The 110,336-nt window shown below is 33.9% G+C and overlaps 3 protein-coding genes across 3 annotated transcripts; 1 reads left to right on the top strand and 2 right to left on the bottom strand.

Annotated features, from left to right (window-relative positions):
• Nucleotides 1-22,499: 22,499 nt before the first annotated feature.
• On the bottom strand, nt 22,500-34,190 carry LOC145324764 (zinc metalloproteinase nas-39-like). Its single transcript, XM_080167389.1, has 12 exons — nt 34,025-34,190; nt 32,753-32,905; nt 30,576-30,643; nt 30,072-30,141; nt 29,181-29,316; nt 27,487-27,570; nt 27,038-27,189; nt 25,843-25,950; nt 25,344-25,434; nt 24,980-25,049; nt 24,538-24,612; nt 22,500-23,472 (listed from the first exon to the last, which is right to left on the bottom strand). The coding sequence occupies exons 1-12, from the start codon at nt 34,097-34,099 to the stop codon at nt 23,355-23,357; spliced, it is 1,200 nt and encodes a 399-aa protein (XP_080023515.1). The 5' UTR covers nt 34,100-34,190; the 3' UTR covers nt 22,500-23,354.
• Nucleotides 34,191-37,369: 3,179 nt separating this feature from the next.
• LOC145324736 (lysosomal cholesterol signaling protein-like) lies at nt 37,370-66,941 on the bottom strand. The gene is made up of 25 exons (XM_080167346.1): nt 66,859-66,941; nt 63,287-63,383; nt 59,768-59,862; nt 59,237-59,431; nt 58,115-58,172; nt 57,627-57,712; nt 57,398-57,485; nt 56,918-57,017; nt 56,200-56,284; nt 55,156-55,237; nt 54,424-54,483; nt 53,793-53,849; nt 53,031-53,108; nt 52,605-52,644; nt 52,220-52,343; nt 50,524-50,634; nt 49,798-49,901; nt 47,992-48,066; nt 43,027-43,091; nt 42,455-42,524; nt 42,215-42,250; nt 41,258-41,303; nt 40,175-40,284; nt 39,553-39,612; nt 37,370-38,459 (listed from the first exon to the last, which is right to left on the bottom strand). Exons 1-25 carry the CDS (start codon nt 66,934-66,936, stop codon nt 38,441-38,443), a joined length of 2,019 nt encoding a protein of 672 aa, XP_080023472.1. The 5' UTR covers nt 66,937-66,941; the 3' UTR covers nt 37,370-38,440.
• Nucleotides 66,942-90,025: 23,084 nt separating this feature from the next.
• Nucleotides 90,026-95,937, top strand: LOC145328175 (cilia- and flagella-associated protein 299-like). Its single transcript, XM_080171768.1, has 11 exons — nt 90,026-90,111; nt 90,497-90,544; nt 90,659-90,749; nt 91,868-91,970; nt 92,084-92,171; nt 92,633-92,691; nt 93,171-93,213; nt 93,724-93,789; nt 94,218-94,284; nt 94,879-94,955; nt 95,614-95,937. Exons 1-11 carry the CDS (start codon nt 90,041-90,043, stop codon nt 95,708-95,710), a joined length of 810 nt encoding a protein of 269 aa, XP_080027894.1. The 5' UTR covers nt 90,026-90,040; the 3' UTR covers nt 95,711-95,937.
• Nucleotides 95,938-110,336: the final 14,399 nt, after the last annotated feature.

A 110,336-nucleotide genomic window follows, 5' to 3' on the forward strand; every position in this document is an offset into this window, starting at 1 on the left:
GATTTTGAATGAACTAGGTTTATGTAAATCTGTTCTTGCGGAAATATGATTCTTTATGTATGGGTGGATTTCTGAGATTTAATGACACCAATTTATTAAAAGCATTATTTTAAGTCGAAAGTTAAAATATATCACGAGAAAATTATTTTGAAATAAAAGTTTACCATTTTATTTTAACTGACAACTTTTTGTTAGTTTTTTATTACTGCGCTACTTATTGAAAACATTTCGCCTTTTTACCCTATTTTTTCCAATTTCTTTTTGCTCTTTATGAAAACCAGCAATTTTGAATACACACCAAATTGTTTCTCTTTATCCTTTGAGATCAGTTATTTGCTCAATTTTGATGGGGAGTGGTTCAATCACAGAGTAACTTGTTATAAATCATTAATTTAAAACCTTTTAAATTAATTTTATTGTATTACTTTTTAAATTGTGATGCCATTGTTATGAACAGTAATATTACATATTTATAATTCTTGTATAATGTTCGTCCAAATGTCGATGTAAGAATCAAGAACAATTAACGTCCAAGGTAGGGGGAGTAAAGTGTTTACCCCCACTGAGACCCCTTATTTTATCCCCTCTAAAAATTTAATAAAAAATGCGCTAGATTAGCCCTTCAGCTTTTATTACATGACAAAGGCCACATCTTATGATTGCCCTTTAAATGCTTTCATGTTCATTCTATGATTATTACTCTATGTTGTTAACCCTATCTAAAGGTGGGCACTAAAGGTCTGACAATATTTTACATATTTATCTGTAAAGAACACCCCCCCAGGGAGGGAGGAGACATTGGGCTGTTTATTACACTAGTCCCCAAAGTTTTATAATAACGTATTTTTATTTGTTGGCTTAATAACTTTGGAGACTTTAGAGAATTTTGATTGGTTAGTTTATTAAGTTGAGTGTTCAAACGTTTTAACAACTAATCTTAAGCAACAAAAGGGGTAATTTTGTGTATAATCATTGGCGATGTACATTGATTTATTTGCCATTGTCTTATCCCTTTATATCCCTGAAAGAACACTCTATCTGTAAGTTCCCCCACCGCTTAACCCTACCGCGCCCCGCATTCCAAACATTTATAATTATTTTCATTCATTTTTAGGGTCTGACGTCTTGTAACCACAAGTTTGATGGGCTTAATAGAAAATCCTTTGCCACAATTACCTAAATAAATTACTTCCCATCGCCGCCCTTTGTTTGGCAAAATTAGATTTATTTTACAAGTGAATATAAATATGGAAAAACAAAGAAAAAAATATTTGTTTTCGCTAAATTAACAAGGATGACAACATCCATAAAAGCAAAGCTCGGAAATGGTAGTACAAACGAACATTAACACTTGTAGAGTGTCATAACTGAATAATCAGAATATAAATGTATAAAAGTCGACACAAAATTTCTTGAAAAATAATATTTAAGCCCGGACATGTTCAAGGACATACTTATATTTTTAGACTTGATTACAGAGATGCTTCGTTTTTAACATTGTACTTTGTTTTCATAGGAATTAGTATTAAAAAATCAGATCAAACGGATTATTAAATCACATAAAAATGATAAATCAACATGTTTAAAACTAACTACTACAGGAATCATTATACAAAGTTTGAAATAGAACAATTCTAGCATGCCTAAATTAACGAAAAAGTCTATCCGTTCCAGACGGACCGATCCTAATTATAGAAAAGCTTCACTTTTAAAAATACAATTATCTATAAATCCTTATAATAAAGTAACAGGATGTTTGTCTGTTTGTTTGTCTTTGTGTTTGTCCGTATGTTTGTACTGAAGGATCTCGCTAACCGCTGAACCGATCGGGTTCTCCTTAACAGGGTACCTTCTTAGTCCCAGGAAGGTTTATAACTATTTTAGGGGAGGGTAACCCCTCCCTCCCAAGAGAAATCACAATAAATCGAATTTTTTCTTCTCCAATAGAGACTCCTACGTAATATTGCAAGGTATCGTATTATTTTTTTTAAACTCCATACATTTCAGGTGCCACTAGAGGCCTCTAGGGGCGTAGCCGCTAGTCACGCATAAAGTACGTTTTTAGTACTTCAAAGACAATTTTTAAAAAATTCTAATAAAGTCAGATAAAGTTGAAATGCACAAATATCGTTTGCTGATACGCTTATTAAAACAATCCTATTTGACCAAGAAATTGTCATGCCAAATCTTTAAGCGATTGGGTGGTTCTAGTACATTATTTGCTTTAAAGTAAAAGGTCTGAAATATAAGAAACTTTTGCTTTAATATCAATTCAAGATATTTTAAAAGAAGATTTTAATTAATATAATTGTAATACACACTTTAAATAAAAAATTTGATGATTTTATTATCAGAATATGTTGCTAAGCAAAACCAATAAAACGCTTTTTTGTAAATCTACTCCATTTAAGGTGGGTAATATAACTTTCTAAAAATTTCTTAATTAATCGGTTCATCTAACTGAAAAAAAGATATGGATTGCGATAATAAAACTTGTCTTTTTTTAGCAGATCCCCTCCTTCTTAAACCGATGCCCTCTTTTTTGGCGGTAAATTTGAAACCTTTTTAGGATATTGTGATATTTACAATGTCAGTTAGAGATTTGGACAGCTCCAATCAGTTGGAAGGATGGTAACATTTCTCTTCCCCTCAGTACTGCTTCCCCTGTCAATCTTTGGTGTTGGTATTGTATCAACACAAGCAAGTGGCCGTAATAACACTAGAGGGATCTGAGACAAAATAGCCTCGAACAAAATATCCTCGGAATAATAGCCTCAGGACAAATAGCCTCAGCTGTTAATACATAGGTGGTTTAGAATTTAGTGGATTTTACAAAAAGTGGTTGGTAGATTTTTACCTTTTTAAATATTTTTTTTTACAATTTTTAGGCAAGGTTAGATTAGAAAACTATTCAGTTATAAATCTTTCTCAACCCAATTTAAAAGGAAAAAAGTCTACCTCATCATTCCGAAATATATTTCAAGTAAAAAATACTCATTATCAATCGCATCTGGAAAAAAAAAAACAACAAAATAAGTATATGATAAAACATTCTTTAAGGGTAAAACATTTAAACCTAACTTTGATAACAAATAATTATGATAAAAAGCAAAAAAAGCATTATATAGGTACTAACAATTCACTAAGAAAAAATATGTATGACTTTACTATAAGATGGTTGTACAAAAAATGAAGGGGGAAGCGGTCAAAATAATGTGAATTGAGAGGGGAAGGGGGAAGGTTTGAGTTTTGTGGGGTGTCTATAGTAGCACAGCTGCTCTATAACTGGTGATTTTAAAAAAAAATTGCAACTGCATTTTGACTAACAAATTTACATTCTGCGATTTAACAAAGGTTAAAGTTTTCTAATATAAAATTTTTCTCTGGCTAATCTTACCCAAGGATTATTGCTTTTAATTTGTTCAAAAGGAATAAATTGTAAATGACTGAAATTATGGCCACTTTCTTAAAAATGTTGGCCAACTGCTGTGATTGCGTTAGGTGAAATTGAATTTTTATGCTCAGAAAATCTTTTGACTGCTTTGCGGCCAGTCTGTCCAATATATTGTGGGTGTGTTTTACAGTTTCCATTGTCTTTGGTACATGTTATACAATAAATTACATTCTCTGAGTCACAGGTCAAATAAGATAAAATTGGAATAGTTTCATGTGTTACAGATGATACAATATTATTAACAAATTTAGGCGAAAATTTACATAACATACAATTGAAACCACATTGTTTAAACCCTAGTTTATTTCTGGAAGGTCTATTGTCTTTAGGCAATTGTGCTCGAATCAAAAATTCTCTTAAATTTTTTGGCCGAGACCAGCACACCATCGGCGGTTCTGGGAAAACTTTTTTCATTTGGGGATTTTGTATCATAACCTTCCAGAATCGAAATAAAATATTTGAAATATGGGGAAGACGGGGATCATATTGTAAACTCAAAATTGGCCTGTTTACAACTTTTTTCTCAACTTTTTGAAGTGCTGTTGTTCTGCTGATTAAAGATACACGTTCAAATGCTTTTAATATATAATTAAGTTTATAACCACGAGATAATAATTTACATTTCAAAAAATCTAATTGTTGTACAAAATCTACGTTTAAACTACATATTCTTTTTAATCTAAGAGCAAGTGAATAAGGGATGTTCTCAGTAATGTGCTTTGGATGTGAAGAAGATAAAAGTAAATAAGAACATCTTTTGCCAGGTTTTACATAAAGATTTGTTTTTATAAAACCATTTGAATCAATCGAAATTACAGTGTCCAAAAAAGCTACAGATTTTGTCTCAAAATTATACGAAGCTTTAAATTTAAGAAATGGGTGAAAATTATTAAGGTGTTCTATAAATTTTAGCAACTCTTGTTCTGTCCTGAAAGGTTCTATAAATCTAAGAGCAAGTGAATAAGGGATGTTCTCAGTAATGTGCTTTGGATGTGAAGAAGATAAAAGTAAATAAGAACATCTTTTGCCAGGTTTTACATAAAGATTTGTTTTTATAAAACCATTTGAATCAATCGAAATTACAGTGTCCAAAAAAGCTACAGATTTTGTCTCAAAATTATACGAAGCTTTAAATTTAAGAAATGGGTGAAAATTATTAAGGTGTTCTATAAATTTTAGCAACTCTTGTTCTGTTCTGAAAGGTTAGATTAGGTTGTCAGCCAGTGGCATGCACAGAAATTCGTCATAGGGGTGTAAAACCAACTTTATGTATAATATTCAATGATGCCCTTTATGAAAATTATTGTCGATATAAACTATTGATTTATTATTTCTTCGATCTTAAGCCAGATTATCATGTACTCAAATAAATTGAAACTTGTAGTTGGCTAAAATAGCGACCACCTAACTACCATCCACCAACTTAACCCAATCATATCCCCTCCTACAGGATGAACGAACTGACCAATAAGTGATGTCCATGTTAGCAACCTAAATTGACGAAAATCTCTCATAATAAACATGAAATTTGTATATTCTATATTCATAATGGGAAGGCTTTCCAAATTTGAATTAAAAGTGGTGTGTTGACACCCCCATACAACCCATTATTGCATGCCACTGGCAGCTTTTAAATAAGCCATGATAGATTATCATTATAAGGACATATTACCGAGGGAAACAATTTTATGTTTATTTCACAGTTGAGTTTTAAAGAGAACAATGTGGCCTCACTTTCCCAGCTGACTCTAGTCTATACTTTTCTTCAATCTTTTTATTGTAAATTTGAATACAAAACGGGTCAGGATTTTGTAGACAAACGTTATCATCATCGTGCCATTGTCCTATTAAATTAAAATCTGATTATAACATTCTTTCTCAGATTTGATGCAAACAGTCACATTTTTAAACGAATTTCTATATTTTGATTTTTGTAGGCCTTCATATTACATCCGTTTTAGAGAACTTATTGGACAAATGGTACTTATTGAATTTTAATGTTTTTAACTGAAAGTGTAAATGTTTTTTTAAAAGTAATATTTTTAGAAATCAAATAAACACAAAAACAAACCGTTTACACGGAACAAGACTGCGTAGATACTGTATAGTTCTACGACCATGGCTCAACACGTAGCGCATCCGCTCGTCGTCGGGGAGGTGATTGGTCTGACACCGCGCTATAACTTAAAACGTTAAAAATGGTTACTTCTGCTGCTATTTCAGGTGCACGACATAAATAGTTAGAATAGGGAAAATGCCTTGTTTCATAAACAGGCGCAACCTATTACCATGCAACGTCAGGACTTCTCAAGCAAAGGTCGTGCAATCAAAGAGTTGGTTGTCTGTTGGATGTTACTTAACCTAATATCCTTGGGTGTTAGAGTATCGAATCCCATTACATGCGGATGACGATTTGGATTCTCTAGATGATCACTTAAAAATCGATGGAGTGGACAATCCTGCCCTTAAAGGACGCCTGCAAGAAATAACACGCTTTAACTGCTGAAAGACTGCCACAAGAAGACCCAATACCCCAAATTTAAAGCCTTCAACTTCAATAACAAAAAAGTTCTAGGCATTTCAAAATAGCATTTTATGTACAATGGAATTTTTGAAAGATTTCCAATGCTCATAAAAGAAAAAAAAACAATATTAAATTACGTCGCCTAGACACAAAATTATAACCTTATCTTTGTCAGAAACTTAGATTGCCTGTAACTGATTACATTTTTACAATAAAAACACCACATTTCATAGTCAAAATCTAAGAAAAAAATTCGATTTAAATTGCATTTTTAAACGAAAATCATAGCGGAAACAAAGGGGTAAACTAATACAAGCTTAGCTGTGATTGGTTGTTAAGCTGATTCAGCCTTCTGATTGGCTACAGTACAACGGTACAACACAAGTAAAACTTATTTTTTTTTAATGATTTTGACTATAAAAATGGGTATTTTTATTGTAAAAATATAATTAGTTACTGGAAACCTAAATTTATGACAAAAATAAGCTTATAATTTTGTTTCTAGGCCACGTAGTTTAATTTCAAAGTTTTCAACATGAGCATTGCAATTCTTTCAAAATTTTCATTGTACATAAAATGTCATTTTAAAATGCCTAGAACTTTTTTGTTATAGAAGCTGAAGGCTTCAAATTTCGGGTATTTGATCTACTTGTGGCAGTCTTTCAGCAGTTAAAGCGGGGTATTTCTTGCAGGCTTCCTTTAAGAAGTACATTTGTAAAAGTATAACTTACTATTTGTGATATTGCCACGTACGTCGTACATGTGTAGAGTTTTAATAGAGTAGGTTCACTCCCACAAAGAAAGGCTTGATTAACCTCAAATTTTACAATGTCCATTGTATTTAGATTCTGTGCATTGTATAAAATTTTAACTTTTGGTTTGGAGCCAAAAAGATGAAAGAAAATACTTTTACTTATAGGTAAGAGACAGTTACATCAATTTCATTTTATAATAGCAATTTTATGCCAAAAAAGAAATTAACAAGGATGACAACATTTGCCTTTTAATAAAATCATTTTAATCATTGCCTTGTGTAAATCCTTAATAAATGTAAAAGTTATTTATTGCATCGTATTATAGACAGCTTTCTGCGGATATTAAAATTAAAAATTATAAGATGAAAAAAAGTTTTGTTAGCACCGATGGGAAGAAGGCCCAGCCTAAAAAAAACTGGTATTAATTTTATGATTTTTTCTTAAATATTCGTTGAAAATTGTCTGTAATACGATGATTTTCTAGTATGGCTGAGAACCGATTGTAATCCAGCGGATATATATCGTGTTCGAAGCCAAACTGGAAATTGAATTTCTTCCTGCTTACAAAATGCTTACTTTACTGTTTACTGCCCTAAATATTCTGCTAAATAAACAGACTCCCTTATTTCCTTTGCTCAGAGTTTTGTTTTCATTTGCAGCATGATAATTGGATGGAGTCCCAGAAAATGCCATTTCTCGCGGTCGTACGCCGTCATACGCAGTGTTGGAAAGGGTATTTATCTTTATATCATAGCGAATTAAATAATCTTGCAATCTTATTTACTTAGAGAAAATAAGTAAATAAAATAGCAAAGAGATCTGAAAATAACAGACCTATAGTATAGATGTATGTACACACAACTACCTCTCCTTCTTTTCAAATACGCCTTTCGTCTGCTTCTAAATTATTTTTTGCTACTTGGCTGTGTTAATCCATTGGTGGATTTTCAATGACCCAATGGAAGGGTTGCACAAGGTGGTAGCGATGGGGAGATACAGTTAGTTAACCCTTTCGCCCTCTAGTGTTTTACTCTAATTGAACTTTGTGGCACCCTTCCAACATGACCGCGTAAGACCGCAAAAAATGGCATTTTCTGGGACTCCATTGATAATTGACAGTAAGTACTGATTTAGAACAATTAGTGAGCACCTATGGCCGCCCCCTTCTTTACCCTGCCCCTACAACACCCTTGAATCAGAGTGCTACATACATGGATAACAGTGTTTTAAAAAACTGTTTTATCTATAAAATCTTTTGATTTAATTTTTTTGTCGACCGTTTGTCTAACGGACTTAAGGATAGAAGGATGAAAGGAAGGATGCATATTTTGATTTAAAGAGTAGCCTAAGTAAGATCTTGGTAACCACTGAACCGATTGGATTCTACTCTTCTGGGAATATACCTAATGGTCCTGTGGTGGTTTTAAGCTATTTTCTTGGGGGGTGGGACACCCTTAACCCCCCCCATTTTTTATTTTTTTTTTAAATTACCTCTTGGGGCAAAGCCGCTAGTGGTATTTATATAGTAGCCTACCTACTTCGAACAACCACTCCTATTTTATTATTAAACATTTTAGATAGAAAAAAAAATGCATTTCTTCAGTTAATGTTATATTTACAAATCAAAATCTACAAAAAATACTCCTAATACACTATAATCCATTTATTTAACTAACTGTATGTTTTCTTTAGTAAAAGTAATGGGCTATATTGCGCTTTACTTAGCATAATTAAAGGCTTAAAATGCCGGAAAAGAAAATTAGGCGCTACGCTGTTTTTCTGTAGAAAATTTGTTTGACCTCAGTACCACTATACTATTTAATATTTTTTATAAAAAAAGTCATTTGTTCCTATCTTGCTATAGGGGTTTTATATACAATTTAGATCAAATCAAACTATAATTAATTTTATTGTTCGGTCGATGAAACCGTTTTTTCAAACTAGTTATTGTTGTCTTATAAAACCAGCTATCCACTCGTTTCAGAGTAAGTTGACTGCAAAAGGCCATCGAAATTAGTTGCTGCATTGATTTGGACCCTATCATTTTAATAAAAGATTAATTTTGAGCCAAATAACATAATAAAAAAAGTATCTTTTAAATTCTTTGTTTGAAATTTTAGTTCTTAAGCCTAGGGATCTAAAGGGATATGACAATGGTTTATTAATTGATGTACATCCCCAATGATGATACACAACATTAATTCTTCTTTAGATTACAATTAATGGTTGAAACGTTTTACACCCAATCAAATAATTAAAATTTAATAAGAGTCCCCAAAGTTGTTGAGCCAACGTATAAGAAAGCGGTTATATGAAAGTTTGGGGACTAGTAAAATAAACAGCTCAAAGTTCCCTCACTCCAAGTCTTTTTTAATTGAAATTTGAAAATAATTCGGAAAAATATACAAGTTGATACTTCAAGAAAATCAAGATTAAAATTTGTTTTCCATCTGTCTTTAAATAGAAATAGGAAATTTACAAAGATGATCAAATCCACATGTAGCAAAGCCTAAATATATATTGCAAATATGTTTGTAAATTTATTAAAAGACAGAAGGGCGGGGTTTATGTTATAGAATCTGTGTTGGATTAAAAAAAATAGGCTCCTACTCGCTGGTGAGGCAAAGCTATTTTTGTGAAAAATCCTCCAAAATCGCATTAAAAATTAAACAAAATCTTAGGTTAATAATCATTTTATGATTTTATTTAATTTTTGTAGATATTTTATTTTTTGCAAGAAACTTTATACATAATTATTTATTATTAGCAAAGAAAATCATATTTTTAATTTCTATATCCACAACAATGAATTAGAAGCCATGAGTATTGAGTAAGGTATAGCCAACAAGCTATAAAAATCTATAATAAGATTGGGGGGGGGGGTGTTAGGGTGTCAGATAAAAAGGTCATCAATTCAAATAAGTATTGCTTCCAACGACAGCTGAAAATCGCGTATAGGTTTTGTGATTTTTTCCCCCGAATTAATTTCGTTGTTAGTATAAGCTGATTAGAACCATTGATGCACAAAGTGAGTGATATGATCATTGCTCGATAGACAAAATTAATCTTTAATATTGTGGACAGACCTGTAAATGAAATTATAGGGTATCTTCGCTACTGAAACCTAAGATTATGGGCAATAAAACGTATTGTTAGGATAAATCAATGCAATTAAATTTTACAATTTGAAAAGAACCGATAATTAAATATTTATTGATTTTGATCAAGCAGCATTTGTCAATCATCAGATATATAAACTTTATTACTATCCAGGCCGACCTAGCTATTCTAACAATCAATTCTACAACAAAAAAATCTCGAACTTAGGAGGGGTTATATCTTGTTTTTTTTTTCTTCATGTAACTGAAGAGGGGTGGGTAAGATGGGGGAGGACAAGGGGAAGGGGGATGCCTTTTAGAATTGTTTGTCAGAATATCATCCCCTTTTCCCTGATTACTATCTTTATTTCTCATAAATCAAAAATTTCATGAAAAAACTTATAGCTATAAAATCATAATATAGCAAATATAGATGAACCATTTCGCCCCCCCCCCCTAAAAAAACCCAGCAATTCTTGCTTGTATACAATTCTTGAAATTTGTCTTGTTTGAGAATTTTTTTTTTTTTTGGGGGGGGGGGTTAGGTTAGATTAGAATAAGAAATCCCCAAATTAATCACAGACAACAGCTCAGGATGATGTTAATAAGTCAAATTTTTTGACCACCAAATATCAAAATATCGCAATTTAAAAAATCAGGTAAAAAAATCAATTAGGATCAAAATTATTTAACAAATGTAACGATTTTCAAAATATTAAATACCTATAACTTATAATCTTAAATTAAAAATCAAATCATATTTAATAATTAGTAAATTAAAAGTTTCTTTAACAAACAAATATAGATGTTTAGATACGGTGCAACGGATTTAATTTGTTATGCAAGAAAAGGCGGAGTTATTTTATTCTGATTATAGCAAGGATAATAGTTTCCATAAGTAGCATAACGAGATATTTAAAATAAATAATAAAAAAATATTATGTTTTAAAAAAAATACAGTAAAAGTTAAAACACAGAACAGACAAAAAAAAATGGCTCGACAGCTTTAGTCAGCCACAGCCATCAAATCTTAGTTTAGCCAATGGCTATCTTCAGCTGCAGCCATGTATTCAGCCGAAGACGTCCGTCCGTCGACCTCTTCGAAAAATACAATTAAGGATTGTCAGACTTGATTAGTTATAGAGCAATTGCGCTACAAAAAGTTAATCCTCATGTACAAGTGACTACTTATTTAATGAATAAAACCTATAAGATAAGACCGCCCATTTTTAACCCCTCCTGCTACTGCTACCTTTGACTGGCGGTCAACACCTATAAGTAGGCGGGGCCGAGATCTTAAGATACAAACATGTATCTGTTTTATTTTAAAAAGGGGAGTTTTCTCAGGATTTTGAGGTTATATATAATTATTACATATTTATTAAAAACTCCAAGCAGTCTAGCTTAATAATTTTTTTTTTAGAGCAAGTCGACCCTTCCCTTACTTTAAATTTTTGTTTAAAAAAATTAATTTTGGGATTTTTTTTAGTGGCGATTTAACTTGGGAGAATTGTGTTACCCTCCACCAAAATAAATATAATCCTTCTCAGGACTTATGAGAAGCTTCATTGTAAAGGAGAACCATATCAGTTCATAGGTTAGTAAGATACTTAAGTACTGACAGACATCCTGTTACTTTTATATGTACGGATTTAAGTTCTTCAGGCAAAATAATAAAAAAAAGATTATTTTTTTGTGGATAATGACCACTTTTTACTATGCACGAAAATATAAAAAAAAGTAGAGGAAGTAGTAAACTAGTATAATTGTTACAAAGGTCTGGACTTTGCAGCGCAGCTACTCTGAATTCATTATATCTGTACGCATAGACGTCCAAGGGGGGGGGGGGTAATGGGGTGATTACCCCCCCCCCCCCAAATGAATTTGGGGGTGCCGGGGATTTTCATTTTTTATCCCCCCCCCCCAAATAAAAAAAATGCCTCTATAAAATAAAGATTACCCCCCCAAAAAATGAGCTTGGAGGCACCCCCAAAATTTTTATTTTCAAAATTTTACCCCCCCCCCCAAATAAAAAAGCCTGGACGCCCCTGTCTGTACGTTTGATGGATGCTTGTAAAAATACCAGTATTTTATCTACATATTGCATAATTACTAAACTAATTTTCTAAAGGTTATTTTAAAAAATGTAAGGTTTTTTTGAAGGATTTAATCTTTATATAATTTATATCTATATGAAAAACTTTATTATATGCTATTAGGTATCTATTTTATAGTTTATAGTATATATTTAGTAAATACTGCGCTACCTATAGTCTAATTATCCTTGTTAAAAGCGAAGCTTTTCTATAATTAGGTCGGACCGATGTCCGTCCGTACGTCTGTACGTAACATAAAGCTTTTTTCCTTAATTTAGGCATGTTAGAATTGTCCTATTGATTTCAAACTTTGCATGATGAATTGATTCCTGTAGTAGTTAGGTACGATTTAGAAAGCGTATCAACTCCGTACGTCCATTTTGAACATATTGATTTTTAACTTTTTTAACAACAGATTTGTATGTGATATACTCATCCGATTGATCTGATTTTTGGAATTCTGATTCCTGTTACAATAAGTTACAATATTATAAGCATCTCTATAATCACTAAAAACACTATTCTGTGTTTAGGAAGTTATAAAAGAAATTTACGTATAATTTTGTCTCAATTTGTATATTTATATTTTGTATATTCAATTTTGACACTCTACAAAAGTTAATGTTCGTCTGTAATACCGTTTCAGAGCTTTGCTTTTATGAATGTTGTCATCCCTGTTAAGTCGGAATGAATGAAAGTATAACCCAAGAAAAAGTGTAAAGAAAATTACCCCATTTTCTTTGCTTTTTTAATCTCAATGTTGACTTCAAAAAGTAATACTCATTTTAAAGGAGTAAATCTATTTAGAAGTTTTAAATAACATGTTAATGTCTTTAGAAATTAGATATTAAAAATCTAAATTGCTTGAGTACAACAATATGCACTTTAAAAAAATTACCAGAATAAAATAATTGCAAATAAATTAGAAAGTCCCCAATAAATCTCCTTTGAAAACTTCTTGACTTTTTTTTGGCTTTGGATCATATAAACTGGGCAGAGAGAAATTAGTGTAATTTGGTGAAGTGTCGCCCAGGGCTCCCCCCCCCCTCCCCTCACTCCATCCAACCCTTACTACAACAAGGATGATAACATTCATAAAAGCGAAGCTCTGAAACGTTAACACATTAACGCTTTTATAGTGCCAGAACTGGATAATCAGAATGTAAATGTAGAAGATTACTGAGTTGCTTCGCTTATAATATTGAACTTTGTTGTCCCAGGAATCAGTATACCAAAAATCATATCAATCGGATGATTAGATCATATAAAAATTTGTTGTTAAGTAAGTAAAAAAATCTACATTTTTAAAATGGACGTACGGACATTCTGGTAATGATTATAGAGTTGGTACGATTTCTAAATCGTACCTAACTACTACAGGAATCAGCATGCAAAGTTTGAAGTCGATAGGACAATTCTAACATACCTAAATTAACAAAAAAAAAGCTATCCGTTCATGACGGACGTACGGACAGGCCTACCCTTATTATAGGAAGGCCTCGCTTTTAACAATATTTTGCCTAATTGGTCCAACAAAATACAACATAATAAATGGCAAGAAATATTTCTGAGACTTCTTCCTCATTTAGAAAATAATGGTTTCTTATTATTGGGTAGATTTATGGGTTTCGTGCAGCCTTTTTTTGGACGCAAAGCTTTTCTATGCTCAGGGTCTGTACGTCTTACCTTCAGAAGGTTTCTTAAGTAACAGTTATATTGTAAACGAAGGAATTAATAATTATTCTACTGTTTTGAAGCTCAAAATGAATGTTTTTGGTAGGTTTTGGCCGAATATTTAAAATGGTCTTGTATCCGGCAAATTACCGGATAACCTGATATCCGGCGTTAGAAATTAGCCAGAAATAAGGCCCAACCCTAGTTTTTAGGTTAATTTTTAGCTATGTCACAAAGTGAGATTTGTCTCCATCAAATCTTGCATATCATTTTTACTAATCAATCATTAGATTGATATTTTGATTATAAACATATATATAAAATCAGCTACTCTGATTAATTTTAACCCTTATAGATCGGGGGGGGGGGGGGCTCAAAGAGCCCCCCCCCCTCTAGTTTTTTCAATCTCATTTTTTTTGTAGGTAAGATGGAGAGCTGTAACTTCATGACTTTTTAAGTTTAGTAATTATACGTCGGCAAGAGGTGATTTTATTAGGATATCTGGTCTGTGTCGGTCGTGGTGTCCGGTCAAAGTCGGTTGGGTAGCAAAAAAAATTTGAAAAAATTCTAAAAAAAAATCTTAATTTCTACATTATGACTTTTGTGTATAAGGTAAAAACCTAAAATTTTTTTGTGAATACTTAGATATCAATGACCTTCTGAGAAAAGTGGTGTTATGACCGTTTGACCGCTCCCTGACCGACTTTATGACCGATTTTGGTCCGGCTTTTACTACAGACATATATCATGAATATCGTGGCTTCTATTACAGCTAGAGACCTTTAATTTTTTTTGGTAAATCCTTGAGCAATAATAAACAGATAAAAATATTAATGTGCGCCGCCAACCGCCGTTTTACCGCCGAAAATGGCGGTTTCCGTTATTTGCCGTTGTTCGGCGATGATCAGAAAAAAGTAATTTTTTTGTTATGAAAAATAAAAGTTCGTCCTAAAATTTGGTCATCCTAGCTGCAAAATTGGCCGCTCTACAGCTGTTTTAAAATTTAGAGGCTGGCCGCTAAAAAGCGGCAAAGGAGCGGTCTGACTGCTATGACTAGAAAAATTATTTTTCTCAAAAAATACACATGAACCACCAGAAAAAAATTTTACGTCTTTATCTGTACCAGGAGCCGAGATAGAGGGGGGGGCTCTTTGAGCACCCCCCCCCCCCCCGATCTATTAAGGTGGGAATTGGGGCCCGATCTGTAAGGGTTAAGAAATCCTAGTTTTGCCGTTATGCATGTAGTCATCCTTGTTTTCTTTTTTACTCGGTCGTGAAATCGTTGGCTGGACATTTAGGTGAACAAAAAAAGTGTGGACGAAATAAAAGGAAGTCATTGTAGAGTTAAATTTAAATTGTTTAAAATCTTCAAAAGCAAAATATAATCATTCTTATAATAAAGTAAAAGGATCTCTGTCTGTCAGTGTGTACCGAAGGATCTTTTTAACCACTGAACCAATATGGTTCTTCTCTACAGGTTAGCTTCTCATAGGTCCTGGGAAGGTGTATACCATTACCCTCCAAGGAGAAATATCCCGAAAAAAATTTCGTTAACTTTTTCTTTTTAAAACTACAATTGAAAATGTGGGTCGATTACCCCTACCGTCAAGGGCCCTAAAGACATCTAGGGGGTGTAGTCGTAAGTGTACATATATTAATGTTAGAGGTTTTCTTTCTGTCTACATGTGAAGTAAGATTTCGTAAACGAATTAACAATTCTAAGGGTGGTTAAGTTTTGATCCAGGGCAGGTTTCAAGCTATTCTGGGTGGGAAAAATAATATCCTTTCTTTTGTTCATAAAAGGAAACATATCTCTTTCATAGGGGGTAGGGTATAACCCTTGGACCCTTTTTGGGACGAAATCTGTGGAGGTTATAAACAGAGCCGCTAGTATAAGTACTTGGACTAAACTTTATAACCAGAATATAAATAAACTGTATTTGAATTGTTGTATTTATAGCGTCTTTGGTGTTGTTATTTAAATCTGTAGCTAAAAAAATTTGGACAATAACATTAACGACTATTTCCTAATTACCAATAACCACAATTTTTTAGTAGCGCAACCACTCTTTTTTTTACTGCTACTGTTAAAAATACTGTAAAAGCAGTTTTTAATTATTTATGGGAAATTAAGGCATTTAAACTTATCTAATTTCAGTTTTTAAAAAAGTTAAAAATTTTACTGTTAAAACATGTTTAAAGTTACAGCATTTATTTAGATTTTTATTACTGTGCTACTTATAGAAATGATCGCACTTTAATTTGATAAAACTATCTTAAAAATGATTTCAAATGTGCACATTAGATTTAAGCGCCTAAAATACCTTTTAAGTGAGTCCGTTGGTCTTGGGCTTAACTTTTTTTTCCAAAAAAACTAAACGTCATATATTAGCTTTTATAATGTATTTTAGACGGTTAATATTAAATACTTTTTATGAAATTTAAAAGCATTAAACAAAAAGTGAATAAATCTTTAGGCCTAAATTTTAAGATGATAACACCAGAACATCCAACAGACAACCAATCTTTTTAGGAGCTAAGATTTAAAGTGTGTTTGCAAATCCTTTCCAGACAGGTAGATGATTTTAAGTTCTGGCAAAAAAAAACTTGTGGTTTCCGTAGGCACTTAATGCCAGTTTATGTAGTACGGCATTCATACAACTCTTAAAAGTCCTTACCATGCTTAAATAAATTTCTTTAGTAGCCAATTGCACATTTTCTTCTCCTACTCAATTATTGCCGCTCAGGATGCTTACGTCGATTCTTTACGAATTTACAACACCACTGAACATCGGAAGACGAAGAAAGTCCCTCAATGACGTCATAAAAATGAGGGATGAGTAGAGGAGGAGTGGGGAAAAAAACCTAAAAAAGAGAATGAGATGGATAATCCTTCGTTTTTATGACGTAACATGCTGATTTTTTGAGAGACTTTCTTCGTCTTTCTGATCATCGTATTACTGAACTTGCTAGACGTCCTCGTTGTAGCTACACTACTGGAAAATTCTCTAAGCTATCAATTTTTAAACATTATTATTTTAGGACCATGAGAAAAAATGTGCAGAATTTTGAAAGTCATAGTTTATGAAATATTATTGTAATTATTAAGTTATTTGGAGAAATTCTTTTTCAACATAAGGGGACTATAAAAAAGGGTTTGTTTTTGGATCTACTGCAGTTCACGGTAAAATATTGCTGGTAACGAATACTGCTGAAAATCTATGAATTTTAAAGGCTGCTAGCTGCCAAACGGCTGAACGTACAGACCATTCCCGCACACCATTTTAAGCGGTATAAGAAGGCCTACAAATAATCTGGAATAGCCAAGATCCAATGATGCACAGGGAAAGCTTTACTGAAGAAAAAACGCGTAAAATAGGCCTTTTTCGCGCATTTCTCTACACTGCGAGATAATTATGCATTAATGATTTAAGGCTATTCCTGATAATTTGTAGGCCTTCTTATGCCGCTTAAAACAGTGTGCGGGCATGATATGTACATTCACCCGTTTGGCAGCTAGCAGCCTTTTAAATTTTTAGAATTTTAGCAATATTCGTTACCAGCAATATTTTACCGTGAACTGCAGTAGATCCTTGTTTTTTTATGATGAGGCAAAATCTTGAAAAATATATACTTTTTGTTTCTTTTTATAAAACTAGCGGCTGTGCCATTTTTTATTTCAGTTTTTTTTTTAAATTGGAGGGGGGGAAATTTTTTCTAGGGCGATTTCTCTTGGAAGAGTGGTGATACCCTCCCCCAAAATAGTTATAGACCTTCCCGGGACCTATGAGAAGCTGGCCTGTTAAGAAGAACCCGATCGGTGCAGTGGTTAGCTAGATCTTTCGGTAAAAACAGACAGTTGACATCGTTCTAAATTGATACAACAAAATATTTCTGAAGATAGTTTTGAAAGGTAAATCGGCAGCCCCCTTTCTAACAGCCAGAGATCTAGAGGGATAAGACAATGGCCGATAAATTGATGTACATCCCCTATGATGATACACAAAGTTATCCATTCTGTAGATTACAATTAGTGATTGAAACGTTTGGACACTCAATTTAATGAATCAACCAATCAAAATTCACTAAAGTCCCCAAAGTTGTCAAACCAACGAATAAGAAAACTTTGGGGACTAGTGTAATAAGCAGCCCATTGTCTTTTCTCTCTCTCTCTCTCTCTGTTATCATCCAGTGCTGCGAATAACTTAAGAATTGTAATCGCATTTGACCTCCAATGGCTAAACCAAACAACTGCCACAAATTCTAAAATAATATTGCCGACCGCCGTCTCCTTTCTACATTATCAATTAGACACGGCCGTTTCAAAATTGTAAGCTGCAATTATTTTTTCTATCACAATTTTACTGGCAGCAAAAAAGAAGCGGTTTAAACTGATGATAGTGCCTTAAAAAATGACAACATAATGGCCTACCATTGGTCATTGTATTATACATATAATGTCATTTTTAAAGCACTATCAACAGTTTTGAATCGGTTACCAAACCACTACTAGAATATTTAAACATCTTAAAGTTTGAACAAGAAGTAGAAATTGATTATTTTGATTTTGTGATAATAATTCTCATTAATAATGCTATGTTGATGAATGATTTAATATTTGGCTTGATAGATAACGGTCATATGGATGCGCGAGGTACTAAAAACAAGGCCAATAATGTTAGAAAAAAGCGTAGCATTTTAATAATGAAAAGAAACAATATATGTGTAGGCATATTGAGTATCCGTTTGTCTGTTATAAAAGATCTCGCTAACCGCTGAACCATTATGTTTCTCGTTTCTTTTCCCGCCCAAAACTGTTGTTTTTATGAATAAACTATGTACATTCTTATCTTTATTCCTAACAATCTAAGTATGGACATAGTTAAAGAGTAGCTGCGCTACTAACAACATAATGTATTGGGTAGAAAAAGAGAGGGGGGGAGTATGTAAGTTGCGACCATCAATTTTTAAAACAATACTTTTTTTGTGGAACAGAAAGCCGAGGTGCTTAATTAAAACTGACTTCTCGAGGCACATTTTTGGTTCCTATCAGTGATACAGGGATTGGTCAATGAACGACACTTTAATGTTCCCTCCCCTCTTTATATATTTAATTCTGGATTTGTAAGAATATAACTTTTTTTGGGTATTGGTCTTGATGCCCCAACATTTTTTAAAAATATTTAAATTTTTCTAGGGGTAATAATATCTCTTTGGAGAGGATGACGCAAAAATAAAAAAAAATATCATTAAACTTGCTAGATACTTATACCAACTTCCTTGAACCTTGTGGGACAAATAATCTAGCCGTTTACGAGATCTTTTACAGCTTACCACGGAAGTTCTTTACTGTGCCTATAAAAATTTACGTCATACAATACAAATGACTAATGATAGCCAATATAGAGATTAAATTACCAATGTCAGGCCAGTATACATTCTATTTTACCAATGGCATGCCAGTATACATTCTATTTTACCAATGATAGGCCAGTATTACATCATTTTTTATAGGCATTAAAAAAAGATTCCTTACCACGTAGGATTTTCCAAAAAGATCGAATAACATTTGTATTAATAAAGAAATACATAGTTACTGGTCCACATATCCTGTATTTGGAGTACAGGGGAAATGGTTAAACAATGATGACAACATCCATAAAAGCGAAGCAATGAAACCTCAGGACAAACGGACATTAACAGTCTATAGTGTCAAAACTGAATAATCAGAATATAAATGTATAAGAGTCGGAGCAAAATTGTAAGTATATTTTTTGAAAAACTGCTTGATACAGGATAATGTTTATGGACATACTTACATTTTAGGACTTTAGGAATCAGTATACCAAAAATCAGATAAATGGGATAATTAGATCACATAAGAATTTAACGTTGGAAAAGTTAAAAAATCAACATGTTTAAAATGGACGTACGGACATGCTGGTAATGATTATAAAGTTGCCACGCTTTGTAAATCGCACCTATGCAAAGTTTGAAATCGATAGGACAATTCTAACATGCCTAAATTAACGAAAAAAGCTATCCGTTCTGGACGGACGTACGGACGGACCGACACTAATTAAAGAAAAGCTTCGCTTTTAAAAAGAATGTGTCCTTTTCAAAAAGTTAGTGAAAGCCCTAAAAATCATTTTATACAATTTCATTTACGTTGAATGCCTAGAGCCTTATGCTTTGCGGATTTCCTTTTTATTAAATAATTTAGGCATAGTTATAATTTTGAATCATTAAAGAACAATGCAGGTTTGCTATAGTTTTTACTTTTAACGTTCTTTTCTATAACTAGCGGATACGCCTCTAGAGGTCTCTAGTGGCACTTATAATGTTCTGTTTTAAATAAAACGTAACATTTCTACGTTACGTTTAAGTCCCTAAGCAAAAAAAAAATTCTTTTTTTACTTGTGAGGGTGGTGGTGCCCTCCCCCAAAATAGTTATAAATCTTCCCGGGACCTATGAGATCTACCCTGATAAGGAGAACCCGATCGGTTCAGCGGTTAGCGAGATTCTTTGGTACAGACAAACAAACAGACACCCTGTTACTTTATTATAAGGATAGTGTATTTGGGTATAGTCCCTTTCGTGGCAACGCCTCTTAAGGGGCGTTTCATAGTTTTTTCACAATGGCGTTTGATAGGTTATATTAGGTTAGGTGAATGCCCCGCAGGGCTAGCTAAAAAAAATAAGCTGCTCTGAAAATACGAAGAAACGCACCGAAAGAGGCGTTGTCATGAAAGGGACTATACCCGTGTTTTTTAGTGCGGCTACTCGATAATAAGGGCCTGTTCGTTTATCTATTCGTCTATCAATCCGAACTAGTCACTTGTAAGTGCGGAATATGAAAATTTAAACATAAATATTGTTAAAAGTATTTTATTGAGACGAGACAAGGTGTCTCAAAAATCAGCCATGTGGCGTCATAAAAATGAGGGATTTCCATCTACTTTTAGGGGTATTCTTTCCCACTACTCCTCTCATCTTCCTCATTTTTAGGACATCACATGGCTGATTTTTGAGACACTTTGTCCCACTGCATTTCATTATTTTCTTTTTTTTTTAAATCTTTTGTTATGGACATAATATTCCTTTTCCTTATCTTTAACATGTAAAATTGATAACTATTTCAAACTTAACTTTATTTATAACGATCTTTTTCTGTACAAGATTTTTACGAGTTAGGGTTGATAAAGTTATCTCTTAATTAAGAAGCCACCTCACAATACCCTACACGATGCTGTTAGTATAACAAGGATGACAACATCCATAAAAGTGAAGATCTAAAACGGAAGGACAAACGAACATAACATTGTACCTTTTTATAAAAATCAGATATTTATCTGATAATTTTAACATAAAAATTTGTTGTCAAACAAGGATGACAACATCCATAAAAGCGAAGCACTGAAACGGTAGGACAAACGGACATTAACACTTGTATAGTGTCAGAACTGAATAATCAGAATATAAATGTATAAGAGTCGATGCAAAATTGTAAGTAAATTTGTTGAAAAACTGCTTGATACAGAATGATGTTTATGGACATACTTACATTTTTAGGACTTAATTATAGAGTTGCTTCGCTTATAATATTGTACTTTGTTGTCCCAGGAATCAGTATACAAAAAATCAGATCAATCGGATAATTAGATCATATAAAAATTAGTTGTTAAAAAAGTAAAAAAAATCAACATGTTTAAAAGGGACGTACGGACATTTTGTTAATGATTATAGAGTTGCTACGCTTTCTAAATCGTATCTAACTACTGCAGGAATCACCATGCAAAGTTTGAAATCGATAGGACAATTCTAACATGCCTAAATTAACGAAAAAAGCTATCCGTGACGGACGGACGTACGGACGGACCGACCCTAATTATAGAAAAGCTTCGCTTTTAAAAAGTAATCAGCATGTTTTAAATGAACATACGGACTTTTTTGGAAACAATTAAAAAGTTGCTGTGCTTTCTAAGCCCTACTTAACTTAACTGATAGGAATCATCATGCAAAGTGTGAAATCGATAAGACAATTCTAACATGTTTAATTATCGAATAGAGCTAACCGTTATGATAATAGAAATTAACTATAGAAATGCTTCGCTTTTAACAAGGACAAAAAATCGTAATGGCAAGTCAAAAAAAAATTACCAAAAAATAGAAGTATTTACCAATTTTTGTATAGTTAAGATACGCTTATATATATAAAACAAAATTAAGAAAAACTTCAAATTTAAACATGTACATAGAAAACTTTAAATATGTGAACCTTGTAGAGTAGCGGCATTCCAAAAAAAAATAATGAAGAGGTTTCGTGATTATAAGTTTTTTGCTCATTTGCTATGTATATGGCCTGTCAGCGAAGTATGCCGTGTCATGTAGGGTATAACTATATAGGGATATCAACATTCCCCATTTTAAAATGGGAATTGGAAAAATTTACCTTCCACTTTTTTCACCCCCTAATGGTTATACACCACCCCTGGTGAATCGCTGTGCACGCCACTGGAAGTATGCATTAAAGATTATGTTCGTTCTTGTGAAAACACACATATTTTTTAACTTTTTATTATAGTGATATAGTCAATACAAACCCCTTTACATTTCATATAGAATAAATGTATAAGTATAGATGTATAATCCAGTCTACTTCATTTATCGTCTGCTAGTAAAATGATTTCTGTTCTTTTGTAAGGACTTGGCTGAGTTTATATTTCCGACGCTATTAGCTGATTTCAAAGAACCTATACAAAATCGTGACAAGGTCCCGCCCTGTAGACAGAGATACATATTTACATAGTACTCATGCCCCCTCTGTTGTTTAACTTTAATGCGCCAATAGTTTTAACAAAGACACACAAACACTCGCTGTAAAATAAAACAAGCAATTATTCAATTATCAATTATTTATTAATCAGGAATTAAATATATATAACATATAAATGCCCAGAAATAAAAAAAAATATTAATATAAGAACTAAAGTATAATATCACAAATTAGTACGGTTATTTACAAAGAATCAAGCTCATAATCAAATCATTCTAGCCAAAAAAGAAATTAGGTGAAATTACATAAAAATTTGGTATACCTATCTATCTATTAACTTTATCTATTTGCATGGATAGGACAATGAACGATAAATTAATCCTTAATTGTTTAATACAATCTTGACCAGGGAGGGAGTGTACTTCAGGCTATATATTATACTAATCCCCAAAGTTTTCTTATAACGTTTTCATATTCGTTGGCCTTGCATTTTTGTGGTCTTTTACTGAATTTTGATAGCTAATTCAAAAAGTTGAGTGTCCAAACGTTTCAGATACTAATTGTATTTAAAAAAGGGGCAAATTTGTGTACATCATAGGATATGTACACATCAATTTATCGGTCATTGTCTGAACCTTTAGAACCTTAATTTGACCCACATTTTGATGTAAGAAAAATGAATAGCCCACTGCAGCAGATATGTCTGTACTCTATATGTTGTGGATGGTTTATGATACACCAAAGTTAAGATGGTATACCTAAATATAATTATGTAATTCCAGCTAATCGACATCGCCTAAGCTTTACAAAGTTTTTAAAAATATCAGCCATTTGACTCTATAAGAATGAGGGAGATGAGATGAGAAATGGGAAAGAAAATCCCCTAAATATTAATACATGGATAATCTCTCATTTTTATGACGTCACATGGCTGATTTTTTTAGACACTTTGTAATCTTTGATATCGCCGAATCTTCTAGAAGAGAGGAGTGGGAAAGGGCAGTGAGGAAAATGGAATCCTGGCAGGGTCCGCCTTGCTTCTGATCTTGTAGTTGGGAACTGTGTTGGGGAACAAGCCAGCGGTAGTTATGTTCCTAAAATAAAAACAAGGGTGATATCAGATATAAACAGCGTAGCACTAAAATCGTGAGTAGACAAACGAAAAAAGTAATTAAAAGATCAAAGTTTAGTGGTTAATGAAAAAATAATATCACGAAACCTTTTATATGTGCTATAATATATGTCTTATTTTTAAATAATTGACAGACTAATGGACAAATAAACAATATGTTTGACGCCCATTGGTTTAAGAAATCTTCATAAAATTATATTTCTCCTAAATTTTTCAGACATACGTATATTTCGAATTGTAAAGCAGCTTTGCTTATAAAATTGGCAAAAATCTTATTTTGGCATTTTAGCAATTGTTACTATTTGCTAACACTAGCGGCTTCGCCCCAAGCCTCTAGGGGCTTTTTTCCTAAAGTTCAGGGGATAATTTAAAAAATTAGTTTACATTTTTTTAGATGTTTTCTGTATTTTATAACTTTTTATAACTCTTTATAACACTTTAAAACTTTTATATTTATTTATATTGATGTATACTTTTTAAAACATTCAAATTTTTTCTCTTTTTTGATGTTTTTAAAAATTTCTTAACTTTTAGCCTTTTCTGGGCTTCGCCCTTACAGGAGAAGGAAGGTTTCACAATCTTTTTAATTTGATAAAACAAAGTTTAAAAGAAGAAAAGAAATTGAAAAAGAATAAAAAGTTTTGAAATATAAAACAATATAAAAAGTATAATAAAATATAAAAAAAATATAAAAATATATAAAAACATAAAAAAAAATTTTTTTTAATTTTTTTGTGGAGGAAATTTTCCTTTTTTGGGGGATTGGGGGTGTCCCACCCCCCCAAGAAAAAAGCTTTAAACCACCACAGGACCAATAGGCATATACCCTGAAGAGTAGAATCCAATCAGTTCAGTGGTTACCGAGATCTTAAGCTTCAGACGGACGGACGGACAGACGGACAGGCATCATTCTACTTTGTATTATAGATTGCTAAAAACACATAAAATTAAAAACACGAAACCTTTACTGTTGATTGATAACCCTAAAATCCTTTTTATAAAGAAGTTTTTTAAAAATTTAACTTACACATCAATGAGAAGCTCTTCCAAAGCGGCAACCTCTCTCTTCCTTCTCACGGATTTTTCAGGTTTTACACATTTCCTGAGGAAAAAACAAGTTATCTATAATACAAAGTAGAATGATGTCTGTCCGTCCGTTCCTTAAGATCTCGATAACCACTGAACCGATCGGATTCTACTCGAATATACCTACTGGTCCTGTGGTGGTTTTAGGCTATTTCCCCCCAAAACTGAAAATTTACCTCCCATTTTTTTAACATATGTGGTTGTTGTTGCACTAGTGGTTAGTGAAATCGTCATATTACAACTTTAAAATTCAGCTGGATGTCTAAACCTGTTCTTAAATGAACAATGCATCTTATCAAATATTTGCTTTGCACAAAAATTGGTTTAAATTTGAGGTTTATGCGCGGCCGAGCCCTGGTTTCCAATTCCAGCAGTTTATTTACCTGAGGCATCCATCAAAACAGCAAATGTTTCCACCGTCACATTCATCATTAGAACTACAGTCGTGAGAAGCTAAACAAAATAATTCATATTATTATAGTTTTGAAATATGTATGACGTATTGGATTTGCATTAATAATTTATCATTCATTGCCTTATCCCTTTAGATCCCTGGATAAACTATATATTTAAACACATTGCTTCAAATTAATTCAAGTATTAAAAGATTTTTCTCTATTAGCAGTATGAACAACCTCTATAAGTAGAAGTGTCAATATATTGTTAGACTAAACCTAAAAGGTTTATCTTCCTTTATCTTGGAAATCTCCTTTAAAATGGTCAATAAAAATACAAAGAAATATTTACGTATGGATAAATCACATTCTGTAGGTTCTGCCAAGTAACTCAGCTGGTCATTTGGACACTCAGCTTGATACGGGTTGAAACAGTCAGTTAACTAAAATTTAAAGATAAAAATATATTAAATATCAGGTCATTTTAGGATTTTGATAAATCGGTAATAACTTCTTAAAGGTTACATATTTTCAATAAAAAAATAATTAAATATACAATAGAAATCAACAAGTTCTCAAGTTTAAATTCCTCTGCACTAAAAAAATCGGCAACTGTTTTACATAACAGACATAAAAAAAGACTTTCAGAGTAGTTTTGATACTAAACAATAAAATGACACGGCGGCGTGATTACTTAATGAATAACAGTATGGAAGCTTTTTATAATTCTTATAAAAAATGACGTCATACAATACAAATGACCAATGATAGGCCAGTATACATTGTAATTGACCAATTGTAAAATGTATACAGCCCCACCATTGGTCGTTTGTATTGTACTGCTTCGTTACCTGGACATATGAGTATCTGAAGCCTCTGCCTTGCACAGAGAAATCTGAAGAAAATTGGAGAGGCATAAGAGTTGCGCCCTTCTGGTATTCAAGAAACTCTATAATAGGCTGAAATAATATTACATTATATTATGATTTATTAAAATTATTAATTTAAAAAATACTAGCGGCTACACCCCTTGAAAAATGTAGGGGCACTTGAGGGGTGGGGGGGGGGGGGTATTGTAAGAAAAAAGATATAAAAAAGTTGATGATTTGGTCTTTTTTTAAGGGGCTATTTCTCTTGTGAGGGTGATGGTACGTTTCCCAAAAATAGTTGTAGGAGAAAAATAAAGGTTGAGTGGTTAGCGAGATTCTTCAGTAAACACAGATAGACATCCTGTTACTTATATAGGAATGATATACTAATGTTTAAGAATTAAGAAAAGCAAAGATTATTTATTTAAAATTTTGAACAACTTTGCTTTTATAAAATTCTTCATAAAACCACTCCTGAAGTGAGTTAATTAATGGCCATTTTTATCAATTGCTTTGCTAAGGTCATGGAAATTCAGCCTTAAATAAATCATATATAGAGAGGTTTTACGACTGACTGTATAAAAGCAAAGTTGTTCAAAAGTTTAAATAAATAATCTTTGCTTTTCTTGTCATGATTATGCGGTAACTCCTAGTGGGTGAAAATTGAACTTGAAATTTTTAAATCTAATTTTCTCAAAAACGGCTGTATTTTAGATTTTATTAAAAAGTGAAATGAAGTTACCTAACCTAGGGTAATGAAATGCACTATGTCCCAATTTAGGTTCTGACACTAAAGTCAAAGCACCTTCAAAGGCACTGTGATTGCGTTACACATTTAACTATTTGATTAGCCCATAGCCTCTGGGGAAGGGCAGGCAAGTTGAGTAAAATTGCCAAAAAACAGCCCATGACAAAAAAAACTTACAACTTTTAATTAAAGGATTCTAGAAGAGCTTTGCTTCTAACAATTACGGGTCATATGAAGGAAATGAAGTTGCGGGTTTTGCAATATTTTCACAGTAGCATTTCTCCTATTTCTGGCACATACGGAGGACTTTAACCCTGCGGGGCCAATTGCCTAACCCTGCGGGGAAATCACCTAACCTAACCTTTCAAAAGCCACTGTGAAAATACGATGAAACCCACATCTTCGTTTCCTTGACTCACAATTACTTACCTGTTCAGCACGTCCACACCTAGGCCTACAGCCAGGCACTCTGAAGAAATCATGGCAGGTACCAGCATCTTTCTCCTCCAGGTCAAACTTAGTTGCTCGCAAGAACACACCACAGTATTCAGCACTTGGACGAACAAAGGCATACACACAGGCTAAGATCGAATTAGATAAGAATATAAGGATCATGTAAAGAAAACGAAGTAGGGGGTTTCGTCGTATTTTCACATTAGCTTTTGATAGGTTAGGTTAGGTAAATGTCAATGATTGCCCCGCAAGTTAAAAATGGGAGAAAATCTACTGTAAAAATACGACGAAACCCGCTACTTTGTTTTCATTCCATGATCAATCTATATTTATGAAAATTAAGAAACTGTTTAAAAAAAGAGTTAGTTACTAACATTAAATTGCCATTAAGAAATATTTTTCCATAGCAAAATTTAAAACTTTACCTAAATCCGCAGGATAGGGACTTGGATAGTTTACAGTGTTAAAAGTTCCTTGTTCACCATCCATAAAAGCAAAGCACTCCTGACCTAAATACAAACATATTGTATGTTTAGCTGTGTCTGTACCAATCAGATTAATAGCTTGACTCACTTGACCAAAAAATCCCGCGACCGTGGCTCAACACGTAGCGCATCCGCTCGTCGTCGGTTAGAGTAGGGGGAATGCCTTGGCCCAAAACAGGCGCAACTCGTTACTATGCACATTTGGGACTTCTCAGACAAAGGTCGTGCATCACAGAGAGTTGGTTGTCTGTTGGATGTTACTTAACCTAATATTCTTGGGTGTTTTGACATAGAAGGGTGCGTAACAGTCATCCTTAGTTCTCCTGGATTGCTGGACCAGGACATGGACAGTGCATCAAGTCGAAAGTTTTCTTAACTGCAATCTCGCCCGTACGAGGTACTGACCAAAATATTAGAAATAAAATAACCAAGAAAAAGATGGAAATGGATTTTAGGATTTTTTTTGCACATTTTTTTTAGTTTTGAGTTCACTTGAGCCAGAGACAATGCCGCTTTAAGAGATGTGTGTCTTTGTCCAAGATTCGTGTGTATAGACTCATAGAAATAAATAAAAAATGTAATATAGGAAAACTAGAGGCTGCGCCCCCAGTATCTAATGGATATGTATTCAAAGGGGTAAGTAAATAGCCCGATCCCAAGAATTAAATTTTAAAATAAACCAGCCTAAAACCATCTCGTAACTAAAAGTTTTTATTGAAATCTTAAGCTTCAGACAAAAAAAACTACTTTATATATAGTAGAATAGTCAAGAAAAAAAGAAAATATTATAGCTGAAACATACATAAAACCGAAGCTCTGAAACGGTGGGACATACGAACATTAAATCTTGTAGAGTATCAGAACTGAATATGCAAAATGTAAATTGTATGCAAATTTGTTGCATAACTGCTAAATACAAGGATACTGTTTAAAGAACATACTAAAATTTTTAGGACATGATTATAGAGATGCTTTGCTTAAAATATTGTAATTGTATTGTATTGTAGTGTTGTCCTAGAAATCAGTATTTAAAAAATCAGAAATAGAAAATAATTGATCATGGAAAGGAAACGAAGTCATTTCTTAATTAGGACAGAAGTCACCTTCCTATGAAGAACAAAACTAGCCTCCCTTAACAAAGATTTTGCAAGAAAAAGGACATAAGTAGCCTCACTTTGCATCACAAAATATAGCTTTTCTGTCCTTCACATAGCAAAATATAGCTTTTCTGTCCTTCACATTGCAAAATTTAACAAAATATAGCTTTTTTGTCCTTCACACAGCAAAATCTCACAAAAGATAGCTTTTTTGTCCTTCACATAGCCAAATCTTTCTTGGACCGATTTCCAGTGACTTCTGTTCTAATTAGAAATGTCTTTGTTTCCATTCCATGATCGGATAATTATATTACAAAAAAATGTTATCAAAAAAGTTAAAAATCTGCAGGATATGAAATAATAGAGTTGCTATGCTTTTTAAATCATACCTAACTGTTCTAAGAATCATCATGCAAAGTTTGAAATCGATTGGACAATTCTAACATGTCTATATAAACGAAAAGAGCTGACTGTTTTGGACAGACGGCCGAACCTAATTATAGAAAAGCTTCACTTTTAAAAAGGATATAATACTACCTTTATATTCATTGTAAACCGCAGATCCATATTCTTTACATTCTTTAGAATTCTTGATTGAGTATTGCATCAGGAATCCCCGGGCCTCGCCAGTACTGTCAGAGTGGAAACTTACTCGCAATGAAGTGGCATTTATCTAAACAAGAAGGTGTTGTACCAAAATCAGTCAAATTATTAAATATTTATGAAATAAGTTTAGTTTGTAATAAGTAAGTTTTATGACAAAGATCAAAGTGCCTCAAATATCAGCCATATGACGTCATAAAAATGAGGGATTATCCATCTCTTTTGTAGGGGTTTTGTTTCCACCCCTCACTCATTTTTATGACGTCACATGGCTGATTTTTGAGTCACTTTCTCCCATTACGTCAAACTATTATTATTTAGTTAATGAGAGTGAATTCAGTATAATTAATTGAAACACTAATTGACTGGTCCACATTTGAATTATTGATAATTTACAGGAATGGTTTTATGCTAAATTCCGATCCTTTTTGTTGCAATTTCACTAGTCTGAGAGAATTATCACTAGTATCAATGACATCAAAGTTTATTTTTATTTTGGGTGAGGGGTTAAAAAATAAAAAAAAATTTTTTTTGGGGGGGGTATCTTTATATCATAAAGTCAAGAATGTCTAAGCTTTTTTATTTGGGATAGGAGGAGGTAAAAATAAAAATTTGAGAGTGCCAAATTAATTTTTTTTTGGGAGGGGAAATAATCATCTTTATTTTATAAAATAATGTTAAGTTCAGTGGTTTCTAAGAGTTTAAGCATCAGACAGACAGACAGGCAGACAGATCGACAAATAGACAGGCAGACAGATAGACAGATGGACAGATGGACAGATAGACAGACATCGTTCTACTTTGTATTATAGATAATAAGTTAACCTGATAGTGTTGGACCATCTCAAAGCTTCCTCTTCTGTCGATGATGTCTGAATAGTCACCACAATAATACCTAAAATTATGTGTAAAAGAAGAAAAATAAGAAAATTTGTGTGGCGACATGAAAAGAAAATCTCTCAGAGAATATGTGTGCGCGGCATTTTGCGTATTATTAAAGCTTAGTGTTTTCAAGAGTGAATGATTGTGATTCTTTTGAAATGGATGAAAACTCGTGTTATATAATTAGCTGTTTACTTCGTGCGTCTGCAGCTACCATTCATTTTTATTACAAGCCACGCATCTGGCTTGACATTATAACTTGATCATATGACCTAATATTTTTATTAGAAGGACTATTCTTTAACTACTTTGAATTTGCTTCCATCTATAAGTCTATCCTAGAACTAGGACCTCATACAGGGTTAGACAAAAGGAAAACAAATCCTAATTTTAATTAATTTCAAAAATATAATTGTCCTTGTTTTGAAATAAATTATTTAATAATACCTTTCAGGTGAGATATCCTGCCAGGATCCACAGGATTCCAAAGCAAAGTGGTCTCCAGGACACAAGCCCTAAAAAGTTGTTGAAAATGTAAAAAATCAACATGATAAAAATGGACGTACAGACATTCTGGTAACAATTATAGAGTTGCTATGCTTTCTAATCGTACCTAAATCATCATGCAAGGTTTGAAATCGATAGTACAATTCTAACATGCCTAAACTAACAAAAAGATCTATTTAACCGTTACGGACAGACTGACGGACGGACGGACCGACCCTAATTATAATAAAGCTTCCCTTTTTATAAAACGTTGATATATATACAGGGGAAAATTTGTCGTCAATGTTATAGGTTGCTAATATGGCTTATAGGTCAATTTGTTCATCCAGCACATGATTAATGTTTCTAAAATAACAATGTGGAATCTTTTTCAGTAATATTATCTATAATACAAAGTAGCTTGATGTCTGTCCATCTGACCGTCTGTCCGTCTGTCTGTCTGTCCGTCTGAAGCTTAAGATCTCAGTAACCGCTGAACCGATTGGGCTCTACTCTTCAGGGATTATACCTACTGGTCCTGTGATGGTTTTAAGCTATTTTCCTGGGGGGTGGGACGCCCCCAACCCCCCCCCCAAAAACTGAAAAAACCACCCCCCAAAAAAATTTTTTTTTACATTTTTTGTAAAATCTCAGTAACTGCTGAACAAATTGGGCTCTACTCTTCTGGGAATATACCTACTGGTCCTCTGGTGGTTTTAGGCTATTTTCTAGGAGGGTGGGACACCCCAACCCCCCTAAAAATAAAAAAATCCCTATTTCCAAATTTTTTATTTTTTTTTATTTTTGTAAACAAAAACCAGTAATTGGGTTGGGGGAACCCCACTGCACCATGGGGCAAAGCCCCCATGAAACCCCCCCCCCAAAAAAAAAAAAAAAAAAATTTCACCAATAAATTTTTTTGGGCTTTTTGAAAATTTTTAAAATTGACATCTTTAAAAAGTTGTTGCAATTATAGGTATTAAATAAAATTTACAGAGGAGAGTTTTCAATTTTTGTGTATATGTGGTCCAATCAGTGAGACTATCAGAGCTTGCGCCGCATACAGGGTACTCGCTTATGCTCACCCCGGACGAGATATACGGTGAACAACCTGGGTTTAATTTTTACGAATTAAAATTTTTGTGCATACGACGCACAACCTGAGTTTAATTTTACCAAAGAGTAATTCGGCAAAACTAACTTTTTGGAAAATATAACTATAAAATTATTCTGGAGGGTTGACTTTCCATTACCTCATGGGGCGAAGCCCCTAAAGGCTAGGGGCGAAGCCACTAGTAGGAAAATAATGCAAATTAACTCTGCATAAGGACATAAGTGAAGTTTTAAAGAACATGCTTTTCTTGTTAAACCTAAAACTGAATTAATCATTTGATGAAAACATAATGACCAGATTTTTTTCTCGCAATTGTGTATAATTTCAATTCAATTAAAAATTGCGCAATTTATGATAATATCAACATGTTTAGGCGAGAGTTATTTTTGGTTGTATCAAGGATGATAACATCCATAAAAACAAAGCTTAATCTATAATACAAAGTAGAATGATGTCAGTCCGTCCGTCTGTCTGTCCGTCCGTCTCTTAAGATCTCAGTAACCAATGAACCGATCGGATTCTACTCTTCAGTGAATATACCTACTGGTCCTGTGGTGGTTTTAGGCTATTTCTTGGGGGGTGGGACACCCCCAACACACCAAAAAAATATTTTAATATCACCTCGAGAGAGATTATTTACTTTGACACGTAAAAACAAAAAAAGGAACACTGCTATGACTTGAAAAATGGTAGTATTTTCACATGGACACTAGAATGGTTATTTATTGCATCGTATTATAGACAGCTTTCCGCAGATATTAAAATCAAAAAATATAAGATTAAAACCAGTTTTGCTAGACCCGAGTAGCCGAAGGCCCGGGGTGACAAATTTGGTGGTAATTTAATGTTTTTTTCTTCTCAATATTCGTAGAAAATTGTCTATAATACGACGCTATACATGATTTTTTAGTATGTCTGAGAACCGGTTGTAATCCAGCGATTATAAATTGGTTACAAAGCCATACTGGAAATGGAAATATTGCAAACTTTTTCCACTGAATTTACATAGTAAAAATTGTCCTACCGGTTCATCTGTATCAATGTTGAAGTCCTCTACAGTGAAGACGACGCAGGATCCATCCTCCGGGCGGATAAACTCCCAGTAACAGTCCGAGTTAGCATTGTAGTTGTCCGGGTAGTTCGGCGTCTTGATTATTCCAGATTTTGCGGTCAACGTCTAAAACATAAATATTGAAGCTAATATCTCCAAAAATTTGTCGCTATTTCAGTTTCTATTCCCAGCGAATACGCCTCTAGTGTTCAGAAGAAAAGTAAAAGAAAAAAAATTTGTAGGGGTAATTTTTTTCTATGGGCGATTTCTCTCTGTAGTTTGGCCGTACCCTTCCCCAAAATACAAACCTTCCCATGACCTATGAAAAGCTACACTGTAAAGGAGAACCATTTAGGTTAAACAGGTTAACAGTTAAATGTGGGGTTCGATCCAAAAAAAGACACAGAACAGATTTTGATTGTGTTTAATCTGATAAAATAACATATTGAGTTCTTTATTAAATCTTATATAGGTTTATAGATGGTTTTAGGATATTTTACTGTCTTTCCTCCCCTAGATGCTAGAGACGCATCTTTAATATAAAGCAATCTTATTCAATTTATTTAAGAAACAATCATCCTTAATTCGGTCAAAAGTTAAATTTATAAGCAAAGCAAATGGTAATAAAGAAAAACAATATTTTTCTTTATTTAATTGTAAAAATTTAGTAGAATTGTTCATTAATTTATTTTAGGATGAAATTTAAAACAACTTGAAAATCACGTTTACAATTATTTGGAGTTATAATATTTTTTATTACTTTTATAGACATATTATTTTCAATGTATTATTGTCATTCAATTTCAGATACTTTACTAAACACAAAACCAATCAAAACCAAAGATTAAACAAGTTTAATTATAGCTATAAATACATTTTTAATAAAAAAAAGAACAGTAGAGTATGCACAGTACTTTTAAATTGCGAAGATCCAGTGAAAAAGTAAAGATAGACGAGACAGCGTAAAGTGCCGCTAAAAAAATGACGTCATTCAATAAAACGACTAATGAGAGGCCAGTACAAATTTTACCATTTGGTCAATTACAATGTATACAGGCCTATCATTAGTAATTTTATGTATGACATCATTTTTTTTTGAGACACTTTACACTGTTTCTAGATAGACAGGCCGTCATTGTCAAACTATAACTATTATAATAAATTATTATTCTGTATAATATATATCTGAAGAATATACATACAGACTATACGAAGTCGCTTCGCTAGGCTTGATATCTAAAATACCTCATAACACTTTTTCTGAGCAGCGGCTAGGCCAAGCAAAGCCAGAAAAATCAAAAATGATTTTTTAAGAACCATTATTAAGTTTTACTTGTAAGATACTGAACACTGAGTTGTAACCATTTCCTGCTTTTATACATGTTCGTTGCACACAAACCATTACGTAATATCTGCGCATCTTACAGATGTAGCAAGTGTATAGAAATTTGGGTTTCATTTATATACAAAACTTTTTTATTGTTTTAATGTGTTCTTTAAGATTGAGCACGATAGAATCTTCCTATCTTATGTAAAATTTGCAGAGAGAAATTTTAATCTTGTGTCGTAACTTAATCTAGATAAAATGTTTATCTAGCTTTTATTATCAAAAACGTGAGAAATTGCAATTTAAATGTGTTGGGAAAAGCATTTGTCTATGAATAGGCATATTTATTTAAGACTTTTGGACAAAGTTCGTCAATTAAAAGAATGTCGTCTATATGAAGTTAGTAGACTTCCAATGTTTGGGTGTAAGACTGCTAGGTCACATTACTTTAAAATCAGGGAGGGAGGGGACAATGGGCTGTTAATTACTCTAGTCCCCAAAGTTTCAAAATTATATTTTCTGGCATTATCATCTTAACTTTATTTTCAATTTTGAAAATTTTGGTATCCCCTCTCGACAAAACTATGTCCCTGGCCTGCCCTAGCCGAAGCGCTCGGCCCCCTAGCCTAAATACTATCGGCCATTGTCTTCTCCCTTCTTCAAATCCCTGCTTTAAAACCCTTCCCAAAGGACAACTGCAAACAAAGCTTGAATCTTATATCTTGACGGGACCTTTGTGGAACGCGAGATCTTAACGTACAAACAAAAAAAAACCTTATAATAGAATTGATGGTTAATTTCAACATGCTATTTTATATTTTTTAATGTATAAATGAGGCCAAATTTTAATAAAAAATGTGTTAAAAGTTCATCCGTAATTTCTAGAAATTTTAAAAATGGTAATTTACAGTCAAATTCTTTTTATTTGAAACAAGGACAAAGCAAAGACATTTCAACAACAATTAAATTTAGAAAGAAAAGGCAATTTAAAGAATTAAGCAGTCTTTGAGTGATTTCAAAACATCAACACACAAACACAAATAAATAAAATGTACTTTAAACGGGGACATAAAAAAAAAGATTGTATCGCTAAATGGAAATAGAATATAGATTGATATTGTGACTGAAAAAAATTAGGTTGCTAACATGGATATAACTAATTGGTCAGTTCGTTTATCCAGTAGGAGGGGAGGGAATGGGGCTAAGGGGTATTGGGGTAATTGTTATTTTAGCTAGCTACAAATTTTACTTTATTACATGATAATCTGGTGTATTATAATAAATCATAATAAATCCATTATAATAGCAAATCCACTCGTCATCGGCGAGGTGTTGGAATAAAATATCAACCCAAACCACGTCATAACTAAAGATATTAAAAATGTTAGATGTGTGACATTCAGAGAGGAAAAAAAACAGGAACAACTTATTACAAAGAACTTCAAGACAAAGATCGTGTAATTAAGGAGTTGGTTGGTCTGCAATTTCTGGGATATCAGTATCTTGGGTGCTACTAGGTTTTTGTTTGTTACCCTCAGGGGTATTAATCAAGGACAGTTTATCAGACCAATTCACGGGTCGGTTAATTAAACTTTCAGAGTAGCTGCGCTCAAAAAGACATAAAACACTCAAACTGCATTTTTATAGTGTTATGTGATACAGAAAGAAATAAAAATACATATTTTAAAAAATAGTTTTTTTTCTCAATAAATTTATCTTAAAATTTAACACTCTAATACCATTTGATTAGAAATATTTCGTTAAAAAATAATGTATATCTATTAGATTAACGTATCATAACTAAATGAAAGGATTTGTTATGTTATTTTATTTTAGGTGGATATTTTTTCCAGTATGACTTCAAAACCGATTGATATCCGCTGTGCTGGATTAGAACCGTTTCTCAATTAAAAATCATGTATAGCATCATATTACAGACAATTTTCCACGAATTTAAAAATTAAAACCTTAAAAATTATACCTTTTTTGCTAGCCTGGGCCTTTGGTTCCTTAAATGGGTAATGGGTTAGCAAAACTGGTTTTATTCTTATACGTTTTCATTATTATATCCGCGGAAAGCTGTTTATAATACGCTGCTATAAGTAACTATTCACATGACTTAAGAGGTTTGTGCTTTTGCAAGAAAATAAATCTGCAACATGCCAAAGGCTAGAAAATCTGAATATTGTAAAACCATCTAACCAGCCGTTTACAAGATACAAACAAAAAGCCATTTATACGACCTAATACTTTTGTTTAATATACAATTATATCTTTAATACTACACGTAGAAAACCAATAAAAAAAATAAAGCATTAAACATATGATTGATATAATAGCTTCTTAAATAACTATTGATATATCATTAATCATTATATGTATGATTTATTGCAGAAAAAAATAAATGAAATGAAATTAACAATTTCACAATGGTAAGCAATTAGGGGCCCCTTTCTGTAAAGAATTTAAAAAATCAACAGAAAATTTTCAGTAATTTACCAGTGAAAGCTTGAAAAGGTTTCTCCCCAAATAAAAAAAAATAGCCAGGGATCTTAAGGGATAAGACAAAAGTTTATGCACAGCCCAAATTATAATAAACAAATTACCCCTCCTGTATATTAAAAATATTGGTTGAAAAGTTTGAAAACACTGCCAGTTTAAACCAAACTAACCAAGATTTATAGAATTTGGGTACTTTTTCATTCATGTTAGAATTGTACTATCGATTTCAAACTATGCATGATGATTTCTATAGGAGTTAGGTACGTGTTAGAAATTGAAGCAACTCTATAATCGTTACCAGAAAGTCCGTACGTCCATTTTAAACATGTTGCTTTTTAACTTCTTAACAACAAAGTTTTATGTGATAAAATTATCTGATTGCTCTGATGTTTGGAAAACTGATTCCTAGGACAACAAAGAACAATGTTATCAACGAAGCATCTCTATAATCAAGTCCTAGAAATATAAGTATGTTCATAAAAATTATCCTGTATTTAAGTAGTTAATTATAATTTATAATTCTGATTAATCAGTTCTGACACTTTACATGTGTTAATGTTCGTTTGTCTTACCGTTTCAGAGCTTAGCTTTCATGGATCTTGTCATCTTTGTTTTCTCTATGCTCACTTCTCAAAGCAACTCCAGCAAAATACTCAAAATTAGCTGATTTGCCAATTATTAAAGCTCTTAAAATAGTCCTCTCTATACACATATTTCTATATTTTTGTAAAAAAAATCGCAACATAATAAAAATGTTTAAAAAAAAACATAATTTATTTATTTTAATTTAAATATGGTTTCAAAGTCACAATTAACAATAATAATACTTCTGGTAAATAATGAATACATATGCATAATATATTTAATGTATGGAATGGATCGATGTTGACTAAAATTCTAATCCTAAAAATGTCTTGAACTTATGGATATTTGCCAGGGTTATGCTCTTGATGAAAAACTATTTTGTACAGCAATATACTGTAAATGTCATAACCAATAGAAAATAACACATTTTTTAATACCGAAAAGTTTGCAATAATTACTATTTTTTTCAAAGGTATTATATCCAACACCTCTGTATTAGAGTAAAACACTAGAGGGAGAAAGGGTAATAAGTATATCTTCCCATCGCAACCGCCTTGTGCAACCTTTATATTGGGTCATTGGAAATTAATCAATGGTGTCGCTTATATTAACACAGCCAAGTAGCAGAAAATAATTTAGAAGCAGACAAAAGAGGTTTTTGAAAAAAAAAGGGAGGTGGTTGTCTGTATATACATCTATACTAGACACTTTTGCAAAATTCATAGTTCAAGCAACTTTTAAGTTCCTAAGTTCAAAGTTATCTTTAGGATTAAAATCTTACAAATCTCAACAATCCATATCCCTGCAAATCTAAAAACAAGCAATTTTGAAGATTAGATTTAAGCTAAACATAAACATTCTAAAATAGCATTAAGTGTAATATAGGAGTTCTCGTTTCGTTTCCCAATCTGCACTAAGTAATCTATTCAAAAATGTTTTTTTCTAGTGTTGTTCAATCTTATCTTTAACTTACTGTTTTTATAACACATAAACATTAAAAGAAGTTTAAAAACATGTATAATTTTATGCAAAAAAATACTCTTCAAATATTGCAAACATTCGAAACTTTCATGTCAAAGTACACAATTTTGCACTGGTTTCAAGATTTAAAAAATCTCATAAATTGCATCAAGAAATGGTAGATGTGATAATGAAATATGAAGGCGTACAAAAAGACAGAATGATGGAAACGCTTTGCTCGTTTTTTATAAGAAGGCAGATCATTCCCCAGAGATAAGTTCTTCAAATCACCATGAGGAGTCAGATCTATGTAGACTATTATTTGGATATAATTACTAATCAGATAACAAAGGGGAAACTGGATGCTGTGAGTATTGGTGCAAAAAATATGACGTAACAAAAAAAATTTGCCAATGAGAGGCCGTTATTGACCAATGGTAAAATTTATAGTGGCCTCTCATTGGCTAATTTTTTTGTTACGTCATATTTTTTGCACCAATACTCATCGGAAACTGCTTATAGTGCCCAATAAGAATGACATCCTACAATAGAAAAAAACAATATTAATTTGGTAATTTATATTGTATGACGTCACTTTTTATAGGGCACTATAAGCTGCTTCAATAATGGGTGGCGTTACATCCCTTTATTCGACTAGTGAACCACAAATACCACCTTCCCCGCCACCTTAGATCATCTTATAACTTGCCATTGCTAACCATACGGGGCTCTAATCCAACTGAGACCAATCCTTGCAAGGTGCGCCTACACTTTCCTTAATTTATTCTAAATGATGCATTAAAAAACATTTGAAAAAATGGGGGATGGCTATTTGTGTTTCACTGCTACTGAAAGGGACATTGCCACGGTATTTTAATCGGTGTGTATTCACTTTCGCACATGTTTTTATCAAATCATATTGCATATCATTACAACAGTACAAACTGCCCCTTGCAATTTGCATTTCTAATCTGAACCAAGCTTTTTCAATGATTGCTGTTGTGTCTTTATGCGAATATGGAATAATTTGCGCATAATTGCATTTAAAATCAAGAAGTGAATGCATGAAACCGACTTAGTCATGCATAAGTAAGGAAAAACATGAGATTTCATTCATTTAAAAAGTTTTAAAGTCAAAAAAATTGTCGGATCATGGAAAGAAAAAAAAGCTTTTCTCCTATTTGCGGGGAAATCATTAACATTAACATTTACTTGACCTAACCTAACCTAACCTAAAATAACCTTTCAAACCCTTTTGTGAAAGACGACGAAATCCGCAACTTCGTTTTCTTTCCATGACCCAAATTGTCTTACTACATTGAAAGTAGCTCACTGATAAAATGTCTTTTTCGATGAAATCCCATGTTTTATCTTACTTTTCTCTAATTTTAGTTATTACACTTTTTCTGTTAACAGGTTGGATTCTTTTTCTTTTGAGCTTAGCTTGGTGTGGATCCATCTGAAAATAAAAAAGTTTTCTTCAAATTGATTTTAATAAGATGAAAACATTTATTTCCTTTAATAAGTAAGACGAACATTAGCAGGCAGCTGCATGAAATGATTTATTAAGTAGCCGTACATTGGTCAGTTGAAATTTACTTCAAAATTCAGCCACATAACAGCATATAAGGACGGACGGACGGATATACGGAAAGCAGCGTTTCGGAGCCGTTCGATTTTGGTGCGGCTCCGGCTCCGACCTAAAACCAAGAAAAAACTCGACATATTTTTTTTCCCACGTCTATTTTTGACTTTTGAAGGTTTTAAAAGTTACCAAATTATAATTTATAAAAAAAATCTCTTTGTTTATCTAGTCCGGAGTCGGAGCCGTTTTTTTAACGAAAATTACGGCTCCGGCTCCAGCAAAATATGGCGGCTCCACGGTTCCCTGCTCCGGCTCCGAAACACTGGAAAGAAAAGTAAATAATAACAAATAGCTTTGCTAATTTAGAAAAAAAAAAGTATTAGATGTAGAGAATTTTTTGAGGTTTTGTGTTATTCCATTGTAACTCATGTTTTACCTGGTAAAAATTGCCATAGGATTAAGTACAAAAGTACAATCAAGCGCAAAGACCACCAGGAGAATGAGACCTTGTCCAGTCCACAGGAAACTGTCAATGAACACCAAGACCTAAAATTTGTAAAATGTTAATAAAAGTGTCTTTTTTATTCAAAATTATTATATGTCTCTTATTTATATATGTATGTCGCAAACCTAAATATTGACCCTCCCCTCTAGTTTTTTCAATGTCATTTTTTTGGTAGGTAAGATAGAGAGTTGTGACTTCATGACTTTTTAAGTTTAGTAATTATACGTCGGCAAGAGTTGATCTTATAAGGATATCTGGTCTGTGTCGGTCGTGGCGTCCAGTCAAAGTCGGTTAGGTGGCACCAAATTTAAAAAAAAATTCTAAATAAATCTTAATTTCTACATTATGTCTTTTGTGTATAAGGTAGAAACATAATTTTTTTTTGGTGAATACTTAGATATCAATGACCTTCTGAGAAAAGTGGTGTTATGACCGTTTGACCGCTCCCTGACCGACTTTATGACCGATTTTTGTCCGGCTTTTACTACAGACATATATCATGAATATCATGGCTTCTATTACAGCTAGAGACCTATAAATCTTTTTGGTAAATCCTTGAGCAACAATAAACAGATAAAAATATTAATTGGCGCCGCCAACCGCCGTTTTACAACCGTAACCGCCGAAAATGGCGATGTTCAGAAAAAATAATTTTTTGTTATGAAAAATAAAAGTTCGTCCTAAAATTTGGTCATCCTAGCTGCAAAATTGGCCGCTCTACAGCTGTTTTAATATTTAGCGGCTGGCCGCTAAAAAGCGGCTAAGGAGCGGTCTGACCGCTATGACTAGAAAAAGTAATTTTCTCTAAAAATACACATGAACCACCAGAAAAATTTTATGTCTCTAACTGTAACAGGAGCCGAGATAGAGGGGGGGGAGTCAATATGACCCCCCCCCCCCCCCGATCTATTAAGGTGGAAATTGGGGCCCGATCTGTAAGGGTTAACAAGAACATACATCTATCATAGAGTTGGGCAGACGAACGTATAAAAAAAGACTTGTCTGCATATTTACCTTGTAAACTCCAGGAGCTGAGTCTGATTGAGAAAAGGTTGCAATTCTAAAATATTTTTAAAATATAGAAAGTTTATTTTATGGATCTTAAGGGACAAGACAATCACGAGATATTGATTTACATCCCCCAGGATGATAAACAAAATTACTAATAAAGTCAAAAAATAAAAATATTGTTTTAATAGTTTAAATAAAAGTATAGACCCTGATTTTTGAAGTCAACAATTGAGAAAATATATGTTTATTTTCTATAATACAAAGTAGCTTGATGTCTGTCTGTCTGTCTGTCTATCTGTCTGTCTGTCTGTCTGTCCGTCCGTCCGTCTGAAGCTTAAGATCTCAGTAACCACTGAACCGATCGGATTCTACTCTTCAGGGAATATACCTATTGGTCCTGTGGTGGTTTTGGGCTATTTTCTTAGGGGGGTGGGACACCCCCAACCCCCCAAAAAACAAAAAATTCCCCCCCATTTTTTTTTTTTTTTTTTGCAGAACATTTCCTTGGTCCTTTTTTTTGCAGAACATTTTGCAAAGCCCCTAGAGGCTATGGGCGAAGCCGCTAGTATTAAATAAAATAATAAACTTTATTCTGTCTGTAGCGAAGGATCTCGCTAAATAACGAACAGATATGGTTCTTCTTTACAGTGAAGCTTCTTAAAGGTCCTAAGGTGGTTTAAGGCTATTTTTTGCTCATCCATATTCCTTTGATTATAGAGTCCCTAGATGCTAGGGACGCAGCCACTAGTAAATCTTTAAGTACCAGTATTATTTACAGTAAAATATTTTTTTGGTTAATTTCATCATACTCATATTACTTCTAGTTTTTTTTATTTTTGGTTTATCATTGTGAAATTCATAAAGGTCGTCATTATTAATAGAAAATATAAGCATTTTTTTACTTTAAATAGTAAGGTTTGGTGAATTTTATTTCGAAAAAAAAATAAATTATATGATTACCTGAATATGTTCAGTGTCATGTTTGAAAACAAAGACCTAAAAAAATCTTTTTTTTTTATTAAAATTCATATTAAACAAGCACAAACATGTTCTTAAGAAACAAAAAAGTAATTAAATTATTTGCATACCCATTTTGCAACAAAAAATACTCCCATACACAGTACTAATACAAAAAAAAAAGGCGAGATTCCAATATCAACTAAAGATTAACTAAAAAATCTTTTATGAAAGAATGCTTACCCGCTGTACAGAATAAGCAGGAGGAAATGTCTAAACATCTGCGGAGTGTAGACGCCTGCTTTACCTGCACCTAAAACATAAAACTATATATAATTACTTTCCTAATTAAGACAAAAGAGACGGTTTTACCTATTTTGGTAGAGACTAAAAAAAATAAAAAATTAATAATTTGAGTCAAGATGCCCTTCTCTAGAAGCCCCTAATGACTTATGGGTCGAATAAGGAAATGAATTAGATTTATAGGGGTACTGTAACAATTTTCACCTATAAATGAAGATTATCCAACCCTACCCAGAATTGTTATCCCCCACCCTCCAAAAAAAAACGCTTGTACGTCTTTGAGTAATATAGAAAGAGGTACATCAATTAGTTAATCTGTGAAGTAAGAGTAACACTCTATAAACCCTATAAGATTTACAGATACACCTAGAGCTCAAGAAGTATCGCTGCTAAATGACAATTGTATTACATTACGTATCTATAAGCCTTCGATGTATATTGGATCTAGGTGTTGAACAATGGACAATCCATATTTGTAGGATTTGTCAAACAAATAAATAAATTAAACTTACATGCAGAAGTAGGATACGGGGCGTTAGGATCACAGCAAGACTTCTTTCTTTGCTCTTCATCTAATCTAAATATCAATTATATTTTTTTTTAAATTTCCAGTATTGCTTCCAAACTGATTAGAACCGGTTCTCAGCCATACTGAAAAATCATGTATAACATCATTTTAGAGACAATTTTCCATGAATATCATAATAAAAATCATAAACTTGATTTTATATTTAATTTTTTAATTTTTATTAACCCATTAGTGCCGAGCGCCACTTTTATGGGCCGATCGAGCTGTAAGTTTCAGGGAAGCTTTATAATGGTCAAAACGGAATTCGTATTTTTTTGTTTTGCTCTAGTGGCGTGCACAGGAAAGTTGCAAAAAAACCCGGTTCGGCTTGGCCATAAATACCAACCAGGCATTAACACCCGTTTTTGGTGCTTTCCCCCAGTTTTAAAACCCGGTTGACCTGTATAAACCCGGTTATTTTGACCAAAAATCGAAAAATGTAATTTTTGAACGCCAAAAGTGAGATGAACACTTTTTAGAACTTTGATACGATCCGTAATTGAAAACTACACAACCTCATGTAATCTAAAGAGCTACAAGTATAATACGAAGCGATTTATTTCAAAGAAGGTGTATCAACTATTTTTTTTATAGCTAGCCGGTTCTTTTAGTAAGTAGTAGATGTAAAATTTTTCATAGAATTCAGATATGCAATCGGTTTTTTTTGTAGACCTCTTATTTTTTAAGTAATTTAAGTTTAAAAAAAAAAAATTAAGTCGATTTTAAGGTACTAAAATGCAACAAAAAAAAGAAAGAAAATGGTCATTATGAACAAAAATAGTAAGATCTTTAATTTGACACCTTACTTTTTCAATTCTGTCAGGTAATTATTGAAAAAATCGATTTTTTTAAACCCACGAGAATAAAAACTTTGAACTTAATTTTATTATTTCACAAATAAAAAAATATGGGTTCATATATACCATTAGAATCAGAAAAATATTACGAATCCATTGTAAGCAAAATTGAAAAAAAAAGTTTACAATATAGTATATAAACTACAATAAAAGGAATTATATGAAAATATCATATTATGTTGTACAGGCAACGTCTTAATTCTTCAATTGAGTATAAAAATGGGAAGGGGGTAAAGAGGGGGTAAAGAGGGGGTAAAAAAGGGAAGACAATAGTGTTGTCTGAACAAAAAAAATAATTGGCCATTTCTGTAATTTTTTAATTTTTTAATTTTTTTCAATTTTGCTTACAATTGATTCGTAATATTTTTCTGATTCTAATGGTATATATGAACCCATGTTTTTTATGTCTGTTTGAGAAAATATTTAGGTCTAAAGTTTTTATTATACCGAGGTTAAAAAAATAGATTTTTTCAATAATTACTCAACAGAATTTTAAAAGTAAGGTGTCAAATTAAAGATCTTACTATTTTTGTTCTTACTGACCATTTTCTTCTTTTATTTTGTTGCGTTTTAGTACCTTAAAACCGACTTAATTATTTTTTTTTAAAACTTAAATTACTTAAAAAATAAGAGGTCTACAAAAAAACCGATTGCATATTTGAATTCTATGAAAAATTTTACATCTACTACTTACTAAAAGAACCGGCTAGCTATAAAAAAAAAAGTTGATACAACTTCTTTAGTGTTTCGGCTATAGGTGCCGCCGTTTTCGGGTAAAAAAACCCGTTGCTCGAAGTTTTAAAAGACACACACTACAAAAAAAGAACATATAAAATTTGGGTGTTACATATCAGAAAACGAGCATAAAACTATTGGGTGACACCTATAGAGATTACTAGGGTTATTAGGGTGGCTCAAACCCTTACTAATGACATAAACTGTTATTTTTATTGGTTAAAAAGTTAAAACCGGGTAATAAAAACCGAAACCGAGCCGGGTTTTAAAATTTTCGGGTATTTATGGCCAAGCCGAACCGGGTCATAATAGGGCATAAAAAAACGATAAAAAAATCATATAAAAAATTATAATTTGAATAAAACGAATTCACAAATAGATGTACTTGTCAATAAACATTAGATTTCACAAAAAAAATCAGTGACTTTACTAAAAAAACAAAAAAGTTAGAAGGGGTATTTTGAATTTTCATGATTTTCAAATTTTGTTGAGCTATACCAGCAAACGGAAGTAAGCTAAACTGCCTGCTCCAGGGGGAAATGAAAGTCAGGGTAGTAGAGGGGGGATTCATTCTGAGAATGATGCAATTATGAAGCCGGAAACCGTTTTTTTTTCCATTTTTCGGAACCGGGTTTTGATGCCCGGTTCGGCACTAATGGGTTTTAATGTAGAAAGCTGCCTATAAAACGATTGGATAAATAACTATTTTAGATTTTAAATTTTATCCACATGAGTTTCCATGTTGATTTTAAATTTAATCAATAAAATAATAATAAAATGTATTATATATTTAAATCAAATAAAAAGTATTTTGATAAATTTTTATTATTGTAAATTGCAGATTTATTAATTTATTGCTATTGACGATTAGAATATTATGATCGAAATAATATCATGTTTGCAAAATTATGCAAAAATTCAACAACTTGGTAAATTGTGACAACACAAGATAATACAGTAAAAGAATAGTTATTTCTCGCATCGTATTATAATCAGCTTTCCGCGGATAAAGAATGTACAATTATATCTTTCTTAAAACCAGTTTGTTTAGCCCCGAGGTGCCGAAGGCACGGGCTCAAAAACTGGTTTAAATCTTATGATTGTACAATGTAAATTTTTATATTCGTAGAAAGCTGGATATAATACGATGCTAGACATAGTTTTTTTGTAGGGATGAGAACCGGTTCTTGTCCACCGGATTCGAATGAATACGAGAAAAGTTAACACAGTTGGAACCAGTTTTGATTCCTCTAAAAAATTCTAGAGGGGGACTTTTCTCCCCTTTCCCTCCTTCTTTTGAATAAGATTATAAGGTTTAATCCTATTAAATAAAGTAGTAAGCGTTTTTTGTCTGTCCCGAAGGATCTCGCTAACCGCTGATTCGATATTGTTCTCCTTTACAGTGAAGCTTCTTATAGGTCCTAGGAAGGTTTTAAACTATTTTTGAGGGGGGTGTCTTTCATAGGCGTCCAAGGGGGGGGGGGGGTAATGGGGCGATTACTCCCCCCCCCCATTTAAAATTTACCCCTACCCTGGGGGTGCCGTAGGCACCCTCAACCATTTAGGAGGGGGTATTTACCCCCCCCAAACAATTTTGGGGGGGTAAATACCCACCCAAAATTAAAAATCTCTAATAAAAAAAATTTTTGCGCGCTTCGCGCGCATTTTAAATACTATATATTTAATAAAATTTAAATTACCCCCCCAAAAAATTTTACCCCGGGGTAAATTTTGGAGGGGGTAAACTAAATTTACCCCTGCCAACAGATTTCAGGGGGGATAATTACCCCCCCCCCCCAATCAAATTTTACCCCCGGGGTAAAAATTTTGGGGGGGGTAAAAAAAATTTGCGGCGCGCTTCGCGCGCCATTTTACCCCCCCAAAAAAAACGAATTACCCCCTCCTTCAAAAATTTTTACCCCCCCCCCAAAAAAAAAGCTTGGACGACCCTGGTGTCTTTACCCCCTCCCCTCAAAAAAAATATTTTTTTACTCTTTTGAAACACAAATTTCAAATTGGATGAGGTCGACTTTTCTCCCTCCTACCTTAAGTGCCCCTAGAGGCTTCTAGGGGCGTAGCCGCTAGTCTATAATATAAATTAGTTTTATGTATGTCCCTCTGTCCCTCCGTCCGTCTGTCTGTCCCTTAAGATCTCGGTAACCACTGAACTGATTGGATTCTACTCTTCAGGGAATATACCTACTGATCCTGTGGAGGTTTTAAGCTATTTTCCTGTGGGGGTGGAACACCCCCAACCCCCTAAAAAAAATCCCCTCATTTTTTATCTTTCTTTTTTGAGTAAGTTAATTTAAAATGTGGTGGTTGCAGCACCAGAGGTACTTTTTTTGAAACTACCTCTTTGGGCAAAGTCCTTAGAGGCTAGTATTTTATAAATTAACCCATTAGTGCCGAACCGGGTTTTAAAACCCGGTGCCAGAAAATGTAAAAAAAACCGGTTTTCTGCTTCATTATTGCATCATTCTCAGTATGAATCCCCCCTCTACTACCCTGGCTTTCATTTCCCCCTGGAGCAGGTAGTTTTGCTTACTTCCGTTTGCCGGTATAGATCAACAAAGTTTGAAAATCATGAAAATTCAAAATACCCCATCTAACTTTTTTGTTTTTATAGTAAAGTCGCTGATTTTTTTCGTTAAATCTAAAGTTTATTGACAAGTACATCTATTTGTGAATTCGTTTTATTCAAATTATTATTTTTTATATGATTTTTTTATCGTTTTTTTACGCCCTATATAGGCCCGGTTCGGCATTTCCATTTTGAGTCTGAAATTTTTATTACCCGGTTTCACTAATAGATCTTTTTTGACAACAACAACAAAACAGGGTTTTTTTACCCGAAATCGCCGGCTAAACACGAAATTTGAAATAAATCGCTTCGTATTATACTTGTAGCTCTTTAGATTACATGAGGTTGTGTAGTTTTCAATTACGGATCGTATCAAAGTTCTAAAAAGTGTTCATCTCACTTTTGGCGTTCAAAAATTACATTTTTCGATTTTTGATCAAAATAACCGGGTTTATACAGGTCAACCGGGTTTTAAAACTGGGGGAAAGCACCAAAAACGGGTGTTAATGCCTGGTTGGTATTTATGGCCAAGCCGAACCGGGTTTTTTTGCAACTTTCCTGTGCACGCCACTAGAGCAAAACAAAAAAATACGAATTCCGTTTTGACCATTATAAAGCTTCCCTGAAACTTACAGCTCGATCAGCCCATAAAAGTGGCGCTCGGCACTAATGGGTTAAGTAGTCATTTTATTAATTCAATATTTTAAACAAATGAAGTATGAACTATTTTTACCTGCTATTTTTGGCCAGAAAGTAGATCATGATAATCAAGCAGATCCCATCCAAAGTTAGATCAAGAATGTCTTGCCTGAAGAATATCAAATTAAGCAAGAATAGTTATTTCTCGTATCGTATTATAAACGGCTTTCCGCGGATATAGAATATACAATTATAAGATTAGAACTAGTTTTTTTTAGCCCCGAGGTGCCGGAGGCACCGGCTAAAAAAACTGGTTTTAATCTTATTATTGTACATTTCTATATTCGTAGAAAACTAGATATAATACGATGCTAGACATAGTTTTTTCGTATTCATGAAAACCGGTTCCTATCCACCGGATTCAAATGAATACGAGAAAATGATATATTTGATGTTGTTTTACCATTCAAATATTATGATTTTTCACTTAAATTCTATAAATTTTAGCCAACAGATATTAAAAAAAGACGAATAATATTGAATTTTAGAATTAATTTTAAAAAATGTATGTGATTCTTGTTTTACAAAATTAATTTACCCTATGTAAATTTTAATCATAATGTTTTTCATGGGATAACACAAGAGAGAGAGGGTTCAATGGGCTGTTTAGTACACTAGTCCCCAAAGTTTTATAATGATGTTTTCTTTTTCGTTGATTTAACAACATTGGGGACTTCTGTGAATTTTGATTGGTTGGCTCATTAAGTTGAGTGCTCAAACGTTTCAACTAGTAATTCTAATTTGCAGAAGAGTTAATTTCGTGTACATCAATGTATCGGCCATTGTTTTATCCCTTTAGATCCCTGGCATAAAACAGTCAACAAATAAAATAAATTAATATCAGGTGTACATTTTTCATGGCAAATCTTACTTTTTGCAAACTTAAATTCTGCTTTTATTATAAGCTACAGTATTAGATTAAATTTTATGCTTTATTCAAGTTTATCTTTTAGAAGAACAAACAAACTTTTTTTTGTTTGATAAAAATGTGCACATATTTTTAATTTTATGCAAATTATGAAATGAATAAAAATATACTTTTATCTCTATGTATGTTAGGTACAATGTAAAGATCAAAATATTGTAAATAGGAAAAATTCTTTTAAATCTTGTGTAAGTATAAGACCTATTTACAATACATAAAATATAGACTTTGCTTTTAAAAATGTTTTTTTCGTGTGTGTTGTGAGATCAAGAGAGAGAAAAGAAAAGAGAGGAATCCAAACAGTTATGGACTAAGAAAACACCTAAAAAAGAGATTGATAATCCCTCATTTATATGACGTTATATGGCTGATTTTTGAGTCACCTAGTCTCACTACAGCAATAAAAAGGAAGTTAATTGTCTATAGCGCATTTGCTACCTTACTATCAAAACGCCTTACCCTATTACATAAAGTAGTAAATTTTTTTGTTGTTTGTAGAGAAGTATATCCCTAAGTCTAACTGTTGAACCGATATGGTTCTCCTTTACATTGTAGCCCCCGCAAAAAATTACCCCTACCCCCCCCCCCCCCCAAAAAAAAAACACCTTTTCTTCTTTAAACTAAAATTGAAAATAGAGTGGTATATCGACTTCCCCAAAAGTGCCCCTAGAGGCCTCAGGGGCGTAACCGCTTGTGTAATATATAGAACTATAACAATATCATACATTAATCTTACCAGTGACCCTGAATTAAAAGAAGCTAACTGTAGAATGCATCGATAATAATTATATGATTGAATTTTTTACAATTTTTGGAAAAAGAAAATAAACCTCAAGAGGGGGGGGGGGGGGTTGGATATAGCTTTGAATAATTCTATTTCTAAAGCTTAAAATTATTTGACTAAAATATACTTACTGGCTTCCAAAATTAAGGTAAACATTACAACCAGTATGGAATGCTGCTATCAGTACAATAGTTATCACACCTCCAAACATAGGACTCAACAACAAGATTAATATCTAAATAAAAAAATGAAATTAATTATTAAATTTTGACAAAAAAAAATGTTATAAAATTATAAGAGGACTAGCAGTTACGCCCATAGAGCCCCAAATTTCAATGCTGAAAAGAAAATTGTGAGAGAAATAATTGGGAGGGGATAGCTCTTTGGTGGTTGGAGGTATCCTCCCCTAAAACAGTTAAAAACCTTCCATGAACATATAAGTAGCTTCACTGTAAAGGAGACCCATATCTGTTTAGCAATGGGTGATATTCTTTGCTACAGACAAAAAAACTGATTACTTTATATAATAGGACTAGCGGCTACGCCCCTTTAGGCCTCTAATGTTTGGTTTTTGGTTCAAGTCTCTACGATACCTATCTATGTTGCTTTCAAGTCTTTACTATACCTAACTATGTTGCGTTGGAATCTCCCAGCGTAAGAAAATCATTCTTTTGTGATTTCTTTTGGGAGGGTGGTGGTACCCTTCCCTAAAATAGTTACAAACCTTCCCGTGACCTATGCGAAGCTACCGTGTTAGGGAGAACCTGATCGGTTCAGCGGTTAGCGAGATCCTTCGGTACATACATACAGACATCCTGTTACTTTAGTATAAACAAATATGACTTTTTTTCATTTACCTTGAACTTTTCTACGAGTTTTTCTCTGTCAGTTATGATGAAATAAATAACAATAGACAGAATAGTTGCACATAGTTTTCCAGAATATATTCCATGATGGCTCAGGAACACCTGCAAATATAATAAATAGTTGCACATAGTTTTCCAGAATATATTCCATGATGGCTCAGGAACACCTGCAAATATAATAAATAGTTGCACATAGTTTTCCAGAATATATTCCATGGTGGCTCAGGAACACCTGCAAATATAATAGTTGCACATAGTTTTCCAGAATATATTCCATGATGGCTCAGGAACACCTGTAAATATAATAGTTGCACATAGTTTTCCAGAATATATTCCATGATTGCTCAGGAACATCTGTAAATATAATAGTTGCACATAGTTTTCCAGAATATATTCCATGATGGCTCAGGAACACCTGCAAATATAATAGTTGCACATAGTTTTCCAGAATATATTCCATGATGGCTCAGGAACACCTGTAAATATAATAGTTGCACATAGTTTTCCAGAATATATTCCATGATGGCTCAGGAACACCTGTAAATATAATAGTTGCACATAGTTTTCCAGAATATATTCCATGATTGCTCAGGAACATCTGTAAATATAATAGTTGCACATAGTTTTCCAGAATATATTCCATGATGGCTCAGGAACACCTGCAAATATAATAAATAGTTGCACATAGTTTTCCAGAATATATTCCATGATGGCTCAGGAACACCTGCAAATATAATAAATAGTTGCACATAGTTTTCCAGAATATATTCCATGATGGCTCAGGAACACCTGCAAATATAATAGTTGCACATAGTTTTCCAGAATATATTCCATGGTGGCTCAGGAACACCTGCAAATATAATAGTTGCACATAGTTTTCCAGAATATATTCCATGATGGCTCAGGAACACCTGTAAATATAATAGTTGCACATAGTTTTCCAGAATAAATTACATGATGGCTCAAGAACACCTGCAAAGATAGATTTAATAGTACTTGCATCCTACATGCACCAGATTCTTGTACTCTAATAAAGTGAAACTTGTAGCTTGCTAAAATAACAATCAACCTCCCATTCCCATCACCTTCCCTCCTACTGGATGAACGAACTGACCAATAAGTGATGTCCATGCTAGCAACCTAAATTGACGACAATTTTTCCCCTGGCATAATATCTACGTATATTCTATATCAATTTCTGCAAAATATTATTGTACATTAATTTTGTTTAAATTAGTTCTCATACCAAGAATGTTTATTTACAATCTCGTATTATAAACATCTTTATTTATAAATTTTTATTTTAACATTCGTGGAAAATAGTCTATACATGATTTTTTAGTGAGGCTGAGAATCGGTTTTTAGCCTTACTGAACAATTATGTATAGATAATTTTCCACGAATGTTAAAATAAAAATCATAAAATTAAAACCAGTTTTCATCGAAGGGCCGGGCTAAAAAAACTAGTGTTAATTCTATGATTTTTATTTTACCATTCGTGAAAAATTGTCGATACATAATGTTTCAGCATGGCTGAGAACCGGTTCAAAGCCATACTGAAAATGTTATGCTATAACTTTGATAAGGACAAAACTACAATATCAAGGCTATAAAAATAATTAAGGGCAATTAAAAATACTTTTTAATTGATTAAATCAGGGGATTAAATAAAAAATTAACTAATTACCGTGACATAGTCTCCTATAGAACCCTTGGGAAAATCTGTAGTAGATCTTAAAATTCCTCCAACACTAGACTCCAGGGCAAATACAAGAAGGGTCAGGGTAAGCATGTGTGGCATTCTCTTGTACCTGCGGAAAAAAATCAATTTAACCTGTGCACGCCACTAATTGGGGGAAAATCATCAACAAAAAATCAATAAATGGGTTTATAAAATCAAAAAAGAACTTATTCATGGTGAAGATATTTTAGGGTAAAAAAGGGAGGGCAGGCCTTTCAAATTATAATTTTAAGGGGGGTGTTGACACCCTTCTACACCCTCCAACAGATGGTTTTATAAAAATCTAAAATAACTTATTCTTAAAATAATATGATGTATATAAAGTTTTTACCTTTTTGAAACAAAAAATATCATCATTATGAGAACAACACCTATTTTCAATCAAAAATATCTATGAACATGTTTTAGAGAGTGCTTAGTTCGAATCTACCTACAGCATTACTTGGAAAAAAATTATCTTGGAAATTAATGATCTGAATGGGTTTTATCTTCAGGGAAGCTTTTTAAATGTCGTGAATTGGTTTCTTTAGAGACTAAGGGCGTTGAAACTAGTAACTCTCAGTAAGGAATCACACTCTATTTGGTGATTATAGCAGTTAAAACCATCTGCCAAATTCAAGCTAGGTACAGCTAATGCAGCAAACAATATAAATATCTGATGTGTCTAAATACTGTATACTATATTTTTATAGCATTTTTTAGTCAGCAAATCAGATGCCAAGCCGTGTTTGAAGTATAACATAGATATAATTGAAACCTATCATGGCAATGCTAGAAATATTCTTGACAAAATTCATCATATCCTCATTCAACGTGTCACCGTCCATTTTCAAAACTAAATCATAAAATACAATTTCATTATTGAAAGACAGTAGGACGATTAAATTTTTTTTTTGGTTAGGTTAGGTAAAGAAAGGTAAGTGAGATTCCCGGATATATAAAAATAAAAAATGTCTGTCTGTCGGTGTGTACCGAAGAATCTCGCTAACCGCTGAACCGTTATGATTCTTCTTTACAATGTAGCTTCTCATAGGTTTTGAGAAAGATAAAAGCTATTTTGTGGGAGGGTACCACAGCCATTAGAAGAAAAATCACACATAGAAAAAAAATTAACCTCCAAGTGATAAAGCCCAAATTGTGTCAAAAATAATCCATGTGACGTCAAAAAAATGAGGGATTATCCCACTCTTTTTTAGGGGTTTTCTTGCTCAATTCTCCTCTCATCTCGCTCATTTTTATGACGTCACATGGATATTTTTTTACACAATTTTGACACAATTTGGGCTTTGTCCCAAAATTTACTTTTTCTTCTTAAAACTAAAATGAAAGTTAGAGGGTCGACTCCTAACATCCCCCCCACACCTGAAATTCCCCTAGAGGCCTCTGGGGGCGTAGCCGCTAGTTTATAAAGGAATAGTAATAAAGGAAAAATGCTTAAAGATTGCACAACTAGAATAACTTGCTTGCAATTATATTTGCAACCAATAAAGCAAAATGTTTTTTTTTATTTGCGAATTACCTTTTAGTATGTTAGCAGATAGATACATCATTGGAGCAGACGATACTGTTATTATAACTAAAAAGTACCATATTATTATTAAAAAAAAACTTTCTAAAAAAGCTTAATTTTACTTACAGTCATAAAAATGAAAAACGTCCGATTGATTTTGATAAAAGATCTTAAATGTAAAGAGCTTAACAAATGCTTAAATTAGTGAACTAGGCATACAATTTATGATTTTATAGAGTAAATAAAGATTTTTATAATCAATAAAATGCACAAAAGGATTATCTGCCTTCTTGTGTATTTTCTATGGTATATTTTATGGAAATGTGAATGTATCGGCAAGGGAGCTGTCCATGTGTCCTTTGTGTCGTGTACTATTGTGAAAAGTCCTATACCAATTAATCCTTACCTCGGAGATGGTGACAACGACATTTCCTTACTCCCAGAGAAATCAAAAGTGCGGCATTTCTAGTGAGGTGCGCGTTGGGCTCCGATGAGCGCGTTTTCCTTTGTTGATCAGAGAATGCATGCAATATGAGATGTATGTTGATTGTTGTTGAAAGAATCATATGTGTATTCTAAAACTCACCTGTAAGACTGTCCTTTCAGTCATATGCCGAAACAGTGAAGAAACCATGCTTACCTATACTTCCGGAAATGAGTTCTGGATTTACATTATACAAACTAGCATAACTGTCAACACCTAGTAATTTAATAAAAAAAATATTAAATTCTAAAATAAATAACTTGATAATATATAAAAAAAATAAAGCTCGACAGCTGTGATTAAGCCGTTAATAGGCCTCAAATTCAAACCCGTTCCGATGCTTTGAAAATGTTTGTTAAAAGAGGGATTTCCATATTTGGATCAGGTTTAGACTTCCAGCTGTTTTAAAAAAATGTATAAGGTTGAGGCTTACTGGCGGCTAACGCGCGGCTGCCGAGCCCTGTTAAAAAAACACAATGGCTTTAAATCTGAATAATAAAGAATCAAAATACAGAGATTAGCTAATAAAAGATAATGTAGGTCAGCTATTCTACTTTTACATATTTGAATATGATAAATTTGATTATCTAAATCTAGTGGTATAAAGCCATATAGAACACCATAGTTTGATAGACATGATTATTACCTAAAGCTGGTGGTATGAAACCGAAACCATATAGAACACCATAGTTTTATAGACATGATTATAACCTAAAGCTAGTGGTATAAAGCCATATAGAACACCATAATTTAATAGACATGATTATTACCTAAAGCTGGTGGTATGAAACCATATAGAACACCATACTTTGATAGACATGATTATTACCTAAAGCTGGTGGTATGAAACCATATAGAACACCATACTTTGATAGACATGATTATTACCTAAAGCTGGTGGTATGAAACCATATAGAACACCATAGTTAGATAGTCCAGGATCTACTTGCCCGTTCAACATGTAACCAACCTATAATCATTTGGTTTGGTCGTCAATAAAGTAACAGGATGTGTGTCTGTCTGTCTATTTGTTTGTACCGAAGGATCTCGCTAATAGCTGAACCGATCAGGTTTTCCTTAACAGGGTAGCTTCTCAATGATCCATGGAAGGTTTATAACTATTTCGGGGAGAGTACCACCACCCTCCCAAGAGAAATCACAAAAAACCGAAATTTTTTTACGTAGAGACTTGAACGCAACATAGATAGTTATCTTAATATATTTTAAAACCCAAAAATTATAAGTGCCACAAGAGGCCGCTAGGGGCGTAGCCGCTAGTAAAATCATTTATAAAGGTATGATCAAAATCTGTGTATCTTCCTTAATTAGTTAAAAACCTTATGGACCTTTAAGTAGCTACACTGTAAAGGAGAACCTTATCGGTTAAGCAGTAGACGAGATCATTCAGCACATACATACAGACAGACACAGATCCTTTTGCTTATATATAAGGATTGCTGTTTTGTTAGCCCTGAGGGGACTAAGTCACGTTATAATAAACAGGAACTATTTACGATACAGGTAATTTCTGTATGGCTCAGACTTTAGTTTAGACCCAGTGAATCTAATTACTTTTTAAAATTACTAGCGATTTCGCCCCTAGCCTCTAGGGGCTTTGCCCCAAGAGGTAAATAAAAAAATTTAAAATTAAAAAAAAAAAAATTATTGGAGGTGTAACCAATTTTTTAAAAAACTGATTCTTAAAAAATATTGAGAGATATTTTTTTGTTTTTTTGGGAGGGTTGGGGGTTTCCAACCCCCCAAGAAAACAGCCTAAAACAACCACAGGACGAGTAGGTATATTCCCTGAAGAGTAGAATAAAATCAGTTCAGTGGTTACCGAGATCTTAAGGGACAGACAGACGGACGGACGGACAGATGGACAGACAGACATCGTTCTTCTTTGTATTATAGATTATCTGCAAAGCAAACCTGTTCAATAACAATGTGACAAAGCAAAGGAGTGACAAGTCCTTTCATCACGAGCAGTCCAATAATTGTCTTCATGCTTCCGCCTCTGAAAGATGATAATTTTAAAAAATAATTCTCATTTTATTTTTTATTACAAGCCGATAAGGACAAATAGTAGTCGAGTATCCAATTGGATATTCACCAGCTATTGAGCCTTATCTTTTATTTTACTTTTAGTTGATCTACTAAATTGATCTAATTTTTACTGATCTAATACTCTTTTTTAAAAGTTTTAATCCATAATTGTATACCTACCGGTACATAATAAAGATATACTAACCGAAATACACATTTTTAATCCAAAGAATAATTTTTATCGAAACAAACAGAGTATTTTTGTTTTGACACAACATTTAAGACTACAAACCATAAAACTGCGGAATTTTATTTTGTAGCCCATGCTGTATGTTGTCAATTTTGTTAGTACCCAGGGAGGGAGCGGAAATTGGGCTGTTTATTGTACTAGTCCCCAAAGTTTTATAATAATATTTTCTTATTCATTGCCTAAACAACTTTGAGGATCTTTTATAAAATTTTGATTGGTTGAACATTTAGAAGAGTGTCCAAACGTTTCAACCACTGATTGTAATCTACAGAATGGGTAATTTTGTGTATCATCATTAGGGGGGTACATCAATTTGTTGGCCATTGTGTTATCCCTGTATGTCCCTGCGATTACCTGAGATTGTTCAGTTTTCCAACCATGTTGAGACCAAGTGTAAAGGGAGCCAGGGAGGTGAAGGTATTGCCAATAGCGCCAAGAAATTTGTCAAGACTTTCTAAAAATATATATAATTTATGTGTCAATCATAAAATATATTAATAAACTGTCAACATTAAATGGGAAAATAAATAATGCAATTTTAAAGAAAACTTTTTAATTAGCGTAGCTACTCTATAATTCACCTTGTCTGTCTGTCAGTCAGTTCGTAACGCTAGAGGGAAATGTGATTTTCTCAGCTGCTTTTCAAGATAGAAAGCTGATTTTATGTTTGATAATTTCCTGTACATATGAGCATCCAGAATGCAAGTTACTTTGTCCGTCGTTCTGTCAGGCTTGTTACAAAATAAAAATATCAAAAATATCCTTATATTTAATCCCATTCATGCATGATTTTTTAAAATTCAAAATAGTTAAATAATGAAAATAAAGACATACCTGGCAGATTTTTATTAAAGGCAAAATTTCCAATTATTCCAAGTAAAGTCATGTTTACTATGGGATTCATTAAAAGGCCTCGGCATATCTAAATAAATATTAGGTAAAATAAGTAAAGCATATTCATATGTAAAAAAACTGGATATAATAAGATGCTAGAAATAGTTTTTTCGTATTGATGAGAACTGGTTCTTGATCGGTTTCGAATGAATACGAGAAATAAACTTACCCTTCCAAAAATTTTAATCTTGTTCTTAAATCCTTTCGTTGTGTGCCCTTGTTTTACACTCTTCTCCATTTCAAGAAAAGTAAATCCTTAAAAATAATAATTAAATATTCACAAATGTTAGTTAGTTATTCATCGCAGCATATTATAGACAGCTTTCCGCGGATATTAAAGAAAAAAATTATAAAACCAAAAACAAAACTGGTACTAATTTTATGATTTTTATTTTAATAATCGCGGAAAATTGCCTGTAATACGATGCAATTACGATTTTTCAGTAAGGCGGAAAACTGGTTCTTATCCACCATATATCATTCGGTTTGGAAGGTATACTTGAAAATAAATTAAAGCATTTTTTCGTATTATCTAAGTATCTAAATTTACAAAATGTCTCATTTTATGCAAAAAAAAGTTAAAAACCCAAAACATACAGACAGAAATGCAAGCTTTACAAAGCAGCTATCCTACTATAAATAAATTTGTTTACACACCTATTGGATTGAGAACAAGAAGAGAGATAGGTCCCACCAGGTAGAGTAATCCAATATACTAACAACAATCAAGCTTATTTATTTTACTATCTTTAAACTTGTTTTTAAAACAAACTTAATGATTTCTTAGGAGTTAAGTAGGGGCTGATATTCAGACAATCAATTCCATTTAAAATTGCCAAAGATGAAATATTTTGTGGAGTAAAGTTGGAGTAAAACTTGTTTTTTAGTGTAACTGAAAGGGAAGTAGGTAAGAAGGGGAGAAAAAAAGGGAAGGGAGTTAAGGGAAAATTTTCACCTAGAATTGTTTGTCAGAATCACATTCCGCCGCGAAAATAAATTATTGATTTCTTTGGAGTCCAGCCGCTATGGATGGTTAATAAGACCAGGGCTCGTCAGCCGCGACTAAGCCTCAAATTTAAACCCTTTAGGATGCATTAAATTTTTTGCTCAAAAACAGAGATTGCCAAATTTGGTTCGGGTTTAGACTTCCATCTGCTTCTTAAAATTGTAAAGGGTTGATTTTCTGAGACTTACAGGCTGCTGACGCGCGGCTGCCGAGCCCGGACTAAGACTGTTGATTTATTGGTGGTTGTGATTTTTCAAAAGTGAATTGTCTAACGGACGGATACGGTTTGGGATTTATACAAAAATAGGGGAAAATTTGCTGTAGAATAGAAATGTCAACACTGAATATACAAAATATAAATATACAAGTTTTGACAAAATTATGCGTAAATTTGTTGCAAAATACAAAAATACTGTTTAAGGACATACTGACATTTTTAGCACCTGATAATAGAAATGCTTCGCTTGTAATATTGTATCTTATTGAAATAGGAATCAGTACTCCAAAAATATGATTAATCGGATGATTATATCTCATAAAAAAACCGTTGTTAAAAAAGTTAAAAATCAACTTGTTTAAAATGGACGAACGGACATTCTGGTAACGTTTATAGAGTAGCTAACTACCACGGGAATCAGCATGCAAAGTTTGAAATTGATAGGACAATTCTAACACGCCTAAATTAACGGAAAAAAGCTATCCGTTACGTACGGACCTACCCTATTTATAGAAAAGCTTCGCTCAAAAAAATTATAAATATTTGCTTGTTGTTCCTTGTGAGTTGGGCCGTAGACAGATTCCAGGATGGGGAGACCCATTCCAAAATCATTTGTCTGCGTGCACAGGATTGCAAATATGGAGGGGCGGGACAGCTGGCGCGGAACATTTAGAAAATATTCAGTCATGAAGACGGTTAGGAAGATTATTGCTTTGGTCACAGCTATACCAATTAAGAAACTCCAATCAACCTGCAAACAACAAATATATTAAATTAGTAAAATCTAACAACAGAACACAGAAACTCTTTTCCTCCAGTATGGCTTCGAAACCGATTAATATCCAATGGAATAGAACCGGTTCTATGCCAAAGTGAAGAAAAAATGTTTATAGCATCGATTTACAGATAATTTTTTCACGAATATTAAAATAAAAATCATAAAATTATTACCAGATTTGTTAGCTAAGGGCATTCGTCCACTCGAGGTTAACAAACTGGTTTTAATCTTTCTATGATTTTTTATTTTAATATCCGCAGAGAGCTATATGATACGATGCTATATAGGATTTTTCACCAATATAATTACCTCTGAAAAATCTAACCTCACCAAGGAAGAGAAGATTAGAACAGGCAGAGCATATTTTCCAACAAATATATCCAATCCTTTCGCTTGTTGAGCATCTACAATAAATAAAGAATTGGTTAATATCAGAGATAAAGGAATAAGACAATCCTTATAATAAAGTAACAGGATGTTTGTGTGTCTGTGTGTTTGTGTGTCTGTGTGTTTGTGTGTCTGTGTGTTTGTGTGTTTGTACCGAAGGATCTCGCTAACCGCTGAACTGATCGGGTTCTCCTTAACAGGGTATATTCCTATATGTCCCGGGAAGGTTTATAACTATTTTGGGGGAGGGTACCACCACCCTTCCTAGAGAAATTAAATTTTTTTAAAAATTTATCGATTTTAGAAAGAGAGTTCAACGAAAAATAAGCGTCAAAGGTTAAATAGCTATATTTTGAATATAAATAAAAACAATTAAAGTGCCAATAGAGGCCTCTAGGGGCGTAGCCGCTAGTGAAATATAAAATACTAGCAACTACGCCCCTAGAAGCTTCTACGGGCACTTAAGGTGGTGGGAGGGAGGGGGTCATTTTTTACTCCCCAAAAAATAGTTAAAAACCTTTCTTGGACACATATGAAGCACACTGTACAGGAGAACCATATAGGTTCAGCAGTTAGTGAGATCCTTCCCTACAGACAAAAAGAAGCTTGCTCATTTATATAATACGATTTCATTCAACAAATATTGCTAACCAATTGCTAAACTATTTTCTTTTAATATTTAAATAGTAGCTTAACTTCTCAAATGTTCATTATGTCCAGCCATTCTAGTCCTTGAAATGTTTTAAAAAGTAAAAAAAACATGCATCAACGATGACTTTATAGCCATCAAGTTTCCGCAATTTCTGTTTTTAAAACAATTACAAACAAATTTGAAAAAATCCTGAAGTAATTTTTAAAAACAAGTGAAATTGCAAAATGTTTTGGCGAAAGTTTGGCTTCACTGATCATTTTGGTTACATTTTTAATAGCGAAGCTACTCTATGCTACAACTTTAGAATAAATTGTTGTTATGCGATCTCTGGTTGAAAGGTGAAGGGTTTGAATCAGTTTTTATCACCATTATAAAATTACAAATGTTAATTTTTAAAATATGATAAGTTGTGCAATTTCTAGGGTTCTCAAAATAAGCATAAATTTAAACCAAACAAAAGAATGAAATACAGGTAAAATATACATGTATGGCATCTGATTGGCGTTACCTCTCAAAACCTTGTGCAAATAACATCTATAATACAAAGTAGAATGATGTCTATCCGTCCGTCCGTCTGTCTGTCTGTCCCTTAGGATCTCGGTAACCATTGAACCGATTCTACTCTTCATGTAATATACCTACTGGTCCTGTGGTGATTATAGGCTATTTTTTTTGGAGTGTGGGACACCTCCAACCCTCCAAAAATAAAAATTATCCCTCCCCCCCCCCTTAATTTTTTTAGGCAGGTAATTTAAAATCAGTGGTTGCAGCTTCAGAGGTACCTAGAGGCTAGAGGCGAAGCCGATAGTGGAAAAGAAGATGACTGGTTTATTGTATGGAGGGAGGGGACATCGGGCTGTTTATTTACAAAAGTCCCCACAGTTCATTACTATAAAAATTTAGTTTGAAATTCCCAATCTTAACCAGACCACTGCCATCTAGCTATACAAGGTGAGCAGATTTCATATCTGGCAACCAGAAAATCCAAAGAAATCTAAATTTTGAGAAAATTAGATTTGAAAATTTCAACTTCAATTTTCATCCTCTAGGAGTTACCGTACAATCATGACAAGAAAAGCAAAGATAATTGATTTAAAAATTTGAACAAGTTTACTTTTAGAAAGTTCTTCATTAAATCCCTCCTGAAGGGAGTTGATCAATGGCCATTTTTTCAGTTGCTTTGCTAAGGTCACGGAAATTCAGCCTTACATAAATCATATATAGAGTGGTTTTATGAAAGACTTCATAAAAGCAAAGTTGTAAAAAATTTAAAAATATGAATTTTTCTTTTTCTTATCATGGATGAGTGTAAGCTCCTAGGGGATAAAATTTGAACTTGAGATTTTCAAACTTAAATTTTTAAAAAAATTAGATTTCGATGGATTTTCTAGTTGCCATATATGAAATCTACGCATCTCGTATAGCTAGATGGCAGTGGTTTGGTTAAGATTGGGTATTTCAAATTAAATTTTTATAGTAATGAACTGTGTCCCCAAATTATCATGAAATCGTTTTCTTATTCTTTGGCTTAACAAATTTAAGGACTTTTAATAAATTTGATTAGTTGGTTTATTAATTTGAGTGTCCAAACGTTTCAACCACTAATTGTAATCTACAGAAAGGTTTTTTTTGTGTATCATCATTGTGTATGTACATTAATTTATAGGCCATTGTCTTTTCCCTTTAGATCCAGGAATTTATGGACTAACGCGTTTTCGATAGCATCTTTGCTTTAAAAAAAAAGGTAATATTTCAGTAGCTCTTAATGCTCCATAAATGCATTTTTATGGACATAAAAACGAACAAATTTATATTAGTTTAACATAAACAGACCTTAACAACAACATTTGGAATATTTGGAATATTGAATAATATTACCCTTGTTAATTTTTGCATTATCTTAGAGTGATGATATTTGCAAATATGTGATTCAACATCATTCCATACAACAATTTACACAATTAAGTATTACAAAATTTTAATGGAATAGGTTTTGCTATCTTCAAATGTTTATTACTCTTTTGCTGGTGTGCTTAACTAAAATACAAGGATGACAACATCCATAAAAGCGAAGCTCTGAAACGTTAGGACAAACGGACATTAACACTTGTATAGTGTCTGAACTGAATATAAGAGTCGAAGCAAAATTGTAAGTAAATTTGTTGAAAAACTACTTGATATGGGATAATGTTTATGGACATACTTACATTTTTAGGACTTGATTATAGAGTTGCTTCGCTTATAATATTGTTCTTTGTTGTCCCAGGAATCAATATACCAAAAATCAGAACAAACGGATAATTAGTTTACATAAAAATGTGTTGTTAAAAAAGTAAAAAAATCAACATGTTAAAATGGTCGTACGGACATTCTGGTAATGATAATAGAGTTGCTACGCTTTCTAAATCGTACCTAACTACTATAGGAATCATCATGCAAAGTTTGAAATCGATAGGACAATTCTAACATGCCTAACTTAACGAATAAAAGCTATCTATCTCGGACGGACGTACGGTCGGACCGACCCTTATTATAGAAAAGCTTCGCTTTTAAAAATTGTTTAGAAATGTTGCTCTTTACCTGGATGACCCTGCCAGGTTTGCTGGCATCCTGTTACGCCAGGTTACAGATATGCAAAAATTTCAAACTCAGTGATGTGTATTACCCATATTAAAAATTCACATAGTTATAGCTATTTATCTTGTATAGCTGCCGAAAAAAATCAGACTAACGGATATACACAGTGAATTATAGAGTGCTTCGCTTCCAATATGATATAATAAACATACTTATAACTTTAAACTGTCCAGAAAGCCATCCAAGTTTTATTGTCAAGAATATTTGCAACAGAGTGGCGAACAAATCCCCAACTTCCACATTACCATCCTAAAAAGAAAAACATAAAAATTGTAAAAAAAATATTAAAAATTGTAAAAATCTACCAACCACTTTTTGTAAATCCACGAAATTCTAAACCACCTTTGTATTCATTCAAAATGTTTGCAACAAATGTTAGGTTACAGGCTACGTCCATGATCATTATTATCAGTTGAGGCTATTTTCCTTAAGAGGTTACTTTCCTTAAGTAAATGTCCCAATGCTACTTTGTCCTAGATGCTTCTTTGTCCAAGTCTACTTTGTACAAGCCTACTTTGTCCAAGATCCAATTAATTTATTTAAGCTATGGTGGATTTTCTCAGCTGCTATTTATAATAGACTGCTAATCTTTTATGAATATATTCTTAACCAAATTTACATGGTCAATCAGTCATCGATCATGATATGATTTTATGATGCGTATCTTTATCTTATTATTACCACTGAAAATCTTCTCTACTTTGTCCGTTTTTTCTACTACTTATGAATGTTGTCATCCTTGTTTATTCTTCTCTTTCTCTGACTCTATTCTTATATCCTTAGGAAAATGTCATATGGCAACAAACTACTTGTTGTATATTATTTTAGTGTTCTTTTCTAATTAATTGATATTATTATGTCTAATTGTCATTGTCTTAAAACTAAGGATAAATATTAAATATACATGTATTAGAAATGAAAAAGAATAGGATCAAAGCAATTGCGAAAACATGTCCTTGGTTAGACTTACTATGTATTTCCAAATTTTCCATTGCCAGCAATTTAGTAAATTTTTAGCTAAGAAATTTCTCTTTTTGAAAGAAATATTAATGGTCACGTAATGACCAGACAACTTTTCATTATTTCCAAATTTGTCATAGGAGTTAATAGGTGTGCATTTACTGCCGCAAATCATCATATCCGCATTGTGTGTTTTTAGTAGCGAAGCTACTCTATAATTTAAAATGTCTATCCGTCTGTCTATTAGAGACAGAATGGGAGAAACATGATTTTCTCGGCTCCTATAAAAGATAGAGAGCTAAAATTTCCGGGGATTATCTATGTTAACATTCTTCATATTTTCACCAAGTTTCATTAAGATACAGACAGACAGACAGATAAAAAGAAAGAGAGAGAGAGTCAGAGAGAGAAAGACATAAAGAGAGAGAGAGAGAGAGAGAGAGCCAGAGCGAGACGGAGAGAGAGACTGAAAGAGACAGAGAGAGACAGAAAGAGAGAGAGAGAGAGAGAGAGAGACTGAAAGAGACAGAGAGAGACAGAGAGACACAGAGAGAGACACAGAGACACAGAGAGAGACAGAGAGAGACAGAGAGACACAGAGAGAGACAGAGAGACACAGAGAGAGACAGAGATAGACAGAGAGAGAGAGAGACAGAGAGAGAGAGAGAGAGAGATAGACAGACAGACAGAGAGTCAGACAGAGGGTAAGACAGAGAGAGAGAGAGAGAAAATAGATGGACCATTAATAAGTAAACTCAATAAACCTATATTTCCTTTATGGCAAGACTGACAGACCAATTGACCAAGTAGATTAGATACTGGATAGAATCTTCCCACAATCTTATATATGAGAGCGGAGAGGGGTAAGGGGTGATGCACGTATGGATGTGAAGGTACACTGAGTTGTCACCATGCTAAGTTTAAAAAGGAAATGTAATTGTAATAGATTTTAATAACGTACACCACTCCTTAACAAGGACAAAGCTAGATTTTTCACTTATTTCAGAAATTAGATAGAAATTGTTTAATTATCTAACTAGGAAACTAGAAGCAGTTAAAATGTTCAAGAAAGACAGACAGACAGACGGATATCGTTCAACTATCTCTGTGTACTATTTATTTGGTGGGAGGGGGGGGGGGGAGGGGTGAATGATATTTATTGCAGTTACTTTTTGGAGGGTTGAAGTAACCTCTCCAAAATAGTTATAAACCTTATCTGGAGCTATAAAAAGCTTCACTGTAATTTTATAGATTCATCGGTTAGCGAGATATATAGGTACAAACACACACACACACAGAAACATGGAGACATCTTGTTTGTTTTATTACGAAGATTAGTTATATTTTGTTAAAGAGGGGTGTAGGCGCACAAAAACAACAAAATTTCTATATGTTTCATGCAATAGTACTTGATAACATTTAGGATTACAGTGATAACTAACCCTATAGGTCCAGTGGATAGTGAGATCTTGAGGTACAAACACACACACACATAGAGACATCCAATTTGTTTTATCATAAGAATTAGTTATATTTTGTTAAAGAATGGTGTTGGCGCACAAAAATAACTAAATTTCTCTATGATTCCATAGTACTTAATGACTAAACAATCTTTATAATAAAGTAACAGGATGTCTGTCTGTTTGTCAGTACCGAAGGATTTCGCTAACATCTGAACCAATCTGCTTCTCCTTAACAGGGTAGCTTCTCATAGGTCATGGAAAGGATTATAGCTATTTTTGGGGAGGGTACCACAAACCCTAATCTGTCGGCCCAAAAAATATTTTTGGGTAAACAACCGATCTAAACATTTTACATATTCCTAGAGGCCTCTAAAGTCATGGTATACACTGTAATTGACCAATGTTAAAATTTATGCTGGCCTCTTATTGGTTATTCTATCGTATGACGTCATAATCTGTTGAGGGACTTTAATCATCTTCCCAAACAATTCATTTAAAAATGATGATAAATTATTATCTATCCCAAATCTTATGTGAAAACATTTGTGTTTGGCAGCTGGTTAAAACCAGGAGGAAGAAAGTGTTGTAGAATAATTTAAAATCCATCTAATTTGATACAATTTTACTTTGACACCCAATACAGGAATACAGGGGTGAGACATAGGATGATGAATTAATCATCCCCCAATATCAATTAACATACAAGTAAACATGTCTGTTATTCTACTAAAAGTAATTTTTTAGATATTTTACTTCTAAGTAACTTCACAATTCTCACTTTAAAGTAAGAACTGGGTAGTATGTCAGATATTTATAATTCTTCTTTCTACCAATGGATTATTTTATCCTTGCCACTAGCGCAGCGACACTATAATTAGTCAATTCTAACCTGATCAATATGTAAATATTGAATAGTATTGGAGCTATTTCATTACAAAAATACTTAAATTTAACTACTGTATACCTTACTTATGGATTATCTTATACTTGTTACTAGCGCAGCTACTCTATAACTAGTTTAATTCTAACCTGATCAACATGTAAATACTGAATAGTATTGGAGATATTTCATATAGAATACTTCTTTATCCTCTCTCTACCCTAATCATGGATTATTTTATCCTTGTTACTAGCGCAGCTACTCTATAACTAGTTAAATTCTAACCTGATCAACATGTAAATACTGAATAGTATTGGATATATTTTATATAGAATACTTCTTTATCCTCTCTCTACCCTCCTAAAGGATTATTTTATCCTTGTTACTAGCGCAGCTACTCTATAATTAGTTAAATTCTAACCTGATCAACATGTAAGTACTCAGTGGTGTTGGATATATTTAACAATGTAGAACTTTCTTCTTTAGTGTCAACTAACATTTTCTCATTCTGAAAATATAAAAAATGCAATTTGAAAAATTTTTACATGGCGCAGGACATGGCTGCCGCAGCTTAGTTTATCTCAGCCTCAGCCGCGTACAGGTAAAACCAGACAAAAAACGTGTCCTAACCTTTGTGATTTCTAAAAAAATAGCTAGTCAGTGCTTTTAGTAAGTAGTAGATGTAAAATTATCCATAGAATTTAGATATGCAATAGGTTTTTTATGTAGACCTCTTATTTTTGAAGTAATAATTTTTTTTTTAAATTTTAATTAAGTTGGTTTTAAGGTACTAAAACACAACAACAAAAAAGAAGAAAATTGCTATTATGAATAAAAAAAAGTAAGTAAGATGTACTTTTTTTCCTCGTCACGAATGGGTTAAAACAAAATAATAAAAGTTAGGACACGTTCTTTGGTAAAAGACGGAGTTTTATTTTATAATGCAAAGGTTATTTGAGAATATTTTGTTTTCTCTAAATTCATATCATTTCAGTAAAATTTTGGCTATTTTTCATGACTAATTACAAATAATAAATTCCTTCTTATGATGTATGACGATGATTGTTTGTTTGTCCTGATTGTATAAGAGATTACATATCTATTAATGATCTATTTTGATTGAACCTATTAATAGTGTCTAACTTTTTATCTTTGTGACGTAACAAAAATCGAAGGATGAGAGGGGAGGTGGGAAAGGAAACCCGTAAAAAAGAGATGGATTTTTGTTACGTCACAAAGATAAAAAGTTAGACACTATTACTAGGTTCTTAATTATCATTCATTTTTACTATAAAACGTTTTTCTAATATTTAAAAAAAAATCTTTCAAAGATTTTTTTAGACTTAAAAGTTTTACAACTAATAGAACTGATTAATCAATATTTGTTTACTTTTTCAAAACATATGATCTTTTTAGAGGATAAACATACAATTGATTACCCATTTTTCCCCTAATTTCCGAAAATGTACGACAGATAACCCAACTATTGCAAAACCTATTTTCAGCTACTCCGGTCAAAGGGAAAAGCGATATAATGTATAAACGATTTATACATTATACAATCAAATTTTGATTTTTTTAGAAGTTTGAAGCTTTTTTAGCTAGTAGTAAATATTGAGATAGGATGAGGAAACTATGCACACAATCGGAAATTGAAATTAATTCAGCTGACCTATGATCTTTTAAGTGACTTCTTTAAGTAAATTCAAGGATTCAAGGGTAGAATAATGGATAATAATTAATCCTATAAAAAATAATCTACAATTCCCAAATGCAAATCTATTCCTTTGATAACTTGTATTATTGGGAAAAACGGATGTAAATCAAATGAATCTAGCGCCATTCCCTCCCTCCTCCCGGAAGCATGTCCTAATACTCAAAATAAATTTAAATATGTACATTAGTTCAATTGAAACAATAAAAAGCTCATTTTTAAAAAATCTTTACATAATATATAGAATTTTCTGTCAAATTCTAATGTCATTAAATGTGTTTGCCATAAAATTTTATATAGTTATCGTTGCATACTTATTAACGACATAAGTTATTCTATATAAAAACTAGCGCTTGTGCCCCTATCATCTAGGGGCTCTATTTTCGAAGGGAAATGGAAGGGCAGAAAAATAGTCTAAAACCATCCTGGGACCTATAGGAAGCTTCACTGTAAAGGAATACCACATCGGTTTAGCGGTTAGCGGTTCGCTACAGACAAAAAAAGCTCACTACTTTATATAATAGGATTATATATTATTACACAGCATTCTGTTGATATAAATAAAACACTAGAGAAAAATAAAATCAAAATTAATTTACACCCCTTTCTTTTTACCTTGTGTTGTTATTGATAACATGAGTTTAAAGTAAAATTATTAAAACTGCAAGTCAGTAACAAGTCAGTCATTACTACTTTTATTAAACGTTAAATAATCGACTTTTAACATCTAAGACGGCACATAATTAGGGTAAGGTTGATTCCTTATTAAATGTCCTATCTCCACAAATATTATTTCACATATAAGATGCGCAAAGTCAAATGTTTATCGCTAACTGCAGCACATGAAAACTAAGCTCCCAGATAAACTTCATCTCTGAAAGATTGGACAAAAGTGGGGAAGAGGGGGGGGGGTTGAATAACTCGCGCCGGCTTCTATGATGTGTGAACTATGAAGAAAGATAAAGAGAGTAAGAGTTTAGAAGTTTCAGGAGAAAACGATAAAGAAGGACAGAATAAGATAAACTACAGACCTTTTTATTTCAGCGAAGCTTCTTATCGGTTTTAGGCTATTGTATTTTTGAAATTAAGTCATATAAATTAGGGATCTAAAGGGATAAGACAATGACTGATAAATTGATGTACATCCCCAAATATGATACAAAAAATTACCCCTTATGTAGATTAAAATTTGTGGTTGAAACGTTTGATTAAATAATTATTTAGTTTTTATATTAATATACTGTTTTAATGATTTTAGAGTTAATGAGCTTTCTAATAAGTAAAAAGTAAAAAAGTAAATGAATCATAAAGTTAAGTTTGTTTGAGATAGGACAATTCTAACAATGCTAAGAAGACAATAAGAGCTTTCCGTCACGGATGGACGGACGTAATTTAAATATAAAAAAGCTTCGCTTTACCACAAATATAAATGTTTATGCAAAAATTAACAAGTGATCAATATCATTTCTAATGTTAACATGCCAAAATGAGCACGCTAAAATTTTATGCAAATGAAAATTAGCTACATGTAAAAGATTTGGGCTTTCTAATATATTTTGTCTTTTTTTAAAGCGAAGCTTTTCTATCATTCGGGTCGGTCCGTACGTTACGGTTAGCTCTTTTCGTTAATTTAAACAGGTTAGAATTTGCCCATAGATTTTAACCTTTGCATGATGATTTCTATAACAGTTGGGTACGACGTAGAAAGCGCAGCAACTCTATAATCGTTACCAGAAAGTCCATACTTCCATCTAAAACAAGCTGATTTTTTACTTTTTTGACAACAAATTTTTGTATGTTAAAATTATTCTATTCATCTGATTTTTTGAATACTGATTCCTATTACAACAAGGTACAATGTTATAAGCGAAGCATCCATATAATTAAGTCCTAAACACGCCAGTATGTCCTTGCAACAAAATTTACTTACAATTTTGTATAGACATATGCATTTAAATTTAGTTTATTCAGTTGTGACACTCTACAAGTGTTAATGTTCGTTTTTCCTTCCATTTCAGAGCTTCGCTTTTATCGATGTTGTCATCCTTGATTGGGTATTTATTCGTTGACACACATCTTTTTTCCTTGTGTATATCTCACATATCATAAATGCCATGCTTATGCCTTATGCAATTGCTTTTATTACATTAGACTGATGGATAGATAAAAGGGCGGGGCATAGAAAAAAACTCGGGCAAAATTCAGGATTTGATTTTGTACAGTATTTAATCTGTACATATGTTTTTTCCCCCGAGCTTTACAAAGTTTTTAGTAAAATGTACAGGACAAATAGATTTTTAAGTCTAAGTATCAGTAAAACTTTAAGACTCAGTATTACAGTTGTTATTTGCTCTTTGTTTTGCATTGTAAAATTGTGTACACTCTCAGTCGACGTGGAATCTGTCATCGAAAATATTCTAAACCCTAGATGTAGAGTAGCTCGGTTTTCATTCTTGTATACAAAGAATATATAATCCGAGATCTAAAGGGACAAGACAATGTCCGATAAATTAGTATAAATCGCCAATGACGATACGCAAAATACACCTTCTGTAGATTACAAGTATTGGTTGAAACGTTTGGATACTCATCTTAATGAACCAACTAATCAAATTTAACTAAAGTCCTCAAAGTTGTTAAGCCAACGAATAAGAAAATGTTATTATAAAACTTTGGGGACTAGCTTAATAAACAGCCCAATGAACCCTTCCTCCCTGATATGTAATGCAAGAAAATTACGTATAATACGTATGTATGCATATGTATGAATATTCATCTTGAAAATTTTCATTGGTTGCTGACCTTTTAAAATCCATTGTGTTTTTTAAAGCGAAGCTTTTATAAAATTAGGGTCGGTCGGTCCGTCTGTCCGTACGTACGTAACGAATTGCTTATTTTGTTAATTTAGCCAAGTTAGAATTGTCCTATCGATTTCAAACTTTGCATGATGATTCCTGCAGTAGTTAGGTACGATTTAGAAAGCGTAGCTATAATCGATATCAGAATGTCCGTACGTCCATTTCAAACATGTTGATTTTTAACTTTTTAAACAAAATTTTTTTATTTGCATAATTAACCGATTGTTTTGGAGTACTGATTCCTACTACAATGAGGTACAATAATACAAGCGAAGCATATATATATATATAACACACACCCTCCCTATTTTAAAAATGAATTTAATGAACAGCGGGGTTATTTTTTTTCCTACACCAAACCCTTGTGGGGGGGGGGGGGGCTGCAATTCTAATCAGAGCCCAATATAACCTAACCTGATCTAAATTGAAAAACAAACGAACCCCCCCTTCCTTCTCCTTTTTTTAAAATTTATCAATGAAATAAGGAGGGGAGTTGTAAGTGCCAAACAACAATAATTTGTGAGAAAGCGCCTTTTCTTGATAAGCCTACCATACAATGCAATGCCTACCGTTAAAGCATAAACCTTAAATTTTTCTTTTAATATAGTAACTAGCGGTTCTAATAGTTTATAAATGTGCGGAAATTAATGCACACCACAATTGTGACGTAATGCATGATTTTCAACATAAAGAAAAAAAAGGGTTCATCTCGATTTGATATTTAAATTTGGGTTTACAGTTGGATATGGATATTCTTACAACAAAGAACATACACACTAGAGGTTCCACGGATTTTTAAATGTTTGAGTTTTTGAACCGGACCACAGAAAAAATATCATCTAATTATCAATAACTGCTCCTCCAGTTTTGCAGTAGGCATAAACTTTATGCAGAAACTTAATTTGTATTATTTGTATAAACCTTAATTAATACAATTGTTAATTTATTATGTAAAATTAATGAAATGATCATATTCTTCAGTTTTTGATGACGACTCTTTAAGAAATTTGAACATCTTATATGTGATCTGGTTAATATTTTCTCACTTAAGAAAGTTTTGGTTCTTAATGCATATACAGATGAACTGAAATTTAATTTCCGAATGTGTACACGGTTTCCGCGTTGCTTCATCGTCCTACCACAATATTTACTTCAAGCTAAAAAAGGTTCAAACTTAAAAAAAAATTTTAAAAATTTAATTTTGAATGTATAATGTATAAATCGTTTATACATTTAAATTTAGATTTTTGGGGGGAAGTTTGAATTTTTTTAGGAAGTATAGTAAATTCGGAAATTAAATTTCATTTCATCCAAACACAAGCGAACCAATTAACAAGAGCTAAAGCAACTTCAAAATACAAAATGCATACTTAAATTTGGTGAAGTTTAAAAATTTGATTGTTTATTTTAACAAAATCAAATTGCACCTAAACGGCTAATAAAACAGATTTATAGTATAGATGTATATACAGATAACTACCTACCTCCCTTTTCCAAGGACCTTTTTCGTCTGATGTCAAATTGCTTTCTGTTTTAATATTCCCGATACTATTGGTTGATTTTCCCAAGATCCAATTGAGAAGCGGCACAATGTCCTTGGAATAGGGGTATACAGTTATTTAACCCCTTTTCCCTCTAGTGTTTTACTCTAATGGTAATTTAATCAAATGCATTCTACTTTAAATTGTGTATTTTGCTGTATGGAAAATAAAATTTGAAATCTGATACGCTGCTGTGTCGCTCCTTTTAAAAGCGAAGCTTTCTATAATAAGGGTCGGTCCGTCCGTGCGTCCGTCTGTCTGGAACGGATAGCTTTTTTCATTAAGTATTACAGATACCAGAATGTTGGTACGTCCATTTTTAACATGTTGATTTTTAACTTTTTTATCAAAAAATTTTTATGTCATAAAATTATCCGATTGATCTGATTTTTGTAACACTGATTCCTAGGACACAAAGTACAACGTTCTCTCTATAATCAAGTCCTAAAACGAAACATTATCCGGCCTGTATTTAAAAAGTTTTTCAACAAATTTACTTACAATTTTGATTCGACATTTATACATGTTCTGATTTTTCAGTTCTGACACTCTACAAATGTTAATGTTCTTTTGTCCTACCGTTTAAAACCTTCGCTTTTATGGATGTTGTCATCCTTGTTAAACATTAAAATCTAATTGTTACATAATTAAGCAACAAATATTACATAAAATCATTATAATACTATTGAAATTGTTAGATCAATGTCCAATTAAGGCAAGAATCTGTGCAATTATCAGCGATCTATAGGGATAAGACCATGGTCGATAGATTAATATACATCTCCAATTATGATATACAAAATTTTAACTGCTGTAGATTACAATGTGCAGTAAAAATGTTTGAACAGTCATAATGAACCAACTAATAAAGATTTAATAATAGTCCCAAAAGTTGCTAAGCTAACGAATAAGAAAACTTTATTATAAATCTTTGGGTATAGTGTAATAAACAGCCCAATTTCCCCTCCCTCCCTGGCAATTTTCCAGGACAGCAAAGACATGTATGTTCAAAAGTAAATTAGCAAACAAAATTTTCATACAGGCAATAAAATGTCACTACAATGGTCAGGGGATGGAGGATATTACCCTTTCCAACCTCCCCCCCCCCCAAAAAAAAAAACTCTAAAACCCACCAAAAAATGTCACCATTAGAAACTGTAGGTTTACTCACCTGCTAGAAAATATATATTTATTTTAGAAAATATACTTTGTAGTTAACTTTGACCGCCCGTCTGTTTATCAGTTCTCTTTTAATAAAAATGATCACAAGGTTCCCATTTTGTTGATGCTATTATTTTGTTAATTTAAAGTGATTTCCTTTAGATAATACTAGCGGATACGCCCCTAGAGGCCTCTAGGGGCACTTGAGGAGGGGGGAGTCGAATTTGATACAAATTTCTTATTTTAGATTTAAAAAAAAAAAAGTAAAAAAAATTGTTCGGGAGGTGGAATTTATTTTTTTTTTTGGGGGGGGGGTATTTTTCATTTTTGGGAGGGTTAAGGGTATCCCACCCCCCAAGAAAATAGTTATAAACCTTCCTTGGACCTATGAGAAGCTACCCTGTTCAGGAGAACCCGATCGGTTCAGCGGTTAGCGAGATCCTTCGGTACAATCACACAGACAAACAAACAGACATCCTGTTACTTTAGTATAAGGATTTTTAATTATGAATAAAAATAAATGAGTTCGTTTGTTTTATTTTGAATCCTCTGGTTCATTTCCGCAGTCCTTAATCTTAGGAGTAGGATTGAATTTTTATGACCGTAATCAGTTTGCTGCCGTCCTAGAGTCGTCAGGAATTAATATTTAAAAACACTAGTCTACAGAAATGATATTTTACAAATATAAAATGAGATTTTTTAGGTTAAGGGTTTAGGGTTAAACGTGGCTTATTTTGCAATGTTATATATTCATTATTTCCCTTATTTATGACGGTAAAGCAGATAAGAATGTGTTTATTAAAAGCGCAGCTTTCTGCAATAAAGCTATCCGTTCACAAGTCAATTGTGGTATGCGGCAACTCTGGGCCATGCAGAAACCAAGACATTATAGTGATGCTACGCACCCAGCTAAATCCTGTTATTCTACAATTGTAAAGCCACCTGCAGATATGTCAGATAACGGTATTGATTTCATCTCTCAGTTGTCCTGTAAGTGGAGGGAGGGGTGTTACCCCTCCCTCTCCCTTCTTAAGCACCGGAACCTTCCCCTTCAACCACCAAGTTATCAGCACCACCTCAGCCCTGAGGATAAAGGATCTAAGCCTTCCCTCACCTGATAGAATCACCCCCACACAGACTGTTGTTGTCACAGTAATCATCAAACCTTCCCTTTTAGTACCCAGACCTACCACTCAACCCCTCTATGCTTATCTACCTATTGTGCTGTTCCATGGGCTATCCTGCCTCCCCCGGACAGGGATAGCCATCTACCTAACCATTGCAACTATCTATGTTTTACTTGTATGATTTACCTTTAACTATCTTTATTCCTAATCCATATGTATTTATATTATGTTGTACAACTTTAGTAACCCTTAGACCCTGAATAAAGAAACAACTGAATAGACTCTGTTTATTATTTAGTGATTGCTAGAGAAGCGTAGCTTCTCTATAGTATAGGTGTCCACGTCTGTTCACACTGCCGTAGTCATTTGAACTCTGGTGTCTGCCATTTATCCTAGGCGGATACCACAACTTTTGGTGACAGCTGTGTGAGATTACGGCAAACCACAAGTGTAGAGCAGACGCGCAGCTGAGGCTAAGGTACTCCCAGCAGTGAAACTGGCAAAACTGACACAAGCAACCTGAATTACCAACCCTGGATAGCAAGGTCTAACTCTGCATCCGGCAGTTGTGGAAGCGAAACCTAGCGAAAGACCACTAAGTGTGGCGGAACCCGAGCTGCGGAGAGTAGCAAAATCGGACGAGAGACTGCGGAGAGCAGCGAAACTTGACGGAGAACCGCGAAAAGCGCCGACATCTAACGGAGAATTGAGCGCTCAAGGGCTGAAACAGGCCTGCGGACGAGCTGAAACAGGCCAACTAAGTGTAAACGGCTGAAAATAGGCCAACATTTACTGCAAGAGATAGCAGGATTCGAACCAGCGGCGCTGCAGGAAGGGACATTCCCTGCCGCCACCAGCCGGATTCGGATACACGGCGCTGCAGGACGGGACATTCCCTGCCGCCGACAGGCTGAAATAAGCCAAATAGCTGCGAGCTGCGAGCGAACATACGAGTGTAGTGTACCAAGCAGAAGAAAACTACGTTAACTCCAAGTATCCTGAGAGGCTACAGCGCAGCCACCCATCTAGAAAAACAGATATTATATCACATTGTAGGGATTACCACCCTAGTGTGAAGGCTGAACAATAGATTTATGAGCAAGGATTGGTAAACAAATTTGTTGTGTATTGTGATAAAACTAAAAATAGAACAGGCTTGGTAAGCAAATCTGTTGTGTATTGTGATAAAGCCAAAAATAGAACCTAGATGTAATATAACAATGCATTGATAAACAATCTAACCCCCCAAGCCTTCAGCACAACAAATACACCCCTTATTCCAACGGAAGGGGAGGGGCCCACCATCCATTGAAGAAAATACAATTGAGATGACATAACAATAAGCTCAGGATTAAGGAAAAGGCACAATTACCTCACAACCAAGTTACTTCAAACCTGTAACACCCCCCTCCCCATAGGGGGGGAACGGACGGTTTTACCCCGTCCCCTCACGCGCTCCCCCTCCTACCCACACTTAAATAAGTCCACCCACGGTGTGGAGATAGCGACCGGGAGAACAGAGCGCCATTTACGGGTCACAGAGCTTAGGACGCAACAAAAAAAATTCAACGGAAAAAGAGAGATCAAGCGGACCAATGAGAAAGCAGATTGAGGGATAGAAGCGCGTTTTACCTGTGTGCACACTCTGACGGCGCGTAGGCGCGTTGCAAGAAAAGGGGATTTCACACACACACACACACACAGGAGAGGGGCCACTCTATAGCATACAACAGAGATATTTTTTTAGAAGAAAAACTTGCAAGCTCCTCCCTCCCTATCTACAGTGTGATAAGGAAAACTAAATCAGTTCCTTAGACCAGCTCAGACCCTCAACATCTTCCTAGCTCTGCCGACCCTACTTCAAAGCTGAGTGGCTAGTGAACAAAATATATGTATATATAAATACCTAAGTGTTAACAACTCAATACTAAGTTGTGCAGCAACAAAGTGATAAATAGTGTTGTTTTTTTTGTATCATGGTTGCAAGTAAGTGAATACTAACCTCACCATACAACACTGGAGACTGATATGGTAACTTAACGAAAGTACGCCCACCCTGTGGAAATAGCCTGACTTGATGCCCCACACTGGGCAGTGGTGGTGTGTACCTTGACCATAGACCCTCATAGTTGTGAACTATATACAGAGGAAGCGTGATTTTTTTTGGAGCAAGGAGGAAAGCTAGCTAGCTCTGCGGATATTCCTATACACGTATATATATATGGGAGTGTAGCCATATATAGATAGCCTACATATCCATATATCTACTAGCGGATACGCTCCTAGAGACATCTATGGACACCTAACATATTCCCTTTTATCTCTAAGCTAAGATCCGCTGGTTATCACAGAAATCAAGAGCTATACTGGAAAGGAGAACAACTCAGGCTCAACAGTTAAACAAGACGCTGGCACCAACAGACCAACCCCCTGCTACTTATCATGGGGACACTCCAGCCACCGAAACTCTTGAGCCAGGAGGCAGAGCCTACGGCTACGTGGACTACCACCCTAATTACACAGCTATAGTATCTATAATAGGGGTGAGCCGCCTCGAGCCTCCTTGCGGCGCGGCTACTCTATTCTGCTCCTATATCTACAAGATGAGAAATTGTCAGCCCCTAGCCCGACGTGCGGCAATAGAAGACATTCCTGATTGGGCATTAACTGTGTGCCTAGGCATGCTGCTGGCACTGTGGTGGACAGAAGTCTTCATTTGGATCATAACCACCAACATCTGTACACCACCACTCTCTGCTTCTTCATACAAGGTGCTGCTTCTGTTATTACTTTGGCCTACTGTGTTGAGTACAGTGAACATAAAACACATGCCAGGTCACAGACCCCTGGTCCCTGAGATGCCCTTGTCTGGAAGGGTGACTGAATGTCCGCTGCACAGCTCCTGTACAGTTGGTGCTCAACGCACGAGAAGTGTAGATACTGGACTGGGGATTGTTGAACCTGTATGTGTCCTCCCGGGAGTGTTGAACGATGCGACTAAGCCCAATGAGAAGGTGACAAGCTTCAGAGACTTAGTGGCCAGCCCCAAGATGGACACTACCACCAGAACTGAGACTCCAAAGGGGCCCAGCCCTAGGGCCAGTACCACCTGTGTCTGGGGTGGAAAGGTCCTCCCTGGCGCTGGCCTCACCAACCTGGAGGATGGGGAGCTGTCCCAGGGGAATAGGCTCTTCACCCAGATGCCCGACGCGTACCTGGGGGTGGGGGAGCCGCCACCCAAGCCTCCCTGGGAGCCACCAGGCATGGAACGACTGGGGACCGGCCTAAGGATGGAGAATGGTGACCTGCTGCAGTGGAAAGCTTTACCCAGCACGGAGGGAGCAGGGTTGACCAGCAGCAGTGAGGCTGTTCCCCCACACTCCAAGACCAGATGCCTCTACTCTGTTGAACCACTGCACATGACCCAGCCAAGTCCCCCCATGCTGCTGAAGATGGAGGCCCACCAGGATGCAGAGCTCCAACTAGGGAAGTCAATAAGAAGGCCACCCCCTGCCAAAACCAGAATCACCGCAGGGGCTCCCCACCAGCAGCTGACGGAGCCTGGCAGGGACGCAATACCAGCTGGCCACTCTGGCCTAACTCAGGTGGCTACCAACAGCCCGCTGGCAGTCCAGAACCCAGTTCAGGCTACCATCAGTATGGCATCTTCTGGGCCTTGCTGGTTCAACTGTGGGTACCTGTCCACACACTGGTCACAGATACCCCCCAGAGATCATAGCCCCCCTTCCGACTGGCACCATCAACGGCCTTTGCTACCAACTACCTGGCGTAACTGGAGGCAGGATCCCTCATGTGGAGAAGCACCTGCAGAAGCTAAGGCCGAGGCTGGCCTCGCCACCCAGGAGAGGAGAGCCGCTGTTGGATGGAAGGGACCTGTGTGTATGGGGAGGAGGCTGAATGTAACCAAGGAGCCACCACAAGCAGCCCAGCACTGCCTGATCCCTAGTAGGGGAGACCCTGTTTGTCAGCTGGTGCCCCAACTGGAGGATGAGAGACCTGGCAGGTTGATACACCCGGGGGAAGCCGGACTGATGGGACCCAGCTGGACAAAGGAGCGCTGCTGCTTCAACGGCCACACAGCCGCCAAGTGTAGAACCGGTTGGGACCAGGCAATGAAGAAACACCAGGCAGCCCAACAACCTGCATACAACCAGTCTGACACCCAGGTCTACCTGGAGGAAGATGCCCAGCCGTCACCCCAACCAGCTGCCGCCGCTGGGGCCGCGGCTACCCAGGAGTCTGTGTCTCAGATTGGGACCATAGTGGCCAGGATCAATGTGCTGGGAGGAGCGGCTGAACCCAACCGGGTTGGCCTGGACTTCAGCCTCAACCACATGGGACCGGAGTTCGTGCAGCCAACCAACATTGCGGAGCCAGAAGTCCTGCGGCCTCTGCCGGTCGGCCTCAACATGATGGTACCCGTCAGACCGCGTCCCCCGAAGGAGGAGGTAACCCCTGTCACCCCCAGCGAGAGCCGAGGGGCGCTTCCCAGCGCCACCGGGACGGTGTACGGGGAGGCCCTGGCGGCCGCCGAGCGGGAGAGGCAAGAGGCGCTAGCCAGCGAGTCTGAGTCGATGTATGGGACGCCAACCGGCGTCACCATCTGGGAAGAACGAGAGGTGCTTCCCTGCACCACCAAGCTGATGTCTGGGGCGACAACCGTCGCCGCCACCTGTGAAGACTGGGGGGTGCTATCCAGCGCCCCACGCTGGTGCCTGGGGCGACAACCGTCGCCGCCACCGAGAGACCTGGACCCCCGTGAAGACTGGGGGGTGCTATCCAGCGCCCCCACGCTGGTGCCTGGGGCAACAACCGTCGCCACCACCGAGATACCTGGACCCCGGAACGAGCCCGCAGCCCCAGAGGAAGGGGTGACACCCGTCACCCCCAGACAGCCAGAGCCCCCAGCCAGCAGGGAGAGTCCAGCTGTCCCTCACCCTCAACTGCGTCCAGCTGTCTACCTCCCTCAACCAAGCCAGGGTAATTCTATTGCATTGGTGTACCAGGAAGTTTGTGCTGGGTCAAACTTGCCTGCGCCCCCTGCATCTGCCCCAGGAACCAGGATATCAGCCATTACCAGCCAAACTGAAGAAGCTTTGACCACTGCCTGGGGAGTAACTCAACTAGATGCACCAAGTGCCGAGCCTAACCATAGAAGTAGAGGATCCCCAACAATTATGTCTACCCAAGATGGAGACGATGTGCCTGGACACCTTCAGGCTAGGGGAGGAAATCCGGAGCCTTGTGCCTCCAGTCCACCAGCAGCAGCGGCCATGGATTGGCCTGTCCCCCAGCCAACTAGAGCGGAGCCAACCTTGCAGATCCAAGACAGCCTCCGGCACAGGGGATGGACTGTTACCTTCCCCTACCCTGCAGGTCTGACTGCCATGCACCACCCTGCCAATGTCCGGGATGAGCCTGAGGGAGGCAGCGTTCCTACAGTATGGCAACCACCACCTGCCCGCGTTGACAGAGACCCTGGAAGCCGAATGAACCTGACCAGCCCCGAGGGCGAAGAAGCTGCGCCTGCATCCAGTAGCCAGCCTGCCAGCAGCAAGGTGACCAACAAGATGGAGACCACCAGCCCAGTAGAGAAACCTGAAGAGGTGTATACCAGGCGGCTGTTGGTCCAAGCCCCCCCCATGTGCTGTGCCACCCCTGGAGGTTGCCAGGGTGGCCTCAGAGGTACACATCCAACGGCCAGAACATCCAACAGGACCAGCTACTCTAGCAGATATAGCAGATTCCGTTCGACCTGGGGAGGGCTGGAGTCTACCACCGTTCAGCAGCTGGTGTCCTGGCAGACCCATTCCACAAGGACAACAAACTGAAGGCCTCAACCACTGTCGGAAGTCTGGCGGTGCAGACAACCCCTCCCAGCCTTCCGAGGGGAGAGTTGTGGTATGCGGCAACTCTGGGCCATGCAGAAACCAAGACATTATAGTGATGCTACGCACCCAGCTAAATCCTGTTATTCTACAATTGTAAAGCCACCTGCAGATATGTCAGATAACGGTATTGATTTCATCTCTCAGTTGTCCTGTAAGTGGAGGGAGGGGTGTTACCCCTCCCTCTCCCTTCTTAAGCACCGGAACCTTCCCCTTCAACCACCAAGTTATCAGCACCACCTCAGCCCTGAGGATAAAGGATCTAAGCCTTCCCTCACCTGATAGAATCACCCCCACACAGACTGTTGTTGTCACAGTAATCATCAAACCTTCCCTTTTAGTACCCAGACCTACCACTCAACCCCTCTATGCTTATCTACCTATTGTGCTGTTCCATGGGCTATCCTGCCTCCCCCGGACAGGGATAGCCATCTACCTAACCATTGCAACTATCTATGTTTTACTTGTATGATTTACCTTTAACTATCTTTATTCCTAATCCATATGTATTTATATTATGTTGTACAACTTTAGTAACCCTTAGACCCTGAATAAAGAAACAACTGAATAGACTCTGTTTATTATTTAGTGATTGCTAGAGAAGCGTAGCTTCTCTATAGTATAGGTGTCCACGTCTGTTCACACTGCCGTAGTCATTTGAACTCTGGTGTCTGCCATTTATCCTAGGCGGATACCACACAATAACGGATCGTTCAAATCAGTGAGGTAACAGGGTTTTACAAGTGGTGTGTATTTCTATGTGAAACAAGAATGCCAACATCCATAAAAGAAAGCACTGAACAGTAGGACAAACGGAAAATAACACTTGTATAGTGTAAGAACTGAATAATCAGAAATAAATGTATAAGAGTCGAAGCAAAATTGTAAGTAAATTTGTTGAAAAACTGCTTGATACAGCATAATGTTTATGGACATACTTACATTTTAGGACTTGATTATAGAGTTGCTTCGCTTATAGTATTGTACTTTGTTGTTGCAGGAATCAGTATACCAAAAATCAGATCTAACGGATTATTAGATCACATATAAATTTGTTGTTAAAAAAGTAAAAAAATCAACATGTTTAAAATGGACATTTTGGTAATGATTATAGAGTTGCTTCGCTTATAACATTATACTTTGTTGTTCAAGGAATCAATATCCAGTTTCAGTTACTACGCTTTCTAAATCGTACCTAACTACTAAAGGAATCACCATGCAAAGTTTAAAATCGATAGGATAATTCTAACATGCCTAAATTAATCGAAAAATGTTATCCGACACGGACGGACTGACTGACTGACGGACGGACGGACGAACTGACAGACCCTAATTATAGAAATGCTTCGCTATTAAAAATTGGAAAAGTAGTCCTTCTACAATATAAATTTTAAGAAGGGTATCAACTCGATACGCCATTCGCATGCTTATGGATTTAATTGTAATCTACGTAAGGCTACGTAATTTAATTTCTATCATGAGCAATGGAAAACTTAAAAAATTTTCATATACCTAAAATGTCATTTAAAAATGCTTATGTTATTGAAGCTGAAGGCTTCAAATTTGGGGTATTGGGTCTACTTGGCAGTCTTTCAGCAGTTAGATCAGTGTATTTCTTGTCGGGTTACTTTATATATAATCTCTGATTTGTCGCTCTGTTCAAAGTTTTCATTCTTGTGCAATGATAAATCTTATCATTTGTTGTTGTTTATTATTAAAATGTTATACAATGAATTATTTCCTAATGTTATAATCTAATTCTTGTATAACTTTAATAATTTTGACGTACGTTTAATTTTGAATTTAAAACAAATATATTAGTGTACAAAGAAAAGTATTAAATAAACATGTTTAACAGGGCCAATTATGATCAACACTAGCGCAAAATAAGCGACCGTGGCTCAACACGTAGCGCATCCGCTCGTCGTCGGGAAGGTGATAAGTTCAAATATAAGCCTGAAACAGCGTCTAAGCAAAAGACGTTAAAAATGGTTCCTACGTGTGCTATATCGCAACTAAATTCCATGCACAGTTAGGACTTTTCAGTTAAAGGTCTTGCAATCAAAGAGTTGGTTTTCTAATGGGTATTGGTTACCCACAGTTCACAGTAAATCACAGTTCATTTTTAGAACATTTTTCTAAACCTAATACTCGGACAGTAGAAAGGATATATGGAAATACTCTAAAGATACTCTAGTAACACAAAAAAAATATTATTACATTTTATTGTTATCATCCGAATAAGTCTGCTATACTACTTTGTTTGCTTAAGAATTATTTTAAAAACGTGATCCTACAAATGTATCTAAAATTATTTTAGGGTGGGGGGGGGGGGGGTAGTTAGTTTCCCCTTTGCATTCATTTTAGTTTCAAAAGCAAAAATGGTTGACATTTTATCTTGGGGAGGTGGTGATAATTTCTGGATCCAAGATTTTTTATCGGGGGTATTAATCAGAAAAACTAATTTAACCGCAACCCCCATCCACCCCTTTAGATGTCCTTGCCTGGACTATTATAAAACAATGGGTCTAGCCAATTACTATATCTCGGCGGATATACGTTTAAAGATCCTGTTACTTTTGTATACCTACAGGATTATCTGTATTTATTTGTTTAATTATTTGTTTAGCTAGAAAATGTTTCTAATTCATTAGCTCAATTTTTTAATTTAAACGCAATAAACATTAGCAATTTCATTATTGATGACCTAAACTAGTGATTGATATTTTTCTAGGTGAATTAATCTATTTCTATTTTCCTTATAATATGTCATGCTTGTTTTGGAACACTTAACCCATTAACTAGTAATTCTTTTTAGTATCTTTTGTTTGCCTATGGGGAAAATTATGTATCTTTAAGAAATATAAATTCTGGCCTGCTTTCATTATATTTAAGGTCAAGAAACAGTGCAAGTTTGTGGCTAAAAAATTTTGGAAACAGGCATTCAAAAATTTCGTGTTCAGTTGTGCTTTCTGTATTACATTTTAAACATACGTTTGTGCTGGATAATTTAAATTTGAAAAGTTTATTTTTACTTATCAAAGTACGGCTGATTTGCTCAATAAAGAAATTTTTATAATGTAACAAGATAGGTAGGTTGATGATTTTTATAAAGCTTTTTGTCAAAAGTTCTTGGTCAGGTACAAATAGATTATCTCTTATTCTTGTTTTGAGAGCAGGGTGTTCTTGGCAATTTTTCTCTCTGTTTATTTGTTTGAAGAAAAGAGAGTAGATACTCTTGTTCTCGTTATGGATGGCACTCAAAGGTTTGTTCAATTTGCGGATGTGGTTTTTCTCAAAGCTTGTAAGTGGTACCAATGATCTGGCAGCTTTGACAACTTCGTTCAACTTATTTATTAGAGCTAGGTCAGGGATTGTTTGAAATAGATTGGCTTTAAGTTGGGGCAAAAAAATAGTTTTGTTGTTAATTTCGCGAGTCTCAAGAATTAATGCAATGGTTATTCTGTTGGCCTTTTCTAAGATATTTACGTCTTTTTTATTGAAAGGAGTTGAAATATCTGAAAAGTGTGAAGTTAAAATTGGGGAATGAAAAAATGTTTTTTTATTTGTTTCAATGTCGTGGAAATATGCAATTGCCTTTTCAAAATATTCTCCACCATTACAGGGGTAAATTGCTTTAAATATACTCAAATGTTTTTAAAAAAAAGGTTTATTAGTTGCGTATTACTTATGCCACTAAAAAAAATGTAGGTTAAAAATAAAGTTCTTCATGTTAAGATTCAAAAAGCCTTAAGTTTTTACAAATATTTTTTTTACTTCTCATATGCAATTAATCAGATATTTGAATTTGATACCCAATGTCCCAATGTAAAAGTTGGGGAGTGAGGGAGAATTCTAATTTTTCTAATTAACAGTACAATTAATATTTGCATTAAAAGCATTTCTAATAGTAATTTATATTTTTTTAAAACGAAGTTTTTCTATAGTTATTGTATTTAGTAATGTACGACTGTATGTACATAACGGATAGCTCTTATCTTTTATTTAGATATGTTTGAATTGTCCTATCGATTTAAAACTCCCCTTTTATGGATGTTGTCATTCTTGTTTTTGGTTGACTCTATTGTATCCCCAGGAAGTTGAAAAAAAAATTGTCATTATTTTTAGTTTGTTCTTGTCATTGCTTCAATTATGTTCAAAATCACTCTCTTATGAAGCTTTTTATAGTGCACATACAAAATGACGTCATACTGGCCTACCACTGGTCAATTGAAATGTATACTGGCCTGCTATTAGGAATTTAGTCTGTGCATTGGCCTATCATTTTACATTTGTATTGTATGACGTAATTTATTAAAGGCACTATAAAGAGCTTCCTCTCTCATTCACCCTACTATTTTAATTGGTCCTATGGTCTGTAATGATGCTGTTACCATTAATTATATTAGGAAACATTAAGATTTGTATCTGTATGACTACCCCCAAATAATTTGTTGTATGTTTTTTATGATACAAAGTGGAATTATGTCTGTCCGTCCGTCCGTTTATCCGTGTTTGAAGCTTAGGATATCGGCAACCGCTTAACCGCTTAACCGATTTGGAAATACCTTCCAGTGAGTATTCTAGTCCTACTGGTTCTGTGGTGGTTTTAAGCTATTTACTTGGGGTTTAGACACTTTTTAGACTTTCGCTTTTATTGATGTTGTCATCCTAGTTAATACGTGGTGGTGCTATACATATTTTTTCATTGTGGCAACTGTTTTCATCCGCCGGAAAAGGGAACGAATTTGACACTAAACAAGTTTTTACGTAGTATATATGACATTATACCCAAAAACGACCACTCATATTAAACTCAATTTTGAAAACTAAATCTAATTTTAAAACATTTGTAGTTTCTTTAAGAATCACGGTTATTATATTTTTGTTTAAAAACTTTTGTAAAAAAAAACTTATCACGAATTAAATTTTCTTGAAACTAAAGATATTACAGCATACACTGTTTGAAAAATTGTAGACACGCTTCTAGCGTTTTATTGGTTATGGAGACTGAGTAAAGTTTGAATTGTCATATCCTTCTTAAAAAGTTACAGTACCGCATCTTTACGTTAAAGAAAAAGAAGAAAAAATCAAAAGAAGGTGTCCTAACTTTTGTGATTTTTTAAACCCATCCGTAATGAGCTACAAAGTTCAAAGTTTTGATTCACCGGGGTTCAACAAAAAAGATTTTTTTCAATAATTACTCAACAGAATTCAAAAAGTAAGGTGTCAAATTAAAGATCTTACTATTTTTGTTCATAATGGCAATTTTCTTCTTTTTTGTTGCGTTTTAGTACCTTGAAACCAACTTAATTTTTTTAAAAACTTAAATTACTTCAAAAATAAGAGGTCTACAAAAAAACGATTGCATATCTAAATTCATTTTACATCTACTACTTACTAAAAGCACCGACTAGATAGCTATTTTTTTTAATCTGAAAATTTAGGACACGTTCTTTAGACATATTTCATATGAATCATGTTTAGGTTGTATTATGGATAAAACCACTACCTTTTGAACTTGGGACCAATCTCTTAATAATTTTAAGCTTTAAAAAATTTGCCATAATTTTCAACATATCCTTATTGAAATATATTTCACAAAATATTGGTACTTTGTGTCTTTTTAGAAATACATTGCTGTTTATTTAAATCGGTAGGTATATTTATATATTGTTAATTATTTTCCCCAAAGAGTATTTTTTCTGGACCAAATCTTTTTCTACAAGTATCCAACGAAGTGAAAATAAATTCAAACCAACCGACAAACAATCCTTTTACCTTTCATTTGGATATCCATTAACCCTTGATTTGTAAAGCATTATCCTTGTTAAAAGAGAAGCTTTTCTATAATTAGGGTAGGCCCGTCCGTACGTCCGTCTGTCCGGAACGAATAGTTAATTTAGGCATGTTAGAGTTGTCCTATCGATTTCAAAATTTGCATGGTTGTTTCCTGTAGTAGTACAATTTAGAAAGTGTGCCAACTCAATAATCAATACCAGAATGTCCGAACGTCCATTTTATAATACGATTTTTATCTTTTTAAATAGAAATGTAGCGGAAGTTTAAACATGTTTAAATTGTCAAAAAAAAGTTTATAGGACGATTGAGAAGGAAAACTTATGTTTTTGAAATATATATTTTTCCTGTACAAAGATGTTAGTTTGATTAAGTAGTCTTGGGTTGAGATGGATCAATAGCTTTTAAAACTTTATCTTTTTTGGCAACAAATTTGTATGTGATATAAATATCCGATTTATCTGAATTTTAGAATACTGATTCCTAGGACAACAAAGTACAAAATTATAAGTGAAGCATCTCTATAATCAAGTCCTAAAACTGTATGTATGTAAGTTCTGACACTCTAAAAGTGTTAATGCCCTTTTGTCCTACCGTTTTAGAGCTTCGCTTTTATGGATGTTGTAATCCTTGTTATATTTATTTGCACATCCCCAAACTAAAAGATAAAAATGTATAAATGGATTGGTGAAAGTATTATCCTTATTAATTCGCAATCATCTAATGTTATCATAGAGAAAAAAATAAAAGAGAGGAATCGAAGCAACTAGAAGACGAAAATAGGCAGTGGGCCTAGAGGCCTACTCAGCGCTGATGCCGCGCTAAAATTTATTGCTATTCCACTACTTTTCAAATGGGAGGATTAAAAATTATTTTAAAAAAATATTTTTTTACTTTTTACTATTTCAAAATTTAGGGCAAGAATATTAGATTAGATATTTTCGTTTTAATGTTTTAATTAAAAATTACATAGAATTTTATTTTTATTTTAAAAAATTTGTTCATGAAAGATGAATCCTTCTATTTCTAAAAAGGGGGAAAATTTTTTCATAATGAACATTCAGCTGATTCTGACCGCCCACGCCTGTTTGCTAAATATCGCTTTTCTTTTTATTCACATTATTATTTATGATTGACTTACAAAAAGCCCTGGGCGGCTTTTGATTTTCGTCTGCTTCTAAATTTAGGGATGAGGAAGTAGTATTTTACCATGAAAAAGGGGTGAGTATTCATCCTCTTATCCTTTTTCCTTATGAATGTTATATAAAGTCAGAATCTTATACAATTGGTGAAAATTAAATTGGTGGATTGAAAACGTGCAAGAAATGATGCATAACAAATTAAGAAAGTAAATGAACAGGGCTGCGTGCATTAATAACACAAAAAGAATGAAAATAAAAGGGTTCCAGGACAAACGCAGGAGTCCCAAACGTCGGAGTTGACAAACGCAGGAGTATTAAATATTAATTTGATTAAGTATTTCTATACAGATTTGATTAGGTTAAGATATGAATGTACAAATAAGCCCCTGACAGGGGTTAAGCATTTAAAAAAAAACTATAAGATGGTCCAAAATAGGTTAGGTAAGGTTAAGTGTCAACTCCGACGTTTTGGACTCCTGCGTTTGTCCTAGAACCATAAAAAGAAAAGCAAACATTTACAAAAATTTAATTTTGGGATCTTTCTCATATAGAACTTTTCGAGGAAAAATGTATAATGCTTTATACTTATTGTTGGGTTAGGTTTGGTCAAAAGAGTTTTGAAGGGATACAACCCCATAGGGATAATCCCCTTTTCGATAAATATAAACGTCTCGATAAAGCTTTGTTTAAGAGTAAATTTGTAACGGGTTTTAAAACCTCTATAAACATTGATACATAGATAAATTCATACATTTAATGTAGGCATTAAGATGGTAAAGTAAAGCTTTATAAAACACACTTTGCATGTAGAAAAAAAAGTGTTGTACTTTGTATTTGGTTGCGTATTTGGTTATACCAATACATTATGAAAATATGAAGAAAAAAAATTAAATAATTGTTCTGATAGCTTTTAACATAGCTTGGGATGCGCCTTTGGTTGGTTTTATGCCAATTTTCATGAAAACAGATAAGGACAAGAACGCATATAAAGTAAGAAATAAAAAATCGAATATCATTAATAAGACAATGAAAAATAAGCTAGAGTTACTACATTATGTCTTAAAGTCAAAAGATGTTCTTTATGATACTTCTTAAAACAAAAATAAATATTTTTTCTTTCTGCAACAAGGAAGATAACGTCCAAGAGTAGAGAAACTCTCTGAAAAAATAAGCAGCATACCAAAGCAATCAGATGATACCAATAACCTAAATTAATTCGAAAGAAATCACGAAACCTATAAGTGATTTTCAGCTAACGTTGGAGGGCAAAATAATAGTTGACGACCTGGTTATCTGCAAAGCCCCTCCTCCCCCCCCCCCCCCCTCCAATATTATTTTAGATTTTTTTCGCTTGTTGGCTATAGCCTAATGCTGTCAAGCAATACAAAATTTTCTATATGAAATTAAAAACCTCGATCAATGTAAGCAGACGTAATAGTTAGTCTCACAAGAGGACAAACACTATTAATTATAGAAAAGCCTAGCTGCAAAAAATAATATTAATTATAATTGTAAATATAATGATTATTATATATCCTGACCAAATTAAAAGAAATAATAAGTCACCTCGCCTTGGGACTTGGCTAAGGTTTATTAAAACTTTCTTACTTTTATTTCAGTTATTATTTCTTAGTCAAACTAGAAGTTTTGGTTTTTGTGTCAGTAAACAAATAGATATTATTCGCATAAGAATGATTATAATGGTATTATATCTAAGTTTTGACAAAGCCATCCTATTATATAAAGTAATAAGCTTTTTTTGTCTATAGCGAAGGATCTTGCTAAACAATGAACTGATATGGTTCTCCATTACAATCAAGCGCAGCCGCTAGCAAACAATAAACTAAAACGTTGCATCAACTAATTGACACAACTTGGTTGCACAAACAACCGAAATAAGATTGTTGCTATGCAAAAAATATGTATCCATACATCTTACAAAGGGGAAGACTTCAATTTGAATATTATGATCAAAATCTAGCTAAATGCTAAAGAATTCATTTAATGGGTAAAATGCACCTTTAAAACTTCATAAATCACAAGAAAACAGGCCTTTAATAATAGGGATCTAAGGGGATAAGACAATGGCCGGTAAATTGATGTACATCCCCGATAATTACCCATTCTTTAGATTACAAGAAGTGGTTGAAACGCTTGAACACTTAATTTATTGAACCAACCAATCAAAGTTCAATAAAAGCCCCCATAGTTGTAAAGCCAACGAATAAGAAAACGTTATTATATAACTTTTGGGACCAGTGTAATAAACACCCCATAGTTCCCTCTCTCACTGCTTAAATAACTAGATTTCATTAATAAACTTAATTTACTTTCTTTAGACATGCTTAAAAAATGGAAGAGTTAGAGAAGTATGAAAAATATGAAGACTACCTTGATGCTCAAGTAAAAGAAGAAGATACAAGGTTGAAACTTTTTAAGTTGTGTCTTTTTCTTTTTAAATCATTTTCCACGATAATGATATTTTCTTTTGCACACTGCACAGTAATAGATAATAAATGGCAAAATAATTAGGAAGTAAAACTTTAAAACAAGTCATAGAAATGTAAATATGTCCTTTAACATTATCCTGTACATGTAAAAGCAGTTTCTTTAAAAATTTACTTACAATTTTGTAACGACTTTATACATTTATAGTCTGATTATTTAGTTCGGACAAGTCTTAATGTTCGTTTGTCCTGCCGTTTTAGAGCTTCGCTTTTATGGATGTTGTCATCCTTGTTATAATTAACAATTCTCAAAGTTTAGATTTATATTTTACTATCCTTATGTGTGACTTGTGTTTTATAGGCATGTTGATCAAGATATGGCCAGAGCAATAGCAGAGTTAGGGTACAGGTAAAATTATATTTATATATGCACATTTTGTATACTCTTTTAGGGAATAAATATAAATTTTTAGATTCAAGAAGGAAATTAATTTATCTTTTATTGATAATTCCCTGTTACTAGATCAGCAGGCGAGGTGATGTCGCGAGAAAAGTTTCTGATGAACAAAGAAAGATTGGCCATTGATAGGGCTATGAGAGAAAGAAATAGGAAAGTATAAGGTCTACAAAACAATTATGAATACAATTGGGAAAGGGTGGTGGAGTCTCCCAAAGGATGGAAAAGTTTTAAAAGTTGTATTTTTTCTTGTTTGAGAGAAATAAAGATTAGCTATTAACAGGGCCAAGAGAGAAAGAAATAGGAAAGTATAAGGTCCAGATAAAAATTGGAAGGGGGGTGGTAGAGTCTCCCATATGATGAAAAAGGTTTTAAAAGTTGTATTTTTTCTTGTTTGAGGGAAATAAAAGTTAGCTATTGACAGGGCTATAAGAGAGAAAAATAGGAAAGTTTAAGGTACAGATAAAAATTGGAAGGGGGGTGGTAGAGTCTCCCATATGATGAAAAAGGTTTTAAAAGTTGTATTTTTTCTTGTTTGAGGGAAATAAAAGTTAGCTATTGACAGGGCTATAAGAGAGAAAAATAGGAAAGTTTAAGGTACAGATAAAAATTGGAAGGGGGGTGGTAGAGTCTCCCATATGATGAAAAAGGTTTTAAAATTTGTATTTTGTCTTGTTTGATGGAAATAAAGATTAGCTATTGACAGGGCCAAGAGAGAAAGAAATAGGAAAGTATAAGGTCTATCAAAACAATTATGAAAAATATTGGGAAAGGGTGGTGGAGTCTCCCATATGATGAAAAAGGTTTTAAAAGTTGTATTTTTTCTTGTTTGAGGGAAATAAAGATTAGCTATTGATAGGGCTATAAGAGAGAAAAAAATAGGAAAGTATAAGGTCCAGATAAAAATTGGGAGTCTCCCAGAGGATGGAAAGTATAAGAAGCTTTACAAAGTGTCTAAAAAATCAGCCATGTAACGTCATAAAAATTAGGGATGAGAGGAGAAGTGGAAAAGAAAACCCCTAAAAAAGAGATGGATAATCCCTCATTTTTTGAGACACTTTGTAATGCTTCAAAGTATAAGGTCTACAAAACAAGTAATCCAGTTTGGAAAATTATGAAAGTGTCAAATGGTGGAATGGGTAGACAAAACCTTTTTTGACTTTGACTACACTGCACCATAGATAAAAAGATTGTTTAACAAAAAAAGCCCCCAGTCTTTATTTTCTTCAACCAATTACGCCATCCAAATGAATTATTACTCTGATCTTACAGCAGATTATCATATTCTCTAATAAGGAGAAACTTGAAGCTGGCTATAATAACGATCACCCATCTACTCCCTTTACCAAATCCCCTCCCCTCATACTGGATGAACAAAGTGAACAATAGGTGATGTCCATGTTAGCAACCTAAATTTTTCGCCTGTCATAATATCCACATATATTCTATATCCATTAGCATCTGAAAATAAAATCATAACTTTATGGGTAGACCTTATACCTGTGCTTGCCTGTAGGAGTGAGAGAAGTGAGATTAGGACAGGAGAGGGGAACGAGGATCCTATCATACAAATTATAAGGTTTGGATTTTTAGTTTTTATGGCTTTTCTTAAATATTTTTGAGACCTATAAAACTTTATAATTTAGCTTTAGTGCTTAATAGGAGAGATAGGAAAGAGGAGAAAAATAGACTGAAACCATCCGAAGACTTTTATTTAAAAATAAAATATCCTAAATCCAACCTGGGACCTATGTAATGCTTCTTAAATTGGAGAACTTAATCGGTTCATTATCTATCGCGTTCTTAGCATACAGACACAAGTATTAAGGTACCACCTCCTCCCCCCTTAAAATAGTTATAAGCCTTCCTGGGATGTATGAGAAGCTACTTTGTAAAGGAGAACCATATCGGTTCAACAGTTAGCGAGATCCTTCAGTACAAACAGACATAGACTCATAGACATCATGTTTAATTGATCACAAATGAAACCAGTTCTGCAAACAACTTGATATTCCTATCCTATGATAATTGTTTATTTAGAGAGAGATACATTGCAAACAAAGAAGGAGATCTTCATTCTGTGCTTTATCTTCATATAGGTCATAACTTTTAACATAACAACATTTTTATAATAATTTTAGAGTAACTGTGCTCCAAATAATTAGCAAAATAAAATCCTATAACCATTGTTTACGCAGTGTGTTGTGGACAGCTTTCCACGTATAGTAAAATGAAAATTTTTAATATTGTTCACAGTTTTGATTGGCCCCAAGGGGCCAAAGACATGGGCGAATTTTTATCTTATTGTTCGTGGAAAATTGTCTATAATATGTTGCGATGGCTCAGAACCGGCTCCAATCCAGCGGATATTAATCGGTTTCAAAGCCATACTTTAAAAGGTAACTGGACAAAGTGTCTCAAAAATCAGCCACGTGACATTTTTAAGACGTCACGTGGCTGATTTTTGCAACTTTGTCCAGTTACTAAATAGATTTATCATTTTAGCCTTTTAAACTGATTTTACATTATTATTAGCTATGCCGTAACATAAAGTTGATGTTACTCTTATTTTGTTTAGGGAATGAGAGATATAATTTTATTGCTGGACACATTGATATCAGGTAAGGGTAAAACATTTCCAGTATGGCTATGAAACCGATCAATATCCGCTGGATTAGAACCGGTTCTGAGACATTCTGAAACATCATAAATCGTAACGTATTATGATTTCAATTTTCCGCAAATAATAAGATAAAAATCATAAAATTTAATTGTTTTTCATTTTCATATCAGGGGAATGATGTGTATAATAAGAAGCGATGAATAACTATTTTAGTTTAGCCCTAAAACCGATTAATATACACTGGAATATAAATTGTTCTAATCCATTCTGAAAAACCATACATTGAATCTTGTTATATACAATTTTCTACGATTACTAAAATAAATCATAAAATCAATGCCAGTTTAGCTGGCCCATCTAGGAAAACTTTAGTGGAATTAATCTTATAATTTTTCATTTTACTATTCGAAGAAAGCTGTCTATAATGCGATGCGATGAATATCTAATCTATTCGTATTTATGAAGAAAAAAATCACAGAACCTCTTCAATTACTTTTTTATGTTACAGGGATCGCATACTTCACGGAAACTTTTTGCCATATCTGACTGGAGAAAAGACTCTAGCACCAAATAGGTAACATAGCAATCAATTATAGATCTGGACAACAGATCTCGTTCGTCTGCTTCTAAATTATTTTCTGCTACTTGGCTGTGTAAATATAAGCGACACCATTGGTTGATTTTTAATGACCCTATAGAAAGTTTGCACAAGGCGGTTGCGATGGGGAGATACAGTTATTTAACCCTTTCTCCCGCTAGAGTTTTCCTCTAGTATATATTTAGACATTGACAAGGATGACAACAACAATAAAAGCGAAACTTGACAAATTAGGCAGATTGACAAATTAATCCTAACAAAAGAATAAATTTGGATATTTGGTTTTAAAAAGGTTAAAAAATTTAGAAAATTTATTTAAAAATTGTATGATAAATATACTGTTAAAAGTGTACATATAACACTTTTGCTTTATAAAAAAAAAAATTGTAAATGTTTGTTTTTAGTGAGGATTTGACTTTTATAAACTACAAGAAAGGAATTGGCCGACAGACTTCAACTGATCAATGGCAGGTTGACATTTTTTTCATTCTAAAATTTTTTTATACATTTATGTTGTAATAGTTATTTCTTTCATCGTATTATAAACGGCTTTCCGCGAATATAGAATGTACAATTATAAGATTAAAACCAGTTTTTTTAGCCCCGAGGTGTACATTTTTATATTCGTAGAAAGCTGGATATAATACGATGCTAGACATAGTTTTTTCGTATGGATGAGAACCGGTTCCTATCCACCGGATTCGAATGAATACGAGAAAACTTATTACAAACGTTATTCATATAGGTTTTAGGCTGTTTGCTAAGGAATTTGGAAAAAACTTGTAATCCTGATAGAACAACAATTAGAAAAAAACGTTATGCTATTTGTAAAAGAAATACTTTTGGTTAATTTAAGGGTGGGCAAAAAATTGCGGACCTTTTTTTAAAAAATTGCGCGGCTTGTGTTAATAGTAAAAAAGTGTTACGCATACCGTTAGAACCGCCATGAACTCTAAATGTTGGAAATATAAGAACGGTTGCTGTGCTACGTATAGTTAGGGAGCTACGTGGTAAAATGTCCCAACTGACTTAAAACTTTACACACACTTGCATCTTGTATTTTAGGTTATAACAGAAGAAAAGAGCTTGTACCTAAAAAGTGTTTTAGGCTATTATGTGCTTTTATGTCCAACCAGGCCAAGGTACTCTTTTCCCTCTGTGGCTTCGAAACCGATTAATAACCGCTGGATAAGAACCGGTTATCAACCACAGTGAAAAATCATTTATAGCATCATATTTTCCAAAAAAAATCATAAAATTTGTTATCCGTGCCTTCGGCCTCTTGTCTCAAACAACACATTTTTTTCATTTTAATATCTGCGGAAAGCTGTTTATAATACGATGAAAACTATTCCAAGACTCAAAAGCTGCCATTAAATTGACATTATAACACTTTTAAACATCAGTTTTAAAATTCTAAACCTAGTTCTCGATTAAATTAAGCAACCAAATAACTAAAGTAACGTTTCTCCGCCATATAACAATAAACTGGCGGTTAGATGGAGGCTATCCAGAATTTTTTACTGTTTCAAAAAAATAATGAAAACTTTCCTTTCTTTAAAATGATATTAGCAGGTTCGTCCTATTATCTAGGGTATCTCCAGTTGAAAGACAGGAAAATAGCCTTAAACCATGCTCTATACACTAACATTTAAGAATAAAATAGCCTAAACCATCCAGGGACATATGTAAAGCTTCCCTAAAATGGAGAACTCAATAGGTTAAGTGATAATCGAAATATTAGGCTTGAAACAAAAACCGTGTTACTTTATACAATAAGATATTTTTTTTCTGTTTTAGATCTTTAGCACCTGAATTAATTCTACCATGGCTTGAGATTCAGACAAATAATCCATTTGTTAAAGCTAAAGTTTGTGATTTGTCAATGGAAAATTAATTCAAATGATTCAAAAAAAGCGAGGCATTTCTAAAATTAGGGTTGGTCCGTCCGTCCGTCCGTCCGTCCGTCCGAGATAGTTAGCTTTTATTCGTTAATTTAGGCATATTAGAATTGTCCTATCGATTTCAAACTTTGCATGGTGATTCCTATAGTAGTTAGGTACGATTTAGAAAGCGTAGCAACTCTATAATCGTTACCAGAATGTCCGTACGTCCATTTTAAACATGGTGATTTTTTACTTTTTTAATAACAATTTTTTATGTGATAAATCATCCGATTGCTCTGATTTTTTTATTACTGATTCCTATTACAATAAGGTACAATATTATGAGCGGAGCATCTCTATAATTAAGTATTAAAATGTCAGTATGTCCTTAAACAGAATTCTGTATTTAAGAAGTTTTGCAACAAATTTACGTATAATTTTGTCAAACCTTATATTTTCATATTTTGTATATTCAGTTCAGACACTCAACAAAAGTTAATGTTCGTCTGTCATATCGTTTCAGAGCTTCGCTTTTATGGATGTTGTCATCCTTGTTTTACTAGAAGTTGATATGTTCATAATTTATCTGATATTGTAGGTTTCGCTTATATGGAAGTCAGAATAGTTATTTTTCGCATCGTATTATAAACAGCTTTCCGCAGATATAAAATGTACAATCATAAGATTAAGATTCGTTTTTTAGCCCCGAGATGCCAAAGGCACGGACTAAAAAAACTGGTTTTAATCTTATGATTGTACATTTTATATTCGTAGAAAACTGGATATATATAGTACGATGCTAGACATGATTTTGCAGTATGGCTGAGAACCGGTTCTAATCCACCGGATATTAATCGGCTTCGAAGCGATACGGGAATATTGTTAATTTATCTATTTTGTGTAATGCAATGCAATAATAAATGCAGATGTAATATATTGTGATGTTTTAAATGTCGTCATAATTCAAACAAACTTGAAAATATATTTTTAATAATTTATGGTGTTTTTTATGCAGTTTCTAATTGATTGTAGCGCAGTCATCTACAATCACAATAAGCCGCCGCCGCTCTAAGCTTAAGTCGCCCCCAGCCGCGCCCTCTATTCCCAACAGCTTTTAGCAGCTGTAACCGCTGTATTATACAAATAAAAAACTGCCGCACCTAACCGCGCGGATTTGTGAAAGTAGGGCGTTTTGGTGGAAGATTAGCCATCCTCAGCAATATCGGTGTCAGCCAACCTCAGCTACAGCCCCAACCATGTATTCAGCTGAATGCCTGACCGTCAATTCATGCTACACTTTCTTTCATATTTTTATTTCATCCAAAATTTTCTCCAAAATATGAGACAATTGTAATAGTTATTTCTCGCATCGTATTATAAACGGTTTTCCGCGGATATAGAATGTACAATTATGAGATTAAAACCAGTTTGTTTAGCCCCTAGGTGCCGAAGGCACCGGCTAAAAAACTGGTTTTAATCTTATGATTGTACATTTTTATATTCGTAGAAAGCTGTATATAATTCGATGCTAGACATAGTTTTTTCGTATGGATGAGAACCGGTTCCTATCCACCGGATTCGAATGAATACGAGAAACATTATTTAACAAATGTTCAAGTTAAATGGACTATCTTATAGTTTAGATGTATAGCCAGATAACTACCTGGATCCTCCTGATAAGGAACTTTTTCGTCTGATGGCAATTCACCTTCTTCTCTTTTCTAGCGACTTGAAAGTCGGCACAGAGTCCTTGGGAAGGGGACATATACAGTTATTTAACACCTTCTTTTTGTGCTTTACTCTAATTTTAAAAGTATTACCATCAAAAAGATATTCTGCGTGAAAATAAAACATTATTATGTCCCAAAGTTGTAGATGTACAACAGAATGCAGATACTTATAAATCTTTAATGTTCCATTATTAATCCTAATGATCAGATTTGTAGTAGTGCACCTTATTTGAAAGCAATGTTTTTATACTAGTGGCTACGCCACAAGAAATCTAGGGGAACTTGAGGAATAGGGGGGGGGGGGTGGAATGGACATTCACCCCTCTTTCAATTGTAAAAAGATAGTTTGGGGAACTTGAGGTATGGGGGGGGGGGGGAAGAGGAAACCCATCCTTCATTTCAATTTTTAAAAGAATAAAAAAAATAGTTTAAAAACCTTTCCAAAAATCTGACACTGTGAAGAAGACTGATATTTGTTAGTGAGATCCTTCGCTAGAGACAAAAAGGCTTATCTACTACTTTATACTTCGCCCCTAGCCTCTAAGAGCTTTGCTCCAAGAGGTATTTAAAAAAAAAATATTAAGTACTTCTGGTGCTGCGACCATTAATTTTACATTAGTCTTAAATTAATTGCCTAAAAAAATGGGGGGACATTTTTTTGCGGGGGGGGGGGGGGTTGTGAATGTCTTACTCCCCCCCCCCCTAAGAAAATAGCATAAAACCACCACAGGACCAGTAGATATATTCCCTGAAGAGTAGAATCCAATCGGTTCAGTGGTTACCGAGATCTTAAGGGACGGACAGACAGACAGACGGACAGACATCAAGCTACTTTGTATTATAGAAGGTCAGTAATTTGGTCCAATTGTCCATCTGAACCTCTTATAAGTAAAGGGTATTTTTTACATGGGTGATCCAATGGTATTGCTTAACTTGCACTTTGTATAAAAGCACGAGATGACCAAATAGCATGCAGTTGAGAGCTACTTTATAACAACCAGGGAAAAGGGAATGATATTCTAACAAACAATTCTAAAGGAAATTTTCCCTATAACACACTTCCCCTTCTCCTCTCCTTCTTACCTACCCCTCTTCAATTAAATAAAAAAAACTATACTTCCACCATACTTTTAAAGGTTTCGTGATTTTTTGTAGAATTGATTGTTAGAATAGAGACCTCTGAAAACAACAGTTATCACTAAGGTGTGGTTGCAATTTTTAGGACTTGATAATAGAGATGCTTCGCTTATAACATTGTACTTTGTTGTCCTGGGAATCAGTATTCCAAAAATCAAATAAATCGGATAATCTTATCGCATACAAATTAGTTGTTAAAAAGTTAAAAATCAACATGTTTAAAATGGACGTACGGACGTTCTGGTAACGATTATTGAGTTGCTACGCTTTCTACATCTTACCTAACTACTACAGAAACCATCATGCAAAGTTTGAAATCGATAGTACAATTCTAACATGCCTAAATTAACGAAAAAAGCTATGCGTTACAGACGTACGGACGGACGGATGTATCGATCCTACTTATATAAAAGCTTCGCTTTTAAAAAAACTGTTAAATATGAATAAGAATTCTAATTTCCTAACTAATAGAGCCCAAACTTTTGAACCAATAACTAAAGCCTATAAAAAAATTATCCATCATACAGATCCACTGTGATCTTTGCACGATAATTAATGGAAGAGTTATCTGATGGCAATTTTTTTCAAAATGAATTTAATTTGGTAAACGAACCTTAAGTGAAAATTGCACCTTGAAAAATGGGAATTTTTAATTATTTTTTTGTATCGGGGATAAAGAGATATTACATTAGGACATAGTAAATATTCTGCATTTTGATTCTTTAACATCTTTTGGATATAAAACGTATTTTGTCTCTAAATCATATTATCTCATGGTAGTATTATTTACACTATGGTTTAGACGGTTTAAACATGCATAAATTATTTCTTTCATGTTGACACTTTCATTTGTAATACTGTTTCGAAAATTGTATAATTATATCCTAATAATAGAAATAGAACAAAATAAAAATTTGTAGGTATTTATTGATTATTCAAGCTGATTTTAAAATATTATATATGGAAGAAACAAGTAATAATTTTACATCTATTAGTTAATTGCTTCCCCTTGATATATCATATAACAAATTACTTTTAAGTAAAATTTTCTATGGAACATAGAATCCAGAGAATCTTCTATCAGCGGTCAGCGAGGCATATAGTCAGGGAGGGAGGGGACATTGGTCTTTTTTATTATCCGAGTCCCCAAAGTTATATAGTAAGATTTACTTATTTTTTGGCCCAACAACTTTGGGGGCTTTTAATTGAATTTTCATAGGTTGGTTCAATAAAGTAAGTGTCTAAGCGTTTCAACCACTAATAATAATCTACAGAAGGGATAATTTAGTGTACATCAATTTGTCGGTTATTGTCTTATTCCTTTAGATCCCTGCTTTTACGTAGTACTTTTGGTGAAAAAATCTTGCGTTAGCGAGCTCGAATCCCCCATTGCAGAAAATTTAGCGAACCCCCTAAACAAATATGTCCATTTTATACTGTAGGAAACAAGCAAGGGTGTGGGGGGGGAGGGGGAGAAAATAATTTGTTTTGTGCTTTGGTATTACGGATATGCATGATTGAAGGTACTAAGGGATACAAACAACTCAAACACTCTTATCAGTCCATATAAAAGCAGAGGGAGAGAATCACAACCAATTTTTTCGCACATTTTTTTTGTGTTTTTTTCAACATTATTATTCAATTTAATTTAAAGGATATCTAAAGAAGCCTTATGAAAAAAGAACATATTTTTGGGGATTTTTTTTTTCAAAGCCACCTTTTGTTATAATTGTTTACTGATCAGACCAAAAAATTCAATCTTTGGTTTGAAGACACTTTTTGACATTGATATAGGACTGGGGTGGAATAGAAGACCAGTGAAAAGGGTTTTTACATGGGAAGGGATCCAACTACAAGGGGAATGCATGCTTCTTACAAGGACTGTCCAAACCATATTTTATTTTATTTATGATTAAAAGTCAAAATTTTTATTTAAATATCTTGAGAAGCTTTAGAAAGAAAACATTGTGGTGGAATTTGAAATAAATTGATTATTTATCTAATTGTGATTTAAATATCATTGTTTGATCGTTATATTTATTTTCAAACTGAAAAAGAAATACAAAGTTTATAGAAAATTTATAAAAAGTTTAAGATAAATTAATATCATTCAAAGTTTTAAAATGTATTACATGATCCATGTTATAATGAAAAAATCGAGGAAAAGATTATTCTTTCTTTCATTTAATTAGGAATGATTCTTATAAAGATTATAGTATAATAACATTTAGTAATCAGTTTCTATGCTTTTTAATTGCTTTGTGAAAGTCAATTAGGATTTTTAATAATTTTTTTTCTCCAAAGTCAAATTTCAAAATAAATCTGAAAATGGTTTTTAGTCCGTACAGTCTTTTTATAAAAAAGGAGAAGTGGACAAGGCTATTGGGGGGAGCCACAAGGGGCATGGGGATAATAGATAACTGGGGGGAGATGGGGGGGGGGAGGCGGAGCTATGGTTTTCCTCCGCTAGGGAAGGAAGGAAGGGAGATAGTTGTGAGAAGAGAGGAATCTCTGTGTCAGGAAGATTGGCTTTCTCCGGAATGTCTCTCTGCGCAGTGCGCATCTCCGATAGTGTTACAAAACGTTGGATGTGACAAAGTCAAATTTTATTCTTTAAACACAAAAGTTATTTAGCAAAACATGTGAATTAAAGCTAGATTATCTCAGTGTTATATTTTGAAATTTTAAAAATGTTAAATTTGTATCTTCCATTGCAGTTAACATAACTTATTGTTAGGATCGAGGATCGATGAAGAATATAAGAGAGCGAGAGAGAGATAGATAGAGGGAGAGAGAGAGAGAGAGAGAGAAAGGAAATATGCAAAGAGAGGGGGGAATACTAGATATAAAGACAGGGAGATAGAGAACAGAAATATTGTGAGAGAAATAGTTTCCACGGAGGGATATGGCAATGACAATAAATTATATCTTCATTTCTGTTTTCCCCCATATACATACTTGCTACCAAAGGCCAATAGCTAGTGTTATTTGTGGGGAAGATTAAGATATTATCTATTGTGCTATCCCTGTATTCCCTGACTTGAGTTGGTGAAGGAGAGTGGTGTATACTGGCACTGAGAAGAATATGGGCCAGTATTGGTTCACATATCTCACCGTACACCTCACGTACACACACACACGCAGTACCCTGTGTGTGTGTGTGTGTGTCTGTGGATGTTTGTGTATATTTTGTGCATGTGTATAATAATAATATGAAGACAGCCATCACATTATAACATTACACTTTGTACATTAGTGTTGTACACCATGCTAAAAAAAATTGCAGCCATTTATAGAATTACTTGCTAACAAAATATTACACAGCTTTAATGATAAAGTTGTACCGCGACTCTCGTCTCTCTGAGTGAAATAATCATGCAATGTGTGATATTACAGAAAATCAGTGAAATGACAATTTTAAATTTTTTTCTTCTAATACTTTTAAATTTAAAAACACTAAAAAACATATTTGTAGTTTATAGTTAAATACAAATATTGCCACACACTTACATACATATATAAAGATAATACAGACATGCCACTTTGCTGCATTAGTCAGATAGATCTACATTACACAGTACTACTACTATATACATATATGTATGATGATTATTATATAGTTATTATGCTGTGTCTTTAGCATCATTAGTAGTAGTAGTAGACCCCCAATAATTCTATACATCAGATATCATCAGATAGATAAAACAGAAACAGGGAAATATACAATATATATTTATATATACACTAAGACAATTAGGTTTATACGTAGCGCAGCAATATTAGAATAAAACACTATAGAGAGAAGGGGTTAAATAACTGTATCTCCCCAACGCAACCACATGCATTGCGCAATCTTTCTATTGGGTCATTGAAAATCAACCAATGGTATCGCTTATATCACCACAGCCAAGTAACAGAAAATAAGGATCTACTGCAGTTCACGGTAAAATATTGCTGGTAACGAACATTGCTATAAATTTATGAATTTTAAAGGCTGCTAGCTGCCAAACAGCTGAACGTACAGATCATGCCCGCACAGTGTTTTAAGCGCCATTAGAAGGCCTACAAATAATCTGGAATAGCCATAAATCAATAATGCATAATTATCTCGCAGTGCAGAGAAATGCGCGAAAAAGACCTATTTTACGCGGTTTTTCTTCAGTGAAGCTTTCCCTGTGCATCATTGGATCTTGGCTATTTCAGATTATTTGTAGGCCTTCTTATGCCGCTTAAAATGGTGTACAGGTATGATCTGTACGTTTAGCCGTTTGGCAGCTAGCAGCCTTTAAAATTCATAATTTTTTAGCAATATTCGTTACCAGCAATATTTTACCGTGAACTGCAGTAGATCCGAAAATAATTTAGAAGCAGACTAAAGAGGTCCTTAAAAAAATAAAAGGGAGGTAGTTGTCTGTATATACATCTATGCTATAGATCTGTTGCAGCAATAATGAGGGAAAAAGATTTTTTGCAAGAAAAATCATCATTTACATCATATTTTACTTCAAACAATGTACTAAATATTACTTTTTTCTTATAACCCTTCAATGTTAAGTAACTTATGCTTACAGACGTCTAAAATTCACCATCAAAAAAGGAAATTCCGTTAATTTTTTGCAGTTTAAGATGTCCATACGGACAAAACCTTAGTTATAGAGATGCTCCGCTAGTATGTATTACAAGTGGGTATATGATTATTGTAAAGCACCATATTTAGTATGATGTAGTATATTATTAATAATAAACAAGATTATATCTCTAGAATCATCATTATATTAATACAATGGCCAAATTGGGCTAGGTTTGACAATTATTATATGTGTACTTACAGCAGATAGCTAGCAGTCTTACAATTATATTAACTAGCGGCTGTACCCCCCTAGCATCTAGGGGCTCTTTTTTCGAAGGGCTAGGGAAGGGCACGAAAATAGCCTAAAACATATCCAGACTTATTTATATAAAAAATTGTCTATACCATCTCAGGATCTATATGAAACTTCACTGTAAAGTAGAACCATATAGGTTCAGCAGTTAGTGAGGTCCTTCGCTACAGACAAAAAAGCATATTACTTTACATGATAGGATAAATACTCTAATGTTGGGGTATAGTCCCTGACGTGGCAACGACTTTTAAGGAGCGTTTCGCCGTATTTTCACAGTTGCTTTTCATAGGTTATTTTAGGTTTGCCACGCAGGGTTAGAACACCCCACAGGGGCTAGAAATACAGGAAAAGCTACTGTAAAAATACGACGAAACGCCCCTGAAGAGGCGTTGCCACGAAATGGGCTATATCCAATTGTTGTTTTATTAAAATTGGTATAACAACAATGAGGTCTTAAGGGATAAATACACCTCAAATTACGATGTAAAAATTTTCCCTTTCTTTGATTACAATTATTGGTGAAAATGTTTGAACCCAAAGTTATTAAAGCCAAGGAATAAGAGACCGTGTTTTAAAAAATTAAAGAAAGTTTAGAAAGGCAATTGAATAAGCACTTCTTGTTAATTGGTCTTCGTTCAACTATCCTCTTTCATTATCACATTTAACCTAACCTAACTTTTTGATAACCATGTTATAGATTTTTTTAATTACCTACCCCTGCGGGGGGATTATTTTTATATTCATATCTTAAACTAATCTAACCTGTATAAAAATATTTGATTAACTTAATTTTAGGACACTCCGCGTTTGTCCACTCCGACGTTTGTCCCTAATGCGTTTGTATTGGAACCAATTTCAGATTAATCTCAAAAAACGCGCGGCTAGAGCTAACTACACCGTAAGAACACACTTCTTTGTAGAAAATATATTTCGCTTTATTCAAGCCTCCTCAATTCTATAAACAAAAAACAGGTTAAAATTTCAAAACACCTTTTATATTTATTTAATTAATAAATGTATGTATATCATTTAATCGCTTGTGTAACATTTTTTTTTGGTAAAAAATAAATTCAACAAGTTTCTTATTTATTCTTTAAAAAATCTTTTTAACATTAATAAATGTAAGCCTAAGTCCATACTAGATAGGGATCTAAAGGGATAAGACAATGGCCGATAAATTGATGCACATCCCCAATGATGATATACAAAATTCCCCCTTTTTATATACATTTATTGGTGGAAACGTTTGGACACTCAACTAAATGAATCAACCAATCAAAATTCATTAAAAGCCCCCGAAGTTGATAAGCTAACGACTAAGAAAACATTATTAAAAAAAACTTTTGGGACTGTTGTGATAAACAGCCCATTATCCCCTTCCTTCCTGAACCAGATACTAGGATCGACCAACAAACATGAACTTGTAGAGCAGCCACGCTACATTTACTATTGCAAAGTACAAATTAGAGAAAACTACTATTTTCTTCCTTGCCTCGCATTGATATTTCAAGGACCATGGATTTGTTCAAAATATCGGAGAAACAATATTTTATAAATGATTATATCAAATGCCATGGTTAAGTCAAATTGATCTTAAATACGGTTTTTTTTACACGAAAGCATATTTACTGAATTTTCAACAAATTTAGTATTTTTATTTTGATGAAGTGTAAATATTTGTAATTATCATTTTACATTATGAATAGCATTTTAATTTTACTGAAATATACTAAATATTTTTTAATATCACGTTTTCATCTGTTAATTCATAGGTAAGGCATTTGAAACGTCGAAAGGTGGAATATGGCCTTTTCGCCTAACATTTAGAAATTAAGAATAAAAAATCTTTTTAAAAATTTCACTTATTTGTGCAACAGATCTATAGTATACATGTATATACAGACAACTACCTCCCTTCCTTTTTCAAAGGCCTCTTTCGTCTGCTTCTAAATTAAATTTTCTGGCTACTTGGCTGTGTTGATATAAGCGACACCATTGGTTGATTTTCGATGACCCAATAGAAAGATTGCACAAGGCGGTTGCGATGGGGAGATACAGTTATTTAACCCTCTCGTTTTACTCTAATATTTGTACCAAAGCTTTTGTTATGTTATTATGAATGTATTAAGTCATGAAGTTATAAAGTCATTATTAGTAGGGTTGGGCCGTATACTTTTTTGGCCGGAAAGCGGATAGCCGGCTTATTTATTAAGCCGGATATCCGGTATCCGGCCGAATGTCTGGCCAACGTTTGATATCTAACAAATTAAAGGATATCCGGACGGATAACCGGATAATCGGCATTAGAAATCAGCCGGATATCCGGTATCAGGCCGAATATCAAGCCCAACCCTAGCAAGTATTAAACAAAATTTGCTCTAAAACAGATAAATCAAAAGTAAGTCAGTCCTAAACACTTTAATCATACGTAGTCGACTACTATTTTTGAAATTAAGATATAACCGATTCGAAACTGAACATAATTAACTATTTAAAATAAAATTTTGTTATTAAAAAATCTTTTTGTTAATTTAGCTATTGTTTCATTGGAAAAGATAATTCTATTAGCTGAAATTATTTATTATTACAATAATGATAATACTATAATGTTTTGCCTCGCTATTGTAGCTTTACCTTGCCATAGCTTGCGTGATATCATTTACTACATCAATATTTTAGTGTCTCTTATAACACATACACCAACATACAACCATAAACACACACACAAACACACACACACACACGCAGACAAACATACACACACAACATTTTAGCATTTTCATTCATGTCTGTTCCACAATAGAGTTGGTAGCGCGAAACTATGTTTTACCAAGAGGATAAAATATCCAAGGCTAAATATTTCAAACTACAAAAATTCAACATAATATTAAGTGTTTAAAAGCATTGTTTTTTGACTGCTATATGTTATCAATTAATTGTGATCCAGGTTGACATATAAACGGCATAACGTTATACGTAGGACAGCAAAACTACAATAACTACAAAAAAATTAAAAAGAAAAATTCCTTAAATAACTTATTAAAAGTTTTAGACTGGAAGCTTTTTTCGAGCCTTTAAAAACTTACGTCATACTGGCCTAGTATTGGTCAATTAAAAAATATACTGGCCTGCCATTGGTAATTTAGTCTGTGTATTGGCCTATCATTGGTAATTTGTATTGTATTACGTAATTTTCTTTATATGCCCAATAAAAAGCTACTTTAGATTGAGGACAGAGAAATAATATGTTAAATTTCCAAATTTTAAACCTTAGTTTCGTGCCCCCAACCGAAATATGCTTTTATGTTTGTGGTTTATTTTTAAACAGATTTTTACACACATTTGTAAAACATTACCAGTTACTTGTAAAGGTACTTTACAGTTGATTTGGTATTTCACAGTTTTTGAAATTGGGTTTTTCGGGTGTAGTCCCTTTTGTGACAACGCCTCTTAAGGGGCGTTTCGTCGTATTTTCACATTGGCTTTTGATAGGTTATTTTAGTTTATGCTAGGTTAAGTTGTCACTCTTAGGGGATTGCCCCGCAGGGTTAAAGCCCCCCACAGGGGCTGTGAAAAGCTACCGTTAAAATACGAAGAAACGCCCCTTAAGAAGCATTGCCACCTTAAGGAACTACACCAATTTGTTCTTCTCTAAAAAAAGTTACTTATTTACGCGTTTCATATAAATTTGATAGAAAATCAGACTCATAATATATTAAAGCATTTTTAAACAATTGACTTCGCCTATAGCGCCATATTTAAAGGTGGTGTAGTTAACAACAGATTTTAATTTAGCCGGACAGAACAGAACAAATAAAATATTTCTTTTCAACAAAAGACTACTTACAATGCCACGTTTTATCCGTTTTATCCTTTTTAGGAACAGTTTGAATCTTTCAGCTGATGTTATAAAAAGACAATCTTACTACGGTATAGGTGCGGCTGTCAAGCCCAATTTTATTTGTTTATGCCATTGAAAGAATACCGTTATGTTGTGGATAGAGTATTCTAGTATTTATGATGAAGTTGTTCATAATAACGATGTTAATATCAAGCACAAGGCTATTTTAATATGGCAGCTGTTTTTACCAAAACTAATAAAATTGTCTAAGCTATTTTTTAATTTTTTTTTTTTGGGGGGGGGCTACGGCAGGGACGTCCAAGCTTTTTTTATGGAGAAGGATAACATGAGGGGTTTCAAAGGTTTTAGGGGGGTAAACAGGATTGGTTTTAGTGGGTTAAACACCTGTCTACCCCCCCCCCCTTAGAAGTCCCTTCTTACAGCTGTTAGTAGGATATTATTAAACAAATAAGAAATGTTAGCAAAATTTTAAAATTATTGTACATTTTACCTTGTATTTACATATAATATAAAGTCATTAAACGGATGTTTTCGTTCATAATTAAGACCATATAATCTTTATATTATTTTATCACGAAAAAAAACAGCATTATATTGTTTATTTACTCAGTGCAAAAGCTTTGAAATAATGTCCATAAGGAGCGCAGCAGACAAAGCCCAAATTGTGTTAAAATTGTGTCAAAAATGACCCATGTGACGTATTAAAAATGATGAATTGTCCATCTTTTTTAGGGGTTTTCTACTTCCCACTTTCTCCTCTCATCTCACTCATGGATCATTTTTGACACAATTTTAACACAATTTGGGCTTTGTCGCGTAGCAATATCAAAATTAGCTTCATAATAATAATAAAAATTGTTAATTAGTTTTGCCACGGAAAACCAGAAAAAGAAATCAAAATAAATTATGGAATATCCTATTATGTAAATTGGTAAGCTTTTTTGTCTGTAGTATAGGATCTTGTTAACTGCTGAACCGATATGGTTCTCCTTTAAAATGTATCTTTTCATAGGTCCTGGAAAGGTTTATGACTATTTTGTGGGAGGGTACCATCACCCTCGCTATAGAAATCCCTGGAAACATTATTTTGAATGGGGGTAACTTGCTGGCACCTCCTCCCCACCTCTAGTGAACCTAGAGGCCTCTAGGGTCAAAGTCGCTATTAATAGATATTTCATAAATCTCAATTAATTTAAGACAATTTTTGTTTTAAAGTATTAAATCTGCCAATGAGCAAGGAAGCTAATCGAACAGACGCACGCACAGACATAATAGTGTTACAGAGTAGCTTCGCTACGAACAAGATGGTTTTAGTTTGCATATATGGAGGGGACATTGGGCTGTTTATTACACCCCAAAGTCTTATAAATAACGTTTTCTTATTCTTTGGCTTAACAACTTTGGGGACTTTTTATTGAATTTTTATTGGTTAGTTCATCCAGTTAAGTGTCCAAACGTTTCAACCACTAATTGCAATCTACAAAAGGGTAATTTTGTTTATTTTTATTTGGGGTGAACATAAATTTATCGGCCATTGTCTTATCCCTTTAGATCCCTGGTTTGCATGACTGTTAAAGGAAAAAATTATGAATTATGGTGTACATTGCAAGTAGATATAATAACAACAAGGACGACAACATCCATAAAAGCAAAAATGAAAATTGTGAGTAAAATCATTGCAAAATTACTCAAATACAGGATACTGTTAAGGACATTCTTATTTTTTAGAACTTGATTAATATTATAGAGATGCTTCACTAATAAAATTGTACTTTGTTGTCCTAGGAATCAGTTTTCCAAAAATGAAATGAATAACATAATTACATCATATTGAAAACTGTTGTCAAAAATATGTTAAAAATCAAGATATTAAAAATGGACGTACGGACCTTCTGATAACGATTGTAGAGTTGCTACGCTTTCTAAATCGAATAACTGTTATATGAATCTTCACACAAAGATTGAAAACGATAGGACAATTCTAACCTGTTTAAATTAACGAAAAGAGCTTACTTTTACAGAATGACGGGCGTACGGACCGACCCTAATAATAGAAAAGCTTCGCAAAATAAATTATAAACAAGATTATAAAGTTAGCAATCAACATGGAATTTAAAACAGAATTTGAAACATAAATTCAAGTATTGTTTGTTTATAACATAAATTTTAAAAGCGAGGCTAGTAAACATTACAGTCTGTCTGTCTGTCTGGCTGGCTGCCTGGCTGTTCGTCGGTAACAGGTTGCTTAGAAGGCATAGGATACAGAATAGGCAAACATTTAAATTTGAAAACCTATGAAACTCTTTTAATGACCGAATTTTTTTTAAATCAAGTATATTTATGCATTGTATCAAAAAAAAGAACTTAGGGGGGTGATTATCCCCATCATGTTTTTTTGGGGGTAGAGAGTTGGAATTTATGTTATGTACTGTACCCCCTACATTTCATTTTTGTATTGATGAACTTTTGACATTTTGCCTTAGTAACAACCATGTTCAAAATTTTATGATTTTTTCAGTTTGTGTTTTTTAGGAAAATAATTTATTTTCCCTTTTTCTAATATACAATTAACTAATCCTTGGAAGGAGGGGACATTGGGCTGTTTATTACACTAGTCCCCAAAGTCTTTAAATAACGTTTTCTTATTTGTTGGCATAAGCACCTTGAGGACTTCTCATGAAAGTGATTGGTTGGTTCATTAAGTTGAGTGTCCAAATATTTCAACCACTAATTTTATTCTACATAAGGGGTAAATTTGTGTATCATCATTGGGGATGTACATCAATTTATCGGCCATTATCTTGTCCCTTTAGATCCATTAGTTAATCAGTGAATAATGTCATTTTATCTTATAGTAAGTCTTAAATTATTCAACCGACCGGTATTTTTCTATCTATCTATCTTATTTAACTTTTGGTCTACCCATACTGGTCTCTATCACTTTATTTTAACAATCTCTCTATCAATCTTTTTTTCTTTCTCACTTAAAGGTCCCCTATGTCTCTTGCTCTCCCTATCTCTCTCT

This window comes from Acartia tonsa, chromosome 1 (genome assembly GCF_053477335.1).
Source record: "Acartia tonsa isolate MP-2025a chromosome 1, ASM5347733v1, whole genome shotgun sequence".
NCBI classification, from domain to species: domain Eukaryota; kingdom Metazoa; phylum Arthropoda; class Copepoda; order Calanoida; family Acartiidae; genus Acartia; species Acartia tonsa.

Excerpts from the sequence above, each read along its gene's own strand:
- LOC145324736 (XM_080167346.1), bottom strand. The coding sequence starts at position 66,936 with ATGTTAGTTGACACTAAAGAAGAAAGTTCTACATTGTTAAATATATCC. Across the intron at positions 58,173-59,236 it reads TCTACGGCCCAACTCACAAG|TATATTGGATTACTCTACCT; the intron begins GAACAACAAGCA and ends GATTGTTGTTAG. Across the intron at positions 55,238-56,199 it reads GTCACATTGTTATTGAACAG|GTTGGTTACATGTTGAACGG; the intron begins GTTTGCTTTGCA and ends AAATGATTATAG.
- LOC145328175 (XM_080171768.1), top strand. The coding sequence starts at position 90,041 with ATGGAAGAGTTAGAGAAGTATGAAAAATATGAAGACTACCTTGATGCT. Across the intron at positions 90,750-91,867 it reads TGAGAGAAAGAAATAGGAAA|ATTATCATATTCTCTAATAA; the intron begins GTATAAGGTCTA and ends ATCTTACAGCAG. Across the intron at positions 91,971-92,083 it reads CCTCATACTGGATGAACAAA|ACCTTATACCTGTGCTTGCC; the intron begins GTGAACAATAGG and ends CTTTATGGGTAG.
- LOC145324764 (XM_080167389.1), bottom strand. The coding sequence starts at position 34,099 with ATGGTTCTTAAAAAATCATTTTTGATTTTTCTGGCTTTGCTTGGCCTA. Across the intron at positions 27,190-27,486 it reads TCCCTATCCTGCGGATTTAG|CCTGTGTGTATGCCTTTGTT; the intron begins GTAAAGTTTTAA and ends ATTCGATCTTAG. Across the intron at positions 25,050-25,343 it reads AGAATGTGATTTATCCATAC|CTTCTCACGACTGTAGTTCT; the intron begins GTAAATATTTCT and ends TATTTTGTTTAG.